Source organism: Pholis gunnellus, assembly GCF_910591455.1.
Source record: "Pholis gunnellus genome assembly, chromosome: 22".
NCBI lineage: Eukaryota > Metazoa > Chordata > Actinopteri > Perciformes > Pholidae > Pholis > Pholis gunnellus.
In genome coordinates this window covers 5,549,869-5,694,047 of record NC_136549.1, presented here as the reverse complement: position 1 = coordinate 5,694,047, position 144,179 = coordinate 5,549,869, and the positions used below count along the sequence as shown (strand labels likewise).

The 144,179-nt window shown below is 41.4% G+C and overlaps 8 protein-coding genes across 8 annotated transcripts in view; 2 read left to right on the top strand and 6 right to left on the bottom strand.

The window, feature by feature from the left end:
• ucmaa (upper zone of growth plate and cartilage matrix associated a) overlaps window positions 1-1,273 on the top strand; it is a 4,201-nt gene extending 2,928 nt beyond the window's left edge. Inside the window, exon 5 of the mRNA XM_079184084.1 lies at window positions 815-1,273. Coding sequence (XP_079040210.1) covers window positions 815-903 — 89 coding nt within the window. The 3' untranslated portion in view covers window positions 904-1,273. The remainder of the gene's footprint in view (window positions 1-814) is intronic.
• Window positions 1,274-2,327: 1,054 nt separating this feature from the next.
• On the bottom strand, window positions 2,328-8,954 carry mcm10 (minichromosome maintenance 10 replication initiation factor). The gene is made up of 18 exons (XM_079184107.1): window positions 8,859-8,954; window positions 8,427-8,567; window positions 8,044-8,340; window positions 7,742-7,954; window positions 7,458-7,601; window positions 7,133-7,316; window positions 6,840-7,005; window positions 5,908-6,075; window positions 5,281-5,397; window positions 4,969-5,165; window positions 4,757-4,851; window positions 4,539-4,652; window positions 3,544-4,029; window positions 3,219-3,349; window positions 2,911-3,024; window positions 2,685-2,830; window positions 2,538-2,580; window positions 2,328-2,449 (listed from the first exon to the last, which is right to left on the bottom strand). Exons 2-18 carry the CDS (start codon window positions 8,431-8,433, stop codon window positions 2,366-2,368), a joined length of 2,706 nt encoding a protein of 901 aa, XP_079040233.1. The 5' UTR covers window positions 8,434-8,567; window positions 8,859-8,954; the 3' UTR covers window positions 2,328-2,365.
• Window positions 8,955-24,155: 15,201 nt separating this feature from the next.
• Window positions 24,156-40,967, bottom strand: LOC306713912 (NXPE family member 3-like). The gene is made up of 8 exons (XM_079183760.1): window positions 40,902-40,967; window positions 40,182-40,291; window positions 29,699-29,843; window positions 28,736-29,179; window positions 27,615-27,913; window positions 26,560-26,630; window positions 25,558-25,761; window positions 24,156-25,475 (listed from the first exon to the last, which is right to left on the bottom strand). Exons 3-8 carry the CDS (start codon window positions 29,798-29,800, stop codon window positions 24,922-24,924), a joined length of 1,674 nt encoding a protein of 557 aa, XP_079039886.1. The 5' UTR covers window positions 29,801-29,843; window positions 40,182-40,291; window positions 40,902-40,967; the 3' UTR covers window positions 24,156-24,921.
• A 3,875-nt stretch (window positions 40,968-44,842) lies between these two features.
• LOC306713888 (NXPE family member 3-like) lies at window positions 44,843-53,862 on the bottom strand (the record flags this gene model as incomplete). Its single annotated transcript, XM_079183728.1, has 6 exons — window positions 44,843-45,615; window positions 45,698-45,901; window positions 47,289-47,359; window positions 49,170-49,468; window positions 52,698-53,141; window positions 53,761-53,862. The coding sequence occupies 6 exons, from the start codon at window positions 53,860-53,862 to the stop codon at window positions 45,062-45,064; spliced, it is 1,674 nt and encodes a 557-aa protein (XP_079039854.1). The 3' UTR covers window positions 44,843-45,061.
• A 7,433-nt stretch (window positions 53,863-61,295) lies between these two features.
• On the bottom strand, window positions 61,296-68,190 carry LOC306713885 (NXPE family member 3-like; the record flags this gene model as incomplete). Its single annotated transcript, XM_079183725.1, has 6 exons — window positions 61,296-61,849; window positions 61,932-62,135; window positions 63,537-63,607; window positions 65,424-65,722; window positions 66,982-67,425; window positions 68,089-68,190. 6 exons carry the CDS (start codon window positions 68,188-68,190, stop codon window positions 61,296-61,298), a joined length of 1,674 nt encoding a protein of 557 aa, XP_079039851.1.
• A 5,163-nt stretch (window positions 68,191-73,353) lies between these two features.
• Window positions 73,354-87,410, bottom strand: LOC306713887 (NXPE family member 3-like; the record flags this gene model as incomplete). The annotated part of the gene is made up of 6 exons (XM_079183727.1): window positions 73,354-73,907; window positions 73,990-74,193; window positions 75,484-75,554; window positions 83,301-83,599; window positions 86,245-86,688; window positions 87,309-87,410. 6 exons carry the CDS (start codon window positions 87,408-87,410, stop codon window positions 73,354-73,356), a joined length of 1,674 nt encoding a protein of 557 aa, XP_079039853.1.
• Window positions 87,411-99,547: 12,137 nt separating this feature from the next.
• Window positions 99,548-135,214, top strand: LOC306713732 (anoctamin-4-like; the record flags this gene model as incomplete). Its single annotated transcript, XM_079183545.1, has 29 exons — window positions 99,548-99,773; window positions 102,616-102,690; window positions 108,455-108,679; window positions 115,062-115,262; window positions 115,684-115,832; window positions 115,977-116,126; window positions 117,297-117,397; window positions 118,005-118,049; window positions 118,129-118,257; window positions 118,488-118,594; window positions 119,070-119,125; window positions 119,345-119,466; window positions 119,664-119,798; window positions 120,415-120,511; window positions 120,975-121,035; window positions 125,266-125,348; window positions 125,967-126,107; window positions 126,247-126,411; window positions 126,582-126,618; window positions 126,763-126,874; window positions 127,509-127,566; window positions 129,224-129,321; window positions 129,778-129,920; window positions 131,339-131,491; window positions 131,603-131,750; window positions 132,236-132,355; window positions 132,947-133,052; window positions 134,239-134,443; window positions 135,097-135,214. 28 exons carry the CDS (start codon window positions 99,548-99,550, stop codon window positions 134,428-134,430), a joined length of 3,435 nt encoding a protein of 1,144 aa, XP_079039671.1. The 3' UTR covers window positions 134,431-134,443; window positions 135,097-135,214.
• Window positions 121,346-124,316, bottom strand: LOC306713733 (uncharacterized protein). The gene is made up of 4 exons (XM_079183546.1): window positions 124,100-124,316; window positions 123,220-123,330; window positions 122,501-122,644; window positions 121,346-121,829 (listed from the first exon to the last, which is right to left on the bottom strand). Exons 2-4 carry the CDS (start codon window positions 123,296-123,298, stop codon window positions 121,669-121,671), a joined length of 384 nt encoding a protein of 127 aa, XP_079039672.1. The 5' UTR covers window positions 123,299-123,330; window positions 124,100-124,316; the 3' UTR covers window positions 121,346-121,668.
• Window positions 135,215-144,179: the final 8,965 nt, after the last annotated feature.

Sequence of the window (144,179 nt, the reverse complement as noted above, 5' to 3'; positions counted from 1 at the left end):
AGGGAAGGCCGAGTTTGGATCTTGAACGAAACCTCTCGGCACCCACGAGTCTGGACCACAGCGGAGAGACCAAAATCAAAGCGTCCATTTGTGGTCGACCCCGAGCCGACAATTGTACTTGCGGCTGGCTGTCCGGTGTGATATAGTTGCAGTGACCGTTTCTAAACTAAGAACTGCGAACACATAGAGATGGGGTTTTAAGATACACAGTGTTTTGGGTGGTTTAGGAGAAGAATAAGATCTCCACCAGGCCACAGAACACACTACGGTTCCGTAGAAACCGGCTTATTGGTCATATAAGAGCATAAATGTCAAAACACTTTCTTCTCACATTGTTGGCTCTTTATGCTGCATTTACACGTTGTCTTTGTATCTGTAGCGAGTCATTAACAAGTGGAAACCAGACTCAAACAAACTGCATTCACGAGCTGAATTCATTGAATTAGTGTTCAAATTTGGATATAGGTGTAACTGCCAGCGATGGTGGCTTTGCTGCCGCTTTGTCAGCGGTTTGTTGACGCCGTTGTAGTTGGTTTCAGAGAGTGGGAGATATCATAGCGAACAGAAATCCCTGATAACTCCTACCTGGATGTTTGCGTTCTCAGTGATAATGTGTGTATGTGGTGTTGTTGGCTGGAAAATCTAATTATACATTATTTTATAAAGCTCCGTAAAGCAGAGGTGAAGTGCAAAGTCCGGTGACAATTCCCCCCAAAACTGATCCCTGTCACATATCAGCAGTCATGTGATCCTTTGGTATTTAAATTGTTTTTTTTAAATTATAGCCACTTTAATTCAATTGTTTTATCCACAGAGCAAAACGAGAGATCGAGGGAGATTAATGAGCAGCTGCGAGAGTATCACTACGACGGCCACCAACCTCGCTACTACTGGTTCCACTGAGCGTACGGCCGCATGGAGGCCCCTCTGGCCCCTCTCACCGGAGCCAGCGCTGCCATCACCTCTACCATAGGGGCCTCCTGACACTTTGAGAGCCAGTGCTAAAGTTATGTCCGGATCTTTTTCTTACCTTTCTCTACCAATGCTTTCCTTTTAAAAAAAATAATAAAATCCCTAAATTGTGCAATATGTCTCCACATCAAACTGTAACATGTATTAAAAGTGCAGTTTGGGTATTATAAGCTAAACTTGATCATAAATGGAGGCTCTATGTTTTGCTTGTTTTTACGGCCTTCTTTTTTTTTTTTTTTACATGTACATACAAGCTACACAATGTCCTGTTATGTCAGCCTGTGGCATTAGCAGCAATAAATCAACCTCGTACATTAACAATTGACATTGATTGTAGCTTTCTTTTAGCAAAAAGAAAAACTGACTATAAGTCAAAATGGACAAATTTATGAGGGTGAGTTTCCTGATTCCCAGACCACTGATGTGTTTTAACTCACTCTAGCACTGTCTGGTATTTGGAGTATTCAGAGGGAGGGAGGCGGTGTGGAATAAAAGAGAAGATGAGGTGAGCTGCAGAAGTCATCAGGCTAAAACCAATTCCACATTCCAGAGTGGAAACAGGAGACGCAATCGTGGCAGAGGAGAGACAGAGTGAAAAAAGCCCAGCAGTGATAATGACAGCAAACAAAACCCTAAAAACTTGGCGTGTCACTCCGCACTTACTGACCACATCACAAATCCTGACTTTATCTCTCAACTGTGATCCCAGCTCAGTCCTTTCCTGTTCGAGGCTATGCGGGTTGGCTCGCAGACTTGTGAGCGCCACCTGGCCTCAGCAGTCATCACTATAACACATGGAGTGTTTGTGTCCTGATGCAGGAGACTGGTTCTGTCCCTATGAAAAACAAGTGCAGCTAGGGTGTAAAGCTTTATCTAACATGTTTAAGGCAGGACTTCTTCCCTTTAAGATTAGATTTTCGGTCTATCTATTGTAGGTTACCTACCCTTAATGAAATGTCCGCTCTCATTCAGATCACATTGCTGTATGGTGTCACTCAGTTTGGATTTTCTGTTGATTACGTTTTAACTTCTTATACCGTTAAGTGGAACTATTTTCTTGTCATTCCTCAAAGCTGAAGATGGTTTTACGTTTCAGGTTGTATCTAAAAAGGACGGGACCTTTTCACAGCTGACCCTTTAGCTTGTCATAGCAGGAAAAGAACAGCGGGTTACTAATAACTAATACTAACAATATTAGTTTGCTCAGCTTCTCAGAAACAGACACTTGACACGAAACGTATCGCTTTAATCAGCTTATATAAAGTGTATTCAATAAAAATCACAGACATTCAAATCTACATAATCAATGACACAACATCAAACTGTAAAATCATAATTCATACAAATGCAAAATTGCTACTGAGACATAAATTAGGTAGAAATCCTGGTGCCGTCACTTCATGCTGTTGAGGAACTTGCCGTGCTCCTCTCCTCGAGGCTGGAGGAGCTCTCCGCCGATCTTTGGTCCCCTTTTCTCCTGCAATAAAAACACCGTGGAGAGGAACATCAGCTCTGCTTTCTTTCTCAACACGAGAGGTGAACTGTGAGTCAGAGAGACATCTTACCTTCAGCATCCCATCACGCTCCCATTTAAACAGACCGCAGTTACTGAAATGGTAATAGATCAGTTATAACGTGCACGTTATTAAACTGAAACGGTATCGAAAGGCGTCAGAGAGACATGACAAGAGCTCTGGGAAACAGATATTAACCTGCAGTGTTTGTTCGGCAGTCTGTCCAGAGCGATGGCTCTCTGTCCACAGGGACACTTGAAGAAACGTTTGGTGGCATCGTGCCACCGCAGGTTATGACTCTCCTCCACACAACGGTCTGCCGGCTTGAAGTAGGTATAACCACACTGGAGGGAAAGGAACATGGTCCGAGTGACATAGAAATCTCATGAACGTTCATGTATTTATACATATCTGAACTCAGTACCTTTTTACAGGACACAGCACGACACTTCATCTCCCTGATGCCCTTCATCTTCTCCTCCATCTGCTCCTTCTTCACGAGCGGATCGAAGTAGCGCTCCTGCACTTGGTACTCCGCCTGAGAGAGAGAGAGAGGAGATTCAGAAGGAAAGGTCTTTAGTTCAGACACACTTAACAGTGTTTTACTCGTAGATAATACGATTGCGAGATCAGATCTGCCGTATATCTACGCGCAACAGCTGTAAATTCAAAAACGGGCAAAGTAAAACAAGTCCTAACGGATGCACATGGTTAAGTTCCAGCTCGTCGTACCGCCTGTAGTGCAGCGTCGTGGCGAGATTTGGCCTTGAGGATCTTTTGAAACTCCTCTGACTGGATGTAGAGGAGCTGTTCTCGCTTCTTCTTCTGAGCCGGTTCCTCTTCCTCAACACCGGACGATTCGCCTGCGCAGGAAGTAAGAGGACATGTTATAACAAGCAACAAATAAGTCGTTTTGTATACGATTTAAATGCAGAATTCTGCATTTTACTAATCAAATCAAGAGATTACATTTCTTCACATTCATTGGTGAGATCTCAGAGTTTCTTATGTGAACTTCTACCGAGTGCAATAACTAAGATGGCTCTTCACTGCGTACCATTGGGTGAGGTGAGATTCTTCTCCACTCGGGCGCTGATCTCGCCGTCGTTACTCCTCTTCCTCTTCACAGCGTTGGGGTCTTCCTTTTTGAGCCCCGTCCCTTTGACTTTCAGCCTCCTCAGAGCGGCCAGCTTGGCGGCTGATAGGCTGAGAGCGCTGGGGGCGGGCTCCGCCGGTGGCGGGCTGTTCTCAAAGAAGAGGATGTCCTCGCCGTCAGAGAAGCCTCGGCCCAGGGTGGGGCCGTGGGGGGCCGCGGGGCTTTGCGTGGCCTTGGGGACCTCGGAGGCTGCTTTCGGGGACGTCAGACCATCCCGGCCCAGCGAGGACGACGCCCCGGGTCTGGGCCCAGCTGAGCTCTGCGGCACCTTCTTCTGGATCTCGTCAGCCCGCCGCCGCCGGTTCTGCAGAAACTCCCGCTGCCTCTGCTTCTGCTGCTTCAGCAGGTCTGAGGCTGAGATGGACTGAAGTGGAGCTGAAGCTGCATCTTTGGAGACGGAAGATGTATAACGGGGTTAATAAAAGGGTGGGGGGGCGGAGTTGAATATTGAAAAGGGAAATTAATATCACTGGAGATCGTCTGAAATGGTTGTTTGAAAAAGAGACCTTCAAACTAGCAACATATTTAAGGAATACATGAGAGTTCAGCAAGAAAACTTAGGATCAATACTGGCAGGTTGATAAGTATTGTTATCAATTCGGCGTTGGTGTTGTTCCGTCTGCCTCTCCAAACTGGGAGCGCGCTGACCTCCAGTTCAGTTACTGTATGTAAAAGACCGACTATAAGGATGTGTATGTACTTTATACGTAGCAGCATCATCACGCAGAAACCTACGTCAGGTAGAGTTTTTAGAAATGCTTCTACTGAGTGATATAAAAACCTAAAAGAAAAACCACAAAAATATAAAAAAATATTAATGGACCTGCCTTTTAAAAATAAATACTTCATTAATTCATAGCTAGAGCAGTAAAAGGCACAGGGATGTTTCCAGGTACCTGATTGGCTGCCATGTATTAAGTGCTTCTTCAGCTGCAGAGCTCCGGGTGTTGGCGCCGACAACAGGCTCTTAAATTCACTTGAACAACCCGCAACTTCACCGGACTGCATCGCTAATAACATAAACAAAAACAAAATCAGGTCAACCGACAGTCTTGAAGTTTGTGCATACGAGTGTGTGTGTGTGTGTGTGTGTAAGAGCCTGATCAGTGCTTACCCAGCCTCTTGGCCTGATTGACGAGCTGAGCAGAGCCTTTCACAAACAGCTTGTCCAGAGTCTTCCGGACGGGTTTGTTCGGTTTGGACGCCGTTCTGCAACACACAGACCCCGTTACTGAAAATGTCGGGCAGCTCAGATTCTACCCAGTTCCCCACTGTGCTCCCGGCGACGGAGGTTGCAGTTAGCATTGCTCGCAGTGCTTGACTCACAGCGACGAGGCGCAGGCGGCTGAGGACACGCCGCCGTAGTAGAAGCCGTCCTGACACAGCCGATCTCTCAGGTTGCCGCCCTTCACCTTCAACTTGTTGGGAGCTTTGCCCGAAAACGCCGACTGCAGCTCGGACCTCTTCGCGCTCATCTGCTTGTACTGGGCCTTGACGTGATACTGGCAGAACTGGCACTCAAACTGTGAACGAACAGCCACACAGAGACCGTAAGACATGGTGGGAACACCGACCCCTGAGTGGGAATATGGATCTGAAAGTAAGGTTGATCCATTTCGCAGGGGAAGATGGACCCACCATGTTGACGAGCTGAGAGCAGGGGTCTCCGTTCTTCTTCATGGCCGTGCAGGTGCCGTAGTCCTGAGCTTCACCCATCAGCAGCACCTTCTGGGGGTTGTCCACCGTCAGGCTCACCTGCACACGTTCAAAACGAGTTTTTATCTTTCAGGAAGGGGAATCTGCTTAGAGTGGTGACGAGTGATGTCCAATCAAAACACAAAGTGGAACAAATGTCTTAACAACAAACAAACCAGCTCTTTTCTTGTGTTGTCTCTCTGTTATATTTATTCAAATGTCTTCTACTTCTGACAGGGACTCATGATGCTCTTCTATTTGTTTTATAGATTTGTAACTTGTTGTCATTATTTTCCTCCGTTACAACTAGTCAATGAATCAACGAGTTGAACGTCGGAATTTTTGTTTCACGCTTTTTCAAACAAAACCGCAAAAATAATTAATAATTTTTTAAAAGCTCTGCAGCTGGGAATCTGTTTTATATCATTGTACATTTCTGTAAAAAATGTAAATGGACTTATATATTTTATAGACCAAATGATTAATAAACAGAGAAACAATCAGCAGATGAATCAATTATGAAAATAAACATTTGGCCGTCCTCTCTTCTGGACGTATAACACAGCTCACCCCGTCATACCCGTCCTTCTGCTTCATGGGGTTCGGGTTTAGGACTCCGATGACGGTGCCCGGCTCCGTCTTCCAGTGCTCTCTGTGGACTTCGCCGAACAGCAGCAGAGACACAAACACTTCCAGGTTATGGAGGTCGTTCAGTTTCCAGATGCTGAAGGTTTTGCCCTGCGGAGAGGAAGCGCTCAGTCAACAATAGCAGCGGCCGAGTAGGTGCATGCATCCACTTGTTCATGCATCCACGCGTTCATGCATCCACGGACACCTGAATGACCGACATAGTGAGCTCGCGGGTAGAAAATATGACAGGACTCATTGTTTCCAACACATAAGACGTTACCGGTCTGAGCTACAAAATTCAGCAACTCAACATTACCCACTCAGTACTTAGTATTTTACAGTGAATTTATTACAATGAAATATTTTTGTGTTAAATGCTTTCGACAGTACATTTATGTGAGCTTCTGCGTCACTGCTCTTAAATGTACCTTCACATACCTCGCCATTATTTATAATCATTTTATCCAACGGTTCATTTTTTTTAACTGTAATCTAATATACATTCTGGCATTTCTACATTTACGCGGCATCAATAGTATGTTCGAAACCAATTTTGCACAGAGCCCGTTAATGAAGTGCATTGGCTATGAGTCTATAACAGAGACGTGTCTCTATGGAATGAAACGAAGCCTTAATGATCAAGTGAAGCATTCAACAGAACTGAAGGTTGGTGGGGATGTCGCCGTATCCTTACTTCACAAAATCACAATAAATTGCAAAATAGCAGAGCTCCGCGAGAACAAAAATACTCTGTATTATTGTTGTGTATGATAGCATCCAGTTTTCTTGAAATGAAGACAAATGCGTGCGATTTATAGCCATTTACACATCAGGGTCACAACCAGGGATGGGAGGTTTAAGCATAGACCTACACTGCTGTTGCTTTGTGGTGTGACCTTGTGGACCAGCACAGCGAAGGTCACCCAGTCGCTATCCTCCAGCTTCTCCCGAGCCATACGCTCAGGCACCTGTGACAGACGGATCAGACGGCGGTCGGCCATCTTGCGGTCCATCTCGCATGAGGAAACGCGCGGTTTTCTGAAACGAAAGTGAGCCCAGATTCAGACGGAAACACCGGATTTGTTTGTGTGTACGAGACACAAATTTGGCCTCTCAGCTGCTGATGTTTAATTTGAAAAAGTCAGCATTTCTTCAGTGTCCTCACCTGAGCCGCAGTCCTGAGTATTTCTCAACACCCACATCTTTAGGAATGGGAGGAAGAGAAGACGGTTTGGGCGTTCCTGTCGATGCAGCTGGAGGTGAACGCAGAGGATTGCAAACCTTGCTGGTGCTCTCTACTGGCAGGAAGGTGCCGCCCATCTTTATCTCCATCAGTGGACCTCTGTCTTCTGATGAGGCAACAGTGACGAAAATACACTCAAATACACGCACAAGTAGCATCTTCTTTAACAGAAATACACCCCGACTTCCAATGACAAAACTCAGTAACTCTGGTTTTCGTCAACGGACTGCGTGAGGATAAGTTGTACCTGGCGATGTGCTGGGTTTGGTGTGGTGAGCTACCCTGGGTTTGCGTTTGAAGGAGTCAGCATTGTTCAGCTGATCAAAAAAGTCAGCGGACTCCTGGAGCTTCACACCTCCTCCTCTGACTGGAGTGGATGAAGATGCTGCTGCTGTCAGAAGACAAGAAAAACAATCAACTCTTGTTGTTTTTTGTCTTTATCAATGTATTATGTACATTATATGTAAAAACATGGCCAGTGGACTTCAGAATGCGTCTACTGCTGTGGCTGGTGAACAACAACATGTTTACCTGCTTGTGTCTTGGCCTTCTGCGTGGTAGAAGCCGGTTTGGTCTGTTTGGAGGTCGGCTGTCGAGTGGGTGTCGGTTTGGGTGTCATTGGTTTGGGACCAGCCGAGCTCCCTGCAGTCAGGACCGGAGTGGGCGATGAGGGGGGAACCTTCTGGCTTGCTTCCAGCTGCTGCTGCAACCGCTGCATCTGCTCCTGCATGCGCCTCAGCTCGTCTGAGGAAGGCAGACATTTAAAGATTGTGAATACACACGTTGTCCAGCAACTAGAAGCAGATTAGAGGGGAGAGATCAGCGGCACACACCTTGTAAATCCTCCTTGGACCTGTCCAGGCTCTCGCAGGCTTCTCCACCACTTCCTTTTTTTTTAGCCTCTTTCTCTTCATTTTCAATGTCATCCACCTCCCCGAAGAGATCCGACAAGGCATCCTCGGCCCCCACATCTGGCCCTTCCTCCTCGACACCCTCTTTGTACTCTTCCTCATCATTGTCGGCGTCAAACAGGCCGTCCAAGTCGTCTGCCTGCTCCTGAGCGCCCCGTTCTTCTCCGACTCCCTCACTCTCAGCCAGCAGCGCCGTCAACATGTCCAGATCATCTTCACCTGGACAGACAAGACATTAGCTGACTTCTGTTTTGACCTGTTTAAGAGGCTCTAATTTAAGGTGTTTTGAATCCCGTGATACTCACTGTCCATTTTAGAGATGTTAGTAGTGGTGCTGATTTCAGATGAGCTGTTGACCTACAAGAAGGCGTCTGCCTTGTGTTCTGATTGTGTGAAGTGAAGGAAAGGCTACTTTGGCAGCTCTTATAATAACATGAATTGTAGACCTGAGAAAACAAACAGACATCTGAATGACTGGACTGCTTTCTCTCTAAAAAACAAGAGTTTGAAATATAACTTTAGCACTTTCAATGTTCCAGTGAACTGTTCCAAGACAGTCTCAGCTTTAAAGTAGAACTGAACGGTCAGACAGTTCAACATTTAATATGGTTGACAGCTACTGAGTCATAAAGGATATTTGGAGTTATGAATACCGAGTAACAAAATTAAACGTTCATCAAATATTTTATTTAAAATGTAACTTTCCATCTATGTATTTGTTGAGACAGCGAACTTACCTCAGGTGTTGCAGCTTTGTGTCCTTTTCTAGCTCTAATGCCACTTTGACGGAGTTTACAACTACGTCCAACCTGTCAATATGTTGTTTGTTTACCAATAATCAGCAAAACGCGCGAGGTTGGTAATGTACAAGTCAGAAGTTATATATATATTTTTAAATAATACATTTCTTGTACTCTCCACAACCATAACTCGGAGCGAGGGAGAAAATCTAAACTGGCGCTAAACGAAGGACCCCTCTGTGTTGTTGAAAATCTAGTAGCTGCCCAAAGATCTGCCTAACTGAAAAAAAGGTTTCCATCTCGTAGAAAGGCTTTTAAGGATTTAATTCACTCCCAAAAAATATTTATTTTTGGGAGATAAACAATATATGAAACAAGATATTTTTCCGCTGATATTGGTTTTGTTGCACTATGTGTCTGTGAGGAATTCAGGAACCTTGAAGGCCTGTTTATAAAACTGAGGCCCTGCTTGCGGATAGAGATATCCGGCCATCTGGATAACTGACAGTGTGGGTGATGTGAATCTGGTTTGTTTGGCTTTTGCTTGTTTCTTTCTTTGCCTCTCCCTCTATTTCATTGGTAAATGACACTTGCCGTTGCTTGCGTCTGTCTGTCTATGTCTACTTCTTTGAATTGGACACAGTTAAGTATTTTTCCATGTAGCAATTTTTCATATTTGAATATGTTGCATATTTGTCTGTTAACATGATATGCACCACCAAAGTCCATTAGAACCAAAATGGTAGGGGTCCTGAGTTAAAATCTAGTTTTAATGGCCTTTATTATTTCAGATTTGGGCCTCCTACTGAGTTAATATGGGCTGGGATGTCATCATTGCTGTGAAATAAAAGAGAATGATTAAAAACCATTGAAATAGCCATATTGGTGTTTTGTACAGATGCGTGTACGTTGACGTTGGACACAAAAACAGCTGCACAGTCTCTGTTTCTGTACGACGGTGGAAAGCAGGTGACGTGCGTCAGGGAGAGACAGCCGTACCCAGATCACCCTGAGAGGTCCGAGAGTGTCTCCCAGGTGCTGTGTCACCAAAGCTTAACCCAACGCCACTACTGGGAGGTGGAGTGGCAAAGGACGCTGGGTGGATGGCGCCGTGGCGATGAGGGGAATCCGTCGGAGGGCGAGCTCACACCTCCGTGGGTTCGGCTACACGGACCTGGAGTCTGCACTGCTCTGAGGATCACTACAGCGCTCAGCACGACCACCAGCCTGTGGAAATACCAGCCCCCCCCGTCTCGCTCCCGCAGGGTGGGAGTGTATCTGGACTGGCCGGGTGGCACCCTGTCCTTCTACAGCGTCTCCTCCGGGACCCTAAGCCACCTTCACACGTTCTACAGCACCTTCACAGAGCCCCTCTACGCCGGGTTTGGGATGGAATCCGATGACTGCTCTGTAACTATATGTGCAGTGGAGGGTTTGCAAGAACTCATTCCTCTATCAGCTAGCGCAGAAAGAATTGATGGTTTTTGAATGCATAATTTGAGAATAATGTCAATTTTAATTTCAGGAAATTGGGTTGTTCTGCTCACAGACGGTGGCAGCGACGCTGGAGAATATATGTGAAGAGTTGGTGATAAAAGAGAATTCAGAATTTTCACTTTGGTTGTCAATTAAATTGGTAGCATCTTTCATTAAAAAAGGTTTCTGTTAAACAGCCAATTGTAACCTTCCGTCATGCCAGCAGCTCTGTTACGCTGTACTTCGAGCATTAAGCTCAATGCTTATGAGGCAAGGATAAGTCACACACAAGACTTCAAGTGCTATTTTGTGTGGGATCTTCATTGTCTTCCCATTTGTTCCTGTAATCTTTTGAATATAAGTAAATAACAACTTGGAAATGGTTTTCAATTTACCAAAATAAAGTGGTCAAAATCTTGTACTATTTTGGTGTGGCTTTCAGGAGCCGTTTTCGATCCCATGCTGTTATACATGCATGAGGACTGCTGACTGTATCAGGCTTTAAAATCAAAATCCAGTTAGCTCCTGTTTTTGGTATTTCCTTCCAGAATCCAGCTAATATTGTATAAGAACAGCAGTAATAAACAAAACTCAAAGTGTGTTTAGTTGCATATGCTACTGGAAGGACCCTCAGATTGTTTCATCCAGCAAGTTGGTGTTGATTCACATTGCATAACTAACATTATATCTGCAGCTTGTCATTTTTTGATTCCCTCATTCTGACACCAACAAACAAAAAGCAGACTTCACGCTGTTCCTTATTTACTACAATGTAAACGTTGACAAAGTTAAAGCTTTTCCAATTGCATAAACCTGCAAGTGACCATTGTCAGGCAAACCTTTAGCAAATCCTGAAATAGAAAATGTGACTTACCTGAATTGAAGGAACCGAGACACATGAGCATTAAAATCTGGGAAATTATTTTAGCTTTTGAAGGAGCCTCCTTCTCTGCCTTCATCTTGGGTCTCAAGCTTTGTTTTCCTCCCAGACAACCAGCATGATCTGTGACTCTGGGCAGGACGGAGAACACAGTCATTCATTCCCGCTCTGCTGGGACTGAGTACATATTGTTCCCAAACACCAATGTAGATACAGGACAAAAGTGTGTGTGTCTGAATGTCTGTTTTGTTAGCTTAATGTTTTTATTGCAACGATAATTGATGTCCATAAGGAATATGCTAAAAAGGAAAATGACCAACTGACCAACCAGCTAACACGACCATCCTCAGACCCCACTAGGGGAACAAACGTTTATTTTAAATGCACTCTGTTGCCGAGTTTATGTGAAGGAAAAAAGATGAATAAAAACTTAATGAAAACTTCCTTTTGGCACACAGAAATGATGCATTTCATGTTTCTTTGTTGTTTTGGGCAAACAGTAAGGCCAGCTAGTTGGCAATAGTTACAGACGAGTTCACTCTGGACAAAAATGTCCCTTATATATATATATATATATATATTTTTTTAATGCATTGTTAATGCTTATCCATTTTCACTTGCTAGCTGCGTTGTTCCCTGCCTTTTGCTGGCACATTGCAGCATTATAATTGTTTTGGCATATTACTGTTATCTAATGATCAGTGGAACAATGTTATATGGCAGGAATGTGTATTTCTTCACATGCAAAAACCACAGATGTCAACTGCTTGGCGTTGCTAGATAAAAATGAGGTGATCACCTAAAGTCAGTAGGATAGATAGGACCAAAGTTCAATCCATCCAACAGTTGTTGAGATATTTCAGTCTGGACCAAAGTGGTGGCTTGACAGACAGAACAACATTGCCAACCAGAAAGCAAAGAATAGTTTTGCATTTATTCCTTAAAATGTTTGACTTTAGATCAATATGAATGGTTCATAAAAACAACCTGCGGGCATTTCAATAGGTAAAGTCATCCAGATGACTGAGAGGGAGTCAATATCAAGCATTGTACGCTTGTGTATTTTATGCATTGTATGCATTGTTTCAGTGGATAAGAATATACACACAATTCAATTAAAAGCACTAAACACTCATTTGCATATTCCAGAAATTTGACTGTGATGGTAGAACAACTCATGTTCCACATTCTATTCACCACAGATTAAGAACACACACATTGGCAAATTCTTTCAGTTAGATTCAAGCATTGGTTCGACACACTGGTTGCTCTGAAGTTATCGTATATATATATATCTCTACATATAATTAGTTCACAACTATATCAGCATGTCGTCAAAAAGTTCAGATCCCGGAAACGATGACGCGACTAGGGGGGTTAAAAGAAAGACCTGTCCGGATAGTTTAACCCCCATCAAAAGGAAAAGGTCAAGTGACGACCCAACCACCTCCAAGGAATGCTTCAGTACGAGAGGAGTGAAGAGGAAAGCCACAGAAGATGGAGAGGGAAAACCAACGAAGAAGAAGGAGAAAGAGGGAAGACTTGACCTCAACCTGTTTGGAGAGGAATCAGCATCCTCCTCAAAGCACTCTGAGAAAGGTAAGCTGATCATGTGAATCTGCTGTTGGGAGTGTATCCAATCATCAGTTTACTAAACACGGGGTTCAGACAGTGGTGGAAGATGTACTCAGATCTCTTACAGAAATGTACATCAACTGGGGTGTTGGCATATTGATCTAAATAGACTTCAGTTCACTTAAATTCACCATAAATTAACGGTAACTTACTGGATTATGGTAGGTGATAGTAGGATAACTAGGTTTTACCATGATTTTACGGTGCCAGAATGTTAGTTTATTTACAAAGGGTAATACAACCCACTACTTTTGCATTTAATTCCCAAAAAATAAAATATTCACAATAGACATTCAATACACAAATGTTGCAGTTCATTACTTGTTCTCAAATAATAAAGGGACATTTGTATTACATCACAAAACTCAGAATGTACTGCATGTTTAGAAGAAAACTAATAAACCAATAAAATCGTTAATGACCAGCTTAACTGAACTCATTCGCATCAACAGTGTAACATTGAATTAAAGTAGTATCAACAACAGTCTGATAGAACTGCTTCACAGTCTAGCTTGAGAACAGGTCTTATACACATTTATAGTTAATTTGAACTGCATGAACTCACACGTGAATGAAAACAATAAAGAGAGGGAATACCTTGAAAGAGGACTTGACTGCAGAGTCTGGCTGGTATCCTCAATCTCTGATGACGAGTGACTGTAAAACAAACAAAATAAAAACTTTAGAAACACAGTGTTCTGAACTTCTGGAAAGCTCTATGACATCCAGGATAAACACACTTAAAAGAATATTTGGGTGTGTAACTGTGGGTTCGCATGTGCTTCACATGTGTTAACATATCAGTGTAAGTCTTTACAAAAAGCTAACACAACAATACCATACAGTTGATGTTCCTCTGGGTGTTTTTCTCCTCTGTAGAAAGCTGCACTACATCTGTGGAGGATGTGAGTGTCGGTAAGAGGAAAGCCGCCTCCGATGATGACAACGAAGGACCAAAGACAAAAAAGAAGAAGACAGACCTGAAGAAGACCAGTCAGTCTGTAGATGCCTTAAGAGGTCAGTGTAGTGATGTTACTATTGCCTTGCTTTTGCTGCTTTGTCTGTCAAAGCACTTTGTAAACTCTTTTTTTAAAGGTGCTATATAAATAACATTATTATTATTATTAAATGTAAGGTTTGACCTCATCTTAGTAAATTAACGGTAATTTACTAAATTACGGTAGGTGATAGTAGGATGACTAGGTTTTACCGTGATTTTACGGTGCCAGAATCTTACCGTTTATTTACAAAGGGTAATACAACCCACTACTTTTGCATTTAATTCCCAAAAAATAAAATAATCACAATAGACATTCAATACACAAATGTTGCAGTTCATTACTTGTTCTCAAATAATAAAGGGACATTTGTATTACATCACAAAACTCACAATGTACTGCATGTTTAGAAGAAAACTAATAAACCAATAAAATCGTTAATGACCAGCTTAACTGAACTCATTCGCATCAACAGTGTAACATTGAATTAAAGTAGTATCAACAACAGTCTGATAGAACTGCTTCACAGTCTAGCTTGAGAACAGGTCTTATACACATTTATAGTTAATTTGAACTGCATGAACATACGTGAATGAAAACAATAAAGAGAGGGAATACCTTGAAAGAAGACTTGACTGCAGAGTCTGGCTGGTATCCTCAATCTCTGATGACGAGTGACTGTAAAACAAACAAAATAAAAACTTTAGAAACACAGTGTTCTGAACTTCTGGAAAGCTCTATGACATCCAGGATAAACACACTTAAAAGAATATTTGGGTGTGTAACTGTGGGTTCGCATGTGCTTCACATGTGTTAACATATCAGTGTAAGTCTTTACAAAAAGCTAACACAACAATACCATACAGTTGATGTTCCTCTGGGTGTTTTTCTCCTCTGTAGAAAGCTGCACTACATCTGTGGAGGATGTGAGTGTCGGTAAGAGGAAGGCCGCCTCCGATGATGATAACGAAGGACCAAAGACGAAAAAGAAGAAGACAGACCTGAAGAAGACCAGTCAGTCTGTAGATGCCTTAAGAGGTCAGTGTAGTGATGTTACTATTGCCTTGCTTTTGCTGCTTTGTCTGTCAAAGCACTTTGTAAACTCTTTTTTTAAAGGTGCTATATAAATAACATTATTATTATTATTAAATGTAAGGTTTGACCTCATCTTAGTGTACAATTAGGATCTATATTAAGTATAATATAGGAGGGTTTCATATTAGAGCTTAGGTAGCATATATTTGGTGTTACAACTGTATTAAGACATAATATGTGTTGTTCTGTTCAGCTGAATTTGAGGCCAAATACAAACAGCAGGATCAGCTTGGTGAAGGAGGATGTGGAACTGTGTTTGGTGGCTATCGCAAAGCAGATAATCTACCTGTAAGTGTTACACACACACAATCTTGCACACACACACACACACACACACACACACACACACACACACACACGATATGGTCAGGGAGTGCTAACACAAGTCTTTTTTGTATCTCGTAGGTTGCCATCAAATACATTCCCAAGGAGAACATTCTCTACCACGTGGTGAGTGAGCAACACCTGCTGCTGTTAAAATCTTCTGTATTCAACACTGCACTCTGTTTCTGAATGTATTATAGATGAATCATGGTTCTCTCTCATCCTCCACTCTGTTGTGATGTTTCAGGATGGAACTGGGAAGAAGCTGCCCATGGAGGTTGCCATCATGTTGAAACTGGCGGACATGACAAGTAGATCAGTGGAGATGTCAGCACCTGTGTCTCTATTTGACTGGTACGATCTGGACGAGGAGCTGATCCTGGTAATGGAGAGACCGATCCCCGCCGAGGACCTATGCATGTACATCCAAGGCAACAGAGGCTCCTTACCAGAGCAGGAGGCCAAGGTAAGCTGCTGGAGGATCCTTGTGTGTCTTTAACTTTTTACAGGAACTTGGAGACTACCTAAAGGATTTTCTTTTGCAATTTAAGGTTTATTTTCCTAGTTTTTAGGTCATTGTTTCTGTTGATCATGGTAACATTGTATTCACCAAAGTAATTGTTCTGATGGATCAAGAAACAGTAGTGGAGGCAGTCAAACAGATGGTAGACAAAGCTCCAGGTCAACTAAAGTTATTTGGAGGAGAAAAATAAACAGATGTGGTTTTTACGCAATCTACTGAAAATCTCTTGTGCATTTCAGTTTCTATGGCTTAAAGATGGTTTTAGAAACGTTGTGTTTTGTAGTTGTAGTCAGCTCAGAGTCACAGCCATGAAAACATGTCAAACCATCCTCCTCTGTGATCACTCATCTCTCTCTTTTTGTCTCTCAGATCATACTGAAACAGCTGATAGATGCAGCAATTGCCCTTGAGAAGGAAAACATTTTCCATCGGGACATTAAGTGTGAAAACATCTTGATTGAGACCAGCTCGGACGTCCCGCGAGTTCGCCTCATTGACTTTGGTCTGAGCTGCTTTGCCAAGAAAGGAGTCTCTTATAGCATCTTCCGCGGTAAGATGTCTGGCTTTACTCCTGCTCTTAACTAACTTACCCATCTGTGACTTTTACAATTAGACACAGCTCCTCATCCTCATCACCTTATTATGTCTGTATCTTCTAGGTACCACTGCTTACATCCCCCCAGAGTGGTGGAAAGGTCATAGGTACACAGCCGGACCCACCACAGTGTGGCAGATTGGAACGGTCCTCTTTCACATACTCCACAGTGATGAAGATTTTCACACCAAGATGTACTTGAAAAACCTTGTGGATTTCAGCGAGACGCTGTCCGAAGGTAAGAAAAACATACTCACGAACATGTCAGCAGAAACATATCTGTTGATTTCAGTTGACATTCTGATGGATCACTGTAGCCGTCGCCCTCACCTTTCTTCTCCTTCTTTCTCTCCAGATTGCCAGGATTTCTTCGGAAGATGTTTTACCTTAAACCCCAAGCAGCGTCCTACCCTGGAGCAGCTCAGCATTCACCCATGGCTCACAGAGAACTAACACTACGCACAGACACACACGCACGTCCACCAAACCAAACTTGTCCTCCAAATACTAACGCTGCTCTGAATCTTTGACAGGAAGGAGAACGTGAGGAACTCCTTCATCGTCATTCTGTAGGACAACGTTAGGCTGCAAAGGAACAGCCTGTTAGTAATTGGAATTATTATATTAATATTATCTAATGTCATGCATAAGTGTCATTCAGATACTAACGCTGCTCTGCCTCTTTGACAGGAAGGAGAACGTGAGGAACTCCTTCATCGTCATTCTGCAGGACAAGGTTGATACAAAGGAACAGCCTGTTAGTAATTGGAATTATTATATTAATATTATCTAATGTCATGCATAAGTGTCATTGAAATACTAATGCTGCTCTGCCTCTTTGACAGGAAGGAGAACGTGAGGAACTCCTTCATCGTCATTCTGTAGGACAACGTTATGCTGAAGGTGGAGCTGAACTGAGGGAACGGCTATCTCCACCTCCTGCGCGGGGGACAGAGGTGGCTGGTACCCCAGGGAGGCCTCGAATGGAGTGTGACCAGTCGCCGAAGAAGTATGAGAGTTGTGGGCATATTCCACCCAGGGCAGGTGAGTACTCCAGCTGGAGGGGTTAGATGCTGCCACGCAGCGGAGGGAGGCCTCGAGCTCCTGATTGAGTCTCTCTGTCTGCCCGTTGGACTGGGGGTGGAACCCAGAAGACAGGCTGATGGTCGCGCGAGGAAGTGAGCCGCCTTGGAGAAGCGGTCAACCACCGTAACAATGACCGTGTTCCCCTGCGATGGTGGCAGACCTGTGACAAAGTCCAGAGCGATATGGGACCAGGGACGATGTGGCACCGGAAGGGGTTGCAGCAAGCCGGCGGGGGGTCGGTGTGACGTCTTGTTGCGGGCACAGGTTGAGCAGGCGAGGACGAAAGCTCTAGTGTCTGCCTCCAGTGACGTCCACCAAAAGGTTCGCCGAAGCATGTCAATGGTGCGTCTGATGCCCGGGTGACAGGAGAACCGGGAGGTATGCGCCCATTGGAGCACTTGGGAGCGTGCAGGCGGAGGAACAAAGAGGCGGCCTGGAGGTCCGCCTCCGGGGTCTGGCTGGGTCCGGAGAGCGTCCTGCACCACAGATTCATGATAACACACAATGGTTCAGACAGGAATCCTGACAGCCTGTTAGTAATTGGAATTATTATATTAATACTATCTAATGTCATGCATAAGTGTCATTCAAATACTAACACTGCTCTGCCTCTTTGACAGGAAGGAGAACGTGAGGAACTCCTTCATCGTCATTCTGCAGGACAAGGTTGATACAAAGGAACAGCCTGTTAGTAATTGGAATTATTATATTAATATTATCTAATGTCATGCATAAGTGTCATTGAAACACTAATGCTGCTCTGCCTCTTTGACAGGAAGGAGAACGTGAGGAACTCCTTCATCGTCATTCTGTAGGACAACGTTATGCTGCAAAGGAACAGCCTGTGTCAAGATGAGGACCCAATAGCAAGACCACAGGAGACAGTCTGGCAAAACAGATTTTATTTCACCAGGATTTAAAGGCGAGGATGTGTGGAGCCCGTGGTCCGACACAGGTGGCCAAATCGACGATGTGTGTCCCGTGGCACGACACCGGAGGGCAGGCAGATCGACGGTGTGAGATCCCGTGGTTCGACACCGGAGGCCAGGCAGAACAACGAATGATCTACAACCGTAGTGGAGAGGAAGGAAGTTAGTCCAGGAAAACATCAACTGATAATTCACGGAACAGAGGTAAGACTACCGAGGCAGAAGACGAAACAGACTGACAACCCAGGCCTGCAGGGCCAGGGTTGAGAAGCAGCCAGGCGGTGATCAGTAGAATCAGGATCAGCTGGTAGCGATCCAGATTGTCCGCAGCTGAGTGCCAATCAGGGGTGTGGTCATGGAAATCGTCTGGAGGCAGGTCCAAGAAAACAAACACCGAGCACATGACATACAATAACAAACAGGGGAATGACAGACACATGAGGAGAGGAGATTGGGGGAAAACAGAGGTTAACACACAATGGTTCAGACAGGAATCCTGACAGTACCCCCCCCTCAACGGGAGCCTCCAGGCGGTCCGCCAGGCTTGTCTGGATGCAGATGACGAAAATCCCGAATCAGAGTGGGGTCGAGGATCCGAGAGCGGGGCACCCATGTGCGTTCCTCTGGACCGTATCCCTCCCAATCCACAAGGTATTAGAAACCCCGACCCCGGCGACGAACATCCGAAAGTCTGTCGACCGTATGCGCCGGGCCTCCGTCGATGAGCCGGGCGGGAGATGGGGGTCTGGCCGGAGGGCACAGGGCACTGGTGGACACCGGTTTGATCAGAGACACGTGGAACGTCGGGTGGATCCTCATGGACGAGGGGAGTTTCAGACGAACTGCGGAAGGGTTGATAATGGCCTGGATCTCAAAAGGACCGATGAACCGGGGGGACATCTTCCGTGACTCGGTCCTTAATGGGATGTCCTTGGTGGAGAGCCACACCTCTTGACCGACTTGGTAACGTGGAGCCGGGATGCGGCGGCGATCCGCCAAGCGTTTATTTTGTTCAGCGGTACGGAGAAGAGCGGCCTGGGTCTCCCTCCACACCTTCCTACAGCGACGAAGGTGGAGCTGAACTGAGGGAACGGCTATCTCCACCTCCTGCGCGGGGAACAGAGGTGGCTGGTACCCCAGGGAGGCCTCGAATGGAGTGTGACCAGTCGCCGAAGAAGTATGAGAGTTGTGGGCATATTCCACCCAGGGCAGGTGAGTACTCCAGCTGGAGGGGTTAGATGCTGCCACGCAGCGGAGGGAGGCCTCGAGCTCCTGATTCAGTCTCTCTGTCTGTTGGACTGGGGGTGGAACCCAGAAGACAGGCTGATGGTCGCGCGAGGAAGTGAGCCGCCTTGGAGAAGCGGTCAACCACCGTAACAATGACCGTGTTCCCCTGCGATGGTGGCAGACCTGTGACAAAGTCCAGAGCGATATGGGACCAGGGACGATGTGGCACCGGAAGGGGTTGCAGCAAGCCGGCGGGGGGTCGGTGTGACGTCTTGTTGCGGGCACAGGTTGAGCAGGCGAGGACGAAAGCTCTAGTGTCTGCCTCCAGTGACGTCCACCAAAAGGTTCGCCGAAGCATGTCAATGGTGCGTCTGATGCCCGGGTGACAGGAGAACCGGGAGGTATGCGCCCATTGGAGCACTTGGGAGCGTGCAGGCGGAGGAACAAAGAGGCGGCCTGGAGGTCCGCCTCCGGGGTCTGGCTGGGTCCGGAGAGCGTCCTGCACCACAGATTCATGATAACACACAATGGTTCAGACAGGAATCCTGACAGCCTGTTAGTAATTGGAATTATTATATTAATATTATCTAATGTCATGCATAAGTGTCATTCAAATACTAACACTGCTCTGCCTCTTTGACAGGAAGGAGAACGTGAGGAACTCCAGCTTTTGCAGATCTTGTAGCACACCCAGCCGTCCGAGGAGAGGAGATCTCTCTCTGAATTGCCTTTCCCGAGGTTTCTCCTCATTTTCCTGCAATCAGGACTTGGGGGAGTTTTTCCTCGTTTTCTTAGAGAGCTCGGGCTGGGCCAAATTATTCAGTCTATAATGTGATATTTAACACTGAACAATAAAAATAAATTTGAGTTTTAAATGAACTTTCAATCTCTTTCCTCCATTATAGTGAAAGACATATGGTATACGAATAAATAATATTGACAGCAATGATCTTGAAAAAATAAATTATAAGTGAATCAGGATTTGTAGATAAACAGAAGCTCCAGAACTGAGGCCCTGAAAGCTGAGACCCTGGACTGTGGTCTCGATCCAGGATTTAGGAGCAGCCAGAGAGTGAATTAGGAAAAATATTCAAAAAGATGTAACACAAGTTTTATTTCCAGGTAATTCAGGAAGCCATTGACGTTTTCCTGAAGAATCATCACACTTTCAAATTGGCTTTTAAGGAGCTAACTGTAGAAGAATCAGTAAGTTTGATCATATTTCAGAAATATTATAATAGTAATAATAATATATTCAGAAACTCATCCAGCTGCTGTGTGTGTGTGTGTGTGTGTGTGTGTGTGTGTGTGTGTGTGTTTTGCAGACGGAGGAACTCGGCCGACGGGCCCCTCGCTGGATCAGGGACAACGAGGTGACCGTGTGTATGAAATGCCAGGAACATTACATTACAGTCATTTAGCAGACGCTTTTATCCAAAGCGACTTACAAGAAGTGTATTCAACATCGGTATTCAAGAGAACTACTAGTCACCAGAAGTCATAAGTGCATCTCCTTTGCTAAACAAGCATCTAAGAGCATAAACCAGGGCAAACGTACAGTGCAACATACAATAAGTGCAACGAGCTAACACGCAATAGAATAAGTGCAACGACAGGTACATTTTTTTATTGAAATATTATGAATTTATTCTCGTAAAATGTGTGGAATATATTCTAAATGTGAAGAGATCTTTCTGAAACACATCTGCGCTATGCCAGACAAGGACAAACAGAATGACGTCAGACTGGTTTGTCCTGTGCTTCAAGTCAAATCACTCTCAGCTCTACTGACTCTACTGTTCAGCTTTCAGACACTGCAGTATGAACCTGGGGAACATATAATATAATAATATATTATTCTAAAATGGGTCTTCTGCATTATGAGCATTTTTGCTTGAGGTACTTGAGGTATATTTTGATGATAATACTTTTGCACTTTTACTTCCATCAAGTTCTGAATGCATGAGTCTATAAACTGGTCATATGTCTTTAACTTTAAATCTTTAATCTTAAATCAACAAAGTATCCAATAACTACAGTCGAGTAAATGTAATGTAATGTGCAAAGTACAAATTTCCCTCTGAAATGTAGTGGAGCAGAAGCATTAAGTAACATAAAACAGAAGCAGTAGAAGTAAAATAAAATGTCACAAATACAGCACATTAGAATGGTTACTGATACTGATTCATGATCAAATTAAACTTCATATATACTTTGTTTAAGCGTTTCATGTGTCTTACCTCAGCAGAGATTCATTTGGAGATTCTGTTCATCACAGTGCGATCCGTCACTTTATCTCACTTGACTTTCAGGAGTTAATGTAAGAGTCGTGACAGCAAACAGCACTGCATCGTGAATCCCTGTCACAGCTAAAGACGAACAATAGAATGTCATGTTGATGTAGCCTTCTCTTCTGAACCACTCCCATGTGCCAAAAGAGCATAGAATAAAAGCAAAGAATAGGGGCTTCTCTGTTGAAGCTTTAACATACCTAAATTAAAACAAATAGTAAAAAAAGAACATAAAGTGATTATAGCGTCTTCAAGCTTTTCTTAACCTTAGTACTCTGACTGTCACTTCCATCTAAATAGCTAAATCTAGTATGGAAGTATGGAAGATTGAAACTCCCTAAATTAAAACAAATCAAATTAAGATATGAAGTTAAATGGATATATATATGGTTATATGTATTTTTTTATTTTTTTTTAATCTCTTATAATTAAATGGAAAGAACTTGGTAAATAACAATTATTTAGCCTTTCTTTAAGGACTCAATTAATTATATTTCAAAGTGAAAATGTGCATTGCACTGAAGTGTTGTCCACTCAAGTGCTGTCACAATTTCACTGTAAAATAACGGTAACTTACTGGCAGCAGGGACACCAGTAATTTACTGTTTTTTACGATGAAGCTATCATCTTACCGTACACTGGATTACGGTATGTGATAACTGGGTTTTATGGTGATTTTACGGTATATGCCAGAATGTTACCGTTTATTTACAAAGTGTAATACAACCCAATAGTTTTGCATTTCATTTCCAACAAATAAAATAATCACAATAGACATTCAATACATAATTGTTGCAGTTTAATACATGTTCTCAAGACAAATAATAAAGGGACATATGTATTACATCACAATAATTCACAATGTACTGCACGTTTAGAAGAAAACAAATAAAATCATAAACATTTTAATGACCGGCTTAACTGAACTCATGAGGATAACCTCAGATTAGTAGCGCCGAGATCGAAAAGTGGCCAATGGCATGCTACTGTTGTTCAGTGGTAGGTACCTATCCCTGGAGTGGTATGCTACTGTTGTTCAGTGGTAGGTACCTATCCCTGGAGTGGTATGCTACTGTTGTTCAGTGGTAGGTACCTATCCCTGGAGTGGTATGCTACTGTTGTTCAGTGGTAGGTACCTATCCCTGAAGTGGTATGCTACTGTTGTTCAGCGGTATGTACCTATCCCTGGAGTGGTATGCTACTGTTGTTCAGTGGTAGGTACCTATCCCTGGAGTGGTATGCTACTGTTGTTCAGCGGTAGGTACCTATCCCTGAAGTGGTATGCTACTGTTGTTCAGCGGTAGGTACCTATCCCTGGAGTGGTATGCTACTGTTGTTCAGCGGGAGGTACCTATCCCTGGAGTGGTATGCCAGTACTTTTCCAACGGCACACAGTTTCCTGAAGGCAGGTGCCGCTTGAAAGTTCATATTAGTGGTATATGCCCTTGAATCAGAGTGGTTGGTATATATATCTATATATATATAGATATATATATACTAGTGCTGGGCAACGATTACAATTTTTAATCGCAATTAATCGCATCATTGTTTTGCGATTAATTGCGATTAATCGCATTGTTATGGCAAAGTTCAATAATTAATTCAAAAGTAGTGTATTGCGCACTTTTATTTTAAAAGTACTGCTATATGAACCAAAGTGCAATAACATTTGGTTTGCAAACACTTTAAACAAATAAGGTGCTTTGTAATAGCAGTGTTCCGTTTACACAGTAGCAGTTGTATTTCTTACACTATCTGTGCTCAGTGTGCTGACTGTATTTGAAACGTTCCACTGCTGTGCAACACGAATAAAATGTTTCAGCACGTTTCATCAAAATGTCTGTCTTCTGTTTTCATGGCAGTCAGAGCATGTGAATGCAGCTCTACTGTTCATCAATATAATGCTGTAACTCCGAGGTGATGATGGTTACCCAGCGATGTCCAGTAGTCTCCAGTGAGAGCAACAGCTGGTGGACGTTGTAACGCCGTCGCTTTTGTAGTCCTCACCTTTTCATACAACTCGTGTATTCTTCTTGTGATGGTGCGTCTTGAGGCTCATACGTGCCGTCATTCGTTGCGATCCTAAAGATGCGTTCAGACCAAACGCGACGCGAACGCACCTTGATAACGTTCCTCAGACCGACATCAAAAATAAGTTTTTACTTTACTTTGTTTATCTTTCTTATGCTTCACTGATTTTAAGAATGAAAGTCCATACAGAGCACAGATTGCAAAGGCTAAGTGCATTTATTCCATTATGAAACACCTGAGCATAAATACATACATTAAAGATATTTGTTTGCAGAACCCTTTATTTGTCTATATTTTTTAATTCCCGATAGAAAATCACACTAATTGATTAACAATGAGTACACTTTATTACTACATGAGGACTTTCCTGTAAACAATGTTTTTCATCAATGCCCTTAAAACCTGAATATCAAAAGATGGCATCATGTAAAAATATTACTGTTAGATTATAAAAATAATCTCGTTTTCTGTTCTTTTGAGCCATAAAACACATTCGTTTTTCTTGAGGGAGACTTTCATAAACATATGGTTGTTAAGGTAAGGGTATAGATTAATGTTAAGGTGTTTATTATACATTTCCAAAAACAAGGGAATCACTCTGCTGGATAACAACAGTATCTGGACTATATATTATATTGACACAGATCTACAGGTTTTGTTAAAGTCACGGTCAGAAAGAATTTAAAGTTGGTTGTACTCAGAAAGCAAAGCAAAAAGAGATATCCAGTGTTAATTAGTGGGCTTGAGAAGTGCTGGAAGCTGGATTTTGTTACCTTTCAACATAGCTAGGCTAGCTGTTACCTTTCAACATAGCTAGGCCAGCTGTTACCTTTCACAGCAGCTGGATTATTGTGATGTCCCGGGATCACACGAGAATTGGAAAAATGCAGCACTTGGTGGAAACACAGAGATAACATGTAAACTCAACGTGTGCTTAAATCCATATTCCTCTCCCCCAAGACACAAACATCTAGCCGCCATTATGAGGACATATGTAGGACAATAGATGGTTTATCATATTCCTAATAATGGGAGGTGGTGGGTGGAGGTCATGCGGCAGGTGGTGGGCCAGGGTCATTTCCCAGGCATCGATCAGCTGAACATTTAGTCCTTTGAACATGGCTCTGAGCACCTTATCACGCTGCAGCGTGTACCAGTCACTATGGCTAACCGTCACTTGTAAAAACAAAGCTTTGAGGTTCCCTGTCCGGATGACGACCAGCGTGCCTGGAGTCGTGTCCAGCAGCCGTACCACCGCCCTGCGGATGCCCCGCATCCGCCGGATGTAGAACTCCATGGGGAAAGGGCCGAGGTGAGCCCAGATGGTAAAAACTACTACAGTGTTGGGTTCTCCGACTAAGCCATCTAGCTCATTAGCAATGTAACGAAGCTGTCTAGTGTCCATGGCGGGAAAATGGATTGGAGGTCCGTGGGAGCGGTACGTCACCAAGATGTTGTGGGCAAAGTCCAAGGACATGTAAGGTCCAGTTCTCTTCGGGGTGTGCAGGTCAAACGCATTAAGACCTGAAAGTATGACAGGGGGAACACATTAAGCAGCAGTGGGAACAAAATCATCTGATGCCAGAAATCCCTGTGGATCAGCTACCTGGTAGAACTGCGTTGAGGTATTCAAACCACTGCCTGATGGTGGAGTCTCCATACATGTGGACCACCTTGCCTTTCAGACACTGACTGATGGCAGATACGTTGAATTCGGGGACTGTGATGCTACCTAGTGCTCGCCACACACCCTGGTAGTAATAACCAGAGGGTCCAGACGTCACAATGCTGCTCTTCACCTGTTGTTGACCTGACAGGAAGTTAAAGAATAAGGTTGGGGTTATCCCATGAAAAAACAAAACCAAAGTACAAAGTGATTGTATGAACCTCTTAAGTACCATCCTTACTCCTGAGAGACTATAAACACTGCTAACAGCTGAAGCCACAGCACTCTTTTGAAATTGGGCTGAATACTGTTAATCTCTCTTCCGGAGAACGCTACCCAGAAGAATGTAGTACGCTTTTTCATGAACTTTCTCATATTTTTTCTTCGTACGGTAAACTCGTACGAGTGTACCACAACAGATTCAGGGTCCCCCACTGACTCTGTCATCCCCAGGATGAAGTGATTGTATTTAAGTACTGTCACTGTAATAAAGAAAAAATGGTTCCATATGAAAAATGTCTCACCATTGATGACTGCAACGGAAAGGGGTCAAATAATGTAACTTGTTTTGCAGTATGAGATGGTCATATACTGTAGATATTGGAGAGTTACACAATAGCATCAAAAGCCAGTACAAATGAATGATGATGAGGTTAGGCTGTATGAATACAGTTAGAACTATATTAGCCTATCATTTGAAATCTCAGAGTAAAATGTGAACATAATTATTAAGTGTAATTTATACAGGTATTTCAGACTCAATATTGACTGTTAATCTGGACAACTGTTAAAAATAAACTCATACAAGCCACTAAAGAACAAATCTGTTTGTAAGTGGTTCTTGCATGAAGACCATTGTCTGAAACACATTTTGTTTTGAATTATTGTTATAGGCAGTTGTGGCAGTAACAGTAATAAATAAGATTCAATTTCATGCTTTACCTTCTTTTTGTGGCAACACAGTGACATTAGCAGGTCCTGAAGCCCGAATGTAGACTTTCAAGTTAACACCGCTGAAGAAAAGCAGACATAATGTATCTCTTAAATACACTTCAACATTAAGGACATAGATACAAAAGGAGGACAAACATTTGAAATAATTCAATCAATCAAGCACTCAAACACAAATGGAAATCAACTGCTAGAAAGTTCATTCAAGATAAAACAAAACTTACTTTGTAAATGTAATGGCACTAATTCAAATGTTCGCAAAAGTAATGGGTCCAATGACTGTATCACGTTCAAGGTGCTTCACAGTGATCAACCCAAAGATAATGATTACTATCTAGAGACCGTTTTAGCATTTCATAGTTTTATGGCCGGCAAACTAAACTGTTTTGGTTGAGTCTCACCGTTCTCATCAACATATTTTATTGATGCAGCTGTTTCATGCCAGAAAGCTGATTAACCAATTGCCCGCTAAGTGAAGGGCAATTGTGCAGTACAACCACAAAACAGCAGACAGACAATGTTAGCGACTAGCAGGTTGAACATAGCGGCACATTTAGATTAAGGCAGATATTTCACCCTTGTCGGTGAAGACCAAAATACAGCTAAAAGGAGAAGAAATATTAGACACAACTCCAAATGAATGCTAATGTGTTTCCATGTCAACTGGTATTAAATAGGCCAATGTTTGCTCACATGTGAGCAATATCCACTTCATAGCTTGTTGTGCTGCCCCCAAGTGGCAACAAATAATAAATGTGCATCTTAAAGTTTAGGAAAAGACAACATCCAAAATAATATGACATCACAATGAATTTACAATAAAACACAAATTAATCATGGCAAATACTATCTAGTGTTCCAAATGAAGGTCAAGTATGATTCAGACTGGTTTGTTTGATTTGCATTACCTTTAAAACATCTTTATATTCAATCTTAACTGCATGTAGTTACAAACTTCTGAAACATTCCACCAAGGAGATACAAAGATAACACTGGATGTACGTATTTAGAAGTCACACAAAATTCCAGTCTCTCTGCTCCCTCACCTTTGAAAGAGCTTCTCCTCATTGGCATTGAGGATCTTTTCTCTGTATCCTCCCATGTAGTGGTTGATCCTGGTATCACAGCTCAGGTTCTTTGGCTTGTAGCAGAACCACGGCTCACCTGTACGGAGGTCAGTGTAGTTGCACAGCGGCTGCTGGGTTGGCCGTAGGCAGACGCCACAGTAGGTGGTTTCAGAGAGTGAGCCTGAGTGGAAGAGGCTCTTGAAGTACATCCTGTCGGGCTGTTCTCTGTTCAGCCTTTTCAGCACTGAGATGCCTTCCCCAGGGTGAACCAGAGTCACCTGATGGGATAGAGAACCAGAGTTTTCAGCGAGTTCAATCATGGTCAGTCATATCAATTAAGACAAATACATTGAATAGTACTTGAAGCTCCACACGTCACATTTATAAAGATTCATGTCTTCAAATTCTGCACCAGATTGACATCAGACAATAATCTCTGGAGAATAGTCTGTTCATCTAAACCTTCCCTGAGAAGCGATTGTCCAATCAAAGCTTAGCAACAGTAGCTAGGCATGGCAGGTCAACCAACATGACATAATAACCTAGCCTTACCTTCAACACCAAGGAGTATGTAGAGGTTTGGTAAAAATATATTTTTTAAAGTTACTTTCAGAACTAGCACATCTACTGTATAGTATTCCCCCAATATGTGTGAGCCTCCTGGCTGCTGCAGTTCGAGACTAAACTAACGTTGGCAGCGCTGTCCTGTTTCATTGGATTTAAAACTGCAGCTAAACTTGATATCTGAGACGTTATGTGCACCATCCACATCAGCCAAACAAGATTATGTTAGCATTTTCTAATCATAATTATAACACTAGGACTAACTAGGTAGCTACAGTTAAATAAATCTGCTAGTGACAGTTTGCAGATGAAAAGAAATCTACAATCATGAAAACCTGCTTTTGTCTGAAATGACTGAGATTTTGAGTGGTAAATGTGTCCCTGTTAGCTGAACAAACTGCATATGTGCCGTCCGAGAAGTGAAAGTTAACAGGCATAGCAACAGTTAGGGCAAGGCTTCGTGAACAATGACATATGATATTAAAAACACTTACTATACAATACCATTACATTAAACATCATGGTTTTAGCATCACCTCAACCTGTGCGTCTCCTTCCCAGAGTAATGGGAATACAGTAGAGTAGCTCCCATTCAGATGATCCACCACTTGCCCAGCCACACCTGCTTCTAGCTTCCGGTTGTGCAGACTGGCGAGTAGGAAGTCCCCCCCAGACTTCTTGGGACGACCCTGGAAGTCAGAGGTTTGTATCATGACCTCCAGCTGATCCCCAACATGCCACTGTCCCCCTTTCCTCCCTGGTAGAATGGTGAAGGTGCTGTGAGCTGGATCACTGGTCTGCTCCAGGGAAATAGGAGCTGGCAAAAGTGGAGTTTCAGGCCAAGCAGTTGATTCGAGTATAAGATATTCCTCCAGAGCGTCCTCAAGGGACAGTGGCTGGAAGGTGCAGAAGCTGCGAATTTCGTTACGGTGAGTGGAGACTCTCGGCATGATGAAGGTGGAGTTGAATTTAGGCTGAAACTGGCAGTGGGTCGAGAGAGATGGTGTCAAAGATACATCAAGCATATGCACTGAAAAACGTTTTCGGTGTGTGATTTCAAGGTATTCACTGAAATTCATGTTTTGGGATATTCAGTCAGAGATACAACAGATGCAAAAAACAGGCATGGAATAGAACCTGTTATAAAAACTTTAATGGGACATCTCTTGGCTTTTTAAAAACGATATACTTCTGACCCCTTTGTTTAGATGTACCTTTGTTAAGATGTCTCAGTGAGAACAAATGGGAACCAGTAGGTTGTAACACATGGAGGTTTGTTCTAAAGTATAGAATACTGCCAGCTTTATACTTTAACTCCAGGAGCTGCTGCTGTCAACAAGTCAGATTGAGAGGCACAATAAAATAGAACTCAAATTGTATTTATTTGCAATGAAGAACATTGAAACTTATTTTAAAACAATATCCCAAAACTTGACTAATATTCAACATTTCAAACAGGGTCCACCCTTCACACGATCCCACTAAAACCAAGTTCTCACCTCTAGAATGTCCATGTGACGTAGCACAAAGATTAAGACATAGACAGCCAGAAAGAGGAAGAGGGCGCAGAACTCCCTTCTTCTACAAAATGTGGCCTTCATGATCAGTGATTAGTCTTCACCTTCAGTGTCCGTTACTTTGGTACTGGATTGAGAAAACATACATTAAAAAAACAAATGGGTAATTGACACCTTGTAATGCTGAAGAATATTACTTGTTTAAATCTCAGTTGTGAAATCCTCCCTCTCTATACTAATAGTGTGACATGTTCAGCCTTCAATCTTTAGGACCAAACTAAATCCAGTCACCCAGGAAACTCCTTTGATGGATCATCCGTCAATCAAGGCCACAACCAAAGACAGCATCCCCTCTCTTGCTGTTTCACATGATCCATTCTATCATGTGCACTTTGCAACATCATTCAGTCCTTTGTAATCCACACCACACTCTGCAAAGTAACCCTTTAAACAAATATCTGTTTTCACTCTCATTATACAGATCAGAGGTGCTTGTGTCCTTCTGCTAACTACAGTTTTTCACAGTTGGTTAATGTGGACACAGGAGGGGACATAGAGAAGAAAAAAAAAGTGGGAGCGGGGCAGTGTTTTAGCAAACTGATAGCTTCACCTCATGTCTCGATGGTTCAGAGCATCACGGCATTAACACAATACACACATCACCACAAAGATAGAGATAATGTCATTCAAGGCTACAATATGAGGCGCAACATTTGCTAAAAAAGAAAGTTGGAAGGCTCTGATGCTGATGTAATTAGACCACAGCGTCATACAAAAAATATATTTCTTACAACCGGTTGGACCAGCCCTTAACAATATTTGATCAAACTTCTAAATTAAATTTCGCATTATCTTTGGAGTGGAAAGATACACACACACACAGATTGAAAGAGAGAGGAGCAGACTGAGGAGCAGAAACGCTTCTGGTGTGATCATCATGGCCGTAGCAAGCTATGAGGTCATCTATGGTCACTGCAGCGATTTAACACTCAAAAACTATTTGAAAACTGAAACTGTACTTGGTGATATATGCACAGTATTAGAAGATATTATCGTAAACTGTTTTCGCTCTGTTGTGCCATTATTTCATGCTATTTGATGTGATCTTGGATTTCTACAACCGATGATGATAATTTCATCAGCTGATTCACAGCTGACCACGAGCGTCTGCAGCAAACAGTCCTCCCTCTCCTCTGTGCTCCGGAATGAGATAGTGAGACAGTACACAGTAAAATCGACAGTGTCAATGTAACACTTAATAAAGAGTCAATTGTAACACTAATTCAGTGAACATATGGTCCCTATCTACAGAGTGTTAAAGTTACACTGGACATAGTGTTACATTTTTAGAGTCAATTTAACTCTGGTTAGAGTTAATATTTTACACTACACCACACTGAGAAGTGTTACTCAAATTCTACACTATGATGTAAATAACACTAGAAGAGTTATTGATATTTGACACTCGGTCTTTTTGAGTGTTAATCAAAATTAACTCTAATTAAGTTACTCTTCATGAGTGTTAGACCTACTTGACACTAAGTGTTGATTAAGAAATACTCCAAATACAGTGTTGGTTTTTAACTGACTCCTGCCAGTGTTAAAAAATATTTCCTCTTGTATTTACTCCCTTAGTGTAATTCTTACCCAACACCTTATTTTCAATTTAACTCTTCAACAGAACACTTTTAAGAGTTTTACATGTTCTACTTTACCATGTCCAGCTAACACTTCAAACCATAAAACTAAAAATGTTTGCAGGGGAAAAAACAACAAACACCGTTATATCTATATCTTAATAACAATTTATTAAAAATAAAAACATTTAGTTTGCATACAATTTTTCATTATCAGTTTAGAGATTCAAGTGTAACTCCCATTTGTACATTGTGCAACAATTAAACGTCACTTTCAGTTTCAAAGATGGAAAAAAAACATTGTTCTTAACCCTTTGATACACATGGGTCAAAAGTTTTAATTGTAAATAAATACATTTATTTCATCAGAATTCCAGGAATTCCTCAATTAACTAGTTTTTGATCATCACAAATTCTTATTTTCATTTGTCCTTTCGTACTTTTTGAATAAAAAACATTTTTGTATCACTACCCTTCTAATGCACATGTTGCCCACCCGTCAGTGTCTGATGACGGGCGCACCAAAGAACGGCAGCAGACACCTTGAATAGCGTTTTTAACAAAATGTTTTATTCGCGCCTGTTCGCTACGCTACGGTACACGGTTCTTGCTGTTCTTCTTCACCGCTTCTTTTTCAAAAGGAAGAGAATACCATGCGCAGACAACCCCCTAGTGGTGAGATGGCGACACATGCTGGCTGTTTGAACTTTAACACACATTAAAATATAACATCGCTGGCCGTTTGAACTATAACACACCTTAAAATATAACATTAGTTAGTCCAAAAATCCATTTATCTCACACACAACATGGGTCGAAAATGACCCGTATTCATTTTATGTTATTTCATGCATGGCTGTTTCTTTGCTATATCTTTTAAAATCTATTAATTTAATCATTTAATATTACAAAGTATTCATTAAAATATCTTGTTTTTGATTACCATAAATCATTATTTTCATTTTCTCTGTCTTAATTTTTTGACTAAAATAGTTTTTGTATTACTACATCAAGTTTACACACATGGGTCAAAAATGACCCATGTGTGCAAGTGTGAATTTGATAGGAACCTTTGATTTGTAAATGTTTGCATTTAGGAACATGTTTACTGCGGACAACTTTTCACATGCCACACTTGTCAGAACTACTTGTCAGAACTAAACGGGCTGCTTTTGCACATCGGATTCTTGCAAGTTTTACAATTGTTTTACCTGTGAAAATATTTGATATCTTGTGAAAAGATAACTGCACATAATATTTGAACATTACTTCACCTTGACATCCATTATTGGTGGGAAAGAGAAATATGTCCAATTTCATTAGCTAGCTGTTAACATATTCTATTCTAGCTAGCTAATGTTAGCTTATGTTATTTAGGTCATTTCTAGCTAACGATAGCTAGGTCAACATGACATTCTATTCTAGCTAGCTAATGTTAGCTTATGTTATTTAGGTCATTTCTAGCTAACGATAGCTAGGTCAACATGACATTCTATTCTAGCTAGCTAATATTAGCTTATGTTATTTAGGTCATTTCTAGCTAACGATAGCTAGGTCAACATGACATTCTATTCTAGCTAGCTAATGTTAGCTTATGTTATTTAGGTCATTTCTAGCTAACGATAGCTATGTCAACATGACATTCTATTCTAGCTAGCTAAGGTTAGCTAATGTCAACTAGGTCAACAAAATAGAACTTGAAATAGAACAGTATACTGTATACTTGATCAACTGATAGTTGAAAATATTATTTGGATTTTCTTTATCCACAGTGTTAGTGTGGCTCGTCGCAGTCATGCCAGATTTACAGCTGAAATGGTCATAGAGATGTTACATAAAGAACAGGGTGAGGAAGATGAAGCAATTCTTGATCCTGATTCTGACATCTCTGATGCTGATGACCTAGACTATGTGCCACAGGGTCAAGTTGGAGTTGTGGGCGTGTCTAGAAATCCAGCTCCCCGAAATGAAGAAGACTCCTTGGATGAGATCGAAGACTCGCCTGTCTGAGGAAACTCAGACCCAGGCCAATAGACTGAGTAAAAAGGGGTCTCACTGGAATGAGCATCCCCCCACTCAGGGCAGAGCATCCTGAGGAGCTGCCCAGGACCTGCATCTGGTTCAACAACCATTTCACCAAAAGATGCCTGGGATTTGTTTATCAGTGACAACATCATTGAGGAGGTTCTGAAATGCACCAATTTAGAGGGACGAAGAGCAGCAGCAGCAAAAAAGAAAGAGTGGAGATGCGTCGACACCAAAGGTATCCTGTTCTTTACCAACTTCAGTTTCTGAGAAAACTAATGTAAGCACATTAAGAATAAGCTTAAACAATATGCCATATATTTGAAAACACTTTTATATATTTGTAAACACACACTGCTATATATTTGTAAACACTGCTATATATTTGTAAACACTTCTATATATTCGTAAACACTTCTATATATTCGTAAACACATTTAGTGAAGCTTAAACCATATGCTATGTGCAGTAATCATAATATGTCTCATAGTGTGAAGTCAGAGAATGAGGCAGTGTATTCCATCCACCTGCGCAGGGCCCCCTCATTATCTAATACAAAACAGTGTGGAGAATTTAAGAATTAAAAGCATTATTTAGTAGAATTTATAACACCCTTAGTGGTGAATAGAGGTGTCACAATAATAAAAGGTCAAATATGTTAGTCACAAAATATTTACTGAAGAATGAATTATGTTTAATATGTTTACATGAAGGATATTATATGTTACAGTATATTGACATATTGAATGTATTGAAATCATGAATGCATAAACACTGGAGGATTTAAACACTGAAGAATAGCCATCAGGGAAAGTTAAGGAATTCAAGGCAAGGCTTTTCGGAGACATCAAAGGGGACATCAAAGGGGACACACAGGTGCTAGACAAATGACCAACAAAGGAGGAGGAGAACCGGAGACAACTGAAGGGAAGCAGACTGCCATAAAACAACAGAGAGGACTCCTGGGTAACACCATGCAGCCGCAGGACAGAGGGCAGGTCAGAGGTGATGTCAGAGGTGATGTCACAAGGAGCCAGCCATTGAGATGAGCAGTGGATCAATGAAGGAGGCGTCAGAGTGGTTGGAAGCCAATCACTGACCCCAGAAGACGGCCTTTGTGTTTTACGACAGATTTCGGACACTTTCCGACCATCAAAGGACATAAAAGGACTGTTTGCGAGGACGTGCGCCGGGCCATGGTAGTTCGCCTTGCAGGACCCGACTTGGTCGGGCCTGTGAGTGGAGTTGCACGTGGTCTCTGCTCTCGAGATGCATACTATCGATAGTGTATTATAGATTGTAATTGTCATCATCAGTTTACAGTCGTCATTGTTTAATTAAATACTGTTTTAAATTTGGACCGGATCGAGTTACTTTATGATGCGCCTGCGCAGAAAGAAGTAAACACAGCAGCGGCCTTGCGATTCCTCCAGAAGCTTCAGCCTCAACAATTTGGTGACCCCGACGTGATATTTAGGACTCTGAGAAGGCTGAGGAGACGTGGATCGGTGGACACTTTCGAAGTGCGCACGAACTAAAGGTACGCAGAGCCGTTTTAATAAAAATCTGCATAGGTAGACTAGGAAACTTAGGCGAAAGTGTCCCACGATTGATGTCTCCTGAATGCTGGACACGAGGAGGAACGCAAGCCGGTAAAGTAGAAATTTAGAGTGACTGTAATACTGTATGAGGTGCATTTGCAATCTGAAATACTTATTTAACTAGTGTTGTTAACACTATTAGCTTCGGGCTCTAAATATTGTTGCGAAATCCTACCGGTGAGGTCCGTCAAGAGAACGGAGCGTCAAGAGAACGCTAGCTTTGAAGAAGCTAAGATAGCTACGGGCTAATAGAGTGGCTTAAGCGGCTCTGAGTGTCGAGTGAACTTCGGTGAAACGACGACTCTAACGGGAGGGTACAAATTGAATACGAGCTTAAGAAGCCGAAAAGAACGGTCCGCTATAGGGATGCACTTTGGACGGAGGCTAACCGCTTAAAAGCGCTGGTATGACTGAGTTCTAGGGAATTAAAACGAACGGTTCGCTAAAGGATTTTGCACTCTGGACGGAGGCTAATCGCTTAAAAGCGCTGTAATGACTGAGTTCTGGGGAATCTGATCTTGGGGTTGGTAATAGGTAATGAATGGGGCGAATTGTACATAATATTGTTTTGTAACGGCTGTAATTTGTGATAAATGTTGTAGTGTTGTTGAAAGTTGTGTTGTAATAAAGGGTAACGTACGGTGTGAATGAATTGTTTGAAGCCGGGAGCTAAAGGCCTGCTCCGGTGCTTACTATAGATAGTTGGATAAACAAGGAGATTATAAAATAACCGGTGCATATGGAGAAGTCAAAGCACGGTCTAGCAGAAATATGTGTGTGAATTCGGCACGTTATTGAGTTCAAACTATGGTGCTTTGTGTAACGTTTTCGCCAGTTAGCTTAGCTTGTTTCGTTAGAAAACGAAGCGAGGTAGCTGCTAGCATTAGCTACAAGCTGTTTCCGGTTACATCCGGTTGAAAAACCATAGAAGAAGAAGAGAACTCTGTACAACTAGCGGTTTGGATGAGTAATTGCATGATAATTACAGAAAACTCCATTACCCAGAAAACCTAGAGATGAAATCTGTTTAGAACTGCAAAATAGTTAAAGAAAATTCGCCACCTAGTAGATTGGTAGATCAATTACAAAAGTAAGTTTTTGATGACCAACTTGTAATATTCATTGTTTTTGACTCTATAATCTTTTAACTTGCATAGTGACTTCAATTGTTGCTTAGCATCAACACAGCATTTTAGACTACCGTAGATAATTTTACATGTACTTGTTCGATTGGTAATTAGTTTCAATTCAATAATTTAACTTCAGATGGTACGTTTAGCTTTAATCCAATATTTTAACTTTCAGTTTTAATTCAATTTTATTCTACAATTGTTAACTTTGATTCAATATTTTAACTTGCATAGTTGATTTAGACTTTGATTCCAACATTTGTAATTTTTTATTTTAATTCAGAATTTTTATTTTATTAAAATTTTAATTCAGAATTTTAATTTTCATAATTTTTAATTTTACAATTTTGAATTGTAATGAAAAATAGAAAGAAACTTAATTTTTCACTCAGTCAGGGCTACAGTCAGAATAGAGATTTGAGGGTAGACGGAGTAGAGAGTTAATTGAACGCTCCTAGCCTGCATAATGTTTACATCAACTAATTAAATGTACGAGTTTGTCATTTAAGAATCTAAAGTTAACTCACCCTCTGTGTTGTATTGCGTGCATCACCATCACTAGGGGTCCACTTCGCTTGCCTGCCACCCCTCCCCAGTCTGATTGCTGATTGTCGATCCCTTCACCCACTCCTTGTTCATGGAGAATGAGCAGCCTCTTCTTTGATGTTCAAGCTGCCACTTTTATGGCACCCAAAGGCTTCAGTTGGTGTGTGTCAAAGTCTCAAAGTCTCTGCCCCCCCCTTTCAGCTTCCTCTCATGGCCTGATACCTTATCAGCTGAGCACCCTTGCATCTGTGCTGACGAAACTTCTCTGTCCATGTCACACAATTCTCCTGTGTGATGTTTTCCAGGCTCATGGATGGCGGAAAGTCTTCGGTCAGGGCTGACACTGTAGATCTTGAATGAGTCTCGTTCATCTTCTTCATCCTCGGCATGTTGAGTGGTGTCGTTCATGTTGCTTGTGGGTGAGGAGCGTACAGCAGCGAAGTGGAATCCCAGATCAGGATTCACTCGACCATGTACCTCGACTAAAAACAAACAAAACAAAAACTACCCAAAGTTCAGCAGTAAATGTTAGAATACATCTTCGCTTATCTGTAGTTGGCTACAATGTTGAGAGATAAAATTTAAAAATGACAATCCAATTCTTAGATTTCTGTGTGTGTGTGTGACCCCCCTTTCTGCTTGTTCTGCTTCGAGCATGGTGTCTCTCTCTCTGTGTGTGTGTGTGTGTGTGTGTGTGTTTGTCTCACCACTGCATTCGTCTCTCTCCACCTCTGCTTTCCAGTCTGCTTTAACGGTTTACATTTCTTTCTTTCCCTCTTGGACATCAATTTACTTCTATCTGCTTCACCTTTTTCTCTGCTCCAAGCACTCTCAAAGTTGATCACAATTTTCCTTAGGCAAAAACTGCCTTTTCAAGGAACCCCAATTTGATCCATCCTTCCAATTATTTGTCTGATTATCAAAACATTATTATGAATATTAACAAAAATATTCTATGTCCCGATTCAGTGCAATTTTAAATCCCAATTTGACTAAAAAAAAAACAAACTAACAAAATATAACAAAACAAAACCAAAAATAAACAAAACCCCAAATAAACAAAACCCAATTTTTTATCAGAGTCAATTTTCCAAATTTCAGTATCTCACGGATGTTTAAAAGTGTAATACCGAAACAAGATACATTGAGGAAAAAAAGTTTTTCTATTCTCTGCAGTCATTCATCACTGTGGTACCACATTCCTCACATTCAAAACAGTGTTTCCTCTTTAATCAAACAGCCCCCACTTTTTCACACTGCTCACAGACCATTGTCTCTCCTCACACAACATTTATCCGACGTCTTCAAACTTACATCAATTATTCCAAATATATTGTATTGACATGTCATATTACTACTTCACATTTCTTTAATGGTACCAAATCAAATGCGTTTTAAGGTTTATCACGGCAGATAATTCCTATTTTATTTTATTAAACTAGTCCAGGACGTGGCCTTCCACCACCGTGCCGGATATTTTCTTAATAATCTCCTCTTATCTATTATCTCAAGGTAAACACAGGAGCAGGCCTTTAGCTCCCGGCTTCAAACAATTCATTCACACCGTACGTTACTCTTTCTTACAACACAACTTTCAACAACACTACAACAGTTAACACAAAATACAGCCGTTACAAAACAAAATGCACAATTCGCCCCATTCATTACCTATTACCAACCCCAAGATTAGATTCCCCTGAACTCAGTCATTATAGCGCTTTCGAGCGGTTAGCCTCCATCCAGAGTGCTAGCCCTCTGGCGAACCGTTCGTTTCGGCTTCTTAAGCTCGTATACAATTTGTACCCTTCCCGTTAGAGTCGTCGTTTCACCGAAGATCACTCGACACTCAGAGCCGCTTAAGCCACTCTATTAGCCCGTAGCTATATTAGCTTCTTCAAAGCTTGCGTTCTCTTGACGCTCCGTTCTCTTGACGGACCTCACCGGTAGGATTTCGCAACAATATTTAGAGCCCGAAGCTAATAGTGTTAACAACACTAGTTAAATAAGTATTTCAGATTGCAAATGCACCTCATACAGTATTACAGTCACTCTAAATTTCTACTTTACCGGCTTGCGTTCCTCCTCGTGTCCAGCATTCAGGAGACATCAATCGTGGGACACTTTCGCCTAAGTTTCCTAGTCTACCTATGCAGAGTTTTATTAAAACGGCTCTGCGTACCTTTAGTTTGTGCGCACTTCGAAAGTGTCCACCGATCCACGTCTCCTCAGCCTTCTCAGAATCCCATTTGTCCCATCTGGGGTGCCAAATTGTTGAGGCTGAAGTTACTGGAGGAATCGCAAGGCCGCTGCTGTGTTTACTTCTTTCTGCGCAGGCGCATCATAAAGTAACTCGATCCGGTCCAAATTCAAAACAGTATTTAATTAAACAATGACGACTGTAAACTGATGATGACAATTACAATCTATAATACACTATCGATAGTATGCATCTCGAGAGCAGAGACCACGTGCAACTCCACTCACAGGCCCGACCAAGTCGGATCCTGCAAAGCGAACTACCATGGCCTGGCGCACGTCCTCGCAAACAGTCCTTTTATGTCCTTTGATGGTCGGAAAGTGTCCGAAATCTGTCGTAAAACACAAAGGCCGTCTTCTGGGGTCAGTGATTGGCTTCCAATCGCTCTGACGCCTCCTTCATCGATCCACTGCTCATCTCAATGGCTGGCCTCCTTGTGACATCACCTCTGACATCACCTCTGACCTGCCCTCTGTCCTGCGGCCGCATGGTGTTACCCAGGAGTCCTCTCTGTTGTTTTATGGCCGTCTGCTTCCCTTCAGTTGTCTCCGGTTCTCCTCCTCCTTTGTTGGTCATTTGTCCAGCACCTCTGTGTCCCCTTTGATGTCCCCTTTGATGTCTCTGAAAAGCCTTGCCTTGAATTCCCTAACTTTCCCTGATGGCTATTCTTTACAGTGTTTAAATACTCCAGTGTTTATGCATTCATGATTTCAATACATTCAATATACTGTAACATATAATATCCTTCATGTAAACATATTACAAACATAATTCATTCTTCAGTAAATATTTTGTGACTAACATATTTTACCTTTTATTATTGTGACACCACATTCACCACTAAGGGTGTTATAAATTCTACTAAATAATGCTTTTAATTCTTAAATTCTCCACACCTCTTTCACTAACACTAACCACAAAGGTCTGGTTTTCGGTGCGATGGTTATTGGTTATTTTAAAGTGACAGCCCTCATGGCTCTATTGTAAAGGTCTTGGTTGGACTCTATTAGTATCTTGGCAGATGTTAGATAGTTGTCTATAAGTTGAATAACAATAACTCTATTTTAACCATAGTAAATGCAGAAAAATCATCCTTAAGAAAATACAAATGATTCAAGTCTTGTACAAACAAACAATTCTTCGTATTGAACAGCCAAATCCAATTTGACAGACAAAGTTCTGAGTTGAGTAAAGGCCTAAAATAAATATATATTTTTTTCCCACAAGCGTAGAAGAACAGATGTGCTTGAAGAAGAGAGTTTCAGTCACCTTTCGTCCGGTTGTGTTCCTTGATAATATGGTCTCCACCAGGTTTCTTGGCCAACGCAGATTTTTCCAACTGTGAAACGATGTTTTTTGTTTTAATCACATGATGATATCTGTAAAAACAGCAAAAGTGAAATGGCATTATGACCTACAACACAATTCATTCTGAGACAACACTGAAGTTAAATTTAACACTAACTAGCTTTTGTCAAACACATTAAAAAACGACTGAATGTAATTAGACAGCAATATAACGCTCACGTTATTATTCTTATTCACTTATCTTATGCTTATTCAGTTTAACAGACGGAGAATAAACTATTAATTTAAACTAATTAGCTTTAAAGTGAATCCTTGTGGGTGTGCCCATGCACTCAAAGGGAAAGTTTGTCCCGGATAATATCACAACTCCCCACACACGCAGTATTTGCTATTTTACTGTCATCTATGGACATTGAAAAAACACAACACTGTCAGTCCTCCACATTGACCTCTCTTGCGCACATTGTGGAATTTGATGTTAGCTAGTTAGCCTAGCTAACTTAATGTGCGAGCACATTTGAGCTAACTTTCAACTCGGTCAGGTTATCCCTCTGCTATTCGGTATTTCAAGACACAAAAACAACTGGAGTGTATGTTGAACAACAATATCAAGTTATTCTAATTATTCTTTTCTGCTGAAATGCCAACATTTGGTTTCATAAGTGATTTCGAGAAACTTACCAGAGTCTGTCGAGAAGTGCAAAGTGGCAGGGCGATAAAATTCATGTCCGTTTGAAAGGAGAAGGAGGTGGGAGGAGCTTTGCAGAGTACACAAGAGTGTCATTGTTCTTGTGCAGTGAACAATGACATCATACACTCGCTGAAATAGTCAATGTACTTTGACACTGTATATTTGACACTGGGGAATTTACTGTGTACTGATGAAATATTGAGCGGAATCTGATGAGAGATTTGAGTTGGCTTATATCTTGTACAGTTGAAAAGTGTTTATGGAATAATTATGGCTCACTAGCACAAATAACTCTGTTTGAATGTTATGATCAAGTGGATCTAGCCTGCACTTTATCAGATGTGGTGAAGTTAACATTTGTGTGGACAACAAGACATAATAGTGAGATTTATACCTTATCATGTCACGAATTCCCCTTCATATTAGTTTGTTTTCATCCTGTCTGCTTGTTTTATTAACTCTCCTGTCATTTCAGATCCTACCATTCACCTCTGATTCCCCTCACCTGGTCCTCCACACCCATCTCACTTGCAGCCCATTCCCTCATTAGCACTCTCTATTTAGGTCCCCTCACTTGCACTTGTTCCCTGCCAGATTGTCTTGTGTGTTAGTGCCAAGGTCTCCAGCATATCTTTATATTGTTCTTGATCTGCCTGTTCCGACCCTGTCTGCCTGTTTTCGACCTTGGATTTTTGCCTGCCCCTTATTGGATTTGTTTGCCCTATGGACTGACCTCCTGGTTTTGACCCTGCCTGAACACAAGTAAAAAAAAACTAACTTGTAATTTTTGTCTCCGAGTTGTGCTTTTGGGTTCAAGTATCTGTAATCCTTGCATATCAAAAGTGTTTTCTGTTAGTTTTTGATTTACAGGGCAGGTACTTTTACTTTTACTTCCATCAAATTTTGAATGCATGATTCTATAACCTGGTCATATGTCTTTAACTTTATGTAAATCTTAAATCAACAAAGTATCCAATAACTACAGTTGAGTAAATGTAATGTACACAGTACAAATTTCCCTCTGAAATGTAGTGGAGCAGAAGTATTAAGTAGCATAAAACAGAAGTAAAATTAAATTTCACACATGTACAGTATAATAGAATGGTTACTGATTCATGAAAAAATGTAACTTAATATATTCTTCAAGCGTTTCATGTGTCTTACCTCAGCAGAGATTCATTTGAAGATTCCGTTCATCACAGTGCGATCATCCGTCACTTTATCTCTCAGGTTTTTAAATAAACGTTCTCTCTGCTTGACTTTTCAGGAAATGAATGCAAGAGTAGTGACAGCAAACAGCACTGCATCATGAATCCCTGTCACAGCTAAAGACGAACAATAGAATCTCATGTTGAAGACGCCTTCTCTTTTTAACGACTCCCATGACCCAAAAGAGCACAGAAAAGGCAAAGAATCGGTGCTTCTATGTTGCAGGGGCTTCTGCAACACCAGCTCTCAGCAAGTGACTCTGCTTCTGTCTGGAGAGGTCTCAGACTGATCACCAACTACAAGCCGAAAACCTCCCACTTCATGAATGATCTAAAAATAGACCATGAAGTGATTATAGTGTACTCAAGCTTTTCTTAACTTTTGTACTCTGATTGTCACTTCCATTGTAATGGTAAAATATATTCTAGTATATTGGGATGTTTTGGAAGATGGGTGTTCTACTGAGGGGAAGGTACGAGATGCAGATAAACACTGCATTCCTACAGAGGTGAATCAGGTCATAAAACCTAGGTCCTGTTTTCCAGTGTTGATGTTTACATGCACACTAAAAGGAGAAACAGGGAACCATTGTTTCCTGTTTCTGCATGAACTGACCCCCAGTTGATCGCACCTGGAGATAACAGATAAGGAGCAGAAACAAATCAACCCATGTCCAAAGACCATATACTCCCTTTTTACGAGGTCACTAAAGGCGTGACCTTTTGTATGCATAAAACATGATGTGCCTTGTATTTTTTTGACAGTGGTTTGCACAGTTCACTGAGATACGTGTCTGTGTGTCCGCTCTCCTGCTTGCAAGCATTAAATTGACTCTTACTACTTTGAGCATTCATCAGACTCTGATTATTTAATCAACTCTTATCCCGCATCTACATAGAAATATTCCACAACACCATCTAAATAGCTAAACGTTTATTTCATGTGAAGTATGGAATATTGAAAATAAATCAAACTAATATATGAAGCTAAATGGATATATATATATATATATATATATATATATATATATGTATATGTATATGTATTTCTGGGATGCAATACCTCTTATAATGAAATTGAAAATATTTGATAAATAACAATTATTCAGCTTTTCTTTAAAGACTCAATTATATTTCAAATTGAATAATTTCTTTGATTTATCTTTAGTTACTCATTACTCTACAGATTAGGATTTTATAACATATGAAAAGCTTATAAAACAATGCATTGCTAAAGATTAAACCACCAGGTCTGAACCTTTCTGGCTTGTCACCGCCCACCAAAAGCAGTCTCTTTCCAGATGTTTAGCCATTCTACCGTTTGAGCCCTAAAGAGGTCAAACCATCCGTGCTACTCAGTAGCTGCAGCTTAGAGGTTTCTGACCAGTAGCTGGAGCAGCCTGTCTGCATTTAGTTTAATGCACATTATGCTGTGTTGTTTAGCAGTCCGACTGCCCTCCACACTGCTGGCCCCACCCTCTACATACAGCTTGAAAATGGAAAATATTAAATGGCTTATTCAAAAGGATACATGCCAAAAATATGTCAAAATTGCATTTCTTTTTCTCAAATTTTCTTATAGATTGTATTCCGTTTCAAGTTCACATTTTAGTTTGAGCATGTAGCGTTAAGGTTTTCAATGAAAGTATTTACTTTTAAGCTTTTCTATTTTCCATTTCAGGATTTAAAATTTCACGTTTCATTTTCAAATTGCAATTTCACATAACACATAACAATTTATTTTTTCTGTTTTATTTCTACAACATTTAAACATTTCCTGATTGAAATGGAAATGCACACAAATGTGTATTTGTTGTGCTTCATTTCATTGTTTGATTTGTTTCAATTTAGACACTTTAAGTCTTCCATACTTCAGGAATATGTTATGCAAATTACAAGAAAGGCCCATGCTCATAGGACTCAAGTCTTAGTGGCCATTATTGCTTCTTTATGGACTGATTATCTGTCTGCACTACTGTCAGGATACAGGGACAGTTTGAGCAAATATGAAAAAAGCGTAATCTTTATTAAATTCACCGATTGTACCTTTTAATGCTGGATGCAAGAGCTAAATCATAACTTTAAAAATAAGTTTTTACTTCACTTTGTTTTGCTTTCTTATGCTTCACTGATTTTATGAATGAAAGTCCATACAGAGCACAGTTTGCAACCGCTAAGTGCATTTATTCCATGATGAAACACCTGAGCATAAATACATACATTAAAGATACAGTATTTGTTTGCAGAACCCTTTATTTGTCTATATTTTTTAATTCCCGATAGAAAATCACACTAATTGATTAACAATGAGTACACTTTATGACTACATGAGGATTTTCCTGTAAACAATGTGTGGCATCAATACCCTTAAAACCTGAATATCAAAAGAGGGCATCATGTAAAAATATTACTGTTACATTATGAAAATAATCTTGTTTTCTGTTCTTTTGAGCCATAAAAAACATTCATTTTTCTTGAGGGAGACTTTCATAAATATATGGCTGTTAAGGTAAGGGTATAGATTAATGTTAAGGTGTTCATTATACATTTCCAAAAACAAGGGAATCACTCTGCTGGATAACAACAGTATCTGGAGTATATATTATATTGACACAGATATACAGGTTTTGTTAAAGTCACGGTCACAAAGAATTTAAAGTTAGCTGTACTGTAAAGCAAAGCAAAAAGAGATATCCAGTGTTAATAAGAAGGGCTCAAGAAGTGCTGGAAGCTGGATTTTGTTACCTTTCAACATAGCTAGGCTAGTTGTTACCTTTCAACATAGCTAGGCTAGCTGTTACCTTGCACAGCAGCTGGATTATTGTGATGTCCCGGGATCACACGAGAATTGGAAAAATGCAGCACTTGGTGGAAACACAGAGATAACATGTAAACTCAACGTGTGCTTAAATCCATATTCCTCTCCCCCAAGACACAAACATCTAGCCGCCATTATGAGGACATATGTAGGACAATAGATGGTTTATCATATTCCTAATAATGGGAGGTTGTGGGTGGAGTTCATGCGGCATATGATGGGCCAGGGTCATTTCCCAGGCATCGATCAGATGGACATTCAGTCCTTTGAACATGGCTCTGAGCACCTTACCATGCTGCAGCGTGTACCAGTCACTACAGATTATCGACACAAAAAGGGTTAAAGCTTTGGGGTTCCCTGTCCGGATGACGACCAGTGTGCCTGGAGCCCTGTCCAGCAGCCGCACCACCGCCCTGCGGATGCTCTGCAGCCTCCTGATGTAGATCTCAATGGGGAAAGTGCAGAGGTGAGCCCAGATGCCAACAACTACGACAGTGTTGGGGCCTCCAATTAAGTCATCTACCTCATTAGCAATGTAACGAAGCTCTCTAGTTGAGATGGTGTTAAAACGGATAGGAGGACCGTGGCAGCGAAACGTCACCAAGATGTTGTGGGCAAAGTCCAAGGACATGTGAGGTCCAGTTTTCTTCAGGCTGTGCAGGTCAAACGCATTAAGACCTGAAAGTATGACAGGGGGAACACATTAAGCTGCAGTGGGAACAAAATCATCTGATGCCAGAAATCCCTGTGGATCAGCTACCTGGTAGAGCTGCGTTGAGGAAATCAAACCACTGCCTGATGGTGGAGTCTCCATACATGTGGACCACCTTGCGTTTCAGACACTGACTGATGGCAGAAGTGCTGAATTCACGGACTGTGGTGCCACCTAGTGCTCGCCACACACCCTGGTAGTAATAACCAGAGGGTCCAGATGTCACAATGCTGCTCTTCTCCTTTAGCTGACCTGAGAGGAAGTTAAAGAATAAGGTTGGGGTTATCCCATGAAAAAACAAAACCAAAGTATAAAGTGATTGTATGAATCTCTTAAGTACCATCCTTACTCCTGAGAGACTATAAACACTGCTGACAGCTGAAGCCACATTCATGAACTTTTAGCCTCGTGCTCCATGCTCCCAGCACTCTTTTGAAATTGGGCAGAATACTGTTAATCTCTCTTCAGGGACCCCCACTGACTCTGTCATCCCCAAGACAATTTCCTACCGGTCACTCCCCTGCACATCCCTTCTAGTTTCTTATTTAAATACACTTGACACTTTTACATTACACTTACATCTCACTTGTTTATAGTCCTGTTATCTGTTTGTTTGTGCACTTTATCTTATATTTCCCTTCATTTTATTTATTTTTCTTTAAATTGTAATATGTTTCTACTTTGCACTGTGTTGATTGTTGTTGATTGTTAAATGTTATGCATCTCCCATCATGTCAAATTCCTTGTATGTTCAACATATCATGGCAATAAACGATTCTGATTCTGATTCTGATTCAGGAGAACGCTACCCAGAAGAATATAATACGCTTTTTCTGAACTTTCACTTACTTTTCTTCGTACGGTAAACTTACGAGTGTTCCACAACAGGTTCAGCAAACGCTCCTAACTTCAGATAACCGTGTCAATGACCAGTGTAAACATGATGAATGCCACCTATGCATAAATGAGTGTGCATTCATGAGAATTAGAAATTAGCATTGTAACCCCAATATTAGCATATAAGGCTACGCGTAATGCGTCCTGCATTCAGAGATCCATAAAGAAAAGTCTCCTATTTTTCACAGAGTCAGCAGCGGAATTAAAGGACCTGCTAAAGTCAAGGGATGGGGAACAAAAAAGATTGATGCCATTGCCGTGTCACCTGAGGGTCGCACTGTGACTGAAATAAAGAAATAATGATTCCATATGAAAAATATCTCACCACAGCGAGGCCATTGATGACTGCAACGGAAAGAGGTCAAATAATTTACGTTGTTTGGCAGAATGAGGTGGTCATATTCATAATGGAGAGTTACACAATAGCATCAAAAGCCAGTACAAATGAATGATGATAAAGTTAGGCTGTATGAATACAGTTAGAACTTTATTAGCCTATCATTTGAAATTGCAGAGTAAAATGTTAACATGATTATTAAGTGTAATTTATATAGGTATTTCAGACTCAATATTGACTGTTCTAGGCAACTGTAATAAACTCGTACAAGCCACTAAAGAACAAATCTGTTTGTAAGTGGTTCTTGCATGAGGACCATTGTCTGAAACACATTTTGTTTTGAATTATTCTTATAGGCAGTTGTGACAGTAACAGTAATAAATACAATTCAATTTCATGCTTTACCTTCTTTTTGTGGCAACACAGTGACATCAGCAGGTCCTGAAGCCCGAATGTAGACTTTCAAGTTAACACCCCTGAAGAAAAGCAGACATAATGTATCTCTTAAATACACTTCAACATTAAGGACATACAAGAGGAGGACAAACATTTTAAATAATTGAATCAAACTCAAGCACAAAAATGGGAAACAACTGCTAAAAAGTTAATTCAAGATCACACAAATCTTAACGGGAAATACACTTTGTAAATTCAATGGCACTAATTAAAATGTTCATATAAGCAATGGGTCCAATAACTGTATAACGTGCAAGGTGCCACTTGCAGTGATGAACCCAAATACAATGATTACTATCTACACAGAATGTTTTAGCATCATTCATTTCATAGTCTTGGTTTTATGGCCGGCAAACTAAACTGTTTTGGTTGAGTCTCACCGTTCTCATCAACATATTTTACTGATGCAGCTGCTTCATGCCGGAAAGCTGATAAACCAATTGACCTGTTGGTAGTTCTGGTCCTGCCAATCCTTCGTAGACTGGTCCATCAACGTGTAGCTTTGGCCAACTCTGACCAGGGTCTGACAACTATACAGCTCTGCTCTATGAACTCTAATGCAATCCTTTCAGATTTACTTCATTTCCAGGCTGGTATAGTGGATCTGGAGCTAGTCCTGGTTAAACTCTTTGTAGTAATGAAACTCGTAACCTGGAGAAGTTGAAAGGAGATACGCATTTCTAAAACGTTATGTTTCTACATTAAAACTTGTGGAACTGACATCAGCAGAGTACTTTAGCACATCACTAACTTGGGTTAGTACATATGCTATTAAAGGTTAACTGAATGTATACACATGCTGCTTTTGCTTTTTAATGATTGCAACTTTGAATAATGTAGACTTGTGGACTTTGTGGACTTGGAGAAGGCTTTCGACCGGATCCCTCTGGGTTTTTTGTGGGAGAGGGAAGTCTGGGTGAGCCTGCTTGGCCTGCTGCCACCGCGACCCGACCCCGGATAAGCAATAGAAAATGGATGGATGGAACTTTAAATAACAACATACCTGTCTATACAGGAACAGTGGTGTACCTTAATGTCCTTCATTTTCACTTCTACACTGTGATCTGTAGGCTTTAGCTTATATATTTATCTTTTTAAGCTGTTTTTACTGCTGATTGACTTTGCATCCTTATACATCCTTAAAACACATATTGCAAAAATTTGGTATTATGTATTCAGTGAGTGCAGTTAGTGACAGTGGTAGCTCCATGGTAGCTCTGACATTTTGACAGAGTATCAGCGGGGGGCGGGGCTAAGTGAAGTGTCAATTGTGCACTACCAACCACTAAACAGCAGGCAGACAATGTTAGCGACTAGCAGGTTGAACAAAGTGCCACATTTAGAGTAAGGCAGATATTTCCTTCTGGAGTTGGTGAAGACCAAAATACAGCTAAAATGAGAATAAATATTAGACACAACTCCAAAAGAATGCCAATGTGTCTCCATGTCAACTGGTATTAAATAGGCCAGTGTTTGCTCACATTTGAGCCATATCTACTTTACAAGGTGATCATATGTTAATAGCTTGTTGTGCTGCCCCCAAGTGGCAAAAAAGTGTGCATCTTAAAGACTACATCCAAAATAATATGACATCACAATGGATTTACAATAAAACACAAATTAATCATGGCAAATACTATCTAATGTTCCAAATGAAAGTCAACTAGTGTGATTCAGACTGGTTTGTTTGATTTGCATTACCTTTAAAACATCTTTATATTCAATCTTAACTGCATGTAGTTACAAACGTCTGAAACATTCCACCAAGTAGATACACTGGATGTACGTATTTAGAAGTCACACAAAATTCCAGTCTCTCTGCTCCCTCACCTTTGAAAGAGCTTCTCCTCATTGGCATTGAGGATCTTTCCTCTGTATCCTGTTCTGAAGTGGTTGATCCTGGCATCACAGCTCAGCTTCTTTGGCTTGTAGCAGAACCACGGCTCGCCTGTACGGAGGTCAGTGTAGTTGCACAGTGGCTGCTGGGTTGGCCGTAGGCAGACGTTACAGAAGGTGGTTTCAGAGAGTGAGCCTGAGCGGAAGAGGCTCTTGTAGTAAGTCCTATCGGGCTGTTCACTGTTCAGCCTTTTCAGCACTGAGATGGCTTCACCAGGGTGAACCAGAGTCACCTGATTGGATAGAGAACCAGCGTTTTCACCAAGTCCAATCATGTTCAGTCATATCAATTAAGACAAATACATTGAATAGTACTTGAAGCTCCACACGTCACAATTATAAAGATTCATGTCTTCAAATTCTGCACCAGATTGACATCAGACAATAATCTCTGTAGAATTGTCTATTCATCTAAACCAGTGGTCCCCAAACTACGGCCCGCGGGCCGGATGCGGCCAGCCTCCACATTTGGTCCGGCCCCCTGAACAATACCAGAGACGCATTATGATTTTTTTTCAGTCTGCACAGTTAATCGAATTTTAATCGCGATCACGATTTTGGCTGCCACGAGTAAATGAGCATGATCGTCTGCGATATTAACGTTTAAAATACGTGCTCTGCTACATATCAAATCAAACGCTTCCTGAATCAGCCAACCACCAGGGGGTGAACGAGATGAGAGCTGTCATGCGCGCACCCTGTAGAATTAGAAGAGTAGAAGAAGTAGAAGAGCCGAGAGACGGGAGCTTGAAGGACGAGTACTTGTGCTTAATTTATTTACACGCTGGCATGTCATGTCTGTCACTACATGGTCGCGCGTTTTCAATTCCCCTGCTCTCTTCATCGCGCACGGCGGTGTTCCGCCCCGATCTGCGCGCACGATGCAACAGTCGCTCACCTGCGAGTAGCACGCACGTAGCACCCCCCCCCCCCCCCCCCCCCCCATAATCGGGCCATAGGTCAAACAATATGTTCAGTGATGTGGCCCTCACAGGAAAAAGTTTGGGGACCCCTGATCTAAACCCTTCCCTGAACAGCAATTGTCCAATCAAAGCATAGCAACAGTAGCTAGGCATGTTGAAGTGGTGTGCATGGGACTGTAGCAGGAGAGATACTCTGCATTTTAAGTGTTTAGAGAGGGAGTTGTCCTTTTTTGAACTTGTTCTAAACTAAAAAACACAAGAGTCCTACAATTAAGGGAATTAATTCAGTTTCTGCTTGCATGTAATCTGCTAATTTTAGCATGAACATCTGACCAATTTGCTACCTTCATAACCTGACAACCAACATAAAATAATAACCTAGCCTTATTTTCAACACCAAGTAATATATTTTGTAAAGTTCCTTTTTGAACTAGCACATCTACTGTATAGTATTCCCCCAATATGTGTGAGCCTCCTGGGTGCTGCTTTTCGAGAGTAAACTAACGTTGGCAGCGCTGTCCTGTTTCATTGGATTTAAAACCCCAGCCAAACTTGATATCTGAGGAGTTATGTGCACCATCCACATCAGCCAAACGAGATTATGTTCGCATTTTTTAATCATAATTATAACACTAGGACTAACTAGGTAGCTACAGTTAAATAAATCTGCTAGTGTAAATTTGCAGATGAAAAAGATTCTGTAATCATGAGAACCTGCTTTTGTCTGAAAGGACTGAGATTTTGAGTGGTAAATCTGTCCCTGTTAGCTGAACAAACGGCATATGTGCCATCCGAGATTTGAAAGTTAACAGGCATAGCAACAGTTAGGTCAAGGCTTCGTGAACAATGAATTATGATATTCGCCTAAAACGCCTATCCAAGGCATTCCCAAAGTAAATTGAAAGCTGTTCTTGAACCATTTGGAGTACATGCATGGTTTTAGTCTCTGAAGTTTTTCCCCAACAATGAGAATCACTGTAAGTGCTACTGGCATTGAGTCATATAAGTTTGAACACACTGAAGAAGAAGGTTTTTATTTCCGCCTGAATATTTCTTCTATCTACAATGTGACCACAGCATGAAGCCTTACCTAGTCCAAGTTCAAATTTCATAACAATACCACAGAAAATGGATATTTTACACATGTTTTACTAAGGGTATGTCTAGGCGATTTCCAAAAAAGGACATTAGGGGACCCTTGGTAACCATGGTCACACACCTAGGCTGTGTATTCATTATTCAATCTAAAGCTTTTTAATGTCGATATATAGTTATCTGTAAGATACTTCGCCATCATTTACTTCACAAATCCTTCAAAATGCTCAAAAACCACACTTTGCACCATGGACACAAGGGCCTGACTCTCGGTTTCAACAGTTACTTCCACGTTCTGCCTCTAAATCCACCCCCTGAATCGGCATATCGTCGTTTTCATAATTTCATTGGCTATGCGAAGCGTGAGTCATCAAAACGATCGGTTGCAATTGGCTCACGCTTTACACGAAAGAAGAGGGGCGGGCACTGTCCTTCAACGCGGACTCTCGTTGGCTATTGTAGGCTGTGGAGAGGATATAGAAGCTAAACGTCACAATGTAGCCGCCATTTTGAGATACAGAGACCGGCAAAATGTACATGTGAACTGAAGTTACGTTGGAAAATACATAGAGAGTTAGGCATATCTGCCGGCTAATTTGAAATGATCAGCAGTCCGTGGGTATTTATGGACGTAATAAGGTGTTTTGGACTAAATATTTTACTGGATTGGATCGTCTGGACCTCTGGCAATGTAACAAGACCGTTTTAGTTGGAATATTATCGATGGATGAAATACTATCAAGCAAATATGGTGAGTTTTCACTATTCTCTAGCAAATCAACTTCAATACATTCTTAAATGGATCCACCCTAATCAATCAGACAACACATGGTTAGATATAGAACAGACAGTTTGTAAGGACATTCAGATTTCTGACCTACCATTTAGAAAATCAGGATTGTTCCATATGGGAGTAAAATTTGAAGGTGCAAAAGTGATGTTAGTAATTTTGTGGAATTTCCACCAGGCTGTCAGAGCCTGGTGGAAATTTTACTCCCATCAAATTTTACTCCCATATGGAACAATCCTGATTTTCTAAGTCACAAGACACCTCTACATTTCCACACATGGTCCGCCAAAGGCATCACTCATCAGAAACACATCTTCAATAATAACACCATGGTTTCATTCACCCACCTGGTTCAGAAGTACGGCATCAGGAGCAATCAATTTTGGGAATATCTGCAACTCAAATCATCCGTTCAATCCAAAATTAACACTAAGGCCACTAACCTAGAACTACCTCCCTCAACCTCAGAATTAATTAATATCCCCTCCTCAAAAAAGTTAATCTCAAAAATATGTAGAATAATATCACAGTCTGCCAAAACATCATCCATACCATAAGGAAAATGGGAACACGGGTGGGCTGTCGGAGTGGTAACAGTTTAAAAACACTTACTATACAATACCATTACATTAAACATCATGGTTTTAGCATCACCTCAACCTGTGCGTCTCCTTCCCAGAGTAATGGGAATACAGTAGAGTAGCTCCCATTCAGATGATCCACCACTTGCCCAGCCACACCTGCTTCTAGCTTCCGGTTGTGCAGACTGGCGAGTAGGAAGTCTCCCCCAGACTTCTTGGGACGACCCTGGAAGTCAGAGGTTTGTATCATGACCTCCAGCTGATCCCCAACATGCCACTGTCCCCGTGTCCTCCCTGGTAGAATGGTGAAGGTGCTGTGAGCTGGATCACTGGTCTGCTCCAGGGAAACAGGAGCTGGCAAATGTGGAGTTTCAGGCCAAGCAGTGGAGTCGAGTATGAGACGTTCCTCCAGAGCGTCCTCAGGGGACAGTGGCTGGAAGGTGCAGAAGCTGCGAATTTCGTTACGGTGAGTGGAGACTCTCGGCATGATGATGGTGGAGTTGAATTTAGGCTGAAACTGGCAGTGGGTCGAGAGAGATGGTGTCAAAGATACATCAAGCATATGCACTGAAAAAATAATGAACCAAATAAAGTAAAATGGCCACGATTTGAATTTTATTTTGAAGGTTGCTAACAACTGTTCTTAACATTGATCCAGGGGAAAAGTTTCAAGATACTCTTGCTTTCTGTTTTACACAAGGTATGAAAGTGAACGTTAAATTCAAAGATTGTTTTGGGTGTGTGATTTCAAGGTTTTGTTCACTGAAATTCATGTTTTGGGATATTCAGTCAGAGATACAACAGATGCAAAAAACAGGCAGGAAATAGAACCTGTTACAAAAACTTTCATGGGGCATCTCTTGGCTTTTTAAAAACGATATACTTCTGACCCCTTTGTTAAGATGTATGTCTCAGTGAGAACAAATGGGAACCAGTAGGTTGTCACACATGGAGGTTTGTTCTAAAGTATAGAATACTGCCAGCTTTATACTTTAACTGCAGGAGCTGCTGCTGTCAACAAGTCAAGGTGCAGGATCGAGAGGGAAAATACAAACAATATCCAAAAACTTGACTAATATTAAACATTTCAAACAGGGTCTACCCTTCACACGATCCCACTTCAACCAAGTTCTTACCTCTAGAATGTCCATGTGACGTAATAAAAGGATTAAGACATAGACAGCCAGAAAGAGGAAGAGGGCGCAGAACTCCCTTCTTGTACAAAATGTGGCCTTCATGATCAGTGATTAGTCTTCACCTTCAGCGTCAGTTACTTTGGTACTGGATTGAGAAAACATACATTTAAAAAACAAATGGGTAATTGACACCTTGTAATGCTGAAGAATATTACTTGTGTAAATCTGAACTCAGTTGTGAAATCCTCCCTCTCTATACTAATAGTGTGACATGTGACATGTCACACTATTATACTATGACAGCCATTACCCCAACAATGGAGCGCACACACCTTTGGGAGTGGTGCATTTTTATCACCTGAAGAGTTGCATAGCTCTGAAAAAGCTGTGGCAATAAACATAACGACAGCTCAGCATACTGAAAGCTTTACCTCATGTCTCGATGGTTCAGAGCATCACAGCATTAACACAATACACACATCACCACAAAGATAGAGATAATGTGATTCAAGGCTACAGCATGAGGCGCAACCTTTGCTAAAAAAGAAAGATGGAAGGCTCTGATGCTGATGTAATCAGACCACAGCGTCATCCAAAAGCAGAATATATTTGCTATAACCGGTTAGACCAGTCTGCTGTGTGTAGAGGTCTGTATGATTACAGCCTATACTGATCAGTTTTGTGTTTTCATGAAATTTAATGAAGGTTAACACAGTGAACGGCTGAGCTAATGGCACTTCGCTCTGCGCAGTACTTCTCACGGATTTATCAAAAATATTTGTGCCCTCAGATGCTGCAGGGACTTCATGAAATGAAGGAGCTTTTCATACAGTAGCCTATAAAGCAGCTGTAGAAAGCAGATACTGTATGAGTCACCTACATTCATTCATAGAATGATGCAGACTGATTTAGGCCCTAGATGTAGGCCATACAATCTGTCCTATTTTAACCACAGTGTTTGATTGAATTAAATCATTTTTATCTTAAGCATTAGTCCCAAGGGCGGAGGCATATGCACAGTATGGACGCGTCCCTACCAATATTTTGGGAGACCAAATCGTCTCTACCAATATTCAAACTTCTGAAATAATGTTCGCCTTATCTTTGGAGTGGAAAGATACACACGCACAGAGAGAGAGAGAGAGAGAGGAGCAGACTGAGGAGCAGAATTGCTTGTTGATCGATGCGGAATATTGAGCTTCTGGTGTGATCATCAGGGCTGTAGCCAGGTATGAGGTCACCGAGGTATTTATTTCCTAAAAAGCCCACCGCCTCTCTTCATTTGAATGACGCTTGAAACTGACAGCCATCAGTAAGACAGCTACCTGTGGTGGTGAGGTGACTGGAGAAGGCAGAGTGTGGCCCACCGTGACGTCTCCATTGCGCTCTGTGCGCCTGACAGCACATCTATGGTCACTGCAGCGATTTAACACTCAAAAACTATATGAAAACTGAAACTGTACTTGGTGATATATGCACAGTATTAGAAGATATTATCGTTGTCGCTCTATTGTGACATTATTTCATGCTATTTTATGTAATCTTGGATTTCTACAACTGATGATGATAATTTCATTAGTTGATTCACAGCTGACTACGAGCGTCTGTAGCACACAGTCCTCCCTCTCCTCTGTCCTCTGGAATGTGATGGTGAGAAAGTACTTATGAACTGTCTGATTAGAGATTTGAGTTGGCTTATATCCTGTAAAGTTGAAAGGTGCTTTTGGAATAATTATGGCTCACTAGCACAAGCGCAAAAAACTCTGATTTGTTTGTATCTGTATTTTTCTTTGTGTTTCAATGTTATGATCAAGTGGATCTAGCCTGCCCTTCATCAGAGGGGGTGAAGTTAACATTTATTTGGGCAACAAGACATAATAGTGAGATTTACTATATGCCTTATCAAAAGTGTTTTCTATTAGTTTTGGTTTTACAGGGCAGGTACATTTTTTTATTGAAATATTATGAATTTATTCTCGTAAAATGTGTGGAATATATTCTGAATGTGAAGAGATCTTTCTGAAACACATCTGCGCTATGCCAGACAAGGACAAACAGAATGACGTCAGACTGGTTTGTCCTGTGCTTCAAGTCAAATCACTCTCAGCTCTACTGACTCTACTGTTACAGGTTGATAATAAAGACTACAGCCATGGTGCAAAAGAAACCAGACAATCTGATCTAATAGACTTTGTAAATCCCAAATCTCGTGAATACTCTGCTCAGTGTTTACATTGAAATAACTTATTACAAAAACTGTTACTACAGCAATGTGCACACACAAGAGAACAAGAAACACAAGATGAAGATTCATTTAGTTCAGCTTTCAGACACTGCAGTATGAACTTGGGGAACATATAATATAATAATATATTATTCTAAAATGGCTCTTCTGCATTATGAGCATTCTTGGTTGAGGTACTTGAGGTATATTTTGATGATAATACTTTTGCACTTTTACTTCCACCAAGTTTTGAATGCATGATTCTATAACCTGGTCATATGTCTTTAACTTTATGTAAATCTTAAATCAACAAAGTATCCAATAACTACAGTCGAGTAAATGTAATGTAATGTACACAGTACAAATTTCCTTCTGAAATGTAGTGGAGCAGAAGTATTAGTAACATAAAACAGAAGCAGTAGAAGTAAAATAAAATGTCACAAATACAGCACATTAGAATGGTTACTGATACTGATTCATGATCAAATTAAACTTCATATATACTTTGTTTAAGCGTTTCATGTGTCTTACCTCAGCAGAGATTCATTTGGAGATTCTGTACATCACAGTGCGATCTGTCAATTTATCTCACTTGACTTTCAGGAGTTAATGTAAGAGTCGTGACAGCAAACAGCACTGCATCGTGAATCCCTGTCACAGCTAAAGACGAACAATAGAATGTCATGTTGATGACGCCTTCTCTTCCTAACCACTCCCATGTGCCAAAAGAGCATAGAATAAAAGCAAAGAATAGGGGCTTCTCTGTTGAAGCTTTAACATACCTAAATTAAAACAAATACTAAAAAAAGAACATAAAGTGATTATAGTGTCCTCAAGCTTTTCTTAACCTTTGTACTCTGACTGTCACTTCCATCTAAATAGCTAAATATAGTATGGAAGTATGGAAGATTGAAACTCCCTAAATTAAAACAAATCAAATTAAGATATGAAGTTAAATGGATATATATATGGTTATATGTATTTTTTTTTTTTTTTTTAATCTCTTATAATTAAATGGAAAATATTTGGTAAATAATACTTATTCAGCTTTTCCTTAAAGACTCAATTAATTATATTTCAAAGTGAAAATGTGCATTGCACTGAAGTGTTGTCCACTCAAGTGCTGTCACTCTAAACAATTTCACCGTAAAATAACGGTAACTTACTGGCAGCAGGGACGCCAGTAATTTACAGTTTTTTTATGATGAAGCTATCATCTTACCGTATACTGGATTACGGTATGTGATAACTGGGTTTTATGGTGATTTTACAGTATATGCCAGAATGTTACCATTTATTTACAAAGGGTAATACAACCCAATAGTTTTGCATTTAATTTCCAACAAATAAAATAATCACAATAGACATTCAATACATAATTGTTGCAGTTTAATACATGTTCTCAAGACAAAAAATAAAGGGACATATGTATTACATCACAATAATTCACAATGTACTGCATGTTGAGAAAAAAACAAAAAAAATCATAAACATTTTAATGACCGGCTTAACTGAACTGATGAGGATAACCTCAGACTAGTAGTGCCGAGATCGAAAAGTGGCCAATGGTATGCTACTGTTGTTCAGCGGTAGGTACCTATCCCTGGAGTGGTATGCTACTGTTGTTCAGCGGTAGGTACCTATCCCTGGAGTGGTATGCTACTGTTGTTCAGCGGTAGGTACCTATCCCTGGAGTGGAATGCTGCTGTTCAGTGGTAGGTACCTATCCCTGGAGTGGTATGCTACTGTTGTTCAGTGGTAGGTACCTATCCCTGGAGTGGTATGCTACTGTTGTTCAGCGGTAGGTACCTATCCCTGGAGTGGTATGCTACTGTTGTTCAGCGGTAGGTACCTATCCCTGGAGTGGTATGCTACTGTTGTTCAGTGGTAGGTACCTATCCCTGGAGTGGTATGCTACTGTTCAGTGGTAGGTACCTATCCCTGGAGTGGTATGCTACTGTTGTTCAGTGGTAGGTACCTATCCCTGGGGTGGTATGCTACTGTTGTTCAGCGGTAGGTACCTATCCCTGGAGTGGTATGCTACTGTTGTTCAGCGGTAGGTACCTATCCCTGGAGTGGTATGCTACTGTTGTTCAGTGGTAGGTACCTATCCCTGTAGTGGTATGCTACTGTTGTTCAGTGGTAGGTACCTATCCCTGGAGTGGTATGCTACTGTTGTTCAGCGGTAGGTACCTATCCCTGGAGTGGTATGCTACTGTTGTTCGAATGGCGTTAATCGCATCATTCGCGCCGCCGGTCTCGCCGGGGACTATTTGTGTTCATTTGCGTGAATCGCGCTAGACGCGCAGGAGAGGGGGCGCGGCTTATTGCCCTGCAAGCTGTTCAACTTTCCGCCATCAACCGTGGAAATAATAACCCTCTATTTCTGCCTAGTACGTGCTGTAGAAGTCCCAGATATCCCGGGAAACTTAACGTCGTCATGTCTGGTTCATAACATAGTCCAGAGGAGCTCCGTGGATTTCATCGAGCTCACTGTGTCTAGCAAGCCACACGTCGGCTGTTTACTACAGCTGTATAAACACAAAATAAACTGATTTGGCTGTGATTTAACGGCAATAAACCGACAAAAAGGGACTCCGAAATAACTATGTAATGATGCCGATTTGTACTTGTTTTCTCAATGGAGCTCGGATCGATCGGTGCTATTCTATGCTAACATTGTAGCAGCTCCATCAACACTCATAATAACGTCATCTAGACGTAAATACGGCAGCGTCTATTCATTGTTTGCACTACATGGTTCACACACACACATGTATACACATAGGTCCGGTCTTTATTTATATGAGGTATCGTAGAGCTCTGGGTGAACACAGACGGCTACAGTATTTGTTTCCTGATTCAACAACGGCAGGACGTCAGTGATGACAGAAGAAACATCTCAACACTGATAGGCTATCGCGCCACAGCGTCAAGCTTCAACTCACGCGTTTGGGGCGATTCAGCGTTTGGTGTGAACACGGAATTAAGGACGGTGATGGACACAAAACGGAGGACTTTCCTGTCCTTATTAATGCTTATTTTGTTCTGCACAACTATTGTGAAGTCTGATGATAAAATGTAAAGGAACAAAACATGAATTGCTCTCCAGTAGGACAGATAATTCAGACACCAGCAGAGCTACGAGTGAGAACAGACAACAACGAAACTGAGGCAACGAGTGAGAGACGCGTGTTGACCACATTTATGGACCCATAATCTAGTAAATTTGTTTGTGTATGTGTTGATTTTAAAGTAAATTTGATGTGTGAGAGAAGGATAGAGCAAGACCCGCAGCGCTGTAACTAACGTTAAGTCTGAAAAATAAAAATAAAACTTTCCACTAAATGTGTCTGTTTGAGTTAATAGAGGACGATTTTAGAGAATATCTTAAGTATCAAACACGACTTTTCATTATTAAAGACTACTTTATTACTCTGTCGTATTTAGTTTAGCTAAGCACCCAATCTACTTCCTGTTTACACGGCACCCACATACCCAGTGTACACGAATAGTCACGTGATATTCGTTTTCAGGCGTTTTAGTATGGACGGAGATCATTTCTAACGAAGTCCAATTCCTTTAAACTGGATGAGTTTTATGCTTCACAAAGCGAAGTTAAGTTTCCAAACATCAGGAGGATGGCACAGAGGATGCTGGTGTTGTTTGGCTCTACCTACATTCAGCGTGATGAACATCAACAAATCACGTTACAGATCCCAGTTAACTGATGAACACCTCAGATCTGTCCTGAGAATTGCCACAACCAAACTGACACCAAACGTTGATGCACTGGCAAAAAAGAGTGACCAACAACACTGTTCCCACTGAAATTAAATGTAAGTTTTCTTTACTTTTTAGGTAATGGCTTTTACTTGTAATTTATATTAGTTCACACAAACACTCTCCATCCATCTGCTACTGGCCCGGCCCGTCTGTCAAATTTTAAAACTCAATGTGTCCCCTGCGCCAAAAGGTTTGCCCACCCCTGAGCTAGAGAGTAGCTGCAGCTTAGCTAGAGGTTTCTGACCAGTAGCTGGAGCAGCCTGTCTGCATTTAGTTTAATGCACATTATGCTGTGTTGTTTAGCAGTCCGACTGCCCTCCACACTGCTGGCCCCGCCCTCTACATTGAAAATGGAAAATATGAAATGGCTTATACAAAAGGATACATGCCAAAAATATGTCAAAATCGCATTTTTTTTCATCAGATTTTATTATAGATTGTATTCCGTTTCAAGTTCACATTTTAGTTTGAGCATGTAGCAGTTTTCAATGAAAGTATTTACTTTTAAGCTTTTCTATTTTCAATTTCAGGATTTAAAATGTCACGTTTTATTTTCAAATTGCAATTTCACATAATCAATTTATTTTTTCAGTTTTCTTTTTTTACTTTTTAACATTTAAACATTTCCTGATTAAAATGGAAATGCACAGACAAATGTGTATTTGTTGTGCTTCATTTCTTTGTTGAAGTCTTCCATATTTCAGGAATATGTTATGCAAATTACAAGAAAGGCCCATGCTCATAGGACTCAAAACTTAGTGGCCATTATTGCTTCTTTATGGACTGATTATCTGTCTGCACTACTGTCAGGATACAGGGACCGTTTGAGCAAATATGACAAAAGAGTCATCTTTATTAAATTCACCGACTGTACCTTTTAATACTGGATGCAAGAGCTAAACTTTAAAAATAAGTTTTTACTTCACTTTGTTTTGCTTTCTTATGCTTGACTGATTTTATAAATGAAAGTCCATACAGAGCACAGTTTGCAACCGCTAAGTGCATTTATTCCATTATGAAACACCTGAGCATAAATACATACATTAAAGATATTTGTTTGCAGAACCCTTTATTTGTCTATATTTTCTAATTCCTGATAGAAAATCACACTAATTGATTAACAATGAGTACACTTTATGACTACATGAGGACTTTTCTGTAAACAATGTGTGGCATCAATACCCTTAGAAATGGAATATCAAAAGATGGCATCATGTAAAAATATTACTGTTACATTATGAAAATAATCTTGTTTTCTGTTCTTTTGAGCCATAAAAAAAATTCATTTTTCTTGAGGGAGACTTTCATAAATATATGGCTGTTAAGGTAAGGGTATAGATTAATGTTACGGTGTTTATTATACATTTCCAAAAACAAGGGAATCACTCTGCTGGATAACAACAGTATCTGGAGTATATGTTATATGGGATCACACGAGAATTGGAAAAATGGTGGAAACACAGAGATAACATGTAAACTCAACGTGTGCTTAAATCCATATTCCTCTCCCCCAAGACACGAACATCTAGCTGCCATTTTGAGGACATATGTAGGACAATAGATGGTTTATCATATTCCTAATAATGGGAGGTGGTGGGTGGATGTCATGTGGCAGATGGTGGGCCAGGGTCATTTCCCAGGCATCGATCAGATGGACATTCAGTCCTTTGAACATGGCTCTGAGCACCTTACCATGCTGCAGCGAGAACCAGTCGCTATTGGTTAGCGACACAAAAAGGTTTAAGTATCTGGGGTTTGTGGTCCGGATGACGACCAGCGTGCCTGGAGCCCTGTCCAGCAGCCGCACCACCGCCCTGCGGATGCTCTGCAGCCTCCTGATGTAGATCTCCATGGGGAAAGTGCCGAAGTGAGCCCAGATGGTAAAAACTACGACAGTGTTGGGGCTTCCGATTAAGCCATCTAGCTCATTAGCAATGTAACGTAGCTCTCTAGTTGCCATTGGGGTAAAACGGAGAGGAGGACCGTGGCAGCGAAACGTCATCAAGATGTTGTTTGCATAGTCCAAGGACATGTAAGGTCCAACTTTCTTCGGGCTGTGCAGGTCAAACGCATTAAGACCTGAAAGTATGACAGGGGGAACACATTAAGCAGCAGTGGGAACAAAATCATCTGATGCCAGAAATCCCTGTGGATCAGCTACCTGGTAGAACTGCGTTGAGGTATTCAAACCACTGCCTCATGGTGGAGTCTCCATACATGTGGACCACCTTGCCTTTCAGACACTGACTGATGGCAGAAGTGCTGAATTCGCGGACTGTGATGCTACCTAGTGCTCGCCACACACCCTGGTAGTAATAACCAGAGGGTCCAGACGTCACAATGCTGCTCTTCTCCTTTAGCTGACCTGAGAGGAAGTTAAAGAATAAGGTTGGGGATATCCCATGAAAAAACAAAACCAAAGTATAAAGTGATTGTATGAATCTCTTAAGTACCATCCTTACTCCTGAGAGACTATAAACACTGCTAACAGCTGAAGCCACATTCATGAACTTTTAGCCTCGTGCTCCATGCTCCCAGCACTCTTTTGAAATTGGGCAGAATACTGTTAATCTCTCTTCAGGGACCCCCACTGACTCTGTCATCCCCAGGACAATTTCCTACCGGTCACTCCCCTGCACATCCCTTCTAGTTTCTTATTTAAATACACTTGACACTTTTACATTACACTTACATCTCGCTTGTTTATAGTCCTGTTATCTGTTCGTTTGTGCACTTTATCTTATATTTCACTTCATTTTATATTCTACTTTATTTTATATTTTTCTGTAAATTGTAATATGTTTCTACTTTGCACTGTGTTGATTGTTGTTGATTGTTAAATGTTATGCATCTCCCATCATGTTAAAATCCTTGTATGTTCAACATATCATGGCAATAAACGATTCTGATTCTGATTCTGATTCAGGAGAACGCTACCTAGAAGAATATAATACGCTTTTTCTGAACTTTCTCTTACTTTTATTTGTACGGTATACTTGTACGAGTGTGCCACAACAGATTCAGCAAACGCTCCTAACTTCAGATAACCATGTCAATGACCAGTGTAAACATGATGAATGCTACAAAATGAATGTGCATTCATGAGAATTATAAATTAGCATTGTAACCGCAATATTAGCATATAAGGCTACGCGTAATGCGTCCTGCATTCAGAGATCCATAAAGAAAAGTCTCCTATTTTTCACAGAGTCAGCAGCGGAATTAAAGGACCTGCTAAAGTCAAGGGATGGGGAACAAAAAAGATTGATGCCATTGCCGTGTCACCTGAGGGTCGCACTGTGACTGAAATAGAGAAATAATGATTCCATATGAAAAATGTCTCGCCACAGCGAGGCCATTGATGACTGCAACGGGAAGAGGTCAAATAATTTACGTTGTTTTGCAGAATGAGGTGGTCATATTCATAATGGAGAGTTACACAATAGCATCAAAAGCCAGTACAAATGAATGATGATAAAGTTAGGCTGTATGAATACAGTTAGAACTATATTAGCCTATCATTTGAAATTGCAGAGTTAAATGTTAGCATCATTATTAAGTGTAATTTATACAGGTATTTCAGACTCAATATTGACTGTTATGACAGTTCTGGACAACTGTAATAAACTCGTACAAGCCACTAAAGAACAAATCTGTTTGTAAGTGGTTCTTGCATGAGGACCATTGTCTGAAACACATTTTGTTTTGAATTATTCTTATAGGCAGTTGTGACAGTAACAGTAATAAATTCAATTTCATGCTTTACCTTCTTTTTGTGGCAACACGGTGACACTAGCAGGTCCTGAAGCCTGAATGTAGATGTTCAAGTTAACACCGCTGAAGAAAAGACATACAGACATAATGTATCTCTTAAATACACTTCAACATTAAGGACATACAAGAGGAGGACAAACATTTGAAATAATTGAATCAAACAAAAATGAGAAACAACTGCTAAAAAGTTAATTCAAGATCACACAAATCTTAACGGGAAATCCACTTTGTAAATTCAATGGCACTAATTAAAATGTTCATATAAGCAATGGGTCCAATAACTGTATAACGTGCAAGGTGCCACTTGCAGTGATGAACCCAAATATAATGATTACTATCTACACAGAATGTTTTAGCATCATTCATTTCATAGTCTTGGTTTTATGGCCGGCAAACTAAACTATTTTGGTTGAGTCTCACCGTTCTCATCAACATATTTTACTGATGCAGCTGCTTCATGCCGGAAAGCTGATGAACCAATTGACCCGTTGGTGGTCCTGGTCCTGCCAATCCTTCGCAGCCTGGTCAATCAAAGTGTAGCTTTGGCCAACTCTGACCAGGGTCTGACAACTATACAGCTCTGCTCTATGAACTCTAATGCAATCCTTTCAGATTTACTTCATTTCCAGGCTGGTATAGTGGATCTGGAGCTAGTCCTGGTTAAACTCTTTGTAATAATGAAACTCGTAACCTGGAGAAGTTGAAAGGAGATACGCATTTCTAAAACGTTATGTTTCTACATTAAAACTTGTGGAACTGACATCAGCAGAGTACTTTAGCACATCACTAACTTGGGTTAGTACATATGCTATTAAAGGTTAACTGAATGTATACACATGCTGCTTTTGCTTTTTAATGATTGCAACTTTGAATAACGTGGACTTGTGGACATTGTGGACTTGGAGAAGGCTTTCGACCGGATCCCTCTGGGTTTTTTGTGGGAGAGGGAAGTCTGGGTGAGCCTGCTTGGCCTGCTGCCACCTCGACCCGACCCCGGATAAGCAATAGAAAATGGATGGATGGAACTTTAAATAACAACATACCTGTCTATACAGGAACAGTGGTGTACCTTAATGTCCTTCATTTTCACTTCTACACTGTGATCTGTATGCTTTAGTTTATATATTTATCTTTTTAAGCTGTTTTTACTGCTGATTGACTTTGCATCCTAATACATCCTTAAAACACATATTGCAAAAATGTGGTATTATGTATTCAGTGAGTGCAGTTAGTGACAGTGTGGGCTCCATGGTAGCTCTGACATTTTGACAGAGTATCAGCGGGGGGCAGGGCTAAGTGAAGTGTCAATTGTGCACTACCAACCACTAAACAGCAGGCAGACAATGTTAGCGACTAGCAGGTTGAACAAAGTGCCACATTTAGATTAAGGCAGATATTTCCTTCTGGAGTTGGTGAAGACCAAAATACAGCTAAAATGAGAATAAATATTAGACACAACTCCAAAAGAATGCCAATGTGTCTCCATGTCAACTGGTATTAATTAAATAGGTGTTTGCTCACATTTTAGCCATATCTACTTTACAAGGTGATCATATGTTAATAGCTTGTTGTGCTGCCCCCAAGTGGCAAAAAAGTGTGCATCTTAAAGACTACATCCAAAATAATATGACATCACAATGAATTTACAATAAAACACAAATTAATCATGGCAAATACCATCTAATGTTCCAAATGAAAGTCAACTAGTGTGATTCAGACTGGTTTGTTTGATTTGCATTACCTTTAAAACATCTTTATATTCAATCTTAACTGCATGTAGTTACAAACGTCTGAAACATTCCACCAAGGAGATACAAAGATAACACTGGATGTACGTATTTAGAAGTCACACAAAATACCAGTCTCTCTGCTCCCTCACCTTTGAAAGAGCTTCTCCTCATTGGCATTGAGGATCTTTCCTCTGTATCCTGCTCTGAAGTGGTTGATCCTGGCATCACAGCTCAGCTTCTTTGGCTTGTAGCAGAACCACGGCTCGCCTGTACGGAGGTCAGTGTAGTTGCACAGCGGCTGCTGGGTTGGCCGTAGGCAGACGTTACAGAAGGTGGTTTCAGAGAGTGAGCCTGAGCGGAAGAGGCTCTTGAAGTAAATCCTGTCGGGCTGTTCTCTGTTCACCCTTTTCAGCACTGAGATGGCTTCCCCAGGGTGAACCAGAGTCACCTGATTGGATAGAGAACCAGAGTATTCACCAAGTCCAGTTAGTCAGTTAGATCTGACAGTCATATCAAGTAAGACAAATACATTGAATACTACTTGAAGCTCCACACGTCACATTTATGAAGATTCATGTCTTGAAATTCTGCACCAGATTGACATCAGACAATAATCTCTGGAGAATTGTCTGTTCATCTAAACCAGGGGTGTCAAACTCATTGTTGCTCTGGGGCCGCATCGGCATCATGGGGTGGAGGGAGTGCTGCTGCTCCTTCGTCGGCGGCGGCGGGAGGGCGGGCGGGGGCTGAGGCTGCTGCTGCCACATACGCTGGTGGAGGTGTGTGCGCGCGGATCGGGGAGGAGCTCCACCGTGCGCGATTTTAAATTGTAAACCGAATGTTTGACACCCCTGATCTGAACCCTTCCCTGAACAGCAATTGTCCAATCAAAGCTTAGCAACAGTACCTAGGCATGGCAGGTCTGTCAAGCTCTAAACATGTTGAAGTGGTGTGCATGGGACTGTAGCAGAACTTTTTTTAACTTGTTTTAAACTAAAAAACACAAGAGTAACAGTCCTACAGATTAAGGGAATTAATTCTGTTTTTCTGCTTTCATGCAATCTAATAATTTTAGCATGAACATCTGACCAACTTGCTACCTTCATAACCTGACAACCAACATGACATAATAACCTAGCCTTACTTCCAACACCAAGGACTATGTAGAGGTTTGTTATAAAAATATTTTTTAAAGTTACTTTCAGAACTAGCACATCTACTGTATAGTATTCCCTCAATATGTGTGAGCCTCCTGGCTGCTGCTGTTTGAGACTAAACTAACGTTGGCAGCGCTGTCCTGTTTCATTGGATTTAAAACCGCAGCTAAACTTGATATCTGAGACGTTATGTTCACCATCCACATCAGCCAAACAAGATTATGTTAGCATTTTCTAATCCTAATTATAACTCTAGGACTAACTAGGTAGCTACAGTTAAATAAATCTGCTCGTGACAGTTTGCAGATGAAAAGAAATCTACAATCATGAAAACCTGCTTCGATCTGAAATTAAAGAGTCTGAAATGACTGAGCTTTTGAGTGGTAAATGTGTCCCTGTTAGCTGAACAAACTGCATATGTGCCGTCCGAGAAGTGAAAGTTAACAGGCATAGCAACAGTTAGGGCAAGGCTTCGTGAACAATGACATATGATATTAAAAACACTTACTATACAATATCATTACATTAAACATCATGGTTTTAGCATCACCTCAACCTGTGCGTCTCCTTCCCAGAGTAAAGAGAATACAGTAGAGTAGCTCCCATTCAGATGATCCACCACTTGCCCAGCCACACCTGCTTGAAGCTTCCGGTTGTGCAGACTGGCGAGTAGGAAGTCCCCCCCAGACTTCTTGGGATGACCCTGGAAGTCAGAGATTTGTATCATGACCTCCAGCTGATCCCCAACATGCCACTGTCCCCCTTTCCTCCCTGGTAGAATGGTGAAGGTGCTGTGAGCTGGATCACTGGTCTGCTCCAGGGAAACAGGAGCTGGCAAATGTGGAGTTTCAGGCCAAGCAGTAGAGTCGAGTATGAGACGTTCCTCCAGAGCGTCCTCAGGGGACAGTGGCTGGAAGGTGCAGAAGCTGCGAATCTCCTTAGGGTGAGTGGAGACTCTCGGCATGATGATGGTGGAGTTGAATTTAGGCTGAAACTGGCAGTGGGTCGAGAGAGATGGTGTCAAAGATACATCAAGCATATGCACTGAAAAAATAATGAACCAAATAAAGTAAAAGGGCCAAGATTTGAATTTTATTTTGAAGGTTGCTAACAACTGTTCTTAACATTGATCCAGGGGAAAAGATTCAAGATACTCTTGCTTTCTGTTTTACACAAGGTATGAAAGTGAACGTTAAATTCAAAGATTGTTTTCGGTGTGTGATTTCAAGGTTTTGTTCACTGAAATTCATGTTTTGGGATATTCAGTCAGAGATACAACAGATGCAAAAAAAGGCAGAAAATAGAACCTGTTACAAAAACTTTCGTGGGGCTTTTTAAAAACGATATACCTCTGACCCCTTTGTTAAGATGTATGTCTCAGTGAGAACAAATGGGAACCAGTAGGTTGTAACACATGGAGGTTTGTTCTAAAGTATAGAAGACTGCCAGCTTCATCCTTTAACTGCAGGAGCTGCTGCTGTCAACAAGTCAAGGTGCAGGATCGAGAGGGAAAATACAATTGAACTCAAATTGTATTTTTTTGCAATGGAGAACATTGAAACACACTTTTTGAAACAATATCCAAAAACCTGACTAATATTAAACATTTCAAACAGGGTCTACCCTTCACACGATCCTACTTAAACCAAGTTCTTACCTCTAGAATGTCCATGTGACGTAATAAAAGGATTAAGACATAGACAGCCACAAAGAGGAAGAGGGCGCAGAACTCCCTTCTTGTACAAAATGTGGCCTTCATGATCAGTGATTAGTCTTCACCTTCAGCATCAGTTACTTTGGTACTGGATTGAGAAAACATACATTAAAAAAACAAATGGGTAATTGACACCTTGTAATGCTGAAGAATATTACTTGTGTAAATCTGAACTCAGTTGTGAAATCCTCCCTCTCTATACTAATAGTGTGACCTGTGACATGTCACACTATTATACTATGACAGCCATTACCCCAACAATGGAGCGCACACACCTTTGGGAGTGGTGCATTTTTACCATCTGAAGAGTTGCATAGCTCTGAAAAAGCTGTGGCAATAAACATAACGACAGCTCAGCATACTGAAAGCTTTACCTCATGTCTCAATGGTTCAGAGTATCACAGCATTAACACAATACACACATCACCACAAAGATAGAGATAATGTGATTCAAGGCTACAGCATGAGGCGCAACCTTTGCTAAAAAAGAAAGATGGAAGGCTCTGATGCTGATGTAATCAGACCACAGTGTCATCCAAAAGCAGAATATATTTGCTATAAAAGGTTAGACCAGTCTGCTGTGTGTAGAGGTCTGTATGATTACAGCCTATACTGATCAGTTTTGTGTTTTCATGCAATTTAATGAAGGTTAACACAGTGAACGGCCGAGCTAATGGCACTTCGGTCTTCGCAGTACTTCTCACGGATTTATCAAAAATATTTGTGCCCTCAGATGCTGCAGGGACTTCATGAAATGAAGGAGCTTTTCATACAGTAGCCTATAAAGCAGCTATAGAAAGCAGATACTGTATGAGTCACCTACATTCATTCATAGAATGATGTAGACTGATTTAGGCCCTAGATGTAGGCCATACAATCAGTCCTATTTTAACCACAGTGTTTGATTGAATTAAATCATTTTTATCTTAAGCATTCGTCCCAACGACGGAGGCATATGCACAGTATGGACGCGTCCCTACCAATATTTTGGGAGACCAAATCGTCTCTACCAATATTCAAACTTCTGAAATAATGTTCGCCTTATCTTTGGAGAGGAAAGATACACACGCACAGAGAGAGAAAGAGAGAGAGGAGCAGACTGAGGAGCAGAATTGCTTGTTGATCGATGCGGAATATTGAGCTTCTGGTGTGATCATCAGGGCTGTAGCCAGGTATGAGGTCACCGAGGTATTTATTTCCTAAAAAGCCCACCGCCTCTCTTCATTTGAATGACGCTTGAAACTGACAGCCATCAGTAAGACAGCTACCTGTGGTGGTGAGGTGACTGGAGAAGGCAGAGTGTGGCCCACCGTGACGTCTCCATTGCGCTCTGTGTGCCTGACAGCACATCTATGGTCACTGCAGCGATTTAACACTCAAAAACTATATGAAAACTGAAACTGTACTTGGTGATATATGCACAGTATTAGAAGATATTATCGTTGTCGCTCTATTGTGACATTATTTCATGCTGTTTGATGTAATCTTGGATTTCTACAACTGATGATGATAATTTCATTAGTTGATTCACAGCTGACTACGAGCGTCTGTAGCACACAGTCCTCCCTCTCCTCTGTCCTCTGGAATGTGATGGTGAGACAGTACTTATGAACTGTCTGATTAGAGATTTGAGTTGGCTTATATCCTGTGAAGTTGAAAGGTGCTTTTGGAATAATTATGGCTCACTAGCACAAGCACAAATAACTCTGATTTGTTTGTGTCTGTATTTTTCTTTGTGTTTCAATGTTATGATCGAGTGGATCTAGCCTGCCCTTCATCAGAGGGCGTGAAGTTAACATTTATTTGGGCAACAAGACACACAATAGTGAGATTTACTGTATGCCTTATCAAAAATGTTTTCTATTAGTTTTGGTTTTACAGGGCAGGTACATTTTTTAATTGAAATATTATGAATTTATTCTCGTAAAATGTGTGGAATATATTCTGAATGTGAAGAGATCTTTCTGAAACACATCTGTGCTATGCCAGACAAGGACAAACAGAATGACGTCAGACTGGTTTGTCCTGTGCTTCAAGTCAAATCACTCTCAGCTCTACTGACTCTACTGTTCAGCTTTCAGACACTGCAGTATGAACTTGGGGAACATATAATATAATAATATATTATTCTAAAATGGCTCTTCTGCATTATGAGCATTCTTGGTTGAGGTACTTGAGGTATATTTTGATGATAATACTTTTGCACTTTTACTTCCACCAAGTTTTGAATGCATGATTCTATAACCTGGTCATATGTCTTTAACTTTATGTAAATCTTAAATCAACAAAGTATCCAATAACTACAGTCGAGTAAATGTAATGTAATGTACACAGTACAAATTTCCTTCTGAAATGTAGTGGAGCAGAAGTATTAGTAACATAAAACAGAAGCAGTAGAAGTAAAATAAAATGTCACAAATACAGCACATTAGAATGGTTACTGATACTGATTCATGATCAAATTAAACTTCATATATACTTTGTTTAAGCGTTTCATGTGTCTTACCTCAGCAGAGATTCATTTGGAGATTCTGTACATCACAGTGCGATCTGTCAATTTATCTCACTTGACTTTCAGGAGTTAATGTAAGAGTCGTGACAGCAAACAGCACTGCATCGTGAATCCCTGTCACAGCTAAAGACGAACAATAGAATGTCATGTTGATGACGCCTTCTCTTCTTAACCACTCCCATGTGCCAAAAGAGCACAGAATAAAAGCAAAGAATAGGGGCTTCTCTGTTGAAGCTTTAACATACCTAAATTAAAACAAATAGTAAAAAAAAGAACATAAAGTGACTATAGTGTCTTCAAGCTTTTCTTAACCTTAGTACTCTGACTGTCACTTCCATCTAAATAGCTAAATCTAGTATGGAACTATGGAAGATTGAAACTCCCTAAATTAAAACAAATCAAATTAAGATATGAAGTTAAATGGATATATATATGGTTATATGTATTTCTGGGATGCAATACCTCTTATAATTAAATAAAAAAAATTTGGTGAATAACAATTATTCAGCTTTTCTTTAAAGACTCAATTAATTATATTTCAAAGTGAAAATGTGCATTGCACTGAAGTGTTGTCCACTCAAATGCTTTCACTCTAAACAATTTCACCATAACAAATAAAATAATCACAATAGACATTCAATACATAATTGTTGCAGTTTAATACATGTTCTCAAGACAAATAATAAAGGGACATATGTATTACATCACAATAATTCACAATGTACTGCATGTTTAGAAGAAAACAAATGAAATCATAAACATTTTAATGACCGGCTTAACTGAACTCATGAGGATAACCTCAGACTAGTAGCGCTGAGATCGAAAAGTGGCCAATGGTATGCTACTGTTGTTCAGTGGTAGGTACCTATCCCTGAAGTGTTATGCTACTGTTGTTCAGCGGTAGGTATCCCTGAAGACGTATGCTACTGTTGTTCAGTGGTAGGTACCTATCCCTGGAGTGGTATGCTACTGTTGTTCAGTGGTAGGTACCTATCCCTAGAGTGGTATGCTACTGTTGTTCAGTGGTAGGTACCTATCCCTAGAGTGGTATGCTACTGTTGTTCAGTGGTAGGTACCTATCCCTAGAGTGGTATGCTACTGTTGTTCAGTGGTAGGTACCTATCCCTAGAGTGGTATGCTACTGTTGTTCAGCGGTAGGTACCTATCCCTGGAGTGTTATGCTACTGTTGTTCAGCGGTAGGTATCCCTGTAGTGGTATGCTACTGTTGTTCAGTGGTAGGTACCTATCCCTAGAGTGGTATGCTACTGTTGTTCAGTGGTAGGTACCTATCCCTAGAGTGGTATGCTACTGTTGTTCAGCGGTAGGTACCTATCCCTGGAGTGTTATGCTACTGTTGTTCAGCGGTAGGTATCCCTGTAGTGGTATGCTACTGTTGTTCAGCAGTAGGTACCTATCCCTGGAGTGGTATGCTACTGTTGTTCAGCAGTAGGTACCTATCCCTAGAGTGGTATGCTACTGTTGTTCAGTGGTAGGTACCTATCCCTAGAGTGGTATGCTACTGTTGTTCAGCGGGAGGTACCTATCCCTGGAGTGGTATGCCAGTACTTTTCCAACGGCTCACAGTTTCCTGAAGGCAGGTGCCGCTTGAAAGTTCATATTAGTGGTATATGCCCTTGAATCAGAGTGGTGGGTATATATATACGTATATATATATATGCTAGTGCTGGGCAACGATTACAATTTTTAATCGCGATTAATCGCATCATTGTTTTGCGATTAATTGCGATTAATCGCACTGATATGGCAAAGTTCAATAATTAATTCAAGAGTAGTGTATTGCGCAATTTTATTTTAAAAGTACTGCGATATGAACAAAAGTGCAGTAACATTTGGTTTGCAAACACTTTAAACAAATAAGGTGCTTTTTAACAGCAGTGTTCCGTTTACACAGTAGCAGTTGTATTTCTTACACTATCTGTGCTCAGTGTGCTGACCTCATGTGAAACGTTCCACTGCTGTGCAACATGAATAAAATGTTTCAGCACGTTTCATCAAAATGTCTGTCTTCTGTTTTCATGACAGTCAGAGCATGTGAATGCAGCTCTACTGTTCATCAATATAATGCTGTAACTCCGAGGTGATGATGGTTAACCAGCGATGTCCAGTAGTCTCCAGTGAGAGCAGCAGCTGGTGCACGTTGTAACGCCGTCACTTTTGTAGTCCTCTCCTTTTTATACAACTCGTGTATTCTTCTTGTGATGGTGCGTCTTGAGGCTCATACGTGCCGTCATTCGTTGCAATCCTAAAGATGCGTTCAGACCAAACACGACGCGAACGCACCTTGATAACGTTCCTCAGACCGACATCAAAAATAAGTTTTTACTTTACTTTGTTTAGCTTTCTTATGCTTCACCGATTTTATGAATGAAAGTCCACATACAGAGCACAGTTTGCAAAGGCTAAGTGCATTTATTCCATTATGAAACACCTGAGCATAAATACATACATTAAAGATATTTGTTTGCAGAACCCTTTATTTGTCTATATTTATTAATTCCCAATAGAAAATCACACTAATTGATTAACAATGAGTACACTTTATTACTACATGAGGACTTTTCTGTAAACAATGTGTATACCCTTAAAAATGGAATATCAAAAGATGGCATCAGAGATAACATGTAAGCTCAACGTGTGCTTAAATCCATATTCCTCTCCCCCAAGACACAAACATCTAGCCGCCATTATGAGGACATATGTAGGACAATAGATGGTTTATCATATTCCTAATAATGGGAGGTTGTGGGTGGAGGTCATGCGGCAGATGATGGGCCAGTGTCATTTCCCAGGCATCGATCAGATGGACATTCAGTCCTTTGAACATGGCTCTGAGCACCTTACCATGCTGCAGCGTGTACCAGTCACTACAGATTATCGACACAAAAAGGGTTAAACCTTTGGGGTTCCCTGTCCGGATGACGACCAGCGTGCCTGGAGCCCTGTCCAGCAGCCGCACCACCGCCCTGCGGATGCTTTGCAGCCTCCTGATGTAGAATTCCATGGGGAAAGAGCCGAAGTGAGCCCAGATGGTAAAAACTACGACAGTGTTGGGGCCTCCAATTAAGTCATCTACCTCATTAGCAATGTAACGAACCTCGCTAGTTGAGATGGTGTTAAAGCGGATAGGAGGACCGTGGCAGTGAAACGTCACCAAGATGTTGTTTGCATAGTCCAAGGACATGTGAGGTCCAGTTTTCTTCAGGCTGTGCAGGTCAAACTTCTTAAGACCTGAAAGTATGACAGGGGGAACACATTAAGCAGCAGTGGGAACAAAATCATCTGATGCCAGAAATCCCTGTGGATCAGCTACCTGGTAGAACTGCGTTGAGGTATTCAAACCACTGCCTCATGGTGGAGTCTCCATACATGTGGACCACCTTGCCTTTCAGACACTGACTGATGGCAGAAGTGCTGAATTCGCGGACTGTGATGCTACCTAGTGCTCGCCACACACCCTGGTAGTAATAACCAGAGGGTCCAGATGTCACAGTGCTGCTCTTCTCCTTTAGCTGACCTGAGAGGAAGTTAAAGAATAAGGTTGGGGTTATCCCATGAAAAAACAAAACCAAAGTATGAAGTGATTGTATGAACCTCTTAAGTACCATCCTTACTCCTGAGAGACTATAAACACTGCTGACAGCTGAAGCCACATTCATGAACTTTTAGCCTCGTGCTCCATGCTCCCAGCACTCTTTTGAAATTGGGCAGAATACTGTTAATCTCTCTTCAGGGACCCCCACTGACTCTGTCATCCCCAAGACAATTTCCTACCGGTCACTCCCCTGCACATCCCTTCTAGTTTCTTATTTAAATACACTTGACACTTTTACATTACACTTACATCTCACTTGTTTATAGTCCTGTTATCTGTTTGTTTGTGCACTTTATCTTATATTTCCCTTCATTTTATTTATTTTTCTTTAAATTGTAATATGTTTCTACTTTGCACTGTGTTGATTGTTGTTGATTGTTAAATGTTCTGCATCTCCCATCATGTCAAATTCCTTGTATGTTCAACATATCATGGCAATAAACGATTCTGATTCTGATTCTGATTCAGGAGAACGCTACCCAGAAGAATATAATACGCTTTTTCTGAACTTTCTCTTACTTTTCTTCGTACGGTAAACTTACGAGTGTGCCACAACAGATTCAGCAAACGCTCCTAACTTCAGATAACCGTGTCAATGACCAGCGCAAACATGATGAATGCCACCTATGCATAAATGAGTGTGCATTCATGAGAATTAGAAATTAGCATTGTAACCCCAATAATAGCATATAAGGCTACGCGTAATGCGTCCTGCATTCAGAGATCCATAAAGAAAAATCTCCTATTTTTCACAGAGTCAGCAGCGGAGTTAAAGGACCTGCTAAAGTCAAGGGATGGGGAACAAAAAAGATTGATGCCATTGCCATGTCACCTGAGGGTCGCACTGTGACTGAAATAAAGAAATAATGATTCCATATGAAAAATGGCATCAAAAGCCAGTACAAATGACTGATGATAAAGTTAGGCTGTATGAATACAGTTAGAACTTTATTAGCTTATCATTTGAAATTGCAGAGTAAAATGTTAACATGATTATTAAGTGTAATTTATACAGGTATTTCAGACTCAATATTGACTGTTATGACAGTTCTGGACAGCTGTAATAAACTCGTACAAGCCACTAAAGAACAAATCTGTTTGTAAGTGGTTCTTGCATGAGGACCATTGTCTGAAATGCATTTTGTTTTGAATTATTCTTGTAGGCAGTTGTGACAGTAACAGTAATAAATACAATTCAATTTCATGCTTTACCTTCTTTTTGTGGCAACACGGTGACACTAGCAGGTCCTGAAGCCCGAATGTAGACTTTCAAGTTAACACCCCTGAAGAAAAGCACACATAATGTATCTCTTAAATACACTTCAACATTAAGGCCATAGATACAAAAGGAGGACAAACATTTTAAATAATTGAATCAAACTCAAGCACAAAAATGGGAAACAACTGCTAAAAAGTTAATTCAAGATCACACAAATCTTAACGGGAAATCCACTTTGTAAATTCAATGGCACTAATTAAAATGTTCATATAAGCAATGGGTCCAATAACTGTATAACGTGCAAGGTGCCACTTGCAGTGATGAACCCAAATATAATGATTACTATCTACTGTTGTGGAATATTTCTTTGTAGATGCGGGATAAGAGTTGATTAAATAGACAGAGTCTGATAAATGCTCAAAGTATTGTGTCAATTTAATGCTTGCAAGCAGGAGAGTGGACACACAGACACGTATCTCAGTGAACTGTGCAAACCACTGTCAAAGAAATACAAGGCACATCATGTTTTATGCATACAAAAGGTCACGCCTTTAGTGACCTCACAAAAAGGGAGTATAGGGTCTCTGGACATGGGTTGATTTGTTTCTGCTCCTTATCTGTTATCTCCAGGTGCGATCAACTGGGGGTCAGTTCATGCAGAAACAGGAAACAGTGGTTCCCTGTTTCTCCTTTTAGTGTGTATGTAAACATCAACACTGGAGAACAGGACCTGGGTTTTATGACCTGATTCACCTCTGTAGGAATGCAGTGTTTATCTGCATCTTGTACCTTCCCCTCAGTAGAACACCCATCTTCCAAAACATCCCAATATACTAGAATATATTTTACCATTACATTCCACTCTTTTGATTACATTATAATCACACAATATTACAAAAATATATCTCAAGGACATTTCAAAACCATCAAATGTATTATCCCAAAACATAGTTTCAAACATCATCATGTTTTATTCTGTTTTCGAGTTAGAGTCTGAGTCTTAGTCTTAGTTTGAGTCTGATGAAGTACCCTCAAGTCATCTCTGCTGTCATTGTCTGACACTGGTGTGTACTGTACCATGTGCTTTAACACAAGATTGGAGACCATCTTACATAGCATTGGAACAATGCAAGTTTCAAAAATAACAAATGCGATTTAATAAACCAGCCATCTGGATAAGGGTTCCTTTCTATATCATCCAGAGTCGAGTGAGAAAGTCGGGTGTAGGGGTTTCGTCTTTACTCATTGCGTCCTGTAGTTCAGTCATGTCTAGTAACGAACGTGCAACAATGTTCTCCTACCCTGTGCTTCTGTCATCTGATCTAACACCATACGATTCTGCATAATCATTAGACGCATTGATGTCAATTCTTCGTGAATACCTTTAACTGCTAACAACGTCGATGCATACTCAGCGTCATTCTAGAGCATACATAGCAATTTGAGTTATTCCCTGCATTTGCAACATGCTTTGCATAGCGCCACCACATATTGTTGTCCGTCAGATAACCACAATTGTTGTGTTTCAATAATGCTGCGTCTATGTCGACTAGAGTCGTTGTGGGTGATGTCGTCTGTGTCAGTCACGTCGATGGAATCGGACAGAGTGATGTTACTGGCATAGTATTTACGTGCTGCTTCAATCTCCCATAATACAAAAAGAAAAAATAACCATTAATGCAAACAGAGATCTTATACAGAAAAAAAACTTGTGTCCTCCTACTCTCTGTAGAGGACTCCATGGTCTGCATACATCCCCCTCTCATTGATTTTTATTACTTTATGGCGGTGTCATTAATTCTCTGGTTTCTCTCACAGTGCACAATACATTCAGTAACTCCTTTTAGTTTAAACCTTCTACAAGTAAACATATTGTAACACATCATTTCCATGCTAGGAGCGCTTTAAAACTTAAATCCCTCACAATTCCCCCCTTTCTCACTGTTCACAGTGAGAATATTAAACAGTTGTATCCATCAATGCATCATCTACTCATAACTGGTTGCCCTGTATATCTGTTTCAATAACTGTCAATCAATCTCTGCAGGAATCCACTTGAACATCTGCATTAACAATTCTTCAGGCTAATACATTCAAAAGCATTTCTAACAGTTCTCGTGTACAAGCTGTGTAGGGAAAAGGATCATTCTTTACACATAGTTGTCATCATAATGTGTAAGCAGAATAGGTGTTAGAATTGACATGGTAAAAACAGTAGACAACACATCATGCCTCTAAGGCCACATAGTTCCAACGTTGGTGAATTTGCTTTTCACTCGTGTCAATTTAGCGATACATCAAAACTATAACCTGCATAGTACAGTTACCAAAGTAAAAGTATAAGATTCAATCTCCTTCCATGTCCTATCTTCTATATTCCTAAAGTCCTATGACTGAGTTAGAAGACTTGGATTTTGGCCCTAATCTTTTAATTCAAAGGTTGCGATTTTTCATGACGTTACCAAATACAAAATGTGGATCTATCTTTACAACAAAATCAAAAATGACAGACAAAATTCCAAAATGACATTACATTATCCCCCCTTTGGCACGCTATCTCTGCTGTAAACTAATTTAGCGTAACAATGGAAGCGATCATGTCAATTGTCTAGGCTTATTCATTCATAATTTCATAATAATTGAGTATCACAAGTAAGGAGTGTTTCTGCAGGCACACTTAAGGCACAATTCTACAGGCTTCAGCTGTAGAAATTCCTGTTCAAGAGAAACAAATCTGTTATGCATCTCTCAATCTTTATTACTGTAGTTTATCAGGATCGTCTGTGCTTCTGCAGTCAGTGTATTGAGTCTGACTTGCTGCAGGTCAGACATCACAGCATTCCTCGGCCTCGTGACAGAACATCTCCCCCTCTTACAACTCAGATTGTGTGGGAGACAGAGAAACAGAGACACAGCAGTACTTTTGTCCAATAAACTCATTATAACCATTATAACATAACCTTTCCACTTCTCTAAGTCATACTTCTTCTAAACTTCCTCTAGTTCACATAACATATGTGCTGTGCAGTGAAGTGAATCAGCCTGCATGTGACATTCTACACATCTATACCTTAATAGTTAACATGACTTGTTTTACCTTTCCAAATCCTTCAATTTCATTCGAATACATCTGATGTGAGTGTTTGTCTAGTTTCTAATGAGTGTATTAAATGTACGAGTTTGTCATTTAAGAATCTAAAGTTAACTCACCCTCTGTGTTGTATTGTGTGCATCACCATCACTAGGGGTCCACTCCGCTTGCCTGCTGCACCCCCCCAGTCTGATTGCTGATTGTCGATCCCTTCACCCACTCCTTGTTCATGGAGGATGAGCAGCCTCTTCTTTGATGTTCAAGCTGCCACTTTTATGGCACCCAAAGGCTTCAGTTGGTGTGTGTCAAAGTCTCAAAGTCTCTGCCCCCCCCTTTCAGCTTCCTCTCATGGCCTCTCACCTTATCAGCTGAGCATCCTTGCATCTGTGCTGATGAAACTTCTCTGTCCATGTCACACAATTCTCCTGTGTGATGTTTTCCAGGCTCATGGATGGCGGAAAGCCTTCAGTCAGGGCTGACACTGTAGATCTTGAATGAGTCTCGTTCATCTTCTTCATCCTCGGCATGTTGAGTGGTGTCGTTCATGTTGTTTGTGGGTGAGGAGCATACGGCAGCGAAGTGGAGTCCCAGATCAGGATTCACTCAACCATGTACCTCGACTAAAAACAAACAAACAAAACAAAAAACTACCCAAAGTTCAGCAGTAAATGTTAGAATACATCTTCACTCATCTGTAGTTGGCTACAATGTTGTGGTAAAATTAAAAAATGACAATCCAATTCTTAGATTATCTGTGTGTGTGTGTGTGTGTTTGTGTGTGTGTGTCTCACCACTGCATTCGTCTCTCTCCACCTATGCTTTCCAGTCTGCTTTACGGTTTACATTTCTTTCTTTCCCTCTTGGACATCAATTTACTTCTGTCTGCTTCACCTTTTTCTCTGCTCCAAGCACACTCCAAGTTGATCTCATTTTTCTTAGGCAAAAACTGCCTTTTCAAGGAACCCCAATTTGATCCATCCTTCCAATTATTTGTCTGATTATCAAAACATTATTATGAATATTACCAAAAATATTCTGTCCCTATTCAGTGCACTTTTAAATCCCAATTTAACTAAAAAAACAAACAAACAAACAAACCAAATCAAAAAACAAAACTCAAAATAAACAAAACCCAAAAGAAGCAAAACCCATTTTTTATCAGAGTCAATTTTCCAAATTTCAGTATCTCACCGGATGTTAAAGTGTAATACCCAAAACAAGATACATTGAGGAAAGAAGTTTGTCTTTTCTCTGCAGTCATTCATCACTGTGGTACCACATTCCAAACATTCCAAACAGTGTTTCCTCTTTTAACCACTTTTTCACACTGCTCACACTTTTCCAGGCACAGACCATTGTCTCTCCTCACACAACATTTATCCGACGTCTTCAAACTTACACCAATTATTCCAAATATAAACTAGTTCGGGCCATACCCGATATTTTCTTAATAATCTCTTTTATCTATTTATTTAAGGTAAGCACTGGAGCAGGCCTTTAGCTCCCAGCTTCAAACAATTCATTCACACCTTACGTTACCAGTTTGCTGCGGTCTCTCCCTCTTTCCCAGGCTTTCAGAGATGCTGACCACTCGATACCTTCACTAAGTTTTCCTATGAACTAACTACACAGATTTTATTAAAAAGGTTCTGTTTACCTGTTCGTCTTTGGGCCCAGAAGGTATCTAGTGTCAACAAACTCGTCCAGTCCGTGTTCGAGGTCTAATATCATGTCATTCCACATTCACATTCCTTTTCCCATTGAACCAGACATTTCTGGTTTTTCTCTATTTTTTCTAATTCTGTGACTTTGATATTCTTTTTACTTTTCTTTATTTATTTATTTATTTATTTTTTTTCACTCCGTAACATCTTCAATTTAGCGGGACTAAATGACCCATTGTCAGGGAACCCAAAATCCCTTGACCAGTAACCCAAACATGCCACACTATTTTCGCCATACTTCAGCTTCATCGTCTCGACTAATGGACCCGCAGGCTCCTCACATTTACTGTCATTTCCACCCATTATTCAGGCGTGGTTTATTTCAATACAGTCGTCACCGTAAGGCGTAGTTTCTTTACCAAAGGAAAAACGTTGCAAAAACCTTATTCAAAGTTCACGTATTATTATTACTTTATCACGACTCTTGTCCAAGAAAGTGTCAGACTCACGCTTGGATAAATGTAATTGACGATTCTTACTTCAAACCTATTAGTAGTCAAGCGATCTGTGTCACGATCTCAAAATGTTTCTCTTTTGAGTCAAAATCTGTTATCGTGTTTTCCACAATCCTATTTTCTACGAAATGTGAGAGACGATGCTTCAGAAATACAGAAACAACTGTAACACTATTAGAACAATGGTCAAACACAATTGTACACCACAAATAAGACACACTACCTGAGCATTCATCTGTTCCGTACTATACGTCTTACGTATTTACTTTTTACTATTTTACTGGAATTAAAAACGTCTTACCCGATCTTTGTAGAAATTAAATTCTTTTTCGTTGGATACGCGTGACGTCAACCAGGTCTCCTCGGATGTGCCGGTTCTCTCTCTCTGGTCTAAAGAGGTATGAGACGAGATCAACTGTTTGTTAGATCCCGGAACGGCCGTTCTCCAGACGGTCTCCTGGAGCCTGGCGGACGGTCAGCGTATCCCACTTCTGACACCAAGTTGTTGTGGAATATTTCTTTGTAGATGCGGGATAAGAGTTGATTAAATAGACAGAGTCTGATAAATGCTCAAAGTATTGTGTCAATTTAATGCTTGCAAGCAGGAGAGTGGACACACAGACACGTATCTCAGTGAACTGTGCAAACCACTGTCAAAGAAATACAAGGCACATCATGTTTTATGCATACAAAAGGTCACGCCTTTAGTGACCTCACAAAAAGGGAGTATAGGGTCTCTGGACATGGGTTGATTTGTTTCTGCTCCTTATCTGTTATCTCCAGGTGCGATCAACTGGGGGTCAGTTCATGCAGAAACAGGAAACAGTGGTTCCCTGTTTCTCCTTTTAGTGTGTATGTAAACATCAACACTGGAGAACAGGACCTGGGTTTTATGACCTGATTCACCTCTGTAGGAATGCAGTGTTTATCTGCATCTTGTACCTTCCCCTCAGTAGAACACCCATCTTCCAAAACATCCCAATATACTAGAATATATTTTACCATTACACTACACAGAATGTTTTAGCATCATTCATTTCATAGTCTTGGTTTTATGGCCGGCAAACTAAACTGTTTTGGTTGAGTCTCACCGTTCTCATCAACATATTTTACTGATGCAGCTGCTTCATGCCGGAAAGCTGATAAACCAATTGACCCGTTGGTGGTCCTGGTCCTGCCAATCCTTCGCAGCCTGGTCAATCAAAGTGTAGCTTTGGCCAACTCTGACCGGGGTCTGACAACTATACAGCTCTGCTCTATGAACTCTAATGCAATCCTTTCAGATTTACTTCATTTGCAGGCTGGTATAGTGGATCTGGAGCTAGTCCTGGTTAAACTCTGTGTAATAATGAAACTCGTAACCTGGAGAAGTTGAAAGGAGATACGCATTTCTAAAACGTTATGTTTCTACATTAAAACTTGTGGAACTGACATCAGCAGAGTACTTTAGCACATCACTAACTTGGGTTAGTACATATGCTATTAAAGGTTAACTGAATGTATACACATGCTGCTTTTGCTTTTTAATGATTGCAACTTTGAATAACGTGGACTTGTGGACGTTGTGGACTTGGAGAAGGCTTTCGACCGGATCCCTCTGGGTTTTTTGTGGGAGAGGGAAGTCTGGGTGAGCCTGCTTGGCCTGCTGCCACCTCGACCCGACCCCGGATAAGCAATAGAAAATGGATGGATGGAACTTTAAATAACAACATACCTGTCTATACAGGAACAGTGGTGTACCTTAATGTCCTTCATTTTCACTTCTACACTGTGATCTGTATGCTTTAGTTTATATATTTATCTTTTTAAGCTGTTTTTACTGCTGATTGACTTTGCATCCTAATACATCCTTAAAACACATATTGCAAAAATTTGGTATTATGTATTCAGTGAGTGCAGTTAGTGACAGTGTGGGCTCCATGGTAGCTCTGACATTTTGACAGAGTATCAGCGGGGGGCGGGGCTAAGTGAAGTGTCAATTGTGCACTACCAACCACTAAACAGCAGGCAGACAATGTTAGCAACTAGCAGGTTGAACAAAGTGCCACATTTAGATTAAGGCAGATATTTCCTTCTGGAGTTGGTGAAGACCAAAATACAGCTAAAATGAGAATAAATATTAGACACAACTCCAAAAGAATGCCAATGTGTCTCCATGTCAACTGGTATTAAATAGGCCAGTGTTTGCTCACATTTGAGCCATATCTACTTTACAAGGTGATCATATGTTAATTGCTTGTTGTGCTGCCCCCAAGTGGCAAAAAAGTGTGCATCTTAAAGACTACATCCAAAATAATATGACATCACAATGGATTTACAATAAAACACAAATTAATCATGGCAAATACTATCTAATGTTCCAAATGAAAGTCAACTAGTGTGATTTAGAGTGGTTTGTTTGATTTGCATTACCTTTAAACATCTTTATATTCAATCTTAACTGCATGTAGTTACAAACTTCTGAAACATTCCACCAAGGAGATACACTGGATGTACGTATTTAGAAGTCACACAAAATTCCAGTCTCTCTGCTCCCTCACCTTTGAAAGAGCTTCTCCTCATTGGCATTGAGGATCTTTTCTTTGAATTTTCCCATGTAGTGGTTGATCCTGGCATCACAGCTCTGGTTCTTTGGCTTGTAGCAGAACCACGGCTCGCCTGTACGGAGGTCAGTGTAGTTGCACAGCGGCTGCTGGGTTGGCCGTAGGCAGACGTTACAGAAGGTGGTTTCAGAGAGTGAGCCTGAGCGGAAGAGGCTCGTGTAGTAAGTCCTATCGGGCTGTTCTCTGTTCAGCCTTTTCAGCACTGAGATGGCTTCACCAGGGTGAACCAGAGTCACCTGATTGGATAGAGAACCAGAGTTTTCACCAAGTCCAATCATGTTCAGTCATATCAATTAAGACAAATACATTGAATACTACTTGAAGCTCCACACGTCACAATTATAAAGATTCATGTCTTCAAATTCTGCACCAGATTGACATCAGACAATAATCTCTGTAGAATTGTCTATTCATCTAAACCCTTCCCTGAACAGCAATTGTCCAATCAAAGCATAGCAACAGTAGCTAGGCATGTTGAAGTGGTATGCATGGGACTGTAGCAGGAGAGATACTCTGCATTTTAAGTGTTTAGAGAGGGACTTGTCCTTTTTTGAACTTGTTCTAAACTAAAAAACAGAAGAGTCCTACAATTAAGGGAATTAATTCAGTGTTTCTGCTTTCATGTAATCTGCTAATTTTAGCATGAACATCTGACCAATTTGCTACCTTCATAACCTGACAACCAACATAAAATAATAACCTAGTCTTATTTCCAACACCAAGTAATATATTGTGTAAAGTTCCTTTTTGAACTAGCACATCTACTGTATAGTATTCCCCCAATATGTGTGAGCCTCCTGGGTGCTGCTTTTCGAGAGTAAACTAACGTTGGCAGCGCTGTCCTGTTTCATTGGATTTAAAACCCCAGCCAAACTTGATATCTGAGACGTTATGTGCACCATCCACATCAGCCAAACAAGATTATGTTCGCATTTTTTAATCATAATTATAACACTAGGACTAACTAGGTAGCTAAAGTTAAATAAATCTGCTCATGTAAATTTGCAGATGAAAAAGATTCTGCAATCATGAGAACCTGCTTTTGTCTGAAAGGACTGAGATTTTGAGTGGTAAATCTGTCCCTGTTAGCTGAACAAACGGCATATGTGCCATCCGAGAATTGAAAGTTAACAGGCATAGCAACAGTTAGGGCAAGGCTTCGTGAACAATGAATTATGATATTCGCCTAAAATGCCTATCCAAGGCATTCCCAAAGTAAATTGAAAGCTGTTCTTGAACCATTTGGAGTACATGCATGGTTTTAGTCTCTGAAGTTTTTCCCCAACAATGAGAATCACTGTAAGTGCTACTGGCATTGAGTCATATAAGTTTGAACACACTGAAGAAGAAGGTTTTTATTTCCGCCTGAATATTTCTTTGCAAACAGATGCCTGCAGATGACTATAGCTTGAACTTATTAGCTGGAAAACACAATGGGACCACAGCATGAAGCCTTACCTAGTCCAAGTTCAAATTTCATAACAATACCACAGAAAATGGATATTTTACACATGTTTTACTAAGGGTATGTCTAGGCGATTTCCAAAAAAGGACATTTGGGGACCCTTGGTAACCATGGTCACACACCTAGGCTGTGTATTCATTATTCAATCTAAAGCTTTTTAATGTCGATATATAGTTATCTGTAAGATACTTCGCCATCATTTACTTTCACAAATCCTTCAAAATTCTGAAAAACCACACTTTGCACCATGGACACAAGGGCCTGACTCTCGGTTTCAACAGTTACTTCCACGTTCTGCCTCTAAATCCACCCCCTGAATCTGCATATCGTTGTTTTCGTAATTTCATTGGCTATACGAAGCGTGAGTCATCAAAACGATCGGTTGTAATTGGTTCACGCTTTAAACGAAAGAAGAGGGGCGGGCACTGTCCTTCGACTCTCGTTGGCTATTGTAGGCTGTGGAGAGGATATAGAAGCTCCTAATAGGTCAAATAAGGTGTCATTCAAAACGTCACAATGCAGCCGCCATTTTGAGATACAGAGACCGGCAAAATGTACATGTGAACTGAAGTTACGTTGGAAAATACATAGAGAGTTAGGCATATCTGCCGGCTAATTTGAAATGATCAGCAGTCCGTGGGTATTTATGGACGTAATAATGTGTTTTGGACTAAATATTTTACTGGATTGGATCGTCTGGACCTCTGGCAATGTAACAAGACCGTTTTAGTTGGAATATTATCGATGGATGAAATACTATCAAGCAACAATGGTGAGTTTTCACTATTCTCTAGCAAATCAACTTCAATACATTCTTAAATGGATCCACCCTGATCAATCAGACAACACATGGTTAGATATAGAACAGACAGTTTGTAAGGACATTCAGATTTCTGACCTACCATATAGAAAATCAGGCTCTGACAGCCTGGTGGAAATTCCACAAAATTACTAACATCACTTTTGCACCTTCAAATTTTACTCCCATATGGAACAATCCTGATTTTCTAAGTCACAAGACACCTCTACATTTCCACACATGGTCCGCCAAAGGCATCACTCATCTGAAACACATCTTCAATAATAACACCATGGTTTCATTCCCCCACCTGGTTCAGAAGTACGGCATCAGGAGCAATCAATTTTGGGAATATCTGCAACTCAAATCATCCGTTCAATCCAAAATTAACACAAAGGCCACTAACCTAGAACTACCTCCCTCAACCTCAGAATTAATTAATATCCCCTCCTCAAAAAAGTTAATCTCAAAAATATGTAGAATAATATCACAGTCTGACAAAACATCATCCATACCATCAGGAAAATGGGAACACGGGTGGGCTGTCGGAGTGGTAACAGTTTAAAAACACTTACTATACAATATCATTACATTAAACATCATTGTTTTAGCATCACCTCAACCTGTGCGTCTCCTTCCCAGAGTAATGGGAATACAGTAGAGTAGCTCCCATTCAGATGATCCACCACTTTCCCAGCCACACCTGCTTGAAGCTTCCGGTTGTGCAGACTGGCGAGTAGGAAGTCCCCCCCAGACTTCTTGGGACGACCCTGGAAGTCAGAGGTTTGTATCATGACCTCCAGCTGATCCCCAACATGCCACTGTCCCCCTTTCCTCCCTGGTAGAATGGTGAAGGTGCTGTGAGCTGGATCACTGGTCTGCTCCAGGGAAACAGGAGCTGGCAAATGTGGAGTTTCAGGCCAAGCAGTGGAGTCGAGTATGAGACGTTCCTCCAGAGCGTCCTCAGGGGACAGTGGCTGGAAGGTGCAGAAGCTGCGAATTTCGTTACGGTGAGTGGAGACTCTCGGCATGATGATGGTGGAGTTGAATTTAGGCTGAAACTGGCAGTGGGTCGAGAGAGATGGTGTCAAAGATACATCAAGCATATGCACTGAAAAAATAATGAACCAAATAAAGTAAAATGGCCAAGATTTGAATTTTATTTTGAAGGTTGCTAACAACTGTTCTTAACATTGATCCAGGGGAAAAGATTCAAGATACTCTTGCTTTCTGTTTTACACAAGGTATGAAAGTGAACGTTAAATTCAAAGATTGTTTTCGGTGTGTGATTTCAAGGTTTTGTTCACTGAAATTCATGTTTTGGGATATTCAGTAAGAGATACAACAGATGCAAAAAAAAAGGCAGGAAATAGAACCTGTTACAAAAACTTTCATGGGGCATCTCTTGGCTTTTTAAAAACGATATACTTCTGACCCCTTTGTTAAGATGTATGTCTCAGTGAGAACAAATGGGAACCAGTAGGTTGTAACACATGGAGGTTTGTTCTAAAGTATAGAATACTGCCAGCTTTATCCTTTAACTGCAGGAGCTGCTGCTGTCATCAAGTCAAGGTGCAGGATCGAGAGGGAAAATACAAACAATATCCAAAAACTTGACTAATATTAAACATTTCAAACAGGGTCCACCCTTTATACGATCCCACTTAAACCAAGTTCTTACCTCTAGAATGTCCATGTGACATAATAAAAGGATTAAGACATAGACAGCCAGAAAGAGGAAGAGGGCGCAGAACTCCCTTCTTGTACAAAATGTGGCCTTCATGATCAGTGATTAGTCTTCACCTTCAGCGTCAGTTACTTTGGTACTGGATTGAGAAAACATACATTTAAAAAACAAATGAGTAATTGACACCTTGTAATGCTGAAGAATATTACTTGTGTAAATCTGAACTCAGTTGTGAAATCCTCCCTCTCTATACTAATAGTGTGACATGTGACATGTCACACTATTATACTATGACATCCATTACCCCAACAATGGAGCGCACACACCTTTGGGAGTGGTGCATTTTTATCACCTGAAGAGTTGCATAGCTCTGAAAAAGCTGTGGCAATAAACATAACGACAGCTCAGCATACTGAAAGCTTTACCTCATGTCTCGATGGTTCAGAGCATCACAGCATTAACACAATACACACATCACCACAAAGATTGAGATAATGTGATTCAAGGCTACAGCATGAGGCGCAACCTTTGCTAAAAAAGAAAGATGGAAGGCTCTGATGCTGATGTAATCAGACCACAGTGTCATCCAAAAGCAGAATATATTTGCTATAACCGGTTAGACCAGTCTGCTGTGTGTAGAGGTCTGTATGATTATAGCCTATACTGATCAGGCTTGTGTTTTCATGCAATTTAATGAAGGTTAACACAGTGAACGGCCGTGCTAATGGCACTTCGCTCTGCGCAGTACTTCTCACGGATTTATCAAAAATATTTGTGCCCTCAGATGCTGCAGGGACTTCATGAAATGAAGGAGCTTTTCATACAGTAGCCTATAAAGCAGCTGTAGAAAGCAGCTTTAGAGCAGAAGAGAGACGACGAGGGGAGAAGAGTGTCTTCTTGTCATGGGATGTGGTGCAGGGGTAGAGCAACGACTCAAGCGCAGACACTGGAGACGAGGTGGAAGGCAAGGTTAATTTACTGGCACGAAAATGGACAAAAATAGGAACCAAAAACAACTCCCACAGGGAGAGCGAAAAATACAAACTGAAATGAAAGGCAAAGTCCAAAAAGACCAAGTCCAAACCATGGGACGTGGCGGGAACAAACGGAACACGGAGCACACACAGGGAAGCAACTAAACGATCTGACAAAACCAACAGGGAAGCAGGGGAGTTTATATAAGAGGGGTTGACAGAGGGAAAACCCAGGGGCAGGTGATTGGGCACAGGTGTAGTGAATGAGGAAAATCAGGAAACACACTCAGACACACAGGAGGGATTTCTACAGTGATGATAATTTCGGAATTCCGGAAGGTGAAGCTCTCAATTTACTGGTCTGTCTACGTTCCTACCCTCACCTATGGTCACGAACTCTGGGTCGTGACCGAAAGGACAAGGTCGCGGGTACAAGCGGCCGAAATGAGTTTCCTCCGTAGGGTGGCCGGGCTCAGCCTTAGAGATAGGGTAAGGAGCTCGGACATCAGGAGGGAACTTGGAGTCGAGCCGCTACTCCTTCGCGTTGAAAGGAGTCAGCTGAGGTGGTTTGGGCATCTAATTAGGATGCCTCCTGGACGCCTCCCACTGGAGGTTTTCCGGGCACGTCCAACTGGGAGGAGACCACGGGGAAGACCCAGAACACGCTGGAGGGATTATATCTCCCAGTATGAGCTGGAAAATGTTGCGGGCGAGAGGGAAGTCTGGGTCAGCCTGCTTGGCCTGCTGCCACCGCGACCCGACCCCGGATAAGCGGAGGAAAATGGATGGATGGAGTTGGCTTATATCTTGTAAAGTTGAAAGGTGCTTTTGGAATAATTATGGCTCACTAGCACAAGCACAAATAACTCTGATTTGTATGTGTCTATATTTCTGTTTGAATGTTATGATCGAGTGGATCTAGCCTGCACTTCATCAGAGGGGGTGAAGTTAACATTTATTTGGACAACAAGACACACAATAGTGAGATTTACTGTATGCCTTACACTGGTGTCACGGATCGATCCGTGATCCGTTCGGATCACCCCTCACGGTTCGGATCACTCGTGAACCGCGGATCAATTGAGTGTTATTTTTTTTTACAGTGTAATCATCATAGTGTGTAATAAAGTGTTACTGCTGCTGTTCCTTTTCAAGTAACAAGTCCCTGAATATTAATGCAGAGTGTCAGTGAACAGATATAAAGCAGTAGTGTGTTCACGTGAACGGAGCAGGTTAGAAGCATTTAACGGTGAAAGTTGTTTAAAGAGAAAGACATACGACAACGGCAATACATCGGCATGTCCACACATATGAAGAGACACCATCCCGTCTGTCAGCGTTGTGGAAAATAACCTGACAGGAAGTAAACATTGACCCAAGTTGCTGCCTAGCAGTTCAGTTCAGTGTAAACAGTGTAAGCTAGCTCACTGGCTGTTTCTTTCTTTCAATATTGATCAAAGGATGAGGGTATCAACATACCTCATGTTGCACTTAAACTTAACAGAATTGAGTATTCTTAAGTGTTTTATTTGTATTTATTTATTTAATTTTGTTTCAAATTGGACATCTTCAATATTTTTGTTAGCCCAAAGTTCTTTTCTTTAAGTGTTCTTAAAGTTCTTTCATTAATAAATGGAAAGCAAAGTTATATTTGTCTCCCTTTTCTTTGTTGATCCGAAAAACGATCCGAACCGTGACTCAAGAACCGTGATCCGAACCGAACCGTGAGGTTTGTGATCCGTTGCACCCCTAATGCCTTATCAAAAGTGTTTTCTATTAGTTTTGGTTTTACAGGGCAGGTACATTTTTTAATTGAAATATTATGAAAAATCGTAAAATGTGTGGAATATATTCTGAATGTGAAGAGATCTTTCTGAAACACATCTGAGCTATGCCAGATAACCAGTCAGACAAACCAGTCAGACTGGTTTGTCCTGTGCTTCAAGTCAAATCACTCTCAGCTCTACTGACTCTACTGTTACAGGTTGATAATAAAGACTACAGCCATGGTGCAAAAGAAACCAGACAATCTGATCTAATAGACTTTGTAAATCCCAAATCTCGTGAATACTCTGCTCAGTGTTTACATTGAAATAATTTATTACAAAAACTGTTACTACAGCAATGTGCACACACAAGAGAACAAGAAACACAAGATGAAGATTAATTTAGTTCAGCTTTCAGACACTGCAGTATGAACTTGGGGAACATATAATATAATAATATATTATTCTAAAATGGGTCTTCTGCATTATGAGCATTCTTGGTTGAGGTACTTGAGGTATATTTTGATGATAATACTTTTGCACTTTTACTTCCACCAAGTTTTGAATGCATGATTCTATAACCTGGTCATATGTCTTTAACTTTATGTAAATCTTAAATCAACAAAGTATCCAATAACTACAGTCGAGTAAATGTAATGTCATGTGCACAGTACAAATGAAATGTAGTGGAGCAGAAGCATTAAGTAACATAAAACAGAAGTAGTAGAAGTAAAATAAAATGTCACAAATACAGCACATTAGAATGGTTACTGATACTGATTCATGATCAAATTAAACTTCATATATACTTTGTTTAAGCGTTTCATGTGTCTTACCTCAGCAGAGATTCATTTGGAGATTCTGTACATCACAGTGCGATCCGTCACTTTATCTCACTTTTTTTTACATAAAAGTTCTCTTCACTTTCAGGAATTCATATAGTGACAGCAAACAGCACTGCATCTTGAATCCCTGTCACAGCTAAAGACGAACAATAGAATGTCATGTTGATGACGCCTTCTCTTCTTAACCACTCCCATGTGCCAAAAGAGCATAGAATAAAAGCAAAGAATAGGGGCTTCTCTGTTGAAGCTTTAACATACCTAAATTAAAACAAATACTAAAAAAAGGACATAAAGTGATTATAGTGTCCTCAAGCTTTTCTTAACCTTTGTACTTTGACTGTCACTTCCATCCAAATAGCTAAATCTAGTATGGAACTATGGAAGATTGAAACTCCCTAAATTAAAACAAATCAAATTAAGATATGAAGTTAAATGGATATCTATATATGGTTATATGTATTTTTGGGATGCAATACCTCTTATAATTAAATGGAAAATATTTGGTAAATAACAATTATTCAGCTTTTCCTTAAAGACTCAATTAATTATATTTCAAAGTGAAAATGTGCATTGCACTGAAGTGTTGTCCACTCAAGTGCTGTCACTCTAAACAATTTCACCGTAACAAATAAAATAATCACAATAGACATTCAATACATAATTGTTGCAGTTTAATACATGTTCTCAAGACAAATAATAAAGGGACATATGTATTACATCACAATCATTCACAATGTACTGCATGTTTAGAAGAAAACAAATAAAATCATAAACATTTTAATGACCGGCTTAACTGAACTCATGAGGATAACCTCAGACTATTAGCGCCGAGATCGAAAAGTGGCCAATGGCATGCTACTGTTGTTCAGTGGTAGGTACCTATCCCTGGAGTGTTATGCTACTGTTGTTCAGTGGTAGGTACCTATCCCTGGATTGGTATGCTACTGTTGTTCAGCGGTAGGTACCTATCCCTGGAGTGGTATGCTACTTTTGTTCAGCGGTAGGTACCTATCCCTGGAGTGGTATGCTACTGTTGTTCAGCAGTAGGTACCTATCCCTGGAGTGGTATGCTACTGTTGTTCAGCGGTAGGACCTATCCCTAGAGTGGTATGTGTTGAAGAAATCATTCAAGTCCAGTTCAGATGTTGCTGTGGCGTTGTGAGTTTATTAATGCATGCCGGCACACTGGTGACCTCACAGACACAGAGCCGATCTGAGCCGGTAAGTTGACCCAGAACAAATGAAAAAGAAGCATTTTATACAGGGAGCCAGAGCAGTGTTTAGACTGCATGTAAATACTAGAAAACTCGGGAAGACGATGACCAGACATAATGTAATTACAAGTGGAGACAAAGGGCAGGAAGGGGGCATTCACATTCAGACCTGCAGGAAGGACACACAGTTGGCATTTGTTCATTCAAGGGGTCGACACAGCAGGAGGGGCTGAAGTAGCACCTAGGAGTCATTTGGTTAGGAAGTCTGGCCACAATGTATTTTCTTCATCATATGCCAGTACTTTTTTAGCGGCACACTGTTTGCTTAAGGTAGGTTAATTATTGAACTTTGCCATAACAATGCGATTAATCGCAAAACAATGATGCGATTAATCGCGATTAAAAATTGTAATCGTTGCCCAGCACTAATGTGTATATATATATATATATACATATACACATTAGTGCTGGGCAACTAATGTGTAATATATATATGTATATACCACTCTGATTCAAGGGCATATACCACTAATATGAACTTTCAAGCAGCACCTGCCTTCAGGAAACTGTGTGCCGTTGGAAAAGTACTGGCATACCACTCAAGGTATCGGTACCTCCCGCTGAACAACAGTAGCATACCACTCTAGGGATAGGTACATACCAGGGACGTGCGGTCAGGGGAGGCAGAGCCTCACCTGTCATCATGAAAAGTAAAAAACAAATAATGATAAAATTAAATAAATATTTCTCATTTCATTGCCTCATTTCAGATTGTACAATCCCTCACAAACTGGGTTGAGCGCGTGCCTTTTGCTTTCTCATTGTTTGTCACCACTGTAATAATTGTTGACACTTGTATTATATGTCCTATCTTTCCATAGAATAGGTAATGTGTTTCACGTATGTGTAGAACATATTTAGTCTTGCTGATCTGACAGAAACCGCAGTGAAGAAGCACAGAGGGGAGGCAAACAGTACATCTGCCTCAATGAAGGGGGCGTGCCAGAGCCCACGGGTCGGGTTCATGCTTGTAGTTCCGTTTCTCTTCTTCTACACTTCTCTTCTTCTTCTTATATTTTGCTTTGACTGCAAACATTGAAGATTAAATATCTAAGCTTTAACAATTCTCAAAAAACAGGGAAATATGACCAAATCAACAGCAATTTAACGTTGGACAGGTAAAGTAACATTTTATGTGTTTGTTGTTCTCTTTATAAATCCGTGGTTGTTACACGGATTATCGCGGGATCTCGCGATTTTTGCGGGTGGCGCCCGCGAGCGCTCCGCTTCTGAAACACAGGTCGGTGGGGCAGGGCGCAGATCGCGGCGCACATGCTCCCAGTGGAATCAACTATGTACCGTACCTATGTGTGTGTAAAGAATGCTGATATTAAATATGAAAAACAACCAGTAGTTAATGTGCAAGCTCCCAATTGAATGGTGATTTAAGCTACTCTATATTAGGTTCATATATTTGCAAATCTGACTCTGAAAGAGTCAGTGCCTCACCAGCCACGAACCTCACTGCACGTCACTGGTACATACCTCTGAACAACAGTAGCATACCATCGGACACTTTTCGATCTCAGCGTCACTCCCTCAGATACTGAATCAAAATAGCATTAAGAGTGAAGTGTAATAGAACTGCATCACAGTCTAGCTTATTAACAAGTCTTATACACATTTATAGTTAATTTGAACTGCATGAACTCACACATGAATGAAAACAATAAAGAGAGAGAACACCTTGAAAGAGGACTTGACTGCAGCGTCTGGCTGGTATCCTCAATCTCTGATGACGTGTGACTGTAAAACAAACTAAATAAAAACACAATGTTCTGAACTTCTGGAAAGTTCTATGACATCCAGGATGAACAAATTTAAAAGAAGCTTTGGGTGTGATACTATGGGTTTGCATGTGCCTCACATATGTTAACATATCAGTGCAAGTTTTTGCAAAAAGCTAATACAACAATACCATACAGTTTAAATTAACAGACTTGCCTAAATGATGATCTGATTACATTAGGTCAAGAAATTAAGCTAAGATAATGGACCACAATGGACTAACATTCAACACTAAAATGAGTTTGATCTGGTTTTAAAATCCCTTGGACCCGAAGACGCCCAAAAGGTCTCCGTTCTGTTCCGAGGCTCTGTTCCAAATGTCGTAGAATGGACTTTTCATACAAAAATATTATTAATGCTTCATACATGCTCTATACCAAATTAACGAAGAGATTCTGTTCAACATTATCCTGCAAGCCAGTGTACACACTCCAAACACAATTCTACACAAACTCAAATAAGCAACTAAAAGAATGTCCACAATATCACTCTTTTTTCACCATTGCTGAGCCGACCACACACTCCGGTAGGCGCTAATAAGAAGAAGCTAAATGCTAACACAGAAAACCGAAATAGCAGAAAACATGCCAATAACACACTGAATCCAAAGATATCTTCACTATTTATCTAAGTGAAACCATCACAGAGCTGTGAGCAAACAAGCACCAGAACAACAAACCGCTTCACCGCTAATATTTCAAAAACTCCTTACCTTTGTGCTATTTTGATGTAAACAAAGGCATATTTCCCCAGGTCCTACTGTTCTAACAACATCGATTATTTTATTGGCTTAAAATTATGTCAAACAACTCAAAGATCGTATCATACACTCCTCACACTCGTCCTGGTTCAAATCTTATGTCACATACGCAAATCGGCCAATCACAGGCTTTGGTAAGGTTCACATACATCACGTAAAACTGAAATTCAGATGAAAATGAGCCATGTTTTACAGGTTATTATAGGGCCCAGGCTCTCAAAATGATGCCAAACTGCTGTATTAGATAGATTGAACACTATTAGTGATGAAAGAAGTGAAATATATAGTTATATAGTATATAAAAGTACAATAAGACAGCTATATCGGCTGCTTCCAAAATCAGAATTGAAGTTGGCTGACCTCAGCTGATCTGTACACCGGCATTGATTTCTCAGGCATACTTCACTCTATCAAAGCCAATTCTTTTTTTAAAAGGACGGCTGACATGTTGTGTATGATGTGGGAGAGTTTAGGCCAGCTTCTGCATCATTTCAAATCAATAAAAGTGCGTTTTAGGCACAAAAAAAAGGCAAACCTGAAAATTATCAATTAGAGCTGTGTGTAACATTCGTCCAGCATTTACCAGTAACATATACAATGATATGTACACATCTTAACAAAGCTCACATTTATTTGTGTTATTATGCCATTTAAATTATTCAAATACACCTTGTAGTTAGCGAGATAAGCCCCTTTGAGTAAGGGTATGACATTTTCGAGCAGAGAGCTAAAAATAGGCCTAGGGTTCAAGAGGTTGCTCCTGTGATAACACACAGGCAACGTCACCGTTAGCGTTACCTCAACTGTTCATCGTCTTGAACACACGTAAGTGATTTCTGGTCCCCTTTCCATTTTCATAATCGTCGTGTTTGCGGTCCTACAGTCGGTTCAATAATAGCACAAGTAAACACAAGTTAGGTTACTAACGTTACATCTTAACACTGTAATTGATGATTCACTTTATTTATGTTAACTTAACTTGCTATGCTGTTAGCTAGCTATTGAGCTTGAGCTAGCTAACGTTACAGATCTAGCTCCACCAATATAAGCAACCTAATGAAACAGCAGTGGTGGGCCGTGCATTTTATACCTGGGCCTGCACTCGTAAAAATGAAGCTCAACACCTGCATAGTCAAAATCAATTCAGCTAAAACACGCATTCCACCACACACTCAAGAGCACGTGCCATTCAAATATTATTCATATCAGATGGAAGAATATTACCCATATCATGAAAACGACACGATAGACAAATTAACAGAGTAGTAACTCTCCTATCACTCCCTCCAGGAAATACACGACTCCATAGTTCTTGTTACTGACGCATTTATTCGTCTGTCAACACCGAGAGGGAAAATGAGTCCACTTGAAAACACATGAATCTTCAAAGTAGATCACTTAAAAACGTAAACTTAACTTTAACACTTTAACTTTAACACTTTGCACGGAGTATATAGACTGCTGCCACTTCTCATGTCTTCTTGTTGCTGTGCACCGGTTAAATGTGTCCCCAGCACAACATAGGACGTAACAATAGTTCCTATCACATATAAAACCAAACGAAAAATCCATATTCATAAAAACAAATTGTACAAATAATAATATATAATATAAACAAGCATATCAAATAATGACATGAATAATATTTATGGCAGTTAAAGCTACTGCAGTTAACTTACCAAAGCTGCTGTTCACTATTTAAAGACAAAGTCCATCCTCCTTTCTTTGTTAATAAAGAGTTTAATCTCACGGTTGTCCAGTAAGAAGTCCTTCTCGATTCATGGACGCCAGTGAAGACAGTCGAGCCTCCCCAGTTGTATTTCCTGAATACGTTTTAATGCGTTTGAGGGAAAATGGAAATGTCCACTCGACAGAGGCACCAGATATTGGGATTGTCACCACCCAACATGTCACGCTAGCCCACTGACCAATCACGTATGGCTAGGCCAGCTAACAGGCTCTGGCATGTCAAAGAATATGCCCAACATGTCAAACTAAAGATCTGATTGGTTGAACACTATGACAATCAACAATATCGTCCCCATTCACTTATACTGCAAAGGGATTCACTTGTGAGTCTGCAGGCCTCGGGCCTCTCTTCTTACCTAGAGACACAGAGGTGAAATCTGATTGGATAAAAGCTCTACTTAAAACAAGCTGCACTGGAAGCAGAGAAACTGAGGAAGACAGTAGCTGTGCAATGAGAAAATAAGATAATGGGAAAAATATTTGTATAAATTATAATACATGTAGTGTATTTAAGAAAAAATATAAAATTATAAAATAGCTCTAACTTTGTGATTCTGTTTAGGCCAGCAGAGAGGGCCTGGAAGGCCCTGACGGCCCACCACTGGAATCACTGTTAGAGATAATGACAGGGTTAGGTGTAAAGTCTGAGATGATTCAAAGCTAAACACACTTAAGATGACACACTGTTTGATTACCAGACAGCAGTGTGGACTTTGCTCAGCAGAGTTGTTGAGGGTGGACCTTTTCAGGGGAGAGACAGGCCGCTGGACTTCTGCTGCTGCTAACTTTCTGCAGCAAAGTCTCGCCAAAAATGAACTGGATCCGTCTTACAATCAAAAATTATTTAATTAACATGAGAAGCAGTTGCAAACTGAATTACTCTATCGATATCAATATGTCCCTTGGGGCAGAGTCCTCACTTGCCCCACCCAATAGGCCAGCTCAGCTGGTCAACCACAGAGTGGTAACGGCGCAAACAGAACCCAAAACTCTCTGGAACTATCCTATATTTAAAAGTCTCTGTCCGAAAGTTCAAATGTCCAGTATTAGCATCTGTGATTGGCCGAAATACAATAAACCCTAATGGCTTTGGCCAGTTATCAGCTCAGTGTTTGATTGAGGTCGTTCGGACTCCTCCTGCTCTCTTGGTCATCTGTCCAGCTCCTCTGTGTCCCCTTTGATGTCTCTGGTGATGTCTCTGGTTCTTGACCTATTCCCTTATATGGTCGTGAAGAGCCTGTCCTCTGTCATTCCTCACTTACCCTATCTCCCCTGCCTCATGGCTCAGAACCCCCATACCTATGTGACTGTACTTTGGTTCAATACTTCCAATGATTATTGGATTGTAGGATTTAAGACTCCTACAAGTAAACTTATTGCAAACATATAATATCTTCTATAAGTAAACATCCTGTAAACCTATAATACATTCCATAAGTAAATATATTGTGACTCTTAACATAATCTACATTCTTCTCATTGTGACACTTTTATTCACCACTAGGGGTGTTATTAATTCTACTAAATAATGCCTTTAATACTTAAATTCTTCACAGAGTCCAGACCACAGCCGGCTTGTGAAAGTGGAACAGTATAAAGGACCTCTGCAGTAGCTGAGTTATTACTCGACAGATCTGGGCTATTTCCCTGGAGCTAAAGGGCCTTCCTCAAATGAAGTGTGTTCTTCCTCAAAAGCTCTCTGAGTACTCAGTAGTGTACAGCCAAGGCTGGAAGCCAGAGATTGTACACTGTTTTATAGTATTTTAACCTTTATTTTTGCTTTAATTCGGCTCAAATAAATTCCTGACTTTTATTTTGGTAAGGCAGTTGGAAAACCAATGCAGCAGCCTCATTAGTTAACTGGTAAGGAACCGTTCGGGACTTTACACATTTTTAGAACAAATTTACATTTCTCCTACTTTTACTTAAACTGCTTTTATTTTCTTAAGCACCTTGTTGCAAGATGTTTTTATATAGCTGTTTGTCATGACATTGCATGCTTGGCCAGACTATAAGCCACAAAAAAACAAGTTAAAAAAAGAGTCATATGTTTCCCTAGATAGAACATGCATGATGTATATAAACTGGTGCATTGGTAGTGAAATGTATTCACATCAGAAACAAAAAGGAAACAGATGTTTTTGGCACTTGTGTTCTGTTAAACACAGATAAATTAATTTAATCAACTCAGACTTGAAGGAATCTAGCATGAGATATTAATGTTGCTTGTCAACAATGTGGTGATGGCATCAATCTTTTCACCTATTGTGACTGAAAAGAAACAAGCTATAGGCTCAAGCACTTACATTTGAGTTATCCACAAGAAAAGGAACGGATTCCTTCCGATATTTAAGGGTGACAGCTTTAATAAAGAACAACATTTTAAACATTTATTTACGTCATTCTAGACAACACCAATTTGTCCAACAAGCGGTGCCTCCTCCAATGTTTTTTGTTGTTGTCATGACTTAAAATCATATATATATATATATATATATATATATTTAAAAATAATAATTTATTTTTGTAAGCACCTTTTGTTTTTTGGTCTCTTGTTGTACATTTTAAACAAACATACAACTTTGTTACATTAAGGTGAGGAAATGTGATTGGTTACTTCCACCCCTGGTTTATGTGAAACATATCTGTCTCTTTGGTCCTCCAGCGAATTTATAGCGACATAGCGTTTTTTTATTAAATTGGTTTCTCAGTTCTAATCATTTTGGGACTCACAGAGACTCAGTGGTACTTAATAGAGACCTTATTTTTTATTTTATAACTTCTTTGTCTTGGTACCACTTATTTTCCCATGGGAACTTGACATCGAGACCCCATCAACCACGTGAAGCAGCCACGCCTGCAGTCGTGCGTAAAGAGGTAAAGACTGCACCATCAAGCGCGACACGAGCCGAGGGAGGCGTGAGCTGGTGCGGGCAGCAGCCTTGGAATAAACAGAGCTTGGATTCAAGTGCAGTGGGTGGAGTTTAAGGATGCTTTAGGTGGGTGCGTGAGAAGTTGTTGCCTTCACACGCCGAAGCCATGCGTAATATTAAGTGTGAACGCCGCCGGTGAGGGGGATGCTGGAGCACGAGGCAGGAGCGGACATGCGACTGGTCCGTCAGATCAGCGCAGGTATGAAGATCCAGGCCACGGGAGAGCACGTGGGCTGCAGCAAGGTCGGGGAAAATCAGGAGAACCAGGTCATATGTGTGCAATGTCAAGATGAGGTGGTGCGGGTCTGTCCGGGAAGCCCGCGCAGTCCTCACCGCGCCATCACGACGCGCCTCTCCTCCGGATCCGCAGGTAAAGGCATCCTATGCAGCGTATGGGAGCAGAAAAAAACTGCAACATTGCTCTTCATGTCATTACTTGTGTGGTTGACATTGCAGCCTATTTGTTTATAATGTCACTGTTGAGCGTGGGCGGACATGAGAGTGGGGTTTTCCAATATGATAAAAGAAATGAATATAGATCACTATATTCTCAGATGAAGACTCATATAAAGAATAAGTCGAGCACCTCCCTGAATGAGTTTTGAATTAAACCAGATAGATGAACATGTCTGTGATTTTTATGGCAGATGCTCTGAAATTGGTTTATGCACAATCAGGGTCCTAAGCAAAATTGATTATTTCAGTAATATTTCATTTTAATTTTCCAGGAGTTAGAGCTCATTATACAGTGCTGAGTCATGTTAGTTTTCATGAGGGAATTTGAATTGCCCTTCATTTTCCATGACAACCTCTAACTTGAAAATGTTTCAGTCTGTGTTTGGGAAACATACTCATAAGTGCTCTTTATTATCTCCGCCAGGAGATAATGAGATCCTAACAAGATCGGCTGTGCACGGGTGAGCGTGCGTGGGTGTGTGTGCATCTCTGTCCACAGCTTATTTCGCATACTGCTGCAGCAAACTGCATCATATTTTGGGTGCTCATTTATGGCTGCATGCTCATGGACCCTTCATGGTTGCACTGACACACACTTTCTCAGAACACCTTTTATACTGCCAGTGATTGACTGCTGACTCATCACTCACTACTCTTGAACAGCAGTAATGGGCTGCAAGTGAGATACAGTGGGGGAAAAAAGTGTTTGCTGATTTTTGTTGTTTTGGACTGTGTGCATTGTCTAACAGCTAACGGGAACTACCAGTACACACTTAGCTGAGTGCATCGTCGCCGCTATCAGCTAACGGCACAACACACACACAGCTCACGTTTACACGCGTGTTTTCGTAAAAATTAGACTTGAAGACTAAATATATGCTTCAAGCCACGTTTTTTCTGTGAGACAGAGTTGTGACAAGCACCTTCACAGAGCTGGTTTAGACATATGCAGATTAAAAATGAGAGCGGATCTGTTTTGTGTGACATGCGGGTACACTTGCGGTCTAGACGGGGAGTTATTCATTTGTGGGTTGCATTCATTCAACGAGAAACAACAGCAGTATCTCTACCAAGCACACCTGGTAGAGATACTGCACTCTACTGAGCGCACCTTTGTAGTTTTACAATTTCAACTGCCTTGGTGAAAAGATCACGGAGAGGCACCTCTGCTGCATCAGAGTATATGGTTTCTTATTCAATTCAATAGAGAGAAAGAAAAGGAAGAAACCTTAGGGAGAGCAACAGAGGAGGGATCCCTCTATCGGGATGGACAGAAGTGGGATAGATGTCATGCGTACAGAATGAACAACATAACAGAGTTACAACACATTGAATACATACGACAGAAATGATTCATATTATAAGAGTATTAGGTATAATAATGATGGAAACAATTGTGACTACTACTAATAACAGCAGCAGTGGATATAGTAGATTAATAATGATAATAAAAGCAGTAAGGGTATCGGTAATAGTATGATAATATAACTGGAAGCTGGTTCCACAGAAGAGGAGCTTGATAACTGAAGGCTCTGGCTCCCATTCGTCTTTTTTAGACTCAAGGAACCACAAGTAACCCTGCATGAAAAACCAGGGAAATGAAAACCTCTTTAAATTGCCTTTTTTATTCAGTGCAAAAATGTTGGGCTGCACCTTGAAGCAGTGAGTGCAGTGCCACAGAAAGTCGTTTCCTCTGCTGAGACAGATTAATCATTTAACCTCTAGCTCCCTTGATTGCTTGGAGTTCCAAATTAGCCCTTTATAGTTTCCTGCTCCTACTGGAACCTCATTGAGAGCAAGTGTCTAACAAAACAACCACTCAAATAATGGAATACTGTGTGTGTACTGTACATTTCAGTTACTGATTTTCCACGATGGCAATGAAAATGTCACACAAGTCTGTTGAAATGTAGCTTGTTGACTGAAGCTGCAGTTCATCACAGAAGCATCTTGATCTCTACTCCCGCAAATAAACTGAAAAAGTTGGGATTTGCGAAGGCTAGATTTGTTTTTTTTTGCTTGTGAAATGAGTCACCGAATCGGTTAATAATTTAAGCCATCTTTTAAGCAAAACTGCCGAAATTCTTGGGTTGCAGCTTCTCCAATGGTTTTCTCTGTTTTTTTATGTCGTTGTAACCTAATCTCTTACGATTTTGGACTGTTGCTCGGACAAAACAACACATTGCATGACATCAACGAGGAAATGTGATGGGCATTTTCACTATTTTGTGACATTACATAGTCCAAACAATGAATTCATTAATCGAGAAAACAACTCTTGTAGGGATTGAGGCATCATTCAAATGAAGGCGTCCCGTAAGCCTTCCAGGGTTATGGGCTCGTTGTGCTTTTTATTCACTGTAGATTATTTCATTCCCATCATAAATTGGTAGACTAAGGCACTAAAGCTGCCAGACTCATGAATTTTATTCAAGGTCAAGGGTTTTTTCCCTTGTGTGACTCGATGTGATAGCGGGGCACTAACGTTGCAGGATTAGGGATTTCATTCTTCTTACGCTGCTGCAGGGTCATGGCTTTTCTCAAGTCCCCAGGAACAGCACTAGGCTTGGTGGGCACATTTGGAATGTGTAGGACACCCAGAAATGCTATACCCATTCATTACAAAAGCAATGGCTGCGAAAGTAATGAACACGATGGTCACCTGTGCTTGTTTGTTGCACTATAATATGCTTTGGATAGACGAGTCTACATGATGCCGCACTGTACATGATGTGTGATCTCTCCCCCTGTCGTAGACCGTGAGCCCAGCAGTAGCAGCTACAATGCCTCTTCTGGAACCTTCTACAGCTGTGTCAGTCAGATCACCATTGGTAAGTGCATTATTTACAAATATTAAAAAGACAAAAAAAATATACTCTATATATATATATATAAAGTGTATTTACAATGATCACTGCTGCTAGAATTTCAACAGGAAAATCTTGTATTCTGACGATGTGGGGTTAGAAAAAAGTGAGCTCCTCATCTCTGCTACAAGCTCCGGACAGTTGGTGGCCCAGGTGCATTGTGGTTAATGGTGAGGCGCCCGGTATTGACAAAAAAGAAGATGGTGTGAAGTAATAAATACCATATACCTCTGGTTATGCTGCATGAGTTTTTATTCCGTTTTAGAACTCTTCCATCATGAGTCCAGCAATGTGGAAGAAAAGAGTGTAACGCTAAATCGTCGGAGCGTTCTTTTAACTTTATGATGTCGTCCCCTTAGAGAAATATTTACGAAGAGTCTGCAGAAATGTACGACCGCCCTACTAGAAAATGTAAACTGTAACCCCGCTTAAAGTCGGACTTGTTGTGTGGAAAGATATCTGACAGTGAACTATACGTGGACAAGTTGACAAAGCACACAAAAGCTGATCTTTCATTTAGTCGTACATTTGAATTTTTCCATCATGTATGCAGTTAATATAAATGATGAGGTCATTTTGAATGTGTTATGATATAATTTGAGGTGACTTTTCCCGGTACAGTGGAACTAGTTCAGATTTCATATGGTCATAGGAACATCAGAATCAGAATCAGCTTTATTGGCCATGTACACGCACGCATACAAGGAATTTGACTCCGGTTTTACATTGCTCTCCACGTACATACACAGACTTTACAAATGTGCCACAACAGGTTTGCCTCTCAGCAAACCTGTTGTGGAAACTGTTTGATCTAACTAGGACTTCTTTGTTCCTGGTGTCATCTAATAACTCGCTGGCTTATCTATTGTCGTCTGGCTGCACCTGTAATTCCAATGAGTCAAATTCTGAATTTTTCCGGTTGTACCTACAGCTTCTGTATGATTATCAAACTGCCACTCAACACTCTAGTGTGTCCGCCTCGATGAAAGCTAAACCTAATGAGATTTCATACTGGATTCAGATTCTATAAATGGCTTACTAACTCTGAAATATTCAAAGTTTCTACTTCCCAAAGTGAAAAATACTTTTCCTCCCCTTATTTATTGTTATAAGATGAATACGATTAATAAGGGATAAGTTATTTCCTGTTGGCTGCCACAGATCCTCACAGTCATGAAACCAAGCAGGGAAAGTCTGAGTATCGAGGAAATTGCCTCAATACGATCCATGTGAACACATCAGTGACATATTATTATGATGATGTTCAAAGTAATACGATCACATAATAAACTCCCGACACAAGTGTTCGACTTCAGTAAGAAGACGAGCATGTGTGCAGCAGGAAAAGCACAGGTACAAATAAAGATTTGATGATGGCTGAGTTCCATTTAGCGGCTCCAGTTCCAGGGTCCTGGTGTTGTTCGTGCTTACTGGGACAACTTGATCAAAACAGAGCCATGTGTTCATGTTACCAGTAACACCTTTTGCTTTTCCTACTATGACTAAGTCAAAAATGTCAGCTGTGACATCACGAGAAAACCTCAAGTGTCAAATTAAAGGGAAAAAAAAATGAATTACCATGTTAGTGATGTGTCACAGTAACATTTTAGAGGACTTACTGCAGTACAGTATGGTGCTGTATGAATTCAAGGCTTACTGACAGTGTGTCATGGGGGAGGGGTGTGTGTGGGGGAGTTTGCTAAGCGGGTAAGAAAATGTAAAGATTTCCCCTGACATAACTTTGTCCGTATGTCACGGGCCGCTGACGGGAAATGGCGCGTTGTTGACGAAGCTGTCTGAAATAATTTCCCTGTCTGTCAATAAAAACTGCAACCCCTTTGCCTTTAGCAGCACTCAGACCTTGCCGTTTGACATTTTCCCGTTGAGTATTACAGCCTGGTTGGTGGGAGAGGCAGCGAGCCCGTCGCTGTGACGGTCGAGGCATTTGGGTTCAGCCGAGGCTGTGCTGCTGCATGCAGGTGTCCCTCTCTTCTCTCTGTGCTAAAAAAAAAACACACACACACACACACAACTAATGAAGTGCTGAGGGAGAGCTTTGGATCGGTGTTTTGTTTTTTTCACAAAGGGAGAGATCTATGGTCTTGCCCCGCACTCATCAGTCATCAAAAAGTGAGTGTGCTGCCTGTGATTTAAAAGCCCTGAGAGGAAAATACCAGTCAGCACCGCTGTAGGTTCCTTAAAGTTCGAATCGATTATAATCTAGCATTAATTCCACCCTGCTTCATTGTTGTAGCACTTGACTGCGGTTGTGCGGCTGATAGACAGAACTATATGATTCCCCCCCCCCCCCCGAGGGGTTCAGCGAAAGGATGAAAAAACAATGAAATGCGCCGTGCTGAAACTTCCACGACATTGACGGCATCGCTGCTATACACGTCCTTAGAGCTGAGAGCTTGATTTAGGTTGTGGTGTCTCTGCGTTGTGCTGACTCTGCTCTTGGCTTTTCATTCTGCACGCCGGGGGGGGGGGCCCTAGCCCGAAGAAAGTAGCCCGGAGGGCACTTCATCACGTTCTCTCCAATGGAAGGGCATCCTGGAGAGCATGTGATCATGTTTTATCCACCATAGGGGAATCCAAGAAGGCAGTCATTTCCAATTATTATTATTAGTGTAGCCTGATATTTATCTGACACTATGTAGAAAGACGGTGTTTTAAACAGAACTAACAGACGTTATGAATGAAGCTTTGAACTCTTCGGTACAGGGTTAGAAGATGCCGCTGTGCCATTTACATCAAGAGGATAAACGGAAATATGTTCCGTTTATCCTCTGGCTGTTTCATGCAACTGCATCTTCTGCATCATCTGACACATTCACGTGTTAACAAACACACTCCGACATGGTGGAAACATGAAAACGCTCCCACCACACCAGCCCTGCATCCACCTAAAGGACTTCCCACTGCAATGCTCTGTACGCTTGTTGTAGGCACTCAGCTGAGACTTGTTATTGCATAGTGCAGCGTGTGGATACCTGCACCTGCATTTGTTGTCTTACCTCTGAGGGTGTCAGGAAGTGGAAGCGCTACGTATCTGGGCCTCGCTCTCCTCAGAGAGCCACGCGGGCACTTTTTTTTTTCCTGATGACTGCGACATAGATATTGCTTAGAATACACTATGTCCGAAAAGGCTGCGCACAGCGTGAGTTTTTGGAGGTCGTTCGGATACATGCCAGGTGTAGATTACCATCTCCGCCCCTCCCGCCATTTCAGGTGACTTTCATGGGGATGTTAAGGACTGTTGGCTCGATGGAGTTCTTAATGGCTTTTTTGAATTGTGTTACACCATACCTGGACCAAGTTCATCTACAACACATTTCTGAAAGTCTCAAATTCACCGGCCTTGCTCGTGTTCACTAAGAAGCAATTTTCTATTATAACTGTATTACTTTATGAACTGTTAGATCCTCATTTTTTCCTGATTCCGTGAATTTATCACCTGGCTTTCTTGAATTTAAAAGACCCTGAAAACCTATTTTCTCAAATCAGGTTCCGACTGTGTGTCGTAGACTCACACAGTAACACAATATTTTCTACCAAAGTATATTTCATGCCAGAGATTTCTGCTTTTCAGGTTTTATCTGTGCTCTTCTCACTGGTTTGAAGTGGGCAAAGGCTCATTTGGGAAGTTGGGATGTCACGTATTTACCCGCACCAATCAGGATTGAGCAACATTCGATTCAAAATGTAAGACGACGAGACAGAAAACGCTGCCACAATATGAAACCAAGGGCTAAAATGCCCCAGAAAATTGCTTCTACTACAACTACTACTACTTTGAAGAAAAGACTATCATCAGCATACATATCACTGTCCAGGTTTATTTTGTCAAAATTGTTGTTCGGGCATTTGTCCATAATTTCAATAAAAAATGAAATACCTTTCCTTGTGGGCATTACTTTCATACACAGATGTTTAGAGTGTGGAGTAGTCCCTGCTTTGAGAATTTCAAATATGTGAAATACTGCTTCATTTACCGTACTCCTTTTCTTGTTTGCAAACTTTCACACAAAAAGATTCAGATTATTCTTGCCAAAAGGTGTTGGCGCGAGACAAATCCCCCTCAGGGACAATAAAGACCTTCTCTGTCGCAGGTGCTGACTTGAGCAGAAACATTATTTTTTCGGGGACGCCCAACCGTATCGCGGTCGACACCGTAAAATAGCTGATATGAGATGTACAGCTTTAGATTTACGTCGGAATCTACCCTCCGGCTGAATGTGCTGTGTGAGGAGCCAGCTGGGAGGCTAAGAGGCTGCCAGGCCTTCCACAACTCTGCTATTGATCGGGCTGTGTTTGTTCATTGCTGATGTTCCTTTGAAATCTGCTGGGGTTTGTGTTTCACACAGGAAACCAGGAGGTGGGGGCGATGGGGGGAGGGGGGGGTTGAGTGAGTTCCTTAGCCCAACCTGCCCCCGGAGTGTTACATAACGGTAGTGTGGTCTGTATGTATTACAGTTTGACAGAGTAGCAGCTGGGGATAAGCAGCACAACTACTTGGTGAGGTTTAAGCAGCAAAACTACTAAGTTAGGTTTTGGAAAAGATTGTGGTTTAGGTTCAAATGATTATGGAACTGGTGTTACCCCAGTAAAGTAGTAACGTGAATAACAAGTCAACACTACGTCGACTTCTGGTTTCACACAGGACGCAAACTGCGGTCTCCTGGGTGACAGTCTGGTGTTTTTCAGAACCACCAGCCACCCCGACCACCTCTCTCTGCAGACTTTATCACGCTTTGTACTACATTGCGTGCCCTTGCTCATGATGGATAACGTACACATTGATCACGTGGGATGTGTATTTGGTATTACAGTGAATTCCTTTCCGTAGGTGCAGCTATGAGCAGTGCGAGCACCCTTAACGTGGCGCAACTGTACCAAAATGCACGAAGCGGAAGACGTCAGTTGAATCATTAAAAGCAAACACCATGATGAGATAGACTGAAGGAAGATAGTTTTTTTGAATTTACGGTGCCACTTGACTCTGATGTGTTTGGAAGAAGAAAAACAAAAACTTTTAGTCTTGATTGGCCAGAGCTGAGCATAGCTGGGTCACCAGTCTCAGGGCTTCATGAAACCGGCAGAGAAGCCTACTGAGGAATAAATCGAAGGCCGGAGGCGAGCCAGGCTGTTTCAGCAGTCTGCAGAATAATCATTTTGTTGGCCTTTAAGCCATTGCCAGGTGCTTTACTGATCTGTTATTATGAAGTCTGAAACAAAAACATGGGAGCAAAAACATGATTTTAAGTTAAGAATATGCTTTTCCTGTGTCAGTCATGCAAAATATGATTAGTATTAGTTTGTAGGAGTTGTAACATGAGTGACGGGACAGTTGCTGAGCCCCTCCTGCTGTCTTGGTCGCTTGCAGCTGCAACACTCAGTGAAATGCTGCGTAACGCCTGATGACAGTTGAGACGTTTGGCCGTTTTAATGACGGAGACAGCTTCCACCACTAGAGGGCGACATTGCTAAGGGGATTCCTGTGACACTTTGGACCATTATTGATCTATCAGCATTGCAAAGTGACCGTCAAAGAGGTCAGAGTCTCTCTAGAAGATTCAACAAAACAAAACTCCCCCTATCCCTCATTGTGACGCTTGTAAAATGCTTAGTTTGAGTAAGTGTGTGTGGCGCTTGATAAAGATTCAAGTAAGAGTTTAATACGTGTTTCGCCTAATCTCTCTTTTTTCTGATTGTTGTCCCTCGGCAGGGTTTGACCTCGGGGGTCAAGTGGCCATCGGCTTCTCCCACTGGAAGAGTCCCTTCCCAGCGAGCGGCCAGAATCTCCCCAGTCCGGACTGCGTTCACTCCGAGGTTTCCGCCGTGCCGCCCATCAGCGAGCACCTGGAGCCGGTGTCCTGCCCGGCGTCGCTGTCGATCACCCCGCTGCCCACCTGCAGCGCCAGCCAGGAGACTCTCTGCGACAGCAGCACGAGTACGTAGAGTTGTGGTACAGCGCGTGTTTTAAAACTACCAGCCCCTCAGTTTACCGGAGCAGCAGATAGGAGCGCCCTACACAGAGACGATGTACTTTATACATGGGTGTTTAAAGAGTCTGGGGGGGTGAACTAAGCAATGGAAAGAAGATAATGAGATATATGTAAATACACAGCATATTGCAGTGAACTGGCTCACAGTTGCTACAAAGGCAGGGTAAAATACACAAAAAGATGAGGGCCCAAAATAAAAGAATTTATTACAAAATGTTATTTATTAAAAAAAAAGAATGAGAAGAACAATTAGTAACATCAGTGGTGTATAGGAGCGAGGAGAAAACACAAGCAGGCCGGGCAGAGCAGAGCATACAGCATACCCGCTTTCTCCCACGCTTCATAACTCTCTACGAAAGAGGAAAACTCACACATTAAAAGAGTTATCGGTTGCCTTAGTAGCAGAGAGAGAGTGTGTTAAACACATACCTTATTACAGGCATCTAAAATCAATTAAGAACTTCTAGACGGGGGAACCGGAAGTGCAAAAATTGTTGACTCATTTTGGGGTTTCAGGACTCGTTCCTGCAGCCCTCTATACTCACCCCAAAGAGATTTCAATAGGAACAAATTGCAGACTAAACGATCACGTCATCATTTCATGCAAAGTTGGTCGTCACATTTAGTCGAAGCTAAGATGAGGCGTCAGCAGACTGTGTTGGGCAAATCAAGTAGAAATGTTTCCAAGTTACAGGGGTTTTAGTACAAAGTTGTGAGCCGCATTGAAGAGAGCAGATTTGTATGTGAAACACTCCCTTCATTTGGGTAACACAGACTGCTGAAGCCCCATATTAGCTAGCAATGCATTTTTACACAGGTGGATTTTGTCCCCATCACTTACATTGGGATTGATTTGGGAATGGATCTCTTCAGGGTCAGCACGGACAGGAGGAACGGTTACTGTGACCAATACGTCTGTCAACTTACACACGACCATTTTCAGATTGTTTTAGATAGGTCTGTGTGTGTGTGTGTGTGTGTGTGTGTGTGTGTGTGTGCCCTTAAGTCTCACACTGACACTGTCTTCAGTCCCAACTGTCATTGTTTTGGGCTACAGCAACACTGACACAGACTCTTTTTTCCCGATTGGCCGCTGACAAAGCAGCTTAACCTCTGATTGGCTGCCAGGAGAGAATGATGAACGGCATGCACCTCCTCTCTCTCTCTCTCTCTCTCTCTCTCTCTCTCTCTCTCTCTCTCTCTCACTCTCTCTCTCTCGCTCTCACTGTAAACATCCTGCTCATGCTGCTCATGCTTGTGTTTTTTTATTTCTCTCCAGAGAAGAGCGTTCGGTCGTAGCATCTGCCTCTGTGACAGATCCGTCCGTCTGTGTGCGTGTGTATGTGTGTGCGTGTGTATGTGTGTGTGTGTGCGTGTGCAGGGATGTCGGATCGACGGACGCGGCGATGAGGAGTGAGGAGTAAAAAAGTGGGGATGCTGATTTCCCCCCCGCGGGACGTCGTGTTTGTTTGTTTTCCTCAGCGAGGTCATTCGCGCGCTGGGGCTGGGGGTGGGGAGGGAGGAGGGGTGACCGCCGCTGTGTGTGTGTGTGCATGCGCGCCTGTGTGTGGATAGAATCCTCCTGGCTGCTCTGGTGTCTGCTGCGGCTCTGGTGGGAAGCCACCCCCCTCCCCCCTCCTCTCCCTCTCCTCTCCCTCTCCCTCTCTTCCCCTCGGAGGGGTGAAGCTGCCTGTCTACCTCTCTGCACCTTCACATGGTGAGTGTCGTCAAGTTGCCTTGGAGCCAAGGCAACTTGTTCACCAGAGTGGATGATTTTTTTTTGCTGCTGCAGTGCTCTCTTTCATGTGTTGCTGCTTCATCTCTTTTGCGCACTTTTTCCCTGTGACCCTGCACGCATTTGACCTTCACACACTCATTTTCTCTCCAAGCTGTCCCCCTCCTCATCCTTCGTGCTGCTTCAGTTGTAAGACACAGAAATGGGTCATGGCTCAGTGAGGAGTGTGTAAGTGTGTGTGTGTGTGTGTGTGTGTGTGTGTGTGTGTGTGTGTGTGCCGCGACGCAACATCTCCGCTGCTTGCCGTCAGGGAGATCATGCACACCCTCTTCCGTCCACCCTGAGGCATGATCGGAGCATCCAGATGGAACGAACGGTTTCCTTCCTCACAAGTGACTGACACTTGATCCCCTCCGCAACACATCGCAAACCCCCACTACCTCTCATTCGCTCCTTTCCTCCAGCAATCTTTCATTCTATTCTCAGTGTGAGCGTCTCCGGGCTGAATTTGTATTGCCGCAAGGAGCCACAACGTGTTTGTTTTTTAAACCAAAGGGGCAAACAATAAAAATTAATGGGGCTTTATTTATGATAAGCTAATCAAGTAGTTGTTCATAAAACCCACTTTGATGTGGCAATGGTCCCTCGTCTACAATAGATTTTAGATATAATGTCTTGCAGCTTATATTGTGGTACTGCAGGCTAATTGTGTGAGAAATTAATAGCCAAACCAAAAATATGTTAAAGGTGCGCTCCACTGATTTAGTATCACACTTAAAGTAGGGTCATTGTGAGAAGCAGATTTATTAATTTTGTTTTTTTTAATAAAAAATGGTCAAAAGTATTGGTCAAGTTCTAAAAAACACTGGGTTCTACACTTCCCATAATTTCATTCTATGACGTCATCGAATGTACTTATTTTTACATTCAAAGCTTTGACTGAGTTTTTTTTGCAGGATTCTTCGAATGTCATGTTTTATTACGTTACCACCCTAAACAGATGGAGAATATGGTTTAATGTCGTTGTGGTTATGTAAATGTAGTTTATGGTGCTGTTAGATTAATTAATTAATACAGGTGCGTGCCTCGCTGATGCGTGCGGGAGAGCAAACTGTTTTTTCACTGCAGTAGAAATGTTATTTGTGAAAGGCTAAACGCCCAAAAAATATGGATTGAAGCAGAAAATTTCGTTAGATAAAATCATGTTAATTTTTTTCAATACATTTTGACTGTTGGACTGAAAAATGTGACAATTACAGAGATGACAACTAAACCCTGAAATCAAAACGAGATTATATATGTGAATACTGTGCACGTGTGAAAACAGGAATCTCAAAGATCTCACAGACAATTTTATTTATTTCCTGTAATGATTCGTGGCTTATACATATATAAATACTAGCTACAGCCTGAAAGTGAAATGCTGATTATATATGTATCTGGCACATTGAAATACACACATTTATTTTCATGAACTACTTGCTCCAAATACTACTTGTATCCAAACTATTAGGTTGAGGAATTTGATAACGATATACGATGCATAAAAGTATATATGTACGATGTCGGGAGAAGTAATTGTTCATCTTGCAAATGTTATTTTAACTTTAATACTAAAGGAAATCCTCCAGTGGGTAATGATCAATGTGCTAGAAAATGGTCAAAGTCTGCAATAAGAAAAAAATTAATTGAGAACTGGGAATATCAGAGTTCCCCTTATCTAACATTACTGTAGCTATTGTTAGCTTATTGTTAGCTGCCTAGCACTGTTCATCCACAGCTTGTAAGTTGTGTGTACTGCCTGAATTTGTAGTCGCTAGCCATTCTTTCTATAGGAAATGAGAGGAAATGTGAAAACAGACCATGTCATATATATCAAATAGCTGATGAAACACCTTAAGTTGCACTTCCTGTAACTAGAGTTCTGAAGAGAACAGTGATGTGTGCCGCCAAAGCCTCAGCACCATGTGACCTCAATCGTGGCTTGGGTTACAGAAGCACCATAGGGCTGTTAAAGTTTGATGGAGACATTGTTTGACTGGCCAATGTCTCGGCACAGCAGCATGATGTCGGCTAATATTTCATGTGTCAGTCCTTTGAGGGCCAATATTGATAGTAAGCAAAGTCTCTTAACGAGGCCGGCGTTGGACCGCTGCGCAACTTTATCTCTTGATAAATTCAGATTCGGCCCCGTCTGACCACTGCAGCTCCTGTTTAGATACCTAAACCCCGGCGCAGTGAATGGTTTACCACCACTGTGAGTAATGGGGGCAGAGCGCTGAGCGCTGAGATCTCCCCTGGTACGTGTTTCTATTCACTGCATCCATCGGCTCCAATGTTCCAAAGCATCAGCGGCTGATTAAGAGCCGAGACGCTTCCCCAACCTCTATCTCTGTCCCCGGTTTCTATACGGCTCAGCAGAAAAATGTAGCTGAGTCACCATCACGTCACAAACGAAAATCCGGCGCACGGACCTCCAAGACAGACACCCACCTCTACTGAAGTCTTCCAACTCTCAAGAGGACTGAGAGTAAGAGATACAGACATATGAAGATGGATGATTTAAGCTGTTTTGCTAAGCTTTGAATAATTCCCCCCAAAAGCACACAGTCAACTTGACAAATAGACCCAATTAGCTTGTTTGTTTGCGTGGAGTGTGTCTTTTCAAGGTGTTTCAAGGTTAATCCTTTTACGGAGATAAAAGTTACCGAGCTGTCATTTTCTTTTCTGTTTTTTGTGGCTCTTCCCGCTTTGACTTTCACACACTCTCTCTCTCTCTCTCAGTCTTACTCGCTCCTCCTGCTTCTTCTTTTTTCACGCCAACTTTTCTAATTTTGCCTTTAGACTACAACCCAGGAAAGAAAGTTTGCGGTCGTGTGATTGGTTTTCTAACCCGGTTTTCTGGACACATTCTGGCATTTGCTGCTAATATGGACTTTGACCCTATAGCTAGCTTTATCAGTTATACTGACATTTGACCACGAACAATCAATAATGACGGAAGCAATAATGACTGAAGCAATAACTTGCTTCGCTTACTGTGAGTATTTTTGTCAAAGCTGGTCTTACTAATATTTGTGGATGAACTGTGGGTTAAATAACAGTGTGCAAAGTCGAAGGTGCCATAATGATGATGAATGCTAATGTTGCTCTGTGTCTGATAGATTTGTAAAAAAAAAAAAAAAAGCAACTGTTTGCAAAATTTCTAAGATAAAAGAAATAGTCCATTCACAACTGTCAAACTTTTAAAATGTTGCAAAGAAATAAAATACGAATCAAGTGTGTTTCCATTGACTGGTTTTGATCAAATAAACTAGCTTGGTTTCATCAGAGGTTTGCAGTATAGGCTGTGCTTTATGCATGGCTGCAATCTACCAGTAAACGGAATAGAAGGTTATAGAGCTGGAAACAAAACAAGTCGCCTTGGCCATCTGACCAATCCACGAGAGAAAAATGGAAAAGAGGTTGTAATGGCAAAAATATATATTTGTATGAGATGTTTAGAAGCCTTTTACGGCTTAGAAGAACAGAGTTAGACATTTAGCTCTGTCCAAACATGGGTTAAGAACAGATAGTTTTGTGTAAACATGGTTTACGACCAGACCATATACTGAGTGTTACTGTTTTACTTTAGAGGGCCATAAAGACAGACACAGGGAGGTGAGCAAGGGTTCACACTGGGGGTTCTTCCTATTCTGGGGATATTTAGGTTCACGTAAATGCATCTGGCAATGAGATCAAGGGAAAATGGAAGACTAGATAAGCCAGCGTAAGACATCCTTGACTGATCTAAAGGCGGAGACTGTTTCTGCTTTAGTATATAGTTTGTGAAGATTTGAACTGAGGTTGAAGAATGCTTCCTACACACTTTGAGTGAAGAGCCGTGTTGAGTATTTTCCCTCTTGCAAGAGAATAAATGGAACAGGACAACTTTGAATGATTTGAAGACTTGTATTATTTCGATTTGCGAATAACACTCTCTTCTCCCGATTAACATAGAAATATTCTACGACAAGGTCTTCAGGAATTTGTTGCAATTGGCCAAGTTTCCATACATCTTTTTTAATGCTGTACTTCAAAATGTGCATGCAATTATTGACAGAAACACGGCTAATGTGTTTTCAGCCTTTCTGCTGCCCCCCCCAGTGGGCACAAGAATGGATTAATGCAGGTTTATTAAACTTCCTAACTGGCATTCGACTGGTCTTTGAGGAAAACCCCAAAACGTATAGTGCACGTGTCCCTGTGTTTAGTGCTGGCCTAACACAGCGTTACTTTGGTACGATGACATTTGTGGGAGAATTTCAGTCATAAATTCTGCGCGTGTCAAACTGACATTTTAACTTGTAGAACAGAACTTATTGCTTTAAAGAAGACACGTAAGGTGCTATAGGTTACCTGAAATACGGAACCATAGTTGTAAGCACAGGTCTTGCGTAAATGGAGACAACTCACCATGCTTAGATTAGCTGACAGTTAGTTTGTGCGTTAAAGGGGTTTGAAAGTACATGCGTACTGCTAGTCAGTACATTAGTTGCTTTCAGAACTCACTGTGAGCTCTTTGTATTCTATTGTTCTTTGTGTTCCTGTAGGTGTGAGTTTTTCTCTACATGGGTCTGAGCCCCATCGGAGGAGCCCCCACCGCCGCAGAGTCCCGCCGCAGCCCTACGCCTCAGGCTACCAGGCAGCGGACAGACCCCTTGCCTTCCCCTCTTGTGGGGAGGCAGACATCATGGAGGAGTCCTCGTCCAAAGCCGATGACTCCAGCACTCAGGACGATGCGCCTCCCCTCGGTGAGACCCAGCCTCACTCGGGCTCGACCCTTCCGCACTCTGCTTGTACCTTGATTTGTTCAAATGTAACTTTGGCGTGTAAGTGAGGGAAGTCAGGTCATGTCATGTCGTGGCACTGGGCAGCTTCCGGTGAAATGTGTTTGATGTGACGGCACATGTAAAGGGCCTTTGAGTACCTTTTTAAAGCGCTAAACAAATAAAATGTATTATTAAGCAGCCAAAAAATGTTTCGCTCAGAAGTCGGTTGAGACCAAAATAGAGGTAAAGGGAGGCTGAATATTTGACCGGTGGCCACAAACATGATTGCAAATAGTGACTAATGTTGCTCCGTGTCTGTTGTTGTGTCTGTATCTAAATATTCACTCAGCAGTCGGGCAACCCTGCAGCATTATTACTTACACTCTGCCAATCTTCCCTCCAGTTGTGAAGGACGTCAACGTGCTGCTTGAGAGAGAAAGGTCAGAGGGCGTCAGCAGCCCATCCAGAGACGACGACTCCACCCTGTTCAACCAGGGAACCAACAGCAGCATCCTCGACGACAACACAAAGCCGGACTCTGGCGTCCGGGAGGTGAGTGGTGAAACTGGATCTCTGGACTCCTTTCCATCCATGATAAACGATGAATGAGAAGTCGTTTTAAAACAAGGTAGTATACTCATCCTCTCAATGGATACTAATCGCTCCTGATTCTTCCTCTGCTTTTCTGTCTGTTAGGGGAGGAGTAAGTCCAGTGGCCTTTGCTTCAGCAATGGAAAGAGTCGCATTGACTACATCCTGGTTTACAGGAAGACCAGCTCGCAGTCAGAGAAGAGGGAGATATTTGAGCGGAACATCCGTGCGGAGGGCCTACAGATGGAAAAGGAGGTAAAGAAAGAACATTTTCACTCGCTGCCTCTTTCATTATGTTGACATGGGTTAAGCTAAATCCTCATGTCTCTCACACACACACATGCTAAACAAACAAGGGATGTGGGGTCTTGGAGGACCAATCTGCATTCCTGTCTACTTTTTTTCTTGTGAAGCGCCATTCAGCAGACACAGAGCAAAATAATTGATTGTAGCCACTTTGAAATTCATAATTTTAACTGGCACAAGCCTAAGTTACAGTGGCAAGTACTGTATGAGAGCATGTTTATATCGGAAAAGCTTGAACCAATTGATGTGACATATTTACTTCATTAATGACTAAAAATAAAAATGATTAATTTATCTACATAAATAACATTTATTTACCTGGTGGGGATTAAGTGTCTTGCTCAAGGGCACATCAGCGGGGCGGAAGATATAATGAGGGGGCTCCACCTGAAGAGTGACCTTTCTAATCACATCAGGTCTCCATCCCTGCGCTGACGAAAACTATGTTTTGCTCTCGCTGCCCAGTAAAGCTTTTTTTTTTAATTTGTTGTCTTCCTGGCCAAATTGTCGAGCAAAAAATAGCCGCTTGTTCGGAAAAAAAACGGATGACCGCAAATAAAAACGCAAAGCCTGGAAGGTTCACGTCGGACAGAGAATTGGCTTTGATGTGATTAACTCTGGCAAACCTGCGTCTGCATTCATAGAGGGCAACATGAGCAGCATCAATACCAATTTGTGTGAAGGAGCGATTTAATGCTCAGTCCTATAAAGCATGTAATCTCAATGGCCAGACCGCTGAATTTTAAAACGCTCCCAGCATTTGTGCCCGGCCGTACAAGCTCTGACAGCAGAGTGCTGCGGTGGCGCTCGTTGGCCAACCGCCACTCGCAAAGATACAAATGTGCTGATGGCAATTTTCTGAGACACTTGAATTTGAACAAGGGGAACATGTGGATTTTGTGATCTGTGTGTGTGTGTGTATCAACTTCTGCAGTACCTGCCGATGCAGTAGCATCAAGGTCATCATTATCTCGAACATGCAGGTGGAAAACAACGGTCCTTGTCTCCCTCAACAGCCGGCTTGTGTCTTGCGTGGAATTGTTTTTATCATATTTGAGATAAGATCCTGATTCATGTACCGAGATCTATCTTATCTTCTTGTGTTTGGTTTCTTGCCAGGCCTCTTTGACGAACAGTGACGTGATTTTTCTGAAGCTTCATGCACCATGGGATGTCCTCTGTCGCTACGCAGAGCTCATGAGCATTCGCATGCCCTTCAGGTGAGACAACAAGCACTCGTAGAATTGTCCTATGATGGAAGAAAAAAAAAAACAACTTAAAGGTGCCCTGCGGAGTTTTTTTGTAAACAAATAAAAGTTATGTTAACCTTCACAATGACTCCTCACCAAAGGTATAAAATCATGTCAAATACATTTCCTTCCTCATGGAATATTCACAAAGCTGACTATTTTAGAATGTTTTGAAAAATGAAGTGTTTACATACAAGTTTGCTAGCTTCTTTGCGTGTTTCCCCAACCAGCTGTCGATCAGCGGACTTGCATGAAACCAGCGGCAGAAATGTGTATTCTGTCACCCGTGTGCTTTTGCAACAAAACAAACAAAACAAGGGGCCCGTTCATAAACACATTGCTCCATAGCGCTAGTGGTCCAAGAACTCTCCTGGCTACCTTTAATGTTTGATGCTGTTAGTCATTTTTGTATATGTATGATTATCAGCAATAGTAGTCGTGGTAAAAACATAGTAAAATTTGTACTCGTAACGGTAGTATTGGTAGTAGTAGTAGTGATAGTACTATTTATTTGTATTATTATCCTCATTACTGAACTGTTTGAAGTTAATCGTTCCCCACGTCCTGCATATTCCAGGAGGAAAATCTTTTTCATGCACCGACGGCAGAAGTTCATGAGCAGGTGAGTGTTCAGTCAAAGGAAAGCGGCGTGAGATCGGCCGACGATAGCGGAACGCTTTAACAGACAACTTCGCTTGCAGGATGGAGAAGCGCATCAACAAGTTCCGCGGCTGGCTGCCCCGCAAGCCCATGAAGTTTGACGACGCTCTGCCCGACCTGGAGGAGAACGAGAGCTTTACCGCCCCCTTCAGTCGATCAAGGATACACCAGTGAGTTGGTTTTTTTTCCGAAACAGCTCTTTAGAAACTCATCCCAGAGAAATACTTGAACTTTATCCAACAGTGGTGCCTGCAACATTTTTCTACTTCCGCTTTTGTACTTTTGCCACTTGAAATTCTCTCTGTTGCTGTTCGCATACAAATCGACACTCTGCACACACACACGTGAAGTATCATTCACAGCAGACAGAGTTGTAATAACTGGTGCATTTTCTCTGCAGTTTCATCATCCACAACAAAGACACTTTTTTCAGCAACGCTACCAGAAGTCGCATCGCCCACCACATCCTCCAGCGGGTCAAATATGAGGAGGGTAAAAATAAGATGGGTGAGTTTGCTGTTGGGCATTATGACAAATCCTAGAACTGTTTGAAATGTGAGGAAGATGGAAGCCATTTGAATCATTTTAAAAGAGAACAAAATAGAGAAGCTGTTTTTGCTACTTTGGTTTCTGATGTTCCCTGAAAATGTATCTTTTTATCTATAATAAAGGGCTCACTAATAATCTGTCCCTGCTGTGGCTGTTGTAATGTTTTTAAGTTTCAACGAATTTGAATATGTAATTTGTTCGATGAAACAATGTTGAATTGACATTGTTTCATTCATTCTCCTCCCTCACTTCAGTGACAAGCCAACATTACTGAGAGGGAGTAACATTCAAGTTTTCAAAGGAAACAGCGTATAGACGTTTTGTCCATGATTTTTACCTTTTTTGTAGTGTTCAATTCAAAATGGTTCCTCGCAATAATTCTAATGTTCAGATCAGACTTCTGCTTCTCTTCACGCTCTGTTTCTGATTCCAGGGCTCAATCGTCTTTTGAGCAATAGTTCATATGAGGCAGCTTTCCCTCTTCACGAGGTAATTTGGCTGATCTCCATAAAGTCATTCATTAATTACATGCTTGTCACTTTTTAAGTCATTACTTCTTTCTGTGTCTTGTGCGTGGTCCTGGGTCCCGTGTACTGATATCACGGAAATACATACATGCACATAGATCACGTATCTGCGTGAACGTGAACGTGTGTGTGTGTGTGTGTGTGTGTGTGTGTGTGTGTGTGTGTGTCTGGACTTTAACAGGGGAGCTACCACAGCAAAAACTCCATCAGAACGCACGGAGCAGAGAACCACCGGCACCTGCTGTACGAATGTTGGGCCTGGTGGGGGGTTTGGTACAAGTACCAACCGCTGGACCTCATCAGGTAACTTTAAAGGGGTTCAAAGGTCACATTCAACAATCAAAACCTCATCACAGCTAGTAGTAGTACATAATCTCCCATAGATAGGTTGAATCTGCTTTTTTTTACCACAATCAGTATATTTTAATATGGATATACTTTGTAAGTATTATGAAAGACACCCTGGAACTCGTTCCTCTTGTGCTCTGCTGCTGTTTCAGGAGGTATTTTGGGGAGAAAATCGGTCTGTACTTCGCCTGGCTCGGCTGGTACACAGGGATGCTGTTTCCTGCAGCTCTGGTCGGCCTCTTCGTGTTCCTGTACGGCCTCTTCACTCTGGAGCACTGCCAGGTCAGGTAAACACACCTCCTCTCTTTTCTGATAAGACGAAGTGTCCCCAGAGTTGTATTGTATTTGAAGCATTTATACAAATATTTTTAAAAAGGTTTCTACGGTAGAACAAGCCTTATGCTGCAGATCAGATAGACTATTTATTTAGTGGAGAAGTCAGGTAACTTTACTTAATGGAAAACTAATTTGGTACCACAGATAAGGCAACAGAGTGTGAAATTGTCCCTTGTTATTTATTGTATTGGACGCCTGTTAAATGAAATAAAGGAAATTAAACTTATTCAGGATTCTCCGGTGAAAGTAAATGCTTAAGATGTAAATGCAAATGTGCTCAGTCATCTCTTTAAAACAACGTGCAGTGCCGCAAAATAAAAGTGTGAACTAATTGTTTTTTCTCAGACGAACAACAAAACTTTTACAACTGAGATAAAAAAAACTTAAGAGAAATACGCACACACACACGCACACAGGTCACCCATCTCTGTGCACTGTGATTGCCTGCATCTTTTCGGAAAGCTCAACGTTGCATCAGTTTAGGGTTTTCACTGTGTTGCACTATTGTTGCTCGACATTGCGATACCAACTTAACCAGAGTTTGATAGGCTACATGTTGTTCTCCAGTAAAGAAATCTGCCAGGCTACTGACATCATCATGTGCCCCATCTGTGACCAGTACTGCCCCTACCTGAGACTGTCAGACAGCTGCATCTACGCCAAGGTACTGTCACCACAGCAACAGGACAGAATACTCCCAACTGACCTTTGCACTTTGTAATTGTACTCGTGGAAAATGTGTGATGAGCCAACTGAGTTCATCAGTATGTAACTTTTAGCCCGAAATGATTAAGCAAATCAAGCACTGTACTGGGCTGCTGTAGATGGTGCAACATGGCACGATACGCTGATTTACAGACGTCTCTTTACCAATGTGAGTCTACGGGAAGAAGGTTTTGGGCTACATGGCATGACGTGACAGACCCGAAGGTTCGGCAACTTTGTCAAATTTGCTTCAAAGCCCGGTGCTCTTCTTGGGGGCTTGATGTATCGTAGTTATGAAGGGATTATCCTAAGCTAACGGAAAACACAACAAGACTTAGTTTCAGGTTGTGCACTAATAAAAACACACTGGGCTTTGTACTTTGAACTTCAGCTACATTTTGCTCTTCCTATCTTCTTCTCAGGTCACCCATCTCTTTGACAATGGAGCAACTGTTTTCTTCGCTGTATTCATGGCTGTGTGGGGTAAGTCCAACAGTTCACATTTCTGTCCAAACTTTCAAGGTGTTTTTTTCCTCCCACAAAAACCCTAAAGATGTTCCAATACCACATTTGTTGCCACTTTTGGGCAGTGCAATAAGCAGAACACATTTACATTCTATAACCATTAGAAAGTTCACATGGCTAACATGTTGCCTAGTTATACTCCCAGCAAACACATACCAACCATATCATTCATTTAGAGTTGTATTTCTGTCCAGCTGGTGACTGTAAATCCGATATTCACTCTCCTTTTTGCTCAGTTTCAGTCTTCGCTGCTGAGGGAAATCCGGCTCTAACTATGTTCACCAGCTAGTCCTTCATTTTGTCTGCTGTGCGGTGGGCAGGGAGCTTAATATAGTGGCTTTATCAGAGCTTTATCACTGAAAACATGGGTCATTTGACCCATTGTTCACATACAAATTAGTGCAGCTTTAACTTTTTTTTTTTATTATTGAAAAAAATATATCACAGGTCTCTAAAAAGCTATTATCCCTACATTTTAAAAGTGACACACATTATTGCACCGCATGTAGATCGTACATTATTTCAAAAGGATGCATTCCCGGTATTCATTGCGAAGGCTTTTGGTAAACGCCCAAGAGGATCAGGAAGCTGTCAGCGCTGAACAAGGTCCCAGGGTATGGAAGGTGCAAACAGAGAGTTTGTGATGGGCTCATATTCCTCAACTGCTGCAGACGGGGCAGGTGATGGAGCGGCATCATCTCGTGGCTGATAGCTGGGCTGTTTGTAAATGTCTAGGCGGAAGCACGAGGGGGCTGAGGGATAGAAAAGGAAGGGAAAACAAATCACTCTGCTCAAATAAAACATATTCAAAAGGAAATTCTTCGAAAATAGATTTCAACTGAACAAGGCAACTGTCAAGGCCATTTTCAAACCGTGGCGATTGATATAGTTCTCAACCAGGAAGAGAGACGACACTCACAACTCGTGCTGCTTCTCTACAGGTACGCGCCTGTAGAGAAGGTCCAGTGTAGCAGGAATCTAACAGCACCATGAATTTTATTTATAAAACCACAATAACAACACCAAAGAATAGGGCGATTACATCATACAAATACAACATTCAAAGCTTCATTCGAAAACCTCAAGAGAAGGTTAAAAGAAATGGCATTCCGTACAGCCCGAATGCCGTCTAAATATGATTTAATCTGAATGATATGGGTTCAAAATATGCTACAAAATCAGACCCAGAAGCATGAAATAGTAGTTGCCATTGAAATAAACTTGTGCAGAAGAATTTTAAGTATAAAAAAGGTTTCTATTAAATACTGGCAATGAGTTAGTTACTTGAAAAATAACTCGCAACACTTTTAATTGCATTTATTGCAATTATTGCATTATTTGCATGTTTAGAATTCGAATACCCACCTAAAATACCCCTTGATTCCAAAACAAGAACAAGAGGCAAATTACAGTAAAAGCTCACCAATGAGTTTGTTCACAGTCTCGGGGTGTTTGAGGGCCTCTTGTACTCTGTTGTCGAATCTCCAACATCTCAGCATGAAGAAGAGAGCTAAACACAGCTGTAGGGCGAAGGTCAACACGCCCAGCACGATTATGATGTTGTTAACTGTTGATGGTGAAGAGGACAGAAGGGGTACAAGATTTAATGTGGTTTTATAGCTCAACGCAGAGGCGTGACACCAGCGCTGCCAGGACATTTCTCCTTTTAACTAAAGGTGTATGCGGTCATTGTTCTATAAAAGTACTTTGTGCTTTTTAAACTTCACGCGAAATGGAATCCTAATGCCGTCAGACACCTTTTAACGTGTACCGGGAGTTTAAATGTACTGGAGCTAAAAGATTCAAATGAAAAGTGATTTGTTTAATTCAGAGACAGTAAAGTGCTGTGGCTCTCCCATTACAGCGCACTCATAAAAGCAGTGCAGGCCCTGTTGCATTAGTGCCTGTTAATAATTCAGATCCTTAGACATATTCAGACAATGTTCTCATCGCAGTGGAAACCCGATCGGCTTCACGAGTATAAATGTTTGATGGCGAATTGCAGATATAGCGGGACTAATGCTATGGTTTCTAAATGTGAAGGCATTACCAAAAATATAAAAAAAGCAAAGCATTTTGACAGAATAGATCTCCTTAGAATCATTTCCCCTGTGCGACTTTTCATTGGAAATATTACAGTACCAGCTGAAGACGGGTGTGGCGTTGACTCCCAGTGGGTGACCTCTGGTTGGGTCAGGTTTTGGTTCTGGAGAAATCCCATCAGTCAGATCATTCACTGCTCCAGGAGCGTCCCTGTGCAGCAGAGGCATTTGTGTTTACTTACAAGTTAGTTAATGCCACAGACTGTATAAGCACTGAAAAGCAAAGGCCAACCTTCTCACTGTGAGCAAATAAAAGAATGTATGTTTCTTATTCTGTAAATACAGAGTATATAAACCTGCCCTAGTAGATTGAATCTGTTTTTGTCATTATATCTGCTTCTAATAAGTCAAGTGCGAAGAAAGAAAAAGGATTCAGGTTATTAAAAGATTTTATTTTTTAAGTTGATCACGTCAGCATGATATCAAATTCGTTTTATGTAGTTAAAAAGGCCAAGTGTTGACTTTAATGATCTGATTCACCCTCTTATCTTGTCTACAGACTCACTCCTCTACTGTCACCTCTGAGCACTGTGCAAACGTACAGATTAAAAGTCATGCAGCCTACTGACATGTACGGTTGAAAGGATCTACACTTGAAATAGTGTTCAATAGCATCATATTACGTTTAATTCATTGTAAAAGACTATAGAAAACAGCTGAAGGGAAATGTTATTTAGGGTATAAAAAAAAGAATACGGCGTCAGATAAATGAGCAATAAAAGATCTGTTAAAATAAAGTGCATACAGACATTACACACAGGTCACACAAACTAATAATCTCACTAAAAACATTGCTAAATGATATTTAACTTTTGTACACTGAACTCTATGAAGAGCAATGTGGAAGAGAGCTGCACAGACTGGACACAGCCCAGTCTGGAAACAATTTAAAGTATTTATTGTGCGCTAAATGTACTGACCTTACAAGAACTGCCTCTTGGAGGTTGCTGCTGCTGCTGCTGCTGCTGCTGCTGTCAAAGTGAATATATTTTTGGGGCTCGACTGCAGCAGAGAATCGGCTCAAATCCCTTCATTAAGGTTCCTCAGAAGTGGGCTCCCCTGCTGGCTCCACACGGGGAAGCGGTGCCCTTCTCAGACAGCTGCGCCCACGCGTTCAAAACACGCTGCTCCGCTTTTCAACAGGGTCGTGGACAACGATAGAGAAAAATAAAACTACGAGCTGCTTTCAGTGTTCGGTGGAGAGGCACGGTGTGTTTGCCCGCAATAAGTAAGCTATGCAAAGGACTTTGTCCGGCCATATCTAGCCTCCATGCCAGAACCTTGTGACTCTGCCTTCTTACCTAAACGACACCACCGACTTCCGAAGTAAAAAGGTTTAGAGAGAGAATCAAACTCCCCCTGCAGTTGATTTTTTCTTTTCTTTGTAATTTCCAGATTATTAATTCCAGATATATTTTACTTATCGGTATGGGCAGTTCATGCTCCACCAAATCAGGCTAATTTATTACCTGGAATAAATGAACCAACCCGGTTAAAATGGTGCTTTTGATATGTAGATGTCATATTTTGCATATTTGATCAGTACTGTTTCGGGGTGACACGAATGGTCACATGCTCGTGGTTATGTCTGGACCCTGGTCTTGCCTCCTGCCATGGTCCTGCCTGACACCCACTGCTACCATCGCTATTATTTGTGGTCGCCTTGGTTGCTATTGCCGATACCATTACTGCTTTTGTCATCATTGTTATTCTACTGTATCCACTGCTGCTGTTATTACTAGTAGTCATCATTTTTTGCATCATTATTGTGGCTAATACTTTAATTTTATGAATAATATATGTCATATGCATTGAATGTGTTGTAACTCTGTTATGTTGTTCATTCTGTACACATGACATCTATCACACTTCTGTCCATCCTGATAGAGGATCCCTCCTCTGTTGCGCTCCCTAAGGCTCTTCCTTTTTTTGGGGGGTAGTTGTTCCTGTTCCGATGTAAGGGTCCCGGGAGAGAGGATGTCCCATGCGTACAGATTGTAAAGCCCTCTAAGGCAAATTTGTGATTTTTTGGGCTCTACAAAATACATTCAATTAAATTGAATTGAATTTTCGTCATGTGTTTCAGCAACGGTCTTCCTGGAGTTCTGGAAAAGGCGCAGGGCTGTCCTCGCATACGACTGGGACCTCATCGACTGGGAGGAAGAGGAGGTGAAGCACTTCCTTGTATTTCCGCATCTGTGGTGAATCTGATTACAGATTAAGTGAGATGTGGTGAGAGGACGTCGAATAAAAAGTGAAAAACAAAAGTTGCTGCCATTTTTATTTTTCATTCAGAGTTTTATCTTCGTAGTTTAATGTAGCTATCCTGTTTCTCTTTGGCTTTTCCCAAAGAGGTTTCATATCACGTGGACAATATTTCTCACCCTGCCTGCTCATGCCTTTTTTCAGTATATGCTGGTTTGCAGGTGGCACTGAGAGCCTGCGCCAAGGCAGTCGGTCTCAAATCAATGCATGACTCCCTGGAAATGTACCCCTACAAAGCCTTCATGCTGCAATTTGGGTTTTGTCAGAACCTTTAGTGGGTTTATAATGTGCCTGCCTGTCCTGTGGATCAACCTCCATCCCTCTTCTGTCAATCAAACTCAAACTGGTAAACGTGTTCCTTGAAAGGCTGCTGTTCGTGGAAAACAAGACTGATTATAAACTCTGGGATTCTGGGTTTTTGAACTAGAAATATATCCCATAGCCTCATCAGAGTTTTTAAAAGATAATTACAGTCACTGCTAAATGTTGCTCACGCATGTCTTGGTCCTTTTTGTCTTTCAGGATGAGATACGCCCCCAGTTTGAGGCCAAATACTCCAAGAAGGAGAGGACGAACCCCATATCTGGAAAGCCTGAACCTCACCAGGCTTTCAGCGACAAATACAGTCGCCTCATCGTCTCAGCGTCCGGGATCTTCTTCATGGTGAGTGTCTGGGGTAAAACGCACGTCAAGTAGCAGGTGTGCCACTCTCATCTTTGTATGCGTCCTGGCTTAGAGGACTATTTATGTCAATGGCGAGTCTTGTCCCCGCATTTCACTGCGTGTCGCTCCGATGTCGCAGATTCTGGTGGTGATTGCCGCCGTGTTTGGCATCGTCATATACCGCGTCATCACCGTCAGCACCTTCGCCGCCTTCGGCTGGGCCCTCATCAGGAACAACTCTCAGGTGGCGACCACCGGAACGGCAGTGTGCATCAACTTCTGCATGATCATGCTCCTCAACGTGGTGAGTGTGAAGTGGTACATCAAAAAGGCGGTGATGGTCATGACGTCATCACAACCCAGACACGAAAATAGTGTGTTTCTCTGTTGTTGTTGTTGTTAAACATGAATACGTTTTTGATCTATTTAACTTCCTCCCTCAGTAATGGGTGACACCATTGTGTTTTCTTCTAGCTCTATGAAAAGGTTGCTCTTCTCCTCACTAATTTAGGTAAGTTGTCTGCACCAGTAGATCGAATGTTCTTGAAGCTGAAAGGGTGATGCAGACTTAATTACTACTGTACATTAGTGTTGGCTCCGTACTGAACATACAGTGTTTTTATCAGTTTATCAGTTTCTCTTCGTGCCACCACAGAACAGCCAAGGACAGAGTCAGAGTGGGAGAACAGCTTTACCCTCAAGATGTTCCTTTTTCAGTTCGTCAACCTCAACAGTTCAACTTTCTACATCGCCTTCTTCTTGGGAAGGTGAGAAAAGTCCTGCAGAACTCAAAACACATACAGTTAAACCAGTGCAAACGGTTGCGGTGTGTAATACTCGTGAGCGGGATCTCACTGCTCTGGAAAGTCACGCGCTTATGAAAATGTTTATTCCCTGACAAAACGTACCTACGTATGTCTTCGGATGAAACAGAAACGTAGACGTGTGTGTCATCTGAGTAATTAGACACTACATTTAAAAAAAAAAAAAGACAACCTTAAGGTTCACCAAGAAATATTGACGCACTCTTCTCAGAACTCCCCAAGGCACACAAAGTATTCTCAGCTTTTACAGTCAACCAGTCAGGTGTGCAAGAAAAACCAACCCAAGTAACCCCCCCCCACCAAGAGGTTTACAGCTTTGAGCATTACGCCCATTAGATAATAAGAGCTGATCAGGGACATGTTTGGCCCAAAGTCTTTTCTACTGTTTGATATTTTTGTGACGCTGTATCTCCATTTTTCAACGGGGCTTTTGGTTTGTCAGTATAACATGATTAAAACTGATAAAAGGACAATATGTTTGATACCAAACACATCTCATTGGCCACTGCAAAGTTGCCTGATATTAACGCTGCCACCTGACAAAAGAAAGTTAGTTTTTTCTCCCCTGGGTTGACAGATTTACAGGCCGGCCTGGTGCTTATCTACGCCTCATCAATCGCTGGAAACTGGAAGAAGTGAGTAACTACCTTGCTTTCCCATACGGGAATAACAGCAAAGCTGTATGGATCTAAAGTATTTCCAAAATGGACATCAAGCTATTATTGTATGCCTAACCACCGGGCGTTTAACCTCCCTCAGCAGTAAGTGTAGCTGCCAGCAGTACTTATGGGAACATGCAGGGAAATAACACACACTGAGGCAGTCTTAGGGGACAAAAGGCCTGAGTTGGTGCTTTTATGTGCTGAGCTAATGTGTTCCCACTAGTCCCCATGGCTGCTGAAATGGAAATGGACAAATTCTCTTCATTGTGACATGTACAGTACAAGTGCAGCCTGTCTGTCGGCCGTCTGTGGCTGCATGGAGAGATTGGTGGCTTTAATGAACAATTACAAAGCTGATAAATGTTGCAGGGGATAGTCTGAAAGTTGTTCTCCAACAAAACATTTTGGTCATAAATGTATATGGGTGTCGCAGACCTGTGCTGTGTGATTTGCTTGCTTTTGTAATGTACCTCTGTGCTGTACAGCACGAGGCTTTTAAATAATGCTGGAAGGAAGAAATTACAGCAACACATGAAGTAAAAACAACAGAATACAGGATTGCAAAACAACTCCATTGAAAAATTCTGAATGGAATACAAGATAAACTTTGAAATCCATGGAATAAGGAAAGATGGTAACAATAACCAATTACCAGCACAATGAGTTTTTAACAAACTAATTCTAAGAAGGTCTAGACGTATGTAGTTTACTCACACCAGAAAAACAACGTAATTACATTTACTTAAATAAGCCTACTAAATAATTAGATTTTTTTGTGTTTTGTTGATGGACACTATGCACTCCCACAATGCAATGCACAAAAGGAAATGGAGAAGCTGCTAACAGCTGCAAAATGTTGAAACAAATACCGTGCATGTCCCACACAATTCCATATGACATGTTAATTGTATACAGTTTGAACTCAAGACAAATCTTTACAGCAGGCGTATTCAATTCACTTTATGAAAGCTACCCGCCCGGGGTAGCTGGCAGAGGACCACATTGTTACCATTACAAGTGTGCAACCATGGACACCTAGGCAATCCTATACACAGGGTAGGTCTTGCCAAGAAATACAACGCTGACAGGACATCTCAAACTGCTAACAAGGTCAGTTACTATTCATTTTTGATGAAAAAATCGGTGAGTTCATCACAATGCCAATGGGCCGAGCAGGAACTCGTGGGAGGGGCCAGTGAGCAATTCTCATTGGATTGAATAGGCACTATATATTTTGGTCCTTTATTATATATCCATGATTAAAATTCACAAAGAGAAAGCAAATGTTTTTGGAGCGGTTTCGCCATCATTTGCAATTTGTTCCAATTATTTCCTTTGCAGCTGTGAGTTGCTCTTCTATTTCCTCTGTGCAATGCACTGTGGGAGAATAAGCTGTAGCAACAGCACCCTCAAAGTATTTTTAGAATGCATACTCACTTTCTGAGTATACCTAATTTCGTCACTTTTCTAGCGTTGCATACCGCATGCAAATTTGAGTCAGAGTGAGTTATGCTTACAAAACCTGACAGAGGAATGACGAGTCTTTCTACGGCAATGCAGAGTGCCATTGTAAGCTATTGCTACAGTTTGATTTGACCCTCTCTCTCTCTCTCTCTCCTTGTTGCTGTAGTGCCACCCCAGTGGCTGTCTCATTGACCTCTGTATGCAGATGGGGATCATCATGGTGCTAAAACAGACCTGGAACAATTTCATGGAGCTCGGCTACCCGTGAGTGTTTTTTCTCTCCTTCAAATGTCAGACATACCAAAAAACGTTTCTGACCAAACCACCAATAATTAACAAAAAAATCAACAAGTTCAGTGTTAAAGTTACTGTGAGGAACTTTAACTGGTTATAAGAGACCTATTGCTGGGCCCACTGGAGGGAAGGAAGACTGGGGAAAACCAGAACCAGGTCTGGGTGGGGGAGAGTGTCGGACCCTGTTGCAGTAAAGTGAGAGGTTTTCTTAAAGGACTTTGATGCTCGGAAACGCTACCGCTTTTGTCCACAGGGACCGCCAAAATCAACACAAGATTAAAGTTCCTTGTAGTAGCTTTAAGGTAAATATCCTCAGTCAGATGTTGTGCAAGTCGACTATTTCCCTGACTGCAGAGTTATAGCAGATTAAATGAAATCTTGTTTCAGTTCAATCATCTCTTGTTGTTTGTTCTGCTGTTGTTATAGGCTGATCCAGAACTGGTGGACACGGCGGAGGCTGCGGAGAGAGCACGGACAGAAAGCCAAGGCCAGCTTCCCCCAGTGGGAGAGGGATTACAACCTGCAGCCAATGAATGACTATGGACTCTTTGATGAATACTTAGAAATGAGTATGTTCTGTGCCATGTGTACATTTTCTATTGAGGTTTAGCACAGATAGTAAAAACCTTAGCCATGTTAGCCCCGCAACCTTAGATATCAGGTGTAAGGTTATAATTGCACTCTACAGCTTAATCCTCTATAATACAATTTGTTAAACGATAAAACCTTTTCATTTGGAGCCGTAGCTGCTGCAGTGCATGTTATGAAACTATGACACTACGCTATGGATTAAATTTGGGCTGGGAGCTTTACCACATGCTCACATCTTTATTGTTGCTCTCCACTGTTGCAGTTGTGATTGAGGGAGTTATATAAAACAACCAAAGCTGCACTAATCAATACTTTTACATTAACAATGGAAAAAATGACAATGTGTAATAGGAAAGGGCTCGCTTGTAGTGATGAACCCACAGAGAATAATCACTCAACTGTGCCGTTTCCTTTAACATTTTAGCGCCTTTCAGCTTATTGTTTTGGTTTTTGCAGCTCACAAATTTATTTTGGTTCTTACTTTCAGATGTAGCAGGCAGCTGAAGGGTCTCACAAACCTTCTTTACACCGCCGGTTCAACACCAAACAACAGCTAGACAAAGCTAGCTGACTAGCTTGTTGGCTTAGTAGAGCTTTTAGCAGCCATCAGAGCCCGATATAGAGTGCTGCATGAACGAGTCCTAAAACCAGGAAATGATTTAACATTTTTGCACTTCCAATTCCCTTGTTTCAAAGTCAATGTGTTTTTGGTTAGATGCTTGAAATAAGGTCTGCGGTTAAAAGATTTAAACGTTAGATTTAAAAACATAAATTACATAAATTTAGTAGTAAATACCCAACTCTTGAATTTTAAGGGTTTTCAGGTGTCTTAAAAAAAGCCTGTTGCAAACAAATGGCTAAATGACTACAAAACGTCATCACGCCGAACACTAGTCTACACTGAACACTTAGTTTAGCGCTGGTGGCGTGAAGTCATGTGGCCTGGTGTAGTTTCTTTATCGCCTAACGTTAGCGTTGTACTTCTGGCAATTGCATTTATGCTTAAAAAATCATAAAAGGGGGTTTTCACTTGTGAAGATTATCTTGGGGATCCAAAAATGGATGTATTTTAATTAATACTTTGTTTTCTGCAATAATCCAAAATCCAATGGAAAAACCTGTTGTATTTTTGTCGAGGTAACCAGTGTGATGCTAACTTCCAGGCTGGCCTACAAAAATACGTCATCCCTGCAGCACTCTATTTCCCTCAGGAGTTGATGGAGAGAAAACAGCTATAATGAAAGTGAATATCGGACTTATTTTCATCAGGTAGCCAGACAGAATGTATCTTTCACATCTGCTGTACGTGCGCAATTGTTTGCTAACTTGTTACCCTTGATAAACCTCTACAGGAACTATGGGACCTGAAGGCTTGTGGTTGTTGTGTTTGTTTCAGTTCTACAGTTTGGCTTCACCACCATCTTTGTAGCAGCGTTCCCTCTGGCCCCTCTCTTAGCGCTGCTGAACAACGTCATCGAGATTCGTTTAGACGCCTACAAGTTCGTCACACAGTGGCGGCGACCTCTGCCCTCACAAGCCAAAGACATAGGTGAATGTTGTGTTTATTTTGTTCGGCTGAAGAAATCTTTGAAGCTTTAAAGTTTTCTGTTTTTTTGGATATACAGTATATTGCATGTCTAACTGTATGCGTCTGCGGCAGGGATCTGGTACGGCATTCTGGAGGGCATCGGCATCTTGTCTGTCATCACCAACGCCTTTGTCATTGCTGTTACCTCAGACTTTATCCCTCGCCTTGTTTACGCCTACAAGTACGGACCTTGTGCTGGTCAGGGTCGAGCAGGGGAGGGGTGAGTGATGATTTCGCAGTTCATTTGTTTTAGTGTAATTAAGGTCCCCGTTAGTGCCTTTCAGGGCTGTACCGAATAGTTTTGAAGCCTCATTTGTAATTCGTTGGAGGGGGGCGGGTTCTGCACAGTTGTAGATAATGAGTCGGCTACACTAATCATTGTTTCCCCTATATTCACTCTGCAGCAGCATCATGCACACAAAGGGGCCACACACTGATGAGTGATGCTCATTAAAGGAAGTTGATTCAATAAATTGACGATTTGGTTTATTTTTTTTGCGAGGAGGATGACGTCATCAAATATGACGACAAACAAGAAAAGACGTTTGGTACAGCCCTACATGGGTTTATTTCAGTCAGGAACACTCTCGTTATAGATTTTAACCATTTATTGCAACAAATGGAATACAGTTAAACTTGGCGATAATGGCTCCCGTTTTAGAAACTGTAAGTGTTGGATAACATGGTTGCTCATATGCTCCTCAGGTGTATGATCGGTTACGTCAACGCCAGTCTCTCAGTGTTTAGGGTGTCTGACTTTGAGAGGAGATCACAGCCTATGACTAATGGCTCCGAGCTGTTTGGAGAAGCTGTTAAGCATTGTAGGTAAGCCGTGTGTATGCGTTTGTGTGTGTGTGTCAGCTTTCAGTGCTCATCGGGCATAAGATGTTACAAATATACTGTAAACTGTCATTTCAGTGCCTGTTACACTAAAAAAAGAAACTCGTCCGAAGCGTATTCATTTTAACAGGATTTGGCAGCAAGCATTTGCGCAACGGCAGGAACGTGTGTGTGCGGGTGTGTTCATCCATCACTTCATTAATGATTTCTAGTAAACAACACGCAGGCTCTTCTTGAGCTCCGCATAAAATGTAAATCGCAAAATAAATAGTTCAAACAGGAGTTTAGATGTAACCCAGAAACCAAGTCGCAAAGGGAATTTAAAGTCAACGTTTCCCCCATTACACAAAAGACAACCCTCATGCTAAAAACAGATGTTGTACACAAGTTATTGTGAAGCTTGATGGGACATTTATCTTTCCTTGTATGTGTACAGATGTTGCATCCTGAGCTGAACTCCACAGAACTCAGATTTGTTGTTTCTTCGGGTTTTGTCGGTCAATGAATCACTGACATGAGTTATCAATAGCGCCTACGCTGTGGTGACCTTTTGAACTCATCCGTTTGACCCACCAGGTATCGGGACTACAGGGAGCCTCCAGACACTGCCGAGCCCTACTCATACACTCTACAGTTCTGGCACGTCCTGGCAGCCCGGCTAGCATTCATCATCGTATTTGAGGTAAGTGTTTTGCCCATATACATCTAGCTGTAATGTGCTCACAGCAAATGAAGAAGTCTTGTGGTTTCAAAGTGACTTTATTTTCTCCGTCTACATCTGACAGAACTATTATATATGTACAGTGTTTTGAGGAATTACTGTAGTAAAATAAAAACGACCTTTAGGCTCAGAATATCAACTTTTAAAACCAGATTAACTCAAGTTGGCTCTCTTAGAAAGTGGTTTCAAAAATGCCTACGATTTATCTTCGTCTTGAATTACCTGGACTGATTTCCTAAAGGAGTGTTAGAGTTACACCAGGCTTAAAGCTTAGTCTATGTGCTGGCAGATTTAACTTTAAAGTCATGCTCTCAGATTATTCAGATTATATCAGTGAATAGCACTTGGCACCACTAGCAAGACCCATCCAAATTTCAAAATAAATCACTTTGATGAAATCCGTTCCGTGAGACCAGGGAGTTTCGTCGTCTTATTTCACCATGCCGCTTTTTAAGGTTTTGGATATTCTGTTTGTGAACATTTATGCCTCCCGTGTTTTGTCTGTTTTCACTCCCGATTGCACCCGACCCCGCGGTCACTTTGACCCGCTCCCAGCTTTTGTATCAGTAGCCTCAGTCCAGCGCCGTGTGCACACACTGCCACTAACGAGCACTCACAGAGGTGCTTCTAATTAGTCTTGTTCAGCTTTCGCTCCACAAAGTCACAAAGTAGTAAGATATGTTACAAAAAAACACTTAAAAAAAAAACATTAAAACTGCACCAAATGACATTAGTATACAAACAATGGTTAAAATGACCAGGTGTAAGGTTTAAGGTGTTGTTGCTTGAAGTAAAAAAAAGCAAAAAATTGAAAATAACCACACTGTGCAGATATTTCCCCGTGTAAATAAGCAACTGTTTGCTATACCACGTTGATCATATCAACTTTATAAAATCAATCAATCTACTTCTTCTCTTCTCCAGAATCCAGGCATGATTGTATAATTAGAAATAGCGAAAATACTTCACTTGCATTTTTAAATTAAAAGCTATTTTGATAACTAAACAATCGTCTGTCTCTACCCCGCAGTGGGTTCATAAATTCCCTGTGTTTGTTTGTTCCCACCTTATCACTTTAGCATTTGGCTTGTTTTTTATTGTGGAGGTAAGGCGTTGGCATTTGCGATAACGTTCTCTGCTTTTGCAGCACATGGTCTTTGCCATCAAGACCCTGATCGCGTACCTGATCCCCGACCTCCCCAAGGACCTGCGCGACAGAATGCGCAGAGAGAAATACCTGATCCAGGAGATGATGTACGAGGCCGAGTTAGAGAGACTGCAGAGGGAGAAAAACGAGAAGAAGAAGAAAGACAGGGCCCATCACAAGGAATGGCCCTGAAATGCACCAAATGGTAGATGGCCGGAGATCCAGAAACTGTTTGTACACGAGATCGTTTAGCTCTGTCTACGACTGCTGCGGGGTTCACTTTGTGACAGCGGGCCCTGAAGGCCATCAGAGTTTAGTCTAGCGTTAGCAGCTCTGTCCTTTGTGGATATAACCTTAGCTTAATTAGCTAAGAAAACAAGACTATTCAAATGCAGTCAAAAGGCTGCAACTGAGGAACCTCAGCCAGGTCTCGCTCTCTCTCTCACACATAAAATGTATTTATGAGTATACGTGTTAAGACCTGCAGCAGGTTATCAGGTTAAATAAAGAGATGTTTTCCTTTCAGTTTCATTACTCTCCAGTCTTAGACCACAAATGCTTGGATTTCTTTGATTAAATTAAGGATTTTTTCATCATAAAACATATCAAAGCAACTGAATCCATGCTAGAAAAGTTTAAAGCAATTTAAGATATATTTTAAGAGGCCAAAATCAAGTTGGAACAAAGGGAAGGAAAGGAAGCGTGTTCAAAGGAAAAGTCATGTATATGTTTGCCTTTCAGAGCTGCTGCACCCTAAAACCTAAGCTGTGCAGAAATAGAAATCAAAACATTTGAAGTATACCGCTGTATGTTTCCCACTGTTCACAGGCCTTACCATACCGTTTCTCTGATTCCCAGGTTATCGGCTGGTGTTCGGTTTTTCCACTGCGCAGTGGAGGGAGGAGAGGAGCAGCTGGGTTTCCTGCATGATACTGGACCCTCATACCTTCCTCCTGCCGTGTCAGACCAGCACCCCCTAGCGGACAGTTGATGAACTGCATCCAGCGGGGCCACCCAGTGACGACAGGGGCCCGTGTGTCTGATTCAGTACGGACGTCCTCTTGAACATTTTGGCAGTTGGTTTTGCTACCTTTTCTTTTCTTTTTTCCTCCAGATAGTTTCTACCGCTTTGGACTCTTCACAGCGTATGTCTTCAGACCCTGAATGTAGATTTCAAGCAAGACTCCACTTTTACAGATGTCTCGTTTTGGACGAGAGAAATGACTCTACTGGGCTTACTGAATGACAAACCCTGTTTACACGTCTCCTTCTTTGAGGGGTTCACGTATTGATTTATTGTAAATAAAGATATTTAAATGAATGTCAGGCCATCTGCTCCGCTTTAGTGTGATGCAATAATACAGAACTAGAGAATGCAATTTCTGAAGAAATGGCGGTGGGATTGCTGGCAGCTGAAAATCCGACTGATGGACAGTTAAACCGCATTGCTTCCTGTAGCCTGTAGCAGGTTAGCCGAACTGCATCGCTTGATAAATAGCAGGCAGCTAAACTGCACTGCTGGCGTAACTTTGTATGAAGGAGCAGCTGAAAGCGAATGTTATAAAGTTATAAAATGTAATGTGAGCAATGAAGTGTCTTTTTTGGAATAAGTGTAAACCATACAAACACTAGCAGGAAAAAGTTATTTAAAAGTTATTTTAGCGCTCAGGAAGCCCGTCGTAAGCTCATGTAACCTTTTTAGGGCTTTTGTTTTGAAAATCTCTCAGCCTACTTGAGGGGGCCCCTTGTAAACTCCTGTTTCCATCTGGAGACTTTTATTTAGAAAGTCCTTCAAACTCCAGAGCCTCCTGGAGAAAGTTCCCCTTCACTGTATGTGGTTACAAAACATTAAAGCGGTTCTCACGAAACATAATATATTTAATTTATGTCCTAAATCAAAGTCCTCGTTCAAAGAAGAATGACATGTGGTCACACCTCGTGCCACGTCAGTTAAGAATCCACCAAGGAGCCTTTCACAGAGGTCTAATTAGCAAATCTGGATCAGCTGTGAGACCCCACCTGCCGGCACCCGCCGAGTGACTCCTGGGTTCATTTCATGAGAGCCGCCTCTCAAACCCTGGCGTATTACTCACAGACTGATTAGTTAATTCATTCTTATTTTTTAAATGTGTGTATCGCGAGAGAGCGGAAACCCTGCTGGACAAGTTTCAAAGTTCAAGCCATAAAGTTTCTGTTTTTTTTCTGTTTTGTTCTGGAAATTTCCAATCTCAGTTAACATTGAAGTCAATGGGGCAGTTGTGTTGCGCTCCTGTTAACATTGAGGCTCGTAGCGCAAAAACGTGTTTGTCTGTTTTAGTAGATAAATACATTGTTTGAAAGAGGACAAAGGAGAAATTGTTATTCCCGATAATGTCCTCAATGAGCTGAACATTTTTGAATAAAGTTGTGTTAAAGAAGAATAAGGAATATGAAGAACATAGACTGGATTGCAGCTATTGCCCAGCAATCTCACCAATAAAGACGAACCGAGAAGAAGACTGCTCACTTCAGCATTCCCAACAATAACCTCTATAAAAACTGTCTACAGTTGGCTTAAATGGGAAATGCTTTCCATTTAGATTCATAACTGCAGTAATAAATCATATTTATCGTAAGGAAATTTGACTTGACTATGTGTTTCTTTCGTCGGCGTTGTCAACATGTGGAACAAGCCTGTTAACCCGTTCACCCTCAAAGCCACAATAAAGAAAAGAGGAAACATAATTACATCCCATGTTGACTTTACATTTCTCAAAGATAAAATAATACAATTTGGTTTTAATTATTGGTAAACGGTGTTACATTGAGTTCTAAATAATTAATTCCAATTAATTGCAAGTGTATGGAGAGTCTTTAAGTGCACAGTCGATCAGCTGAACAGGAAGAAATTTTAAATGTACTAACAATAAATACATTGAAAAATGATGGACATAACAATCACCAGCATGTTTCCATTAAAATCATTTGATGATTTTACAGTCAGCCATGTTACACAGAGTCAGAACAATGACATCACATCTATGCTGCTTTCTGTTTAGGACGAGAAAACTGTTTTGTTTTATTTTTCTTCAACATATATATTTTTAAAATCTCTCAAATTCACAAAATGAATACGTAGCACCTCCGTGTCCCCCGCGGTAGCTCTATGGCCTCCGGGTCAAAGGTTAACGGTCGCTGAGCTCAACCAAACATTTTCTTTTTCCCGCCACCAGAGGGAGTCAGAGCGCTTACTTACGCTTCAGCTGCAACACACTTTCACATAGATTTATTCTCATACTTCTCATTACAAAAAAAAAGATAATAATGATAACAAATAGCATAACTACCAAGTTGTACAGAGAGTAATACAACTTTACGGCTTTTAAAAATGTGTGTGGTGTTGAGCATTCTGTAACCCGACCACTAAGAATAGATACTAAGACGTGAGCCCTGTGCAGGTGGCCTTCAAGGCTGACGGGCTTCAGGGCAGATAAGCAGTTTTTTTTACAATCATCTTCATTGCTCCGTACTTTAGGAAGCACAGCACTGCCTGCATAATAAAGTCATTTTATGAGCGTATCCACTGGAGCGCTGCGAAAATCGATGGCGCTTTTAAACACCGGTCTGCACGAAGGAAGTTGCTTTTGATTCTGTCCGACAACACAATGCCACCAGGATTTACAGTGTGTTGGACATCCCTGCGTTTTAATACCCAAAACACAAAGTTGATCGTTTTTGAACATGCAAATAATCATTTGAGAGCAGGGGCTTGTCCTCCGGCATGGATTACTCTGGTGCGGTGGCAGTCGCGCAAACTCCATTTCGATTATTAGAAGCAGGGGACAGGGGAGGCAAACTGTGTTTTTGTTTCCTATTAAGGCAACTCCTCTCCTCTCCTCTCTAAGAGGATTATCCCTGACACACGCTCGGGAGTTACGTAAGGGGGATAACATCTGACATTTCCTAACATCCTGCGTTTTGGCAGCTCGGCGTAGCGGCGCTGAGGTGTGGTATGGAACGGTTAGTGCTCAGTGTAAAAGAAAAGATGGGATGTGTGGACTCACTTTGCCGCCACTGGTCTTTTACAGTATGTGTAGAATGGACAGGCCTCACACCTTATTGCTGTATATTAAAAAAAAAGGATCTGATGTATGTAATCATCCTAAAAAAGCCATAAAAGCATCCTAAAGCGTGCCACAAGTTGCATGAATTTGCGCTGCGTGGTTGATGTTGGTGTAGATGTTGAGGAGGATCAGTGATTGTTGGAGCTCCGCAATGCTTGTTCTTCACTTGTTACGGTTTAGGGCCCACAATGTCACTGTTCACACATTATTGATGCTCTGTGCCTGCAGGGTGTGTAGATATGCATCAGTGATGAAAATGAGTCAAAGAGGTCGTCCTTCGATCAGGAGATCAGCGGTTCGATCCCCAGCTTAACCCCAACTTGCTCCCGCAGGCTGTTCCTGCGATGTATGGATGGATATGGATGGTTAGTTAGTCCTGATGGGCAGGTTGGCACCTTGCATGGTAGATCCTGTCATCAGTGTCTGAATGGGTCACATGATGAACATGTGGTGTTAAAGCGCTCTGAGTGGTCGGGAGACGAGAAAAGCGCCGTACAAGTACAGTCCATTTACCATTTACTTGGACTGCTGCAGGAGTCAGATGTTTGATTGAGTTATAAGTTGTACAAGATGTGCTGGAGGAGAAGGGATTCATGCACATCAAGTGAAAAAAGAACTTTGTACCGGATGCTTGGTAACCTGTTCCTTCGTACACAACCTTCAGCAAAAAAAAAAAAGTTTTATTGGGTCACTGTGCGGGTATTTGTGCACTGTGAAACGGACTAAGAAGCCCTTTGAGAAGGAACTTTCCAATCAACAGCTCATTACTCTCCACAACAGCCCAGAAATACCCACGTCTTTGTCGTCTTACACCTGATGGCCTCTCAACGTCTGATCCCGCAAGCCAACCATCACACACAAACATTTTGGACCTGGTGGATATTACTCTGCCACAGACAACTGAACAGTTTGAATCTAAATTAATTTAATTCGTCCATCACTGTGGCACATCCCCAACGCGTGACAATGAGTGACTGGCTCAATCAGCATTGTGCTGCCATTGGAATCTCTTTTATTGGACAATTGTTAATTACGTTGGGAACCTACCTGGACTTGCACAAATGAAAGGCGGAAAAGGCATTTGTGTAAAGTACTTCATTTTACTGTTGTGCCTTAAATGATGCATTCAAGTTCAACAATAAAGTGTAATCATTTAGAGGCTCCAGTGGTCCAGTTGAGCTTTAAATCAAATTTTGTAATTCCCTCTCTCATTGCCCGAATATTTTCTGTGTTCAGGTACTGGTTCCTCTCCCAAATCCCTCTTCACATGGAATATTTGCATTCTTCAGAGGCTTAATAAACAGAAAACTGTGGCGGCCAGCGCGTGTTTTCTTCCTGCCCGTAACCTACGTGCTGTGTTACAAATTAACCACCCCGCGTGCCAGAAGCATGCGTCCTTTAAATATCAAGCCTCCAGCTGCCTGGCATCCAAATTTCCGATAACAAGGGGCCGCCTGTAAGCTGCCCGGTCGGTTGTTTGCACTCACGGACATTAAGAGAGTGAGGCCATGATGTCACATCCTGGATCACAAGCCAGGAAAACAAAGAAAAGACGTGAAAATAAACACTCCTGCAGTTTCCTGGCTGCGGTTGCCAGGGCGACACAGCTGACAAATCTACCCCCCCCCCTTTTCTTTCCTCTTTTTTCTCTTTCTCCCTCTCATTCGCTCGCTCAGGCTGACAGTGTCTTTTCTATTTATTTATTTTTTTCTTTCAGGGTTGTCTGTCCTCTATTGCTATTCTTTCGCACACACATACAGTCAGGACCGCCATACATACACGTACACATTCAACACTAACAACACTTCTTCAGGGAGTGCACTTAGTGACAGTGTGGGCTCCATGCTAGCTTTTGACAGCTTGATGGAGTAGCAGCAGCTAACGACAAAGGGGCGTGGCTCAGCAAAGAGTCAATTCTCTCTAGGTTCACTTCGAGCAACCCCTTAAATCTAGAAGTAGTCATGAGATCCACTGTTAATGTAAAGATACTGATTGTAACCACTTTGACGTTACCATAAGATACCTACATTTAGAATTACATTTGTCTTCATATTTGATCCAGAGCTTAACCTAAACTGTCCTTGATCCTAACCCAGCTCTGAAGTGAGGTCATTTGACTGTCATCGTTTTGATAATACAGGGACACACACACATCCCGTGCTCGCAGCAGTGGACCAATAATACGGCTTAATAACATGTTGAAGATACGGGTAGCAGCTCACATCCTGCCCAGGCTGTGACCCTTCCTTCGTGCTGAAATATTTCATCGGGCAATTGTTAAGGGCAAAGCTGTCACCACCTGCCATAGAGACAGAGGACATTATTTTGAAGATAACACACTCCTTTCACCTTCTTTCCCATGGAATCTGGGTCAGCTTCAGCTGCCGAATCTGTGGCCGGCACATTTCTTCCATTTGTCCACACGGTGCTAAGGCTTCGCATCTCCTACTGTCTCATCACAGTGAAGGATGAGGGGGTTTGGATGCTGTGATTTTCTGCTGAAGGGCCATGTGGCTTTCTTACATACATAAGAATACAGAAAGTCCAGTATACACAGCAGTGAATACTTAATGTAGCATTAACGACAAAGTCAGATAAATAATTAACAATAGTTAAATAGAAGATAAATGCCAGCTGCTTACAGTTTGTGGTTTATAAAAACAAGAGTCACTTTGATGTCACTTAAATTGACACAGAAGTGTGTCGTCTCCTGGTCATTCAGTCTGTGCCACAGTGCCTACCTTTACCAGCATGCATTGCACATTAGCTTCTAAAATCAACAACACAAAAGTGAGCAACGTTAGCATTCACATGGAGTCATGTTTCTGGCCGGCTGGTGAACGTAAGTCCAATATTCACTCATCTTTTAGCTGTTTTTGATTTCTACCAACCCGTTAGGGAACTATCGGCCTCTTTAGCTGCTAAATGCTCCACCATGTTTGCCAGCTAGTTGCTCCTGTGTATTGTCTGCTGTGCTGGGCAGGTAGTCTACAGTGGGTTTATCTGAGCTTTTTCACTGAAAACAGCTGTGCCTGAAAAGTATTATAATGAGGGTGGTGAGACAAAAACGAAAACAAAGTTAAGGGCCAGGAAAGCCAAAAGAACAAGCTGAAACATTGGCTTTTCAACTTCCAAGGAATTTACATTTTCCAAAACACCCCTGCTGGTCCGAGATTAGAACAGTGAGAAGTGAGGTTCAGCGCCTGCAAACACATTCACATTTTAAAAAGATCACCGAAGCTCATCACAAGCGTCTAACACAGGCCTTCAGCCAGACATAGCAAAGGTCAAGAAACTTTTTCCTTACAAATAAAAACTGGAACAAACATGAGCGCTAAATCACCGTGGCACAACAACTGTTCCAAACAAACAAAGTCTCACTAGCCAACCAAGTCATCCCAAGATGCACAACACAAAGGAAATCAAGCTCAAACCAATAGAAAGCATGCACTGTAGCGCTAACCCAAGACACTGTCTTCACCCACATGTGAAATCAACAAACTGGTTGGTTTCCTTTTGAGATTAACCACTTCAGAATACAAAGGGGATGCACAGCTCATACACATTAATGCAGCTTTTCTCACCAATTTGCACCGATTCTTAACTTAACAAAACAAACAATACATCCACAATAGGAACCAAAGCAATCAAAGTAATCTAATCTAATCCCGGATGAGCTTCCATCTGCTCAGGTTTACAACAAAAAAAAGTCCACACACACAAAAGTTTCAAAAGCCAAATTCAGGAAGTGAAGAGTAGTGTTGTTATATCCGCAAATGAGTCATTCTTTGTTTACAAAGGAACGAGTTTGTAATCGCGTGAGTAAATCTAAAATCACGCTCCGGTACAAAAGAGCCAGGTTAACTCTCGAGAGCCGTTGCTCCAGACTCTATCGTTCAGACTTTTGGTCACCCCCTGCGCCGAGGAATGAGTCGTTCATGAGCGAACACCCCCTGAGCTGAAGAACGAATTATTCATGAGCGGCCACAAAAAGAAAACAAAGAACATGACACTTTCTATCCCGGTGTCTTGTACTCAAGGACAAGACATGTTAGTTGTCAATTGTTTGCTCGGTTTGAACGGAAAGCTTTGTTAAAAAGGTTAAGCGTCACCAATTAAATATATCCCAAGAAATTGGATAATGACTAAGTGGAGCAGCCACAGGTGGGTCGTAGGAATACATGAATACACATTTGGCATTTTCCTTTCACTGCTGAAATCCGTAACAGCCAGACTTTTCATGCCTCTGCTCGGCCTTGATTGTACATAATGTGTCACTTGACAAACATTGCATGCAATCTCTTGCACTAGTCCTGTACTGTATACCTTCCTAAGGTAAAGTATAGGGGAGGGGAGGTAACTGCTATGGAACCCGAAGGTGAAATGAAGCAATTTTAATTGCGCCCTTGCAAGCTTCCTGTGCCTGAAATTTCGCTGAGCTCCTCTACACTTCATTACGCCACCATCATTAGCATTTAATTGCAAATGATCTCGCTTTATTCGTGGCAGTCATTAGCCCCCAAGTACACGACCCTCTCTTTTTGCCGCTTGAAGGAAATTTGCTGGTATTGTCCCATTACCTTGATTATTGAAAAACACACACACACACACACACACACACAGCCAGGCTTAAGAACCACATGAGATCCCCGAATAATCAATGAAGTGTCAGCTTTAAAAATCGATTAACAGTCCTTTTTCGCTCTGCATCGAGTCTTCAGAACGTGGCGGTGCTGGTGCCGTTTTCTGTCCACCGCTCGAACGTTTGTTCCTTAAAGTCAGAGATAGTTCATTGGCAGTTTCACAGGTAATGTGCTGCGTATCCTGTGAGATCCCAATCAATTCTCTAACACTGTCCGCAACACATGGCTTCAAAACGGCACATTTTAATGAAGTGCGATATGAGCTCATGATCATTGCCACCTAGTCCCAACTCCTTTCTTTTGTGGCTTTGGAGAGCTAATTCTACAACATCAGGTTAGCCTGGCTCTAATCTACAGTCACAACATTACCATTCCTCCCTATCTAATTGTGGGCTGAACACTCTTCACCGAAATGCTCACATCACTCAGCACCGAATCACATTCCCTCCTCTGTCTGCCTCCTCCACTCTCGCTCATATGCCCCCTTAAACTATCAGTTGGTGGAACTCCCATTCTCTCTGCTAAGCTCTTACTGCTATGGTCTCGAGCACTCCATCAGCCGAAGCGGGCAAAATGATGTTCATGCGCTTTGATTCTGACCTTTGCACTTCTTAAAACGTCACTTACAGTTTCGGTGTCAGCATTTCATAATTTGTCGGCTGCATATATACATCTATAAAACTCGTGATGCCTGCACATTACAATGTTATGGACAAGGCTGCTCTGTGTTTTAAGAGTGCATTGGAGCCAACACTCCATACGTGGGTCAAAAATTAGTTTAGTTCACTTTCCCATGTTATCAGAGTTCTATTTGATGCCGCAAATTTACGGGTTTCTTGTAAAAACAGTATGCTGTGGTAGCCAGTAGCGCTGAATGTGCTTTTACGCCCCTCCCAGCCAAATTATACATCGACAGCAGCTACTAGCTCAACATGAAGGACAGCCTGCTCTCTGTTGTTGGGGCGGCATGTGGCTGAGAAGGTAGAGCGGGTCGTCCCTCAATCAGAAGCGCCTGCGGTTCAATCCCCGGCTCCTATAGTCCATGTAGCTGTGTCCTTGGGTAAGACGCCCCAAATTGCTCCCGAAGGCTGTGCCATCAGTGTATGAATGGCTGTGAATGCTTAAATAATCCTGATAAGCAGGTGGCACCTTGCATGGGAGCCCCAGCCATCAGTGGATGAATGACATGTTGTGT

Excerpts from the sequence above, each read along its gene's own strand:
- mcm10 (XM_079184107.1), bottom strand. Across the intron at positions 7,955-8,043 it reads GTCCAAGGAGGATTTACAAG|ACGAGCTGAGGCGCATGCAG; the intron begins GTGTGTGCCGCT and ends TGCCTTCCTCAG. Across the intron at positions 2,581-2,684 it reads CTGCCGAACAAACACTGCAG|TAACTGCGGTCTGTTTAAAT; the intron begins GTTAATATCTGT and ends TTACCATTTCAG.
- LOC306713912 (XM_079183760.1), bottom strand. The coding sequence starts at position 29,800 with ATGAAGGCCACATTTTGTAGAAGAAGGGAGTTCTGCGCCCTCTTCCTC. Across the intron at positions 27,914-28,735 it reads AAGGAGACGCACAGGTTGAG|GTGACTCTGGTTCACCCTGG; the intron begins GTGATGCTAAAA and ends CTATCCCATCAG. Across the intron at positions 25,762-26,559 it reads TGTGTTGCCACAAAAAGAAG|GTCAACAACAGGTGAAGAGC; the intron begins GTAAAGCATGAA and ends ACTTCCTGTCAG.
- LOC306713733 (XM_079183546.1), bottom strand. The coding sequence starts at position 123,298 with ATGGGATTTCTCCAGAACCAAAACCTGACCCAACCAGAGGTCACCCAC. Across the intron at positions 122,645-123,219 it reads GCCACACCCGTCTTCAGCTG|TTAACAACATCATAATCGTG; the intron begins GTACTGTAATAT and ends CACCATCAACAG. Across the intron at positions 121,830-122,500 it reads GACTGTGAACAAACTCATTG|CCCCCTCGTGCTTCCGCCTA; the intron begins GTGAGCTTTTAC and ends TCTATCCCTCAG.